Source organism: Uloborus diversus, unplaced genomic scaffold (assembly GCF_026930045.1).
Source record: "Uloborus diversus isolate 005 unplaced genomic scaffold, Udiv.v.3.1 scaffold_312, whole genome shotgun sequence".
NCBI lineage: Eukaryota > Metazoa > Arthropoda > Arachnida > Araneae > Uloboridae > Uloborus > Uloborus diversus.
The window spans coordinates 15,521-159,699 of NW_026558475.1; the positions used below are offsets into that span (position 1 = coordinate 15,521).

The 144,179-nt window shown below is 33.9% G+C and overlaps 2 protein-coding genes across 5 annotated transcripts in view; one reads left to right on the forward strand and one right to left on the reverse strand.

Annotated features, from left to right (window-relative positions):
- The first annotated feature begins 8,751 nt into the window (after positions 1-8,751).
- LOC129233289 (phosphoserine phosphatase-like) lies at positions 8,752-92,634 on the forward strand. Of its 4 annotated transcripts, none has more exons than XM_054867337.1 (6): positions 8,752-8,795; positions 75,616-75,797; positions 76,235-76,369; positions 80,394-80,539; positions 86,608-86,756; positions 91,250-92,634. In XM_054867337.1, exons 2-6 carry the CDS (start codon positions 75,655-75,657, stop codon positions 91,358-91,360), a joined length of 684 nt encoding a protein of 227 aa, XP_054723312.1. In that variant the 5' UTR covers positions 8,752-8,795; positions 75,616-75,654; the 3' UTR covers positions 91,361-92,634. The 4 variants fall into 4 exon arrangements, with proteins under 4 accessions (XP_054723312.1, XP_054723311.1, XP_054723313.1 ...); XM_054867336.1 differs by lacking the exon at positions 8,752-8,795 and adding an exon at positions 58,609-58,759; XM_054867338.1 differs by lacking the exon at positions 8,752-8,795 and adding an exon at positions 58,905-59,048.
- Positions 92,635-107,709: 15,075 nt separating this feature from the next.
- The window catches only part of LOC129233290 (negative elongation factor A-like), a gene marked incomplete at its 5' end in the record, with an annotated part of 58,963 nt that continues 22,493 nt past the window's right edge, over positions 107,710-144,179 (reverse strand). The window contains 5 exons of the mRNA XM_054867340.1: positions 107,710-108,709; positions 117,584-117,763; positions 126,152-126,292; positions 129,912-130,100; positions 142,970-143,215. Of these exons, the coding sequence (XP_054723315.1) occupies positions 107,975-108,709; positions 117,584-117,763; positions 126,152-126,292; positions 129,912-130,100; positions 142,970-143,215 (1,491 nt within the window). The remainder of the gene's footprint in view (positions 108,710-117,583; positions 117,764-126,151; positions 126,293-129,911; positions 130,101-142,969; positions 143,216-144,179) is intronic.

Genomic DNA, 144,179 nt, shown 5'->3' on the forward strand with positions numbered 1-144,179 from the left:
TCGGGAATCGAGTACTTCTGATAATCGAGTGATTGATAATCGAGATCTTTTCAAGTCGATCACTCGAGTGATTGATAATCGAGATCTTTTGAATTCGAGAACTCGAGCGATTGATAATCGAGATCTTCCGAATCGAGTACTCGAGCGATTGACTTCTCGAGATCTTTGGAATCGAGTACTCGAGCGATTGACTTCTCGAGATCTTTGGAATCGAGTACTCGAGCGATTGACTTCTCGAGATCTTTTGAATCGAGTACTCGAGCAGTTGACTTCTCGAGATCTTTTGAATCGAGATCTCGAGATGTTTTAAATCGAGATCTCGAGATGTTTGAATCGAGTGCTCAAGTAGTTCATTTTCTGAGCCTTTCCAGAATTGAGTAGACTGCTACAGGGGCGCCCCACTATAAGGGGGAGGGGGCATGATGCGGCCTGCGCCATTGGCCGGTTTTTTCAGAGTGTTTTTATCTCATTTTCGGGTGGGATGGGGGCATGGCGCAGCCTTTGCCATTAAAACTTTTAGGGCTGGGTTTTTGAGAGGGTTCTTTAAATCTCATTTTCGGGAGGGGCGGGGGGTCCATGGTGCCGGATGCGAAACCGAAATTTCTATAAAAGCGGTTTTTTGAGAGGGTTTTTTTAATCGCATTTTGGGAGGGGGGGGAGCTCTTTCTAGACGGATGCTCCGTAACATTTGAGAGGGTGCACCATCGCCCTGCGAAAGGGGGGGGGGGTGGATACCTTTGACTTTTGGAACAGTTGAATTCCCGAGTAGTATTGGCAGGGGTGCGCTCGAAATAGGAATGTGCCATCAAGCCTATCATTTAGGAGTATAATAAGGGGCGAACCCTCCTGGCTTTTAGAAGTTATTGTACTCATATAAATGAAATTCTTACTGTTATTCGGCATAATATGCAACTCGTAGGATACTCTTTAATCCCTCCTTCTCTCTTGTAAAGTTCGAAATAACCGGCCTGCCCCCCCCCCCCCCATTCCTTGAAATAATCTAGTTTTTACGTTTCAGTGGGTCTAGTTTTTTGTTGTTTTCCGATAAAATGAGCAGATACACCCTTGCCCCCCTACCCTCCGGAAAAGTTCGAAACGTAAGCCTGTTTTAGGGGTTCAATTTGATAGATTTTAGTCTTCATTTAGGGGTCGCAATCCTTGGGGGATGCTGGTTCGACGAGATTCCCTGTTAGCTTGTCAGAAACTAGGAGTTCGGCATTTGGGCGACCCGGCTCGAACTAGTATAAACTTTTATAGCTTTATTGCTAGCGGCTAGAAAACTGGCAATGGGCCCTTGACTGTTGGTAGCCTTCAGGGGACGCCCCGTAGCGATTGAAATGGTATCACCCCCTCCCCCTTTCATTTCAATTTGTGTAACCGATTGATTTCTAGATTTTTTTTTTTTTACATTCATTTTGAGTGATTTATCCGAACGGTTATGTATTTAAACTAATGATTCTCAGATATCACGTGGTTATTTCAAATGGTTTCGCGCACTCAAACACGAAGTTAATAATGTAAACAAGTAGGGGAATCGTTGCTCTCTCTGCGCAAAAGGACTCATTTATTATTCTTGTTTATTGCTTTGCTTTTTTTTTATGTTCTTGTTATTAGTGGAATTATATTTATCTGACTGATACATGAGGAGGGCGGGTAAAATATTTCTGACTGCGTTTTCCAGCAGATTGGGATTCCCGGCGCATTGAAAGTTATAAGTGTGGCTTGAATTGCAATTGAAGTTCATGATTATTTTTTTTCTTTCTTGATTCGCTCTGTTTTATTTTTATTTTTCATTCGCTGACTTGGAAAATATGTAATAACAGTATAAAAGTGTAGGGAGTGAAGTTGAAATATTTCTGAGTGCATTAAAAAGAAGTAAGGAAGTTTGTCGTGTGGGATTAATATTAGCTTCCACTCTTTGGCCCATTTTTTTAAAAATAAAAATAACATTTTATACAGTTTTTTTTTTTTCAAATTCCATACGTAAGATATTTATGACTTTTGTGCGTAGCATTTATTTTCGCGTGCGTTGTTGAATTTAATGTTTTTTCTTGTTTTACTCGCTTCTGTTTATGTCATATTCCTTATATTTTCAATGTGATATTCCTTATATTTTCATAAATGTTGATTAGTATATTATTCACTCAACTTAAAAATTTGGAGTCAATTGATGTGCTGATTTTATGAGATTTATTTATTTATTTATTTTTCGTAAAGTTGAGGCAAAACTGCTGAAAATGCTTTGGCTCGCGACGGTTCATTTCGGAACTTAAAGTTTCATAGCTGCGCTTGATTTTCCGTACGTTGGTCCTCAAAAAGGTTTAAATTGATTACCAACTTTCTCTAAAAAGCAGATTACGTATCCGGTTTTCAAATCATCCGAGACGCTCGATAACCGAACATTCGACAACAAGCAATATATTAAACAAGGATCCCCACGATTGAGAGGGCAGAGGGGGGGGGGGTTCATGGCGCAGACCACGCCATTGAAGTTTTGAAGAGGAGAGGGTAACTTATAAGAGGGCATTTAGTTTCATTTTAATGGGCTCTCGTTCTGGGGGTTCTCCGTAGCATTTGAGAGATGAATGTCATCGCCGGATGGGGGGAGGGGGGATGAGCCCCACTGCATTTTAAACACATTGCGTTTAAACGTTTCACAAACTTTTTAACATGACTGTCACAGCGTTAACAATCGTTTTAAAACCTTTATCTCAACAAAGTGTGCTCTCTGAGTAACCCCATTCGAAAAAAAGCACTTGAGAAGCTATTATTTGATTCTGAAACTTTAGAGAATGACAGGGGTGTCCGTTCGTCCCTGTGAGCAATGGCACGCCTCTTATAACAATTTCTCCCCCCCCCCTCCCTCTAAGAAACAATAATCCGAAAAAATCTAAGACCACCTTAAATTTTCAATTACACGTTTTATACCATAGTGGTTCAATATATTTTTAAGTTTAACAATTCTCAAGTTTAAACCTGCTAGTGTCGCCCAAAGACCCGCCCATATTATCATTATCCCTCACTTTTTAATAAAAATTATACATATTTGATCTTAATAATTGTCAAGTTCAAAACAGTATGGAAACCGTTTCTCTACCCTTTGTTTCAAGATTTCACTACCGGATCACTAAAGGGCCGGATGCAGAAAACCATTTTTTGGGGGGAGAGGGGGCTCATGTTGAAGAAAGCCCCCAACCCCATGAACGAAATTCCCGATTTCGGTACGAAAAATGTCTGAATCTGTTTGAGAGTCAATAAAAAGCACCAAATCGGTCAGGAATAAGGCACCTGATTGGGAATAAACGTTGCAAATTAATTTCATTAGCAATGAAACGAAGTAGTAGTTCAAATATTTACTTTGAAAAATAATTAATGAGATGAAAAGATACTGTCATCGTTGACATTTTATGCATGAAGTGTTTGAACACAATGTGTACGGATACTGTTGTCGACGGTTTAGGGTGGGGGGACATGACCCCCATGATTTTCCCGTTGTATCCGCCACTCACACAACACATACCCCTCCATAAATCCGCTCATATGATAATTAACAATTTTCGTTCGAAAAATATCGTTCGATTATTAAGGAATCTCTCAATTATCGAAAATTCGACGCCAAACATTTAACTATAACCCCATTCGAATAAAGCAAGCGAAAAGCATTCATTCTATTTTAAAATCATTCCAAATCTATCCATCCCAAGAGCGAAGGCGCACCACCCATGAAGCTCTTCCCCAAGAGCAATACCCCCAAAAGAGACACAATCCCCTAAAAATTACAATCCCGCAGTTTGTGTCAAAACTCTCCCCCCCCCCCTCTTATTTGCACCCATAGGAAGGAATTACACGAGAAGTAAACCACTTGTTTTATTAAGGAATAAGTAAATACCTTAGTGCCGAGAAGTAACATGAAATAACAAACGTTTTGTGTCCCAAATATAGAGTACAGCTGAAACGTGTTTTGGAGTTTTTAAGGTACCCTTTTTTGAACAAAATAGTAAGCTTTTGCATGTAAGGGGACATTCATTTGTTACGTAAGGATGATTCTTAGGTAAGATTGATTCCATTCCGTTTTTCAAAATAATAAAATAACGAATTCAACATCACTGGAATCGAAATTAAATCACCATTATTAATTAATCCTTTTTGTGTAATGAAACATTTACTAAAAAGTTGGAATCTAGACTGAATGTTTTTTTGACATTTTTTTTTTTTTTTGTGTATGATGCGATACTTATTAAAAATAAAACATGCTATGCATAGTGCGATTCTTTTATCACGTTTTACACGATTCATTCTTCGTAAAACAAATAAAAAACAGCTCATCCTAATAAGTTTTTTATTTTCCAAACGCAAATAAAATATATAATTCCCGTCAAACCACTTGACCGCACAATTTCAAATGTAAAACATCAGCTTGGAAAATATTGCGTGAGAATGGGTTTGAAGCCCCCTCCCCAAGTATGTAGACATTTTTCCAACCCCCTCCCTCTCGGGACCCTTACGTAATTAATGAATGGTCCCAAAAGACATCCAGTAATGTGCTTACATCAACAATCTCACAATTTTGCGTTGAAAAAAGGGTTCCTTGAAACCCCGAAACACGTGTCTGCAGTAATCTGTATAGTTGGGCTTTAAAACGTTTGTTGTTGCCTGTTACACCTGTATCATTACCTAATGGTATAGTCAAAGGTGATGATAAGTGGAAAGACTTCCCTCAGGTTTTCAACTTAAGTATTCCACCTTTTTACCTGAAATATAATTTTAATTTTAATACCTCTCAAGTTGGAACCTTATTAGCGCACCCACTTCCACCAAACATATCATCATACTACCAAAGCATCCCAAATAATCATTTGATAATCAAGCATTCGACAGCATACATTCAATTATAGCACGATTCGAATGAAACATCATTAACTTTTGAAAGCTAGACTTCTGACCCCCCTAAATGACAGATCCGCCCCTGCAACTGAAACTCTTCAGAAGCAGGGGTGCCCACCCGCCCGTAGGACAAGGGCACCCCCCTCAATATCGCAGAGACCACCCCACCCCCCAAAAAAGCGAAAACTATCCCTCAAAACACCCCCCTCCCTCAAGAAGAACATTCCCTAAAAAAGATTAACGTCCATTGAGAATTTCAATGGCGCAGTCTGCACTATGACCCACCTCCCCTGTGGGCGCCTCAGCTCAACGCGTCACTCCAAATTTTTCTGGGGGAAGGGTTAAAGGGTCTCAATGCATATATTTTCGGAAGGCGAAAAAAAAAAAATGACCATTCATAAGTAAAGTCATTAACTTTTCAAAGCCAGCCCTCTGACCCCCTAAATGACGGATCCACCCCTGCAACTGAATCACTTCAGAAGCAGGAGTGCCCCCTGAGGTCAAGGGCGCACCCCTTCAATATCACAGAGCCCCCCCAAAAATAAGAAAAATATCCCTTAAAACATCCCTTCTCCCTAAAAGTGTCAATGGCGCAGTCTGCGCCACGATCCCCACCTTCCTAGGTGGGCACCCCTGTCAGAAGTCAACTATATTGAGAGGTTCATTCGATTCTCAAATCGATCAAAAATTACACTGCTCGAGTGATTGACATCTCGAGAACTCAGTATTTTGGGAGCTTAACATCTCGAGAAGTTCAAAGCGAGAACTCGAGCAGTTAGTTGATCGCTCGAGTACTCGGAAAAGACAAACGAGAACTCGAACAGTTGATCGCTCGAGTACTCGGAAAGTAATAATCGAGAACTCGAGCAGTCCATCGCTCGAGAACTCGGAAAGTGATAATCGAGAACTCGAGCAGTCCATCGCTCGAGAACTCGGAAAGTGATAATCGAGAACTCGAAAAGTGATAATCGAGAACTCGAGATACGATAATCGAGAACTCATGATAATCGAGTTCTCGAATGATTTTGAATAATCGAGTGATTCGATTATGAGTACTCGATTATGCCCATCACTACTGTGTATGCGCATGCGTGTTTAGGACATGGACGCCACCGCCCAGCAAAAGTGGATTCCGGGGGACAGTGCTCAGGACCAGCCGCGTCGCCGCCGGTGGACGGTGGTGCTGCAGGCCTGGTCCAAGCTGAAAAAGGAACCGGAACATCAAGGACTGTCAAGTGAGAACAATAAGCAATCGTGATTGCTCAAAAAAAAAAAAAAAAAATTACACATGCAAAAACTTGACGACCATCCCAATGTCTGAATTATTGCAAAAGCAAAGCAAAGAGCAAAAATTGAAAGTTATTTTAAAAGCCTTGCTTGAATTAATTACAAATATTTTATTTGTTAACAAACATAAGATGGCAACAGTTAAAAATTTTAAATCATTGAGATAATATTTCCGATCATTTCCATACAATTAAAATCACGAGAAATACGCAGACGACAATCTATTACGATTTATCTTTCTTATTGTTGCATTAATAAAGCTATTTTTATCCGCAAAAAAAAAAAAAAAATAAAATTAATTTGAATTTTGACATTTTGAATTCAAATTATGTTTTTCGCAATCACGAGTGTGTGTATGTAGGCGTGTGTGTTTGTGTGTAGGGGTATGTGTGTTGTGTGTAGGGGTATGTGTATGTGTGTGTAGGCATGTGTGTTTGTGTCTGTGTGCAGGCATAAGTATGTGAGTAGTTGTGTGTATGTGTTTGTGTGTGTGTGCGTGCAGGGGGTATGTGAATGTGTGTGTAGGCATGTGTGTTTGTGTCTGTGTGCTGGCATAAGTGTGTGGGTAGTTGTGTGTATGAATGTGTGTGTGGGGGGGGTATGTGTATGTGTGTGTGGGCATATGTGTTTGTGTCTGTGTGCAGGCATGAATGTGTGAGTAGTTGTGTGTATGTTTTTGAGTGTGTGTGTATGTGTAGGTGTCTGTATGTATGCGTGTGTGTATGTGTGTGTAGGTGTATGTGTGCGTGTGCGTGTGTGTGTGTGCGTGTGTGCGTGTGTGTGTGTGTGCGTGTGTGTGTGTGTGTGTGCGTGTGTGTGTAGTTGTGTATGTGTGCGCGTGTGTGTAGGATGTGGAAGCAACCTGGAGGCGGCTTTCGCTATAGGAGCAGCATCGTGAGGACCCGGTCGACGGTGACAGGGTGCGGAGGGTGGCGGTGGGAAAATAAAAAGATAGGACATCAAAACAGTCAAATGAGAACAATAAGCAATCGTGATTGCTCAAAAAAAAAAAAAAAAAAAACACCTTGGAGCGATTGGTGTCAAAATTGAACCAAAGCCTGTTTACATATGGATTCACATATATTCCAAATTTCAACCAGAACGTAGCATTACTTCTTGAGATAGGGCACTCACAATGGAAAAAAATTGGCGCTACCCCAATTTAGCTGTTAACACCAAAAGTATATCAGCTTTTATACCCACTAAGGGCTACTTGCCGATAAATTTTTCTTTCATTCCGTTCATTATTTCTTGAGATACAGCAGTCACAATTGACGGCAAAAAACGTTCTATAGCTCAACCCTCGTTTGAGTTATTGACACCAAAATTGAATCAGCACCTGTTCCTGTTAATGGCAACATATGGACCAAATTTTGTTTGATTCAGCCAGTTACTTCCTGAGGAAGAGCAATCACGCGCAACTCAAAAAACGTCCCATTGCTCCACCTCCCTTGGAGGAATTCGCGCCAAAAAACCAATGGGCACACGTTCACATAGGGGCACATATGTGTACCAAATTTCGTTCGATTTCATGCGGTAGTTTTTGCTGTAGAGCGGCCACAAAAAACTGGTCACACACAGACGTGACACACACACATACACACACAGAGACAGACAGACATTTTCCAAAAATAGTCGAAATGGACTCAGCACACCTCAAAACGTTCAAATCCGTCAAAATTCGAAAATTTGCACGAATCCAATACTTTTCTTCTATATATTAGATATAGAAGAAAGTAAAAAACAGTAGTATTGATAACAGCAGCAATGCAGAATTTTTTTTGAAAAAGTTAAAGATTCTTGGCTTATTTCTTCAAAAACTGTGCCTAAACTGGAAAATAATAGAATTTGAGCAGTGTCCCTAATCATTTGGCCACCCACTGTACTTATGCATGAAAAAGTTTTTAAAGACTATATAGGGCCAGGTCGACGAACTAGTACGGGATTCATATAGTTTATATTGAAAAAGAAAAAATTGCATTTAAAATAAGAAAGAATTCGTTTAAAAATGCTAAACTAAGGCAAGTGTTATAATAGTAATTATTGTTTTTCTTTTTATGTATAAAAGTTTTAAAATTTCATTGGAAAAATAGCTTTCGTTATTATTTTTATTTACTTTATAAATACATATATACTTTGTCTACTAATAATTAAAACTTCTCAGCGCAGACTATTTTGCTTCAAACAGAGAGCGACCCACCACAGAGAGGTTTTACTTGTATTTTTGTATGCATAACAAGCTACAACTCTTTAAAGTTTAAGAGGTATTTTTATTCGACAAGTACAAACTAAATATTTACGGAAAATTGATTCCCACAGGTTCTTATTGAAGGCCTGCAATTTGTTTCATTTGATATCTGAGAGACCCGGAACCCCTATAAATAATCATTAAATCACTATTGAAACTTGACGTTAGTAAATATGTAAAGCTATGAGATAAGCTTGGATATCGTAATCGCGCGTAGCTGCTATTTCTGAACTCTTTCCCCTCCTGTGTTCATGACATCACATTGGCTTGGGTCCCGCCTTAAAATGGAAAAATCTCATAAAAGCTATCTTCTACGTATCTTCTGCCTTTTTCATCTGCAAAGCGCTCCGTGGGCAGCTGCAAATACCAGATTCCAGTGAGTGTTTTTTTTTTTCATTTTATTTAAAGATCATTTGCATGTGCACGCACACACACACGTCTGCTGTGGGCAGGTAAAGGGCAGTAGCTTCAAATTTTTGATTTTTGATTTTTTTTTCTTTTTTCCAGTTTTGTCATCTATTGTACGTTAGTTTTACTGCACAAGTTAGCTTATTTGGTTTCCGTTGGAAAAAACAGCGCGGAAAAAAACGTGTTCCAAAATTTCTCTATTGTTAGTATTCAGTCCAAAACTCGTTTCTCCAAATATCTCGAAAACTCATATTCGCAGATACTTCTTTTTACCTGCCCACAGTTATATATATATATATATATATATATATATATATATATATATATATATATATATATATATATATATATATATATATATATATATATATATATATATATATATATATATATATATATATATATATATATATATATATATATATGTGTATAGTAATATAGTGTGTGTGTGTGTGTAACATATGTGTCTGTGTAGAATATGGGTGTTACGTGTGTGTGCGTGTTTACGTAATAAGTTACAAGACGGAAAGAAAGCAAACATAAATATAGTTTCCCTTTAAGCTGCTGAAGTGCGATAAAAGTAATATAGTAGAATGATAATGGTTATTTGACAAAAACCTTTCTTTCTAGTCATTTAAGTGGTACAGTCGTTTATAGAAATGCTTCTTTCTCACAGTAAGTCAATGAACTAAAGTCGTTCAACTTCGTCTGCTGATTAAATTATCTGAACCAATATAGTACTTGTTAATGATCAATCATTGTCTTTTTAAACCAGAAAAAAAAGGGACAGAAAGTGCATTCGAGAAAACTTTAGCTTTCATCAAACACGGCACTCCAGGGGTGTGAGCCAAAGCCGTTTCTGTTGTGTCTTCTGAAATTAATTATCAGACGCTGCTCTGTTTCTATAGTTGGGTTATCATCGTCTGTGAAGAAAATATGGATGCATATTGCAGAGGGAAAACGGAGGTGGTATTAGTAACGGTAAAACATAAACTTTATGCCTACACACCAACGCGTACTCTGTTAAAAAAAAAAAGTGTAGGGTTACCAGTATTTTTGGGTTAACGTTTCACGAACTCTGAAGTGTGTAGTATCATTGTTTTAAAAACTCAAATTGTTGGAGGAATTTTGCACAATGGGTTCCGTAGAATTCAAAGCGCACGCATAAAGATCAGAACTGGCGCAGAGCAGGGATGCTCCTTTTAGCGAAACGAAAACCAGCTTTTGTGGTCGAGCGGTAAAAGCTCTTGCTTTGCGACCTCTCTGTGAGATTCGCGTTGTGGATTCGAAGAGCACTCAGGGTATTTCCTCTCTTAGTGCAATAAAATGCCTTGCTTGCAGGGCTGCGGAGTCGGAAGGAAAATTTCCGACTCCGACCCCGACTCCGACTCCTGGATTTTTAAACGCCCGACTCCGACTCCGGATTTTTTTTTAAAAAATTTAATTGTATTTTTTCAACTCCCTCTCCCTTCAGGGGAGGGGGGAAAACCTCTAAGCAAAGATTGAAATATTAATTCCTTTTTATAAAATTTTTTTGTTTTTTATTGTGAGCCCAAGACGCATACTACGTTAGAATTTCAATTTAAAAATCACATTTTCCCATAGTTACGAGTTAAAAAGTGAGATGACTTAAAAACCCCTTTAAAAAATTTGAAAAGAATTATCTGTAATTTGCCCCCCTTTAATGTTTAACAAATAGATATTGATCAAATCGTGTGCTTTCAATTTTTGAAAACTGTAGTTTGAGAGAAAAAAAGCTTTTTTTCTAAATCCAAGTTCTTGAGAGGGGGTGGTTTGTCCCGGGTGACACCCATCTGGTAGATGACACCCAAAGTTAATTTCAGAGTTTATAAAAAATATAAGCATTTTAATTCTGAAAATTTTCGTGAATATATTTTAAATTATATTTTATCAATAAAATTTCAACGAAAATAGGGCACATATACGTCAGGAGCTAATTTTACGCGAAATGCGGCGGTATACAAATTTGTACGAATAGCTTTTACTATACCTATATTTCCACTTCGCTAAATTTTTAATTTAAACTTTATTGGCTGCATTAGAATTAACCTTAATATGAAGATTTTAAGATTAACTGCAATTATTGAGTGTTGTAATCAAGAAATCATTTACACTTATTTTGTTCCATACTTTTTAGTGAGAACCAAGCTTATAGAAAGTCTTAATAAAGAAAAAAAACATTAGAATATTTCATCGAATCTTTTGGATTCGTGCTTTCGCACTAGAACTTCTTTGATTGTCGATCACCCTTAAACGTTTCAATCTTAGCTACGGGCCTCGACTTACTAATTTGTTACGTTTCTTTTACTATTTTATAACTGAGATCGAACAAAACACTATATTTCTATTTTTATTTGAAAGTGATTACTTGAAAATGTTAGGCAACAAAACCGTTTGCTGACAATTGCTATTAGTTCCGTTAAAAAGCAAGCAAAATAGGGGACGGCTACAGAAAGTTCGGTAAGCACTCAAGCTGGCTGATTGCCATAATGGCAGTTATTTTCTCATTAGTATCTTTTTATACATGTAATCTAACCAATTGGTAGTCAGTTTTTAAAAAATGTAAGGAGAGTCAGTGAAAAGGAAAGAAAAAAAGCAGCCCGGAGTCGAAGTCGGCATGTTTTCTAACGACTCCGACTCCAACTCCTTTACCCCAAAATCAGTCCGACCCCGACTCTTCGACTCCGACTCCACAGCCCTGCTTGCTTGTACATAAAAATAAATAAATGATTGGTGTATATAGGTTGTGAAAAAGCATGAACTCGATAAACATTGAATAAACAAATAACTAAAAGCAAGAGCTTTAAAGAAGGGATTTCTAGGATGATTTTTTATACTGTTATAATGAAATTTCAAGTACTGTAAATTACTAATTAATTTTTGTACTTTCAATTAAAAAGGCAAAGAAAAAAATTATTACTTGATCATTTAATGTATCTAGATAATTTAAACCTTCGAACAGTTAACTTGAAGACTTGAAGTATAAGTATGTCTAGTGCCTAGCAGGCACTATACTTATACCCTTATATATACATGTGTGTGTGTGTGTGTGTATTGCTCATGTTCAATACATTTGCACGGGTTTAGCTTTTTTGCGCATTATTTGCTATCTGTTCCCAGAATTTCAAACTTTAGCTTTAAATATTGATATGTTTGAACAAAAGGAACCATTATGCATCATAATATGACGTATTAACTTTCTAAAACAACCTGTTGTATTTTTTAAATAATGATTTGTACGTGTTGTGGGAAGAAGATATTATCAGGAGATAAAATTGAGTGTCCACGAATCGGGAATATAATAAAATACAATAAACTCCCGATTATCCGAGGAATAGGGTGGCACGGAAACCGCGGATAGGTAAAAACCGCGGATAATCCGAATAATAGGTAAAAAATGATACTTGTGTATACAATAGCTAAAAAATATGAATAATACTCACACATGCATTTATATTATAGCTAAAAACATAGCATCTACTAACGTTGAATGAGAAAAAAGATATATCTTCTTCTTTTTAAACATGTGAAGTTTAATTTCATATTTCAGAAAGTCTTCAAATTTGTATACACTTAACTTTCGTGTTTTCGTTTTTAAATGAATAAATACTATTTTGCTCTTTTTACTTACTGCTACTTTAGTTTTATGAGTAAGCAAGAAGCTAGATTTTAAATCACGTCAAAAAGGTGTGTTTTAAGTTCTTTCACTTAAAACAGAAAACAAATGCAAGTAACGATTGTTTCTCATAATTATTGCTAACCCAGGCAACGCCGGGTATTTTTGCTAGTCTATATATATAAAAATGGACTTTGGTAAATTTGTTCCCTAAGATCTTAGAAACTACCCGGCAGATTTGGCTGAAACTTTCACCGTTTGTTCTTTTTGGTACTGGGGAGGTTTGTAGATCAGTTCGAAAAAAATCCGATTGTTAGTTCCTTTTTTATTCTAATATGTCCAAATTTTCTCATAAATGCCCCAATATGACGGTGAAAAAATACGTGCACATATTAAAATTATGTGTCCCTCGAAAGCGCTTATTTTTCTGCTGAAGATGGCATCTGTTAGAAGGTTTTAAGTTGTATGAAAAACGAGATATGAGCTTTTTTTGTTTCATGTTCGAAGGCTCTCCTCAATCCAATTCATTATTTAGTGTATCATCTCAACTTTGAGTTGATAGCTAGAATTGTTGTACTCTTCAATATTTTTGCGTTTCATGTGACTGTTCGAGGCTTTTCTCAAGTCAAGTCTTAAAGTAACGTTTTTTCACAAGATTGGCTGATAATAAATGAATTTGGCTGATTATTTTCCATTTAAATGGAACTTTAATGAAATTATTGTTATATTTTTATTATTTGTGCGATCAGACTCATGATACAATCTACCAGTAGTAATCTCGCCAAACTCTTTGCAAAGATTTCAGTAGCTTATGCAAATACATTTGTGCAATTTTTTCAATTGTCGCTGTTTTTGAAGCCAATGTTTTTTAACTCTCACCATGTAAACAAAATATCGCCATTAAAAGAATCTTTAAAACTTTTTTCAAGATGTAAAACAATCCACGATAAACTTAATTAGGCAAATCCATTAAAAAGCACAAAACCTTACAGAAATTTTTCTTTTTGCACATTTTCAAACAATCGCCAAATTTTACTACTCAATTTGGAAACATTTTGGATGAAAATGTTTAGCTCCATGTTATGGTGACTAGACGTATCTCAGGATTTGGCGACAATATCTTTTTGACGAAAATTAGTAACAGACCGTTTTACAATTTTTGTTAGCCGGCCGAAAACATGGATTTTAGCTGTATTAATGAAGATTTTTACTATTAATTTTAATGTAATGGAGATTTTTAGATGAGCCGTTATCGTTATTTCAGAATGGTTGATGCTGATGTTGATTTTAAGGGACTGATGTCGATATTCTAAGATGACGTTTCGAGAATTCATTAAAAAGGGAATTTTTTGAAACTATTGTGCCAATTCTGTTGGGGTTAAAAAAGGGTGTCTTCCCAGTTTAGCGACATTTCGTCCCCCTCCCCCCGTTTTCTGATTTAATCATACCTTTTGATATATTAAAATATTAAAGTCGGGAGGAAGTTTGAAGTGTCGGCAAAACTGGGAATAAACCAAAACCAAAAACAGAATGTTGATGTTATTTTGAAAATATTTCTTATTCCGAAGGGAGGAGGGGGGGGATGACTACTTTCCTTATTCAGATAGATATTTTTAGAGGGACTGTTGACGATATTTTAAAACTAAAACCCTCATTCTAACTGAAATCTGAACGTTTTTTCCACTTCATAAGTATCCAAGTTTTGAACGTTTTATGTGTTTAAAAAGTATAGTAGCTTATTCAGTAAATTATCGCCCATTAACCAGGGCAAAAGCAGTAATATGTGAAATACACCGCCAGCTCAGTCATTTCCAGCCGAGGAAATGACTGAGCTGGCGGTGTATTTCAAGTATAGTAGCTTAGTCTATATATATATAAATGGATTTTGGTAAATTTGTTTCCTAAGATCCCAGAAACTACCCGGCAGATTTGGCTGAAACTTTCACCGTTTGTTCATTTTGGTGCTGGGAAGGTTTATAGACCAGTTCGAAAAAAATCCGATTGATAGTTCCTTTTTTATTACAATTTTAGTCCCAATTTTCGTACAAATGCCCTAATATGGGGGTAGAAAAAACCGTGCACATATTAACATTATGTGTCTCTCGAAAGCGCTAATTTTTCTGCCGAAGATAGCATCTGTTCGAAGTTTTTAAGCAGTATAAAAAACGAGTTATGAGCTTTTATGTTCCCTATTCGAAGGCTTTCATCAATCCAATACATTATTTAGTGTATCATCTCAACTCCCATTCGATAGCTAGAATTGTTGTATTGTTGAATATTTTTGTGTTTCGTCTGAATTTTTGAGGCTTTTCTCAAGTCAAATCTTAAAGTAACGGTTTTCCACAAGATTGGCTAAAAATAAATGGATTTGGCTGATCATTTTCCATTTAAACGGAACTTAAATGTAATTAACGGGTTTTTTTGCATAAAGATTCAGTAGCTGATGCATTTGGTAGTTTTTTCAACTGTCGCTGTTTTTGAAGCCAAAGGCTATGTAATAATGTTTCTGAGCTTACACCATGTAAACAAAATATCGCCAATCAAAGAATCTTTAAAAAAAAACTTTTTTTACTGTGTAAAATAATCCAGCAATTAAATAAGGCAAATCCATAAAGAGCAAAAAACTTAGATAAATTTTTATTTTTGCGCAATTTCAAACAATCGCTAAATTTTACTAATTATTTTGGAAACATTTCGGATGAAATCATTTAGCGCCATTTTATTTTGACCAAAAGTATCTCAGCATCTGGTGACAATATTTCTATAATAAAAATTAGTAAGAGCGGGGAGTATTATCGAAGGTGTCCCAAAATGATTCTCGCAAATTTGGTAACATTTTAAACCGCACTAAGTGCCCACAATAATTGAAATTTCCTAAAAAAACTGAAACAAGTGTAAGGGGAACACGGGCGGCTACATTTTTTAAAACAGTTCGTACATCAATAGCCATACAGAGAAGGTTTTAGATGTAAAAAAAAAGTACAAGCGGATAAATTTTTTTAAACATGTAAAGTTTAATTTCATACTTCGGAAATTCTTCAAATTTGTATACGCTTAAATGTCGTGCTTTCGTTTCTAAATGAATACTATTTTCTTCTTTATACTTATTGCTATTTTAGTTTTATGAGTAAGGAAGAAGCTCGATTTTTAATCACGTTAAAAAGGTTTGTTTTGAATTCTTTCCCTTAGGACAGAAAACAAGGGCAAGTAACGATTGTTTCTCATAACTATTACTGACCCGGGCAACGCCGGGTATTTTTGCTAGTAATATATAAAAATGGAGTTTGGTAAATTTGTTCCCTAAGATCTCAGAAACTACCCGGCAGATTAGGCTGAAACTTTCACCGTTTGTTCAGTTTGGTACTGGGAAGGTTTATAGACTAGTTCGAAAAAAATCCGATTGATAGTTCCCTTTTTATTCCAATTTTTGTCCCAATTTTCGCATAAATGCCCCAATATGGGGGTGGAAAAAAACGTGTACATATTAACATTACGTGTCCATCGAAAGAGCTAATTTTTCTGCTGAAGATGGCATCTGTTAGAAAGTTCTAAGTTGTATGGAAAACGAATTATGAGCTTTTTAGTTCCATGTTCGAAGGCTGTCATCAAACAAATTCATTATTTAGTGTATCATCTCAACTCCCAGTTGATAGCTAGAATTGTTGCATTGCTGAATATTTTTGCGTTTCGTCTGACTGTTCGAGGCTTCTCTCAAATTAAATCTTAAAGTAATGTTTTTCGCAAGATTGGCTACTAATAAATGGATTTGGTTGATCATTTTCCATTTAAACGGATTTTTAATGTAATTAACGGTTTTTTTTTAAATTATTATTTATACTGATTGGACACTTACTCTTTATCCAATCAAATATCAGAAATATCGCCGAAGTTTTTGCAGAAAGATTTCAGTAGCTGATGCATTTGGCAGTTTTTTTAAGTGTCACTGTTTTTGAAGCCAAAGACTAATAATTTTCTCAGCTTTCACCATGTAAACAAAATATCGCCAATGAAAGAATCTTTAAAAAATTCTTTTTTACTGTGTAAAAAAATAATCCATAAACATCACAAAACACTTCCATTAATTTTTATTTTTGCACAATTGCAAACAATTGTTAAATTTTACTACTTATTTTGGAAACATTTCGGACGAAACTGTTTAGCGGCATTTTATGGTGACCAAAAGTTTCTCAGCATCTGGCGACAATATCTCTGTAATGTAACGAAAATTAGCAGCATATCGTTTTACAAAGTAAGGGAAAGAGGGAGAGCATTATCGAAGGTATCCCAAAACGATTCCCGAAAATTTGGTAAAATCGCACCAAGAGCCCACAATGATTGGAATTTCCCAAAATTACTAAAGCAAGTATAAGGGGAATACGGGCAGCTACATTTTTTAAACACTTCGTACTTCAATAGCCATACAGAGAAGGTTTTAGACTTCATGTTAAAAAAAAAGTATCAAAAGATAAATCGTTTTAAGCATGTGAAGATTAATTTCATGTTTTGGAAATTCTTCAAATTTGTATATGCTTAAATGTCGTGCTTTCGTTTCTAGATCAATTCTATTTCTTTCTTTATACATATTGCTATTTTAGTTTTATGAGTAAGGAAGATGCTCGATTTTTAATCATGTCAAAAAGGTGTGTTTTGAATTCTTTCACTCAAAACAAAAAATAAATGCAAGTAACGATTGTTTCTTATTATTATTACTAACCCCAGGCAACGCCGGGTATTTTTGCTAGTATAAGCTAAAAGCAAACACTAACACAACCATTAGCTTCAAAAACACTTAATGACCGTTAAGACAAAAAAAAAAAAATGTGAAAAGTCTCGGTGATAATTAGGGCTCGACCGATGGCATTTTTTGGCCGATGGGCCGATGCCGATTGTTGGCCGATTGTTCAAAGATGGCCGATGGCCGATGGCCGATTGTTTTCCTCCAAATGGCCGATGGCCGATGGCCGATGCCGTTGGCCGATGGCAAAAAAAAAAAAAATCAAACAGAAATAAATTGATAAAATTGTCAGGGATTTAAAAGATCGTTGATTCATTTCACTTTACTTCCGTTCTACGAATAAGGAATTGTAATCACAAAAAAAAAAAAAAAAAATCAGATTTTGACCTAAATTTCTATTTTACGATCACCCAATTTAAACTTCACAAGTTTTTTCGGCACATCTGATGTACATGCATATGTACCTAAGAACATATAGATGACCGAAATATCCATTTTGAACGCCTCCTCAGTTAATTATCACAAATTCTCTAATGATGTCTTCATGCGCGTAAACTTGCGTCACTCAAAAACTTTATGAAATAGTAAGTTGAAAACTCATATGTACGTATTATTATCTAAAAGTTAGAGGACAAGTTGTATAAAACCTTACCCTGAATAGTTCACATTACCGAAGCACATCGATCTACAAAGTAGTCACCTATATATATGCAAATTGAACATATAACTAAGATTTCAGAAAAAGATTGTAATGATGTATGGATTTAGGAACACTAAACATAGTTAAAAAACATTAAACTATGTTGTTTAATCATTCCCAAAAAAAAATAAATAATAATAATAAAACAATGAAACCTTCAACAAATTACGCAATTAAAGTGGAAAGATTGCACGTAGACATTTTTTAGTCATCAAATTAAACAAAAAAGGTAACAGATAAATTACAATATTTAATCATAATAGGAATATTTTTATACTTATTTAAAATTTATGAATAGAAAATCTTGCATTTTTCAGAAAACTAAAACAGTGACATAAATTTTGCTGAAAAAGAAAAAGCCATAAAAAGAGCGAGGTTCTTAAAACGCAGCTACAATAAACAAACTCAATATTTACACCAAGTTAATAACTGAATACATATACTACTTGATATGTTGTTTGCACACATAATATTAAACAATTTGATTGTTTAATCTTTTATGAAGCTTTACAAACATGTTCAAATTAAATTGTTCAATATAACAATAATTTTCTGAAATTTAAAAAATTCCATAATAGAAAATCCTTGAAACTTTTCCATAAGAAACGAAAATAAGTTATTCATTGATTTTATATAAATACATTAAAATAGTTACTTACGACAGAAAAAAAATCGATCGCAAAAAAGATGGCGCATTACAAAATGGGGGGGGGGGGTCACCCTCTGATTTTGCAGTAACTCACACTTCGACCCCAACCTCGGCCTAATTTAATGCTCTAAATTCTTTTTAAACAATAGATAAAGTTTTTGAAAAAAATCTCTAATTTTATGAATGGTGTTAGTTTTAAACAACTCAAAAGTACAACTAGAGTTTAATTTCAAAAATTGAGGGAGTGGGAGGAGGGACGCGCAAGTGTTCTTGGAAATTTAAAAAATAGTCGTAAAAAATAGAGTTCAAAATAATCATAAACATTGAGCAGAAAAACCCTTTCAAAACTTGCACCCGAGTTTGTTTTGATGTGCAGTGGCGGATTTAAAATATAGCAAATGTTGCAATTGCGCGAGAGGCACCATAACCATAGTGGCACCGTAGGAGTTAGAAAAATGCTTGTGATAAATGTTTTACAACTTCTGTGATAGGGAAATAGGGCCCCAAAATGTATTTCGACGGGCCCCAAACTTGTAACTCCGCCGAAGCGATACAGAAAAGACTGCATTACTATGATTTATATTACAAATTATCAAAAAATACCCGGCGTTGCCTGGGTCAGTCATAATTGCGAGAAACAATCGCTACTTTCTTTCGTTTTCTGTTTTAACTGAAAGAACTCAAAACACATCGCTTTGACGTGATTAAAAATCGAGCTTCTTCCTTACCCATAAAAGTAAAATAGCAATAAGTATAAAGAACGAACGAATATTAATTTAGAAACGAAAGCACGAATTTAAGCATATAAAAATTTGAAGAATTTCCAAAATACGAACTAACAAAAACAAAGATCACTAAAAAAAAACCATGCGCTTTGTTTAATTAAATAGTACACACACAAAAAAAAGCTCTCTACTAGGTTTCCTTAAGGGTGCAAAAAGTAGAGTTCGAGTTAAATGACTTTAAACTCATGTTTGCTCCGGAGAAGCCTTGATTCAAAGTTTTCATTATGATTACTTTTAATATTGCTGTTGTTAGGCAACGAATTTTTGTAACAATGGGTTTTATATTCGCGACTCCAGAGCTCGAATACGCTACCTTGCGGTGAAAAACCAATGCTAAAGAAAAAGGTAAAACATTCCATTCCACGTGTTTTCTTTGGGGTAAACTACAGGCTTCTAGCAGTTTGTGGTGTTATGTAATTTCAGAAGAATAGAAAAGAAGGCTTCTGACAAACACGATGAAAAATTAATGTCATTCACTACGCGTCAAAGCAAGTTTTACGGTATTTTTTTGTTTTACCTTTTTCATCCGCCATTAGACAGTGGCTGCTGCGCCCCCTATAGATTATTGGAGTTGCGAATTTAATCATTTAATGGGGAAATTATATGAAATTTACTGTTTTCCACCATAACTTTTTAAAACTAAGTTTATAAGGAATAAATTGTAGCCTAAGTTGCTCCCGGATAATATAGCTATATATGGTGAAAAGAATTATTAAAATCCGTCCAGTACTTTTGAAGTTTACCCCCGGACATCCCCACAGAAGCAGCCATATATATATATATATATATATATATATATATATATATATATATATATATATATATATATATATATATATATATATATATATATATATATATATATAAATGAATGTTTGTCTGTATGTCATCCATGAACTCAAAAACTACCCGGCAGATTTGGCTGAAACTTTCACCGTTTGTTATTTTTGGTACTGGGAATGTTTATAGACCAGTTTAAAAAAAATCCGATTGATAGTTCCTTTTTTATTCCAATTTAAGTCACAATCCATTGGATAAATACGAATAAAATTATCGGGTGCAGAAATTAATTCGCGTGAAAGATCTCATTGATAAGAAGTTAACTGTTGCCATTTTTCTTGAGTTTGAACAAATAAATTCTTTCTTTATTGTTTTATGGCTTTTCATGCAACGGGGGGATTTAAAACTTTTTCTATTTGATATTTTTAGCGATTGATTGAGCTTGCAAACTGCGTGAGTACAAAATTTGAGTATAGTCACGGCTTCACTTGATACCTGGACCGATTATTATGAAAATTGCTATATATGTGTATTTTTCCACGGAGAAGGTGCATAATATGCTCATTGAAGCCACTCACCACCAGGTGGCACTGCAGAGTAGCAACTTCTGCCCCGTTCAATCGATTGTCATGAAAATCTGTATAATGATATTTTTTTTTGTTTTTATTTATTTATTTATTTATTTATTTATTTATTTATTTTTTTTTGTCGTAGCAACGCGCGTCGGGTACAGCTAGTTTATGTATAAAGATGAGGATACAACTCCTAAGAAAGCAATAAATGTCATGCTTGCTCCGGAGAAGCCTTGATTCAAAATTTTCATTGTGATTACTTTTAATATTGCTGTTGTTAGGCAACGAATTTTCCAAACAATAGGTTTTATATTTAATCATAACATGGGGAAATTACATGAAATTTAATGTTTTCCACCATAACTTTTTAAAACTAAGTTTTTAAGGAATAAATTATAGCCTAAAATGCTCCCTGATGATGTAGCTATCTATGGTGAAAAAATGGTTAAAACCTGTCCAGTAGTTTTGAAGTTTACCCCGGACATCCCCACAGAAGTAGCCATTTATATATATAGATATCGAAAAATTAAGAATTACCGTCGGCTCAACCGGAATCTAACAAAATGACACAAAAACCGGTTTTGCCATCTCATATTTGTTTCCAAGGTGTCCAATTCGGCAATATATTACCAAATGATCGTCAGTCTGAGACGCTATATTAGTTTTGCATTGAAATAAGTAATTAATAGCCACAAAAATTGAGTAAACAGGCTTTTCAGAACACCCGATCGAAAACAAAAAAGGAAGTGCACAACTGGAAGTGCACACCCCACATGCGAAAATTATCCTTCTATAGCTTACGATTTTTGAGTTATGACTTATGAGAGGTACGTACGTACATCCAGCAGCAAGGAACAACGCAATAATAAACTTGTTTGGTACTTGAATGCAGTATTAAAAACTCTTTCAGGGGTGACTAAAATAGAAATTCACACTGAAATTTAGTAAACAATTTTATATGAAAACAACCTTTACTTTGTATTAAAAAGTAAAACATCAAAGGTTTTTTCAAAAACATCGGCCAGTTCCATCGGCTTTTCGATGTTTTTAAGGCCGATGGGCCGATGTTTCCTGCAATTTAGCATCGGCCGCCGATACCGATGCCGATGGAAAAATTGTTGAACAATCGGCGCCGATGCATCGGCCAGGCCGATGCATCGGTCGAGTCCTAGTGATAATCCGACTGCCGATAATCGAGAGTCGTCTTAGACGTTTTATACAGTTCTAGGTCACGTGCCACTAAAAACAGCATTTCATTGGTCGATCAGGATGACAAGTTTTGTTTCAGCGACTTGAATACATATACTATAGACAGCTTTGCTCCAGCAATTAGTTTTCAATACATATTTTCCATTACTTATAGCCAGTTTTCGGGTGAATGAGTGTCATCTTTTAAAAGATCGTGCCAAAAAAGTATAAAGAACTTCGCTTTAGTTAAATTTTGGTGAAATATGAATAACACGAGTTTTACAACGTCATTACTCAAATAATTCCAAACATTTGTTCTGCACATTTTTGCAGTTTTCTGTACGTTTTGGAATCAAGACCGCATCACATTTGATACCCTTTTCGAAGTTGTCTAGTACTTCCACGCGTGTTTGCTCCACGTACGATAAGTTAAAAGAAAAGAAAAAAAAGGTCGAATTTCCATTAATCAAGATCTTATGTTCCCTGCATTTTATACGTCCAGCGACATGTCGAAAACTTTCATTCATCACGTGTTATATAAAAAAAAATCCTACCAGGAATATTTTCTGTTTAATAAAACCTCATCTTTCGTTGGTGTAATATTTTCCCTCACTTTACTATTACACCATACGATGGAAATAAATTCTCGGAAATGGACGTGCTTCACTAAACATGAATCCATGGCAACAGTGGAAATGTTGTCCACATTTATTTAATGGGAAACTGAAGCAAAAGACACCATATATAGGCTAGTTTGGTTACCTTTGCATCGATCACTAACTGAACTGGGATTTGTGTTTGACAAACTACTGGTCTCCATGCTTGCGAAAGATCGAAAGAATTAAAATCAATCGTTCTCATGACAGATGGAAACAGAAAGTGCAAAATAACGAAACTTTTGTGAACTTGTGAAAAATGGCTTTTTTTCTATGGATCGACGTAATCTGTGTGAATAAAGATCCTGTTTTAACGAGAGGAAAAAACGGAGAGGAAAATATCACAGAACACAATATGTTCTTAAACAGTTGTGTACACAGTATAATGTGATAAAAAGACGGGGTCACGAGGGGTGTCAGTGTTCCAGATATGGCATTAAGTTATCCTTTTACGTCTAACGTCTCAAAATTTAAACGTCGCGACGTTTTTAGTGAAAATTTACACACGTAAGGAGGTATATATGCTTTGGTGATAAATTTGCAAGAAATCAACAAAATATGGGCATAAGTTACTGACATTTAAATAGAGTGATTAACAAGTTACGAAGCACTCAAAACGAACACTTTGTTATGAAACCATTACATTTTAGCAATGAAACTGCTTTCAAACTGTTAGATGTTATTACATTTTAGTAAATTTCAGCAAGCCCAGAGCTGGCAAATGATGAGATACTAACCAAAAACAAATTAAGAACAAATTATTTCTAGAACATTCTTCACAAATCAGCAAATGCGGAGTCCAACGTGCGGAAATAAACCATACTACCACGGTAGACTTAATACAATGTCAAACGTGCCCGGTCTGGAAAATGTTGTAATTTCATCTCTGTAGGAAAAAGTGAGTGAAATTTCAGATGAAATAGTTCAAAGGATGCAGTGCCATACCTTTGATTTTTACATTGCAATCTAAGGCCAAAACTTGAATCTGCCGCCTAACCTTTCTACCTTCAAATTTCTATCTCAAGTTCTAAGTAATACAGTATAACCTGGTTTGTACGGACAAACTGGAACTAAAAACAATCCATAAAAACGAAATTCTGAATAATCCGAATAATATGGGGAATAAGATACAGTCGACTCCCGCTACAACGCGATCCGACTTACGCGAAATGGCTATAACGCGATTTTTTCACCAGTAAAGAATTTTAGGCCTAACGCGAATTCCTCACCAATTCCTCACCAGCAACGCGAAATTTTTCGGTGGGAATCGTGGTGTGTATGTATTGGCTTTGTAATTGACTACAATTTTTTTTTTCGTGAATATATACCTTCATCCCTCTTGCATCACTGAAAGCGGAAGTTCCCACACCAAACATCGCTTATACAAATAATTAGTAAGCCTTATTTTCCGTTTATTTTTTTCATTCTACATGAGAAAAATGATGAAATATAAGACATCTAAGAGCGCTGTTTCATATAAAGTTTGTAAAGATAGAAAGAAAAAAGAAAAAGTTTTTGACAATTAAAGGAAAGCTAAAGCCTTTCGATGCTAAAGCTTTCTGAAAAGCTGAATCTCAACTAAAAAATGCGTCGAAGGTAGCACGACAATTAGGTATCGGTGAATCTTCCACATTCCATACATACCATTAAAAGTCAAGAAAAGGGAACCCGCAAAAGTTTACCGAGTAATATTTTAGTAAAATGCAAAAAAAAAAAATTGGAAATGGAAGCTGCTCTTGTATTGTTAATTAAAGAAACCAGGAATAGGTGTGTTGCCATAGATGGAAACGTTATAAAAAATTTAGTAAAGCAACTGTTTAAAAATATATTAGATTAACGGTTTGATTACGCAGCATAAATCATTATCATCTTCACTTTTTTTAAGTTACAAATATCATTACTGGATCTACTGTACAGTACAACTATAGTGCATTAGCTTTTCTTACTCTAGACTGTATGCACCATATACTGGTTACTTTTATGTCTTTCTTTCCCATTGATCATTGATTTTGTGCATTGTAGCAGTATTTAACGTTGAATAAAACGTTTTTTTTTTAAATATAAGTAAACATTCAGTTCTTTATGTAAGAAATAATAATGTATAGTTACGAAAGGTTTTCTAACAGTTGAGGGGTTGTTTACAAGTGTCTAAAATAATTGGATACGTATATAAAAGTTTTTACACATACCCTTCTCCACAACGCGAAATTTCGACTTACGCGAAATGTCTTGGAACGCATCCCTCGCGTAAGTCGGGACTGGACTGTAAACACATTCTAAAAAAGCAGACTTATCTTTTATTACGGCAGAAACGATGCTTGAAAATTATATGAGTGTGTTCACCAGTCCCTTTTCTTCGCCGTAGCGAACTCTCTCGTGATTTTTAGCATATTAAAAGTTATTTAAACAGAACCCCCCCCCCCTCCAAATCGGAGCGATAATAATGGAAGATGGATATGATCTTAGAAACAAACGTTAACTTTGAATATTGACTAACTTTTTTTCTGAAACTAATTTAAAATACATGTAATTAATAGTATTCTTAAGATTAGAAGTTATATGCATGTAAATAAGGCAAATATACAAGACAATTCTATTGGTAGTGAAAATATATTTATTTCATTTTTCTTCATACATAAACAAATTGTTTAAAAACCAAAGGCTAAAGCATTTCATTACAATAATCTCACCATATATTTACCTCAAACAATTATTTCTCTTAAAAAATATCTGACCAACAACAATGAACAAGAACTTGAGCAGTTCTGCAAATTTTGGAATGTTTCTTTAAAAAAAAAAAAGCAGCACTAGAGAAAATTATTGTCTTAGTATTGGCTGTATTGATTGATTTATGCTCAAACACTACACTATGACTGCATAAAATATGTTATGATAGTAAACAATAATTACACCGTGTAATTTTTATTTTTGAGAAAAGCCATTATTGTCACAGGTATATAAATATATTTAAATAAACATTAAATTATGCATAAATAGTAAACTATTAGATAAAACCACCATTTATTCTAAATATTTATTAAACTTATATTGAAATATTATTTTAAATATTAAACAAATGCATATAGTACATTCAAATAATTTGATTTAAAACGAGTTGATGTGTGCATCACATGACTTCCTTTTACTACAATTTAATGTCATTTCCCCATTACTGGCAATTTTAATGTGATTCAATAGTTTACTCTCTAAATATCACCAACAGTGGCCAAAATGAAACATATTAAAAAAAAATCGTCAAATTTGTAACCAAGTTGGCGACCAAAAGACTGGCGATATATCGCCAAGTGTCTGCCAAATTATAACACCACTTGAGTTTACAACGAAATTAACAATGATTTCCCCTCAAAAAAGGGGCAAAAGACCTCTTTAGAAACATCCGAATGCAACCAAAAGAGGAGGAGCACAACTAGACCCCACGAGGAATCTACGTACCAAATTTCAACTTTCTAGGACTTGCCGTTCTTGAGTTATGCAAAAAACAAACGCACATCCGCACATACGCAAATACATACATACATACGTACATACAGACGTCACGAGAAAATTTGTTGTAATTAACTCGGGAATCGTCATTATGGATATTTCGCGTGTCTATACGTTCTTAGGCATTTATCCACGTGTGGTCGAGTAGAAAAAAAACTTAATATTCATTCAGGGGTGAGTAAAATGGAAATTAAGGTCGATTTTTGAGCGAAAATTTTTACGCGAATACAATACTTCCGTTTTTGTAAAAGGAAGTAAAAATTGTTATAATAAACAGTTCAATGTTCTTAACCTACACCCTACACACCTAATATCTCACTCATTTATGATTGATTTGCTCCAACGTTTGCATACTCCTCAGATGAGTCATAAAAACTAAAAAATAGAAATAATAATAAAACCATGAGACATTTAAGTTTCAATTATGTTTTTCAGCAGTTTTAGCATCGGAAAGCGATTTGACCTTATTAGGAACATGGGCCCTCATAAGGAGAACTCTTGGCAAAGATTACTTCTCGCAGAGAGACAAAAATGCCAAAAAGTACTATCAAACTAAAACGATTTGAAATCTTCTTTCATTATATTAACCCACATTTGATAGCTTCAAAAATATTATCAAACGTTCCATAATTACTTCCATGAAAAGGAGAAAGATCACAATCGTTATATTCGGGGCAACTGATAACACTGGGAAACAGCAATTTCGTTGTCATAAATCTGCGACATGTTTTCACCTAATTTTTGGCCACTGAATCCAAAAGTAATCGCAGTTTTTGTGTATCATGTCAACTTTTTAAACTACAGGATACCCTCAAAAGTCATACAAATTAGGTAAAATAAAGTAAAATCTTACCAAATGCACTGTTTACAACGAACAATTTTTTTCATACAACGGCTGTATTAGTAACTTGTATTTATACGTATTAAGGTAAAATTGTATTTATACGTATTAAGGTAAAAAATTTCGTTTATAACTTTTTCTGTCATTTTTTTTAAGCTGGACAAAGTGAATGGGGACCTGATAGTTGGCACCTTCAATTTTCCTGAAACTTTCAGGACATTTTACTAGGATTGTGATAAGAAAAATTGCAGCTTTTTTCCTCTCAAATTTGACTTGTAAGCCCTCGAGTGGAGGTCAAAGTTTAGGGTCATGAGAAAAAAGAGCTAAATATTTGATTGCTTTGCTTCAGAAGCAATGAGTGAACCTAGCCAATTCTTTCAAATAAGGATACTACTTGATAATAGGTACATGCTAGCATAAATATTTTGGGGGCTCAGTCATGGATTTGAGGGCAAAGGTCAATTGAAACTCCTACTTTTTTTGCTTTGTTTTGGCCCGGATTGCTAAAGCCGTGAGTAACCCTCGGAAATAAGTATATGATTAACTACTCACCACAGTATAGTACTAAGAAAAAAAAAATAGCTTTATTTTATTTTGGCTTCCGTAGTTAAACGGTCTCAAAGTCGATGATTTTTTTAAAATGCCCAAGTTTAGAGGTCAAAAACTTTAATCGCGACGGGTCAACAACTTTGGGATACAGCTGTAGTTATAGTCCGAGTGTTGTAGTTTAAGTTCCAGGTTAGAAGCCCATGGCAACTAATCAACTTTTTTAATTTGAAAAATGTTATGTTGCCAAAATTCTGTCCAACAGTTCTCTTTCGGGAGTGTTTAAATTTTTACGTTTAAAATAAATTACTTTTAAATACACAAAAAAAAAAAAAACACCAAGGAACTAAAAAGCAAAAAATAACCGATTACACTTTACACTTACATACTATTTCCTACCCAAAACTGTGAATGAAATTTATGTTACAATTCCGGTACAAAAATCAACTAAACTAAACACCCAATTATAAACTAAACACTGATTTTAATTACTATACGATGAATTATTTTAAATTCCTCACTAATTATATACGATCTCTTAATTTTTAATAACCTTATGAAGTCGGCGCCTCCTATAAACTGCTACCTAACGTAACTGACAACCCACCAAATCCTGAATTAAACACTAATGTAACTAAACACGAAATTAGTCTTTAAAACTAAATCTACTCAGTTATTTATTGCTTTTTAGTTCCTTAGTGTTTTTTGAAGGCAGTTTTTTTTATTTAAAAGTAATTTATTTTTTGCTTTTTAGTGGTGGTAAATATAAAATAAGTTCCCAGAGTATGTGGTACATGACGTTGAGGCCTTTCTTTACGTGCATGTCGAGTAAGAAAACATTGAGCACATGAGTCTGAAATACTAAGATGAGCACGATAGAAAAAAGTGTAGATCACACAGCGTCTCGGAGACTTCCACGACTCTGAAGAAAGGCTTTTTCAAATGAGCAATTATGTACAAAAAAATTTTGTCTTCATTATTAGTTCAACTTTTATCAGTTTGCTTTCCGAAAGCAATTGCAGGAGTCACTAAAAAACAACAGAAATCGCTTTAAGTTTAAAATTGTAAATTTTAAAATTGTAACATTGTAAACTGTAAATTATATTTCACAACAACACGTATCACACAACCCTCGATAAAGCTGCCATAGATTTAGGAAAATAGAACTTTGCGAAAGGACGAGTATACGTAGCTCTCAGCATAGACAAGACTTGAAGTAATAGCTCGATCTGATTTAGAACCCTTTAAACTTTTAACTAAACCTCACAATGAACGAGCATTAGCAGAAATGCAACAAGTGATGCATCTCATTTCTAATGAAAAGTATAGACTGGATTCAGTATTTAGTCAGAACCATTTAAATGTTTACGGTTTCCCAAACTACAAATTAACTGCAAATTGCAAGTCGTAAAATTATAAATTGTAACATTGAAAATTGTAAAATGTAATTTATGTTTTACAAGAATACGTGTCATGTAACGCGTGATAAACGTGATGCATGGTTCTTCAAATGCCCCTCATTGCAGATGAAGATTAAAAATTCCACTAGAATGAATTTTATGTTTGCTTCAGAGAATCCTTGGTTCAAAATTTTCAGTAGGATTACTCTTAATAATAATGTTTTTTAGTACTTTCTTTAACTATGGGTAAAGAAAACACATACCTTTGTTTTATGGCATTTTTTTTAACAATTGGTTTTATATTTAATCGTTCGTCAGGGAAATAATCACATGAAATTTATTGTTTTTTACCCGTAACATTTCTCTAAAGAACAAATAGGGTAAATAAAAGATTTGGAACCTTAGAGTAAAGTTAGACCACCCCCTATCCACAAAAAAAAAAAAAAAAAAAAAATAAATAAATAAATAAATAAATAAATAAATAAAAAATAAAAACCGGTTTACTAAGGGACACGATATGCAATGTTAAAAAAGTACAACTCGCTTTAAATCTTAGTATGCTAATTGAAGAGTTCTCTCAATTTCATCAAAGCCGAACTTGATTACCATTAGACCGCCGGGAAAAAAAAAATCCCAATCGGTACAGGCAGGGGAGTGCACAGAAATGTTGGGGCCCGTCACAAATGACCTTTCCGGGCTCCTCTGCATATTGCTTACCCCTATAGTTCACCCCTAGTTTTAAAAATATTGGGTTCCCTTCATTCTCAGGCCCAGGCCAACAGGTGTTTTTTTTTTCTTTTTCATTCCTCCTTTCTTTATTTCTTTTTTTTCCCGAGAAAAGAAAACACCTCGTATTTCTCAATGATTACACAAGTATTTCGAATTATAATTATGACTCATTATTTTTTTGTGGTGACGTCATGTCGTTAGCAGAAGTAAAATGCATGGGTTCGCGGTTTCAGGATGAGTGCCAGAATATGTCACGCAAAAACGCGGAATAGATGTAATAAATAGGATGAAATATTAAGTGCTGCCTTCCACGAATCTAAATCTTCATTCAGCGAATGGTCTAAATCAGAATGTTGAGCTCTTTCCGGAGTTGCTGATTTTGTAAATTCAAGCAGTGAATATAAATTACTTTTGAGCGGAAAAAAGTATAGTATTTAAATTATTCCATTCTTAAGTTTTTAATCATTACGAACGATGATTAATCTTTTTAGAAATCGTTCTTTGTGGGTCAAAAAAAAAAAAAAAGACTCAACCTGTTTTACTTGCCCAAAATCTACCCGCTCATCTGGGGGACCTTGATGATGGGAAGTCACGGGAGGTCACCGTTACCTCCTAAAAATTTCATCATTCGCCAAATTTTGTCTGCCGGTTTGGCAAAATTATCATCATTCGACGAAGTTTGGAGTTCCGTTCGACAAAAATATCATATTACGGTAAAACTTTTAGTTCCATTCTGCAAGAATATCCTCATTTGACAAAATTTGGAGTTCTTTTCGGCAAATTAAGAATTCTGAGCTCCCAAAGACTTGAGTTCTGGGCACCCCTGGGTTGAGGCTGAAGAAAAGAAAACTATATTGCAGAGTAGAAAAAATAGCCCCTTCACAGTAGACATCAACAGTCTGACCACCGAAATTCAACAAATCAGCTGCACAAGGCACAGACAGATTCGTAAATCGTACTTTCGTGTTCTTTTCCGAAATAGGTTGTTGCATTCCCTTAAAACTCTCAGACATATTTTCTAAGCCGGAGGTCATCAGAGCCAGGGGATGGACTGGGACCCCTAAAAGGGCGGTGGGCAAGCAACCCAGGGGTGCACCGTTTCTAAAAAGCAAAAAAAAAAAAAAAAGTGGTTGAGGGAGGGGTATATGTTTTTAAAAATAAAGCTTTATTTTTTTTAAAAAAAAAAAGCTTTTTCATATACATTTTTGTGATGGATTCCGCCAGGAGCATAAGGTGTTAATGTCCCACATGGAGAACTCTGGGGGCCCTTCAGCCAAAGAAGAACGAGCACCGTAACTTGGTACTCGTAGTGTTTGAAATACTTACACCAAAATCTCATTTTCAAATGTTTTTTGGAGTGGAAAAAAAAGTCATCTATTATAATTTACTAGACAATCGCCCGTCAAGGTATGATGGGGGAAAATTGCTTCTATATTTGAACGAAGTCATTGCCTGTTTGGTGATATTTGGATACTTGAAATTGTAACCTTAAATCCAGTCGATTAACCCTGAACTCCAGTAGGTAGCGTTCATTGTTGGCCATTTTTTCGTTTCTTCATTCCCCTGAAATGAAACAGTCTTGCCAGTAAAACAGTTAAGATACCGGATCGAGTTCAGCCTTGCCACAATAAAGCCTTTCCCTGCAAACATATTATCCAATTATCATGCCGTGGCGCGAGTTTTACTGTTGAAACTCGCGAGTTACTCGATCATTTTCTATTATACATATGAGAATTCTGTTAACTTCTATTTGAATCTTGAATATGAATCTTACTAATCTTACTAATATTATATATGCGAAAGTTTGTCTGTATGGATGTATGGATATATGGATGTTTGTTACTCTTTCACGCAATAACTACTGAATGGATTTTGATGAAACTTCACAATAATATAGCTTATGCATCAGAATAACACATAGGGTAGTTTTCGTCCCATTATGGGGGGCAAAACCCCCTTAGGGGGGCAATAAAACACAATTTTCGTATAAATTCTCTAATATGGGGATGAAAAAATACTTGCACATATTAACATTATATGTCCATCGAAGCTCTGATTTTTCTGCTGAAGATGGCACCTGTTCGAAATTTCTAAGTAGAATAAAAAACGAGTTACGAGCTTTTTAGTTCCATGTTCGAAGGCTTTCCTTAACTCAATACAATATTTAGTGTATCATCTCAACTCCCTGTCGATAACGACTACTGTTGTATTGTTGACTATCTTTGCTTTTCGTGACTGTTCAAGGCTTTTCTCAAGTCAAATCTTGAAGTAAGATTTTTGCACAAGATTGGCAAATAATACATAGATTTGGCTGATTTTTTTTTTCCATTTTAATGCAACTTTGAGGCAATTAATGGTTTTTTTTATTTATTTGTATTGACTGGGTATTTAATCGATCAGCTGGAATCTAGCCAAACTTTTTTTGTGGAATCATTTCAATAGCTAAGGCATTTGCCATTTTTTTCAACTGTCGCTGTTTTTGAAGCTAAAGACTACGCAATACTGTTTCTCGGTTTTACCATGTAACCAAATATCGCCATTTCTTTAATATTTCTTTCTTTAAATTTGTTAACGCGTAAAATAATTCGCCAACTAATTCGCAAATTCATAAACAGCGCAAAAACTTCCATTACTTTGTCTTTGCACACAATTTCAAACAATTGCCAAATTTTTGCTGTTTATTGGAAACATTTCGGGTAGCATCATTGTTGACCCTATTTTGGAACGATTTCTACGGTAAGAAGTTACACATTATACAATAATTCAGATTGCCGGTGTAGCGCTGGATATTATCTATTTGATGGAGATCGGGATTATAAGGGAACTGTTTCACTTTATTTAAGAATAGTTGACCTCACTCGAATTGGATTTTTTGGGAATTACCCAAACTGACTTCTTTACAACTCCTGAACGTTTTCGTGATTTATTTTTTGTGATTTTTGGCTTTCTTCTCACTTTTGCCAACATTTCATTTATTCCCTTTACCCATAATTTTCAGTTTTAATCATACCTTTTGAAACATTTAAGGGGGCAGGCAATTTGAAATGTCGGCGAAACTAGAGACAAACAATGTTTTGGTAACTATTTGACCTCTGCCTGTAATGACCATTAACTTGAATCAATTGGAAAAAAAAACTACATCAACGTAAGCGAAGCCGCGGGCAAAAGCTAGTTTAAAATAAATTTAAAGCATGCAGCCCAATACAAAAAAGCGCGATACATCTGAAAACGCGATGAAAAATCGATGTCATATAGGAAAAAGAAAGAAGCAGAAAAAGGAATAAAGGAATTTGAAGCAATTGTTTTATTTGTTAGTGAAATAGAAATTCAACAACTGCATGAACTGCAGGAAAGTCAGAGCATTTGAAAAACGTTTTGTCTTGTTCATTCATCATCATCAAAAAAAAAAAAAAAAAAAGCAATTCCAATGTCTAACGGAAATTTTTAACGTATGTTAACCCTCTTCCATCTGTTACCCCTGGTTGGAGTTGCTGGACGTGGGGCGAAGGTGATTTTTGAAAGCAGTTGTTTTTGTCGTTGTCTTCACCTATTCGTCAATCCTACGGTCCTACGTACGGCCACAGCTTCCTACACAGCCCGACAGTGGCACAACCATATTGTTACAAATTCTGTAAATAGTAATTATTGTAGTAACGTAACCTGTAAATAGTTTCCCGTAATGAATATACAACACCTATACATTCGGCTAAAGTATACGATCCCCCTATTTCTTTTTTTGTTCATTGATAAAATTTGATAACGGTCTACTATTTTCATGAAGCGTTTGGAATGTTGTGGAATATTTGAGAGATTTCTTTCGATATTTATAAAAGCGTCCCGCGTGATAAAAAGTTTAGTTTCGATTGAGAATTCGTACTGAGAGTGTATTAGCTCTGTTTATTGCGAGGCATTTCGCTGTGTTGTTTTCGTATTTGGAAGTAAATACGTGTGTAACCGTTGAGTTTACGGTGTTGAGTGATACTTGTTTAATTGCTGATGATTAATTTAGCAGTTGTTGACTGCTGTTGTTCCTGTACATAGTGTAAATAAATTTCCTGTGTTTTTAATCAAGAACTGTGTCGTCCTTTCAAGAAAGTTAGAAGTCGCGCCGGATCCATTACAATTGGCGCCCAACGTGGGACTTCTTCTGGACTTACTGTGGACTTTATTTTTATGTGATTACTCGCGCAATGGATGAACAATTAAAACAACTTCTTGACGCAATCAACTCTGTGAAGAGTGATATGGCGGCTAATCAAGAACAATTAAAAAATGATATGGCGGCTAATCAAGAGAAATTAAAAAATGATATGGCGGCTAATCAAGAACAATTAAAAAATGATATGGCGGCTAATCAAGAACAATTGAAAAATGATATGGCGGCTAATCAAAAACAATGGAAAAGTGATTTAATGGTGCTGAAAAATGATTTAGCTTCTAACCAAGAGGAAATTAAAAATGACCTTACTTCGATAAAGACTGTGATGGAAAATAAATTTAATGAGATAGAGCATCGGGTTGATGCTTTTGATGAAAAATTTGAAACAGTTGAAAACCGTATCGCAACAGTTGAAAATCATGTGGATGAAAAAATTAAAAACATGGAAAGGAGATTGGCGACCGCGGAAAGCAGCTCTGTACAGTTTGGCGCTTCCACATCGGTTGCTCGACCGTCCATTAAACTTGCCACATTTGATGGGAAAACTTCGTGGCAGGTTTACAAAACTCAATTCATGATAGTGGCGGAAGCGAACGGATGGGACTGTGCTACCAAGGCCTGCCATCTTGCAGCATCCCTGAGAGGTGACGCAGCGGACATTCTTCAGACCCTTCCGGACGGCCAGCGCCTGGATTTCGCCGCCCTCACATCTGCGTTGGAGCTTCGCTTCGGTGAGAAGTGCCAGAAAGATTTCAGCCGACTCTAGTTGAAGTCTCGTTTCCAGAAAATCGGGGAAACCCTGCAAGAGCTTGCGGCGAACATCGAGAGACTGTCTCATCTTGCTTTTTGCGACTGCCCTGCGGATGTTCGAGACAACCAGGCACTCAACTACTACATCGACGGGGTTCGAGATCCGGAAATCCAGAAAGCTGTACGGATGGCGGATGTCAAAGACCTGAATTCTGCTGTTGTGTAAGCGATGAAGTTGGAGGCCGCCCAGCAAGCAACCCGTGTGGATCCGAGGCCATCGAGATAGGAAGGCCATCCAACTAGCAAATGACGTCATCGTTTGTCGATCCACAATGATATCGGGAAGTGAGCACTTCAATTAGTAATTTCGTTAAACAAAACTATTTGATTTATTTATTATTGTCTTCTATTATTTTAGCAGCATTAAAAGTTCTACTTTTTCATTTGAAAACATAAAAAGGAACCGATAATCATACATAAAAAAATACACTGAGCTTAATTCATAGTATTTTACATAAAAACATTTATAAGTCTTACAAAGTATTCAAATAACTAAACACGATTTTATTTTACAATCATGTTAAAACAAAGTGATAAATAAACAGTTTTATTTTTCATTAAAATTTTTTTTTTAACTAATCGCATTTTAACTAGTATATTGTAATGAAATATTAAGTCTTAAGAAGTATACAAATAAATAAATGAACTTTCATTTTACAATTACATCAAACAAAAAATAATTTTACTATTGTATTTGAATAAGAATTAAATGAAATTTTAAAACATAAATAAAGATTTTTACTTAAGTAAACGGGAAACATGACTGCAATATGTTTCAAAGACATTACATCAAATTAAAGTACATAATACCAGATTATTAATGTTAACTTAGCTGAGCAAATTTATGCTTTTAAAAAGACGTGAATGCTTGGGTGCCATCCCCCAAAGTAGACGGTGCCCTACCCCCTTCAATTATGAAAACTTCAAAAAAAAAAAAAAAAAAAAAACCCAAAAACATCTCCATCTGCCTTAAAATTTCAAGGGCACAGTTATTTATAACTACAGCCGTTGAAATGCTATCATTATTATGAGACCATGATTCCGACCCCTCCCCCCCTTCGGTGGGCACTCTCGAAAAATTACACAGGAATTCAACTTGAAAAATGTTAATTAAAGAATGAATTATACAACATCATGAACACTGTATGTTGTACATCAAAAAAATGTATTCAATATCTAAACAGCCCTTTTTTTTTTTTTTGGAATTCGGCTTTTTTTTCCATTTTCAACTTTTTCTGCTGCTAATGATTCTTGTGTGTGTGTGGGAGGGGGGGGGGCTTTAATAGTTCATCATTTTAGGCTTTTGAAAAATTATTTTAAAAAGCATTAATTGATGACAAAGTAACATTTTTCAAAAAACTTTTCATAGAATGACCATTTTAGCAAATTTTTTTAATACTTAAAACCTCATATATGTTAAATTTAGATAAACATTTTGCTGAGTATGTCTTTTAGGAATTCAATGTGACAGTTTTGTGACAGGGGGAAGGGAGGGGATAACATCACGCGTTGTTTATAGCAATATGCTCATGTTGAACAGCGTTACATGTAACAAGAAGGAGGGGGGGGGGGATTTGTTCAAAATTTTGCAACATACTTTATAGACAGCCATTTAATTCAATTCATGTCACAGTTTCAGAGTTCCTGAAAGCTTATTAACAGAAAACCCAAGGAGTTCAAAAAATATGTAGTTCAAGACATTTTGCCCTTTTTAAGCATAAACAAACAAGCATAGAGCATTTGGCAAAAACACGTTGTGTATCCACTGCTCAAAATTAATCTTTCGCAAGCCCAGAAATTATGAATACCGTTAACTTAACCACGATGTGTGCATAAATATCATAAGACTTAAAGACAACAGTGAAAAAAAACCATATATATATATTTTAATTTACGCACAGAACCAGCTTGTTTGAATAACATTGCAGGGGCGTAGTTGGGGGGAAATGTTTGAGTATCGAACCCACGACCTCCGGTGTTCAAATCTAATCTTCTACCTCCGAACTACGGAAGCCCATCAAGGAATGTTTTTAGATCAAAATAACACATGCTAGCGTATGAAAAAATTTAATCGAAACCGAAAATATAAGATTAATTCAGTTAAAAGCCTGTTTCAATAAACTTGTTTACATATTAACTGAATATCAACACCTAGTTACGTTGCTTCTGATAGCAACAAGTATATTTGCAGAAAATTTTGACATATGTATATTGTCAGCTTGGAAAATCCATTTCGAATAAATGCGTATACAAAGTTGAAAAAATAAAGAAATAAAAAGTTGCAAGTTAACCGTTTCAATTATTAAAGCAGTATACTGAAATTACAAATTACAGACAAAGATATAAGAAAGAAAACTGACAATTGTTTGTGTAATGGAGGAAAACTTAAGTAATCTTAACTGTATAAAATGTAAATTTGTTTATCTGAGAAAAGTACTTACCTCCGAACTTTAAAATTTATTCCATGAGGCGCCCAGCTTTTTTCTTCACATGCAGGTTGTTCGGAAGCGGAAATCGCTGACTCGCTTTCACTCAGCAGACACTTAAGAATTATATTATATATATATATATATTAATTGCTTCTACATTCCGGTACGTGGAAAGGAGGAGATAAAAACAACAGAATTGTATTCAAAAATGTGCATCCGAAGTTACATATTTCCTATTTCATCTATATCAAGCAGAGCAAGCAACACTACTGGTTACTTGTAAACTGCACTGCTTTCAAAGTTTCGCGCCAAGTTCATTGATCGACGACTGGTGGCGTAACGAAGCGGGGGGGAAAGGAGTTGTCTGGCGTGTTATCACGTGGGTCTCGGTGGATCGCCATCCCATCCGGACTCTGGAAGCTGTTTAGCCTGATTCCAGGTCGTCCCATCTCGCTGAACTTGAGAGACAACTCGGTGACTTGGCAAGACATCTGAACAGCATAACAGCCCAAAAGAAACAAGAGCAGAAGTACTGGAAATGCGGTAGTGAAGGGCACTTGCGAAGGAGTTGTCCGGCTCGCCAAGCTACGCGAGGGAAAGAAATCACCTCCACCAGAGCTCTGCGGATTTCCTCTACTAGTAGTGGCAGTGATGGACTTTTCATTTACGCACATGTAAATGGGAATCCATGCAAACTGATTGTCGACACTGGAGCCGCTGTGACAATCGTTAGGACAGATGTGGCTCGTGAATTTGGATTGAAACTGTTGTGGACATCGCCACGTGTAAGTCTCCAGACTGTGACAGGTGACAAAATTGAGATTGAGGGTAAAGTGGACTTGGAAATAGTGTTTGGGAATGCCACCTACCATCATACGGCATTCGTTGCTGATATCACGGACCCCTTCATTCTCGGATTGGACTTTTTAAAGAAATACGACTTCACCCTTGACTTCAAGACTAATGAACTGCACTCGATGAGAGAAGACATAGCCATCTTCAACGTTGAAAATGATGTAAAATCCGCTCATCAAATAATAGCCCAAACAGATTTATCGATTCCCTCAAGGTCAGAATCATTAATACCTGGCTCCATTGAAGAGAGCAATAGTTTTCGATTTGGACTCATTGAATCCCCTAACCTAAGCAATAGCCTAAAAGGAGTGCTGGTAGCATCTACGCTTGTGGACCTTTCTAAGGATGTAATTCCTGTGAGAGTCGCCAACGTGAGTGAAAGGCCAAGGAATATCCGGAAAGGTGAAGTGTTAGCAACTTGTACTCCAGTAAACTGCATCATTAGAAGAATCAATTCCCCCGAGAATCTGTCTTCTGAGTCCTTGTCATCGAAGTTAATTGGGAGTGCGCCATTATCGAAAGATCAAAGAACTGCTGCGGAAGAATTGGTGGACGACTTCAAGCATCTGTTTTCATCTACATCGGAGGATGTTGGCCGTACGAATTTAACGCAGCACAGGATTTACACTGGAGAACACCCCCCTATTAAACAGTATACAAGACGACTACCGTTCGCCAAGAAGGAAGAGGTTGAGACCCTCCTGAAAGAGATGAAGGAGAATGATGTAATCGAACCGTCATCCAGTCCTTGGGCCTCTCCCATCGTCTTAGTCCGAAAGAAAGATGGCTCCACCAGATTTTGTGTCGATTACCGACGGCTGAATGAAATCACCAAGAAAGACAGTTACCCTCTTCCACGGGTAGACGACACCTTGGACACTCTTTCCGGACGCAAGTGGTTTTCAACCCTGGACTTAAAGAGCGGCTACTGGCAGGTTGAGATACACCCTGATGACCGGGAGAAGACAGCGTTTACAACTGGACAAGGCTTATGGCAGTTTAAAGTGATGCCCTTCGGCCTCTGCAATGCACCAGCAACATTCGAGCGTCTTATGGAGACAGTGTTAAGAGGACTTTCCTACGAATCCTGTCTGGTCTACTTAGACGATATCATCATCGTGGGACGCAGTTTCGAAGAACATCTGGCAAATCTTAGGAAGGTGCTGCAAAAGCTTGAGGAAGGCAATCTGAAGTTAAGCCCGTCCAAATGTAATTTGTTCCGCCGGGAAGTGAACTACCTTGGTCACATCATCTCTTCTGAAGGTGTACAAACCGATCCAGAAAAGGTATCTGCGGTCAAGAGTTGGAGTCGTCCCGAAAACATCCATCAGCAGCGAAGTTTCCTGGGGCTCTGCACGTACTACAGGAAGTTTGTAAAGGGTTTTTCCAACATTGCACGACCTTTGCATAAGCTGACGGAGAGCAAGCAAAAGTTTGAATGGTCCAAAGAATGCGAAGATGCATTTCTACGACTGAAGGAGGCTTTAACATCAACGCCTATCCTCGCCTATCCTCAGCCTGAAAAATCCTTCATCCTGGACACTGATGCGAGCAACGAGGGCATCGGAGCTGTTTTATCCCAAGAAATTGACGGCAATGAACATGTCATCGCTTACTGGAGCAAATGCTTATCAAAGTCGGAGCGAAATTACTGCGTCACCAGAAAGGAGTTACTGGCCATAGTGAAAGCTGTAGAACATTTCCATCATTACCTCTACGGTCCAAAATTTCTGCTTCGGACAGATCATGCCTCGTTAACTTGGCTTTTGAACTTCAAGAATCCAGAAGGTCAGATAGCCAGGTGGATACAGCGGCTCCAGGAATATGACATGGAGATCAAGCACCGAAAAGGGTTGTCTCACGGTAATGCAGACGCTTTATCAAGGAGACCCTGTCCTGAGAACTGCAATTATTGTTCCCGAATCGAGAAACAGTATGGAACGACTAGCCCTACTGCCTATCAGGTGACAGTGACTTCAACATCATCAGAACCTGATCCATGAATTGACGACCCAGTTCGAAAAGATCAACTTGAAGACCCCGACATAAAACCAATTCTGGAGTTCATGGAAAGTGACAGTCGGCGCTCTAGCTGGCAGGACGTTTCCATCTTCAGTCCTGCAACAAAAAGATACTGGGCTTTATGGAACTCACTCCATTGAAGGAACGGCGTACTGTACCGAAAATGGGAATCTGATGACGGCAAAACATCTAGGTGCCAGTTACTACTTCCCCGATCAAGGATTCCAGATGTTCTGAAAGAAATTACATAGTAGTGCGACTGGATTACATTTTGGTGTCTTGAAAACCCTCAATAAAGTTCGGGAGCGCTTCTTCTGGAGCAAGGCGAAGGATGACGTGGAGAAGTGGTGCCATTCTGGTGACGCCTGCGCTGCTTGTAAAGGACCGAGGAAGAGAAGCAGAGGGAAGCTACATCTGTACAACGTTGGAGCTCCTTTCGAACGAATTGGGATCGACATCCTAGGTCCTCTACCAAGAACTGCTGATGGGAACAAATACATTCTTGTTTCCATCGACTATTTCACCAAATGGCCCGAAGCGTATCCCATTCCAGATCAAGAAGCTACCACCGTAGCAGAGACTCTAGTTCAACATTGGATCTCGAGATATGGAACACCTTTGCAGATTCATTCCGATCAAGGGAGGAATTTCATCTCTGCTGTGTTTAAGCGCCTATGTCAAATTTTCGGAATTGAGAAAACTAGGACAACACCACTACACCCACAATCGGACGGCATGGTGGAGAGATTTAACCGCACAATCCTGAATAATCTCTTGCTTATGGTCTCCAGAAATCAACAGGATTGGGACAAGAAGCTACCTTTGTTCCTGCTGGCCTACCGCAGTGCTGTCCACGAGACTACCGGATATGCCCCATCTCAGATGCTCTTCGGATGAGAGCTTCGGCTACCTTGTGATCTGGTCTTCGGTCGTCCTCCGGATGCGCCTGCATCGCCTGAGGAGTACATCCAGGATCTACAGGCCCGGTTGGAAGACGTTCATAACTTCGCACGAGAGCGAATCAAAATCGCGGCGGAGAAGATGAAGACCTGATACGACACAAGGTCTGCTGGACATGAATTCAACGAAGGCGACAAGGTTTGGTTATGGAATCCCATCCGACGGAAAGGTCTTTCACCCAAATTGCAGCCGCATTGGGATGGACCCTACAAAGTCCTTAACCGACTGAATGACGTTGTAGTGAGGGTCCAAAAATCACCTAATGCAAAACCTAGGGTTGTACATTATGATCGGTTAGCCCCATACTATGGCCATAGTTCATGAGTATTACGTAAACAACCATGGTTGATAACATAAAAGTTGTAGATAATTTTTTTGCTTTTAATGTTTAGTAATATTTCTTGTTATTACTGTGTTTCCTATGCATTATTGGTTATTATTTACTGTGTGTATTTGTGAACTTGTGATAGAAGTTTGGCACCCTTTCTGGGGATTGTACTGCCCGGGACGTGCAGTCCTTAGGAAGGGGGCAATGTTACAAATTCTGTAAATAGTAATTATTGTAGTAACGTAACCTGTAAATAGTTTCCCGTAATGAATATACAACCCCTATACATTCGGCTAAAGTATACGATCCCCCTATTTCTTTTTTTGTTCATTGATAAAATTTGATAACGGCCTACTATTTTCATGAAGCGTTTGGAATGTTGTGGAATATTTGAGAGATTTCTTTCGATGTTTATAAAAGCGTCCCGCGTGATAAAAAGTTTAGTTTCGATTGAGAATTCGTACTGAGAGTGTTTTAGCTCTGTTTATTGCGAGGCATTTCACTGTGTTGTTTTCGTATTTGGAAGTAAATACGTGTGTAACCGTTGAGTTTACGGTGTTGAGTGATACTTGTTTAATTGCTGATGATTAATTTAGCAGTTGTTGACGCTCTTTCCTGTACATAGTGTAAATAAATTTCCTGTGTTTTTAATCAAGAACTGTGTCGTCCTTTCAAGAAAGTTAAAAGTCGCGCCGGATCCGTTACAATATTTTGTTTTAAAGAGGGAAGGGGGGACAAGCTGAAAATTTCCCTTACCTGCTAGGGGGGCCGGGGAGTCTCCCTCGGAAAAAATTTTGAAATTGTTGTCCTAAGAACGCAGTTTCAGACGTTAGAGTAAAAGGGATGGGACTTAGGTGCTATCTTCAATCGATTTTTTTTTTCCCTTGAAATTAAAGTGAAGTTGATCTCCCTCACCCCAATTCCCCCCTCCTGCTTTTTGACCTTAAAAGCGCCCACAGCTGTTGTTTTGCCGTCGAACATTCTTATTATATAGTAATAGCGAGTCGATTATCTACAGCAAGATTTCGCCATCTAGAGAAGGCGGACATTATTGCAAAATTTTACAGAGAACCTGTAGAGGTTTCAAGGCTTCCCAAGGAGGTGAACATTCTCGGAACATTACCTAGAGCCTTACTAAAATACGCCCCAAATACATTAATACGTCTAAAATCGCTTACAGTAGTTTTTCCTGGGAACATTCTTTTAAATAGTGATATAGAGCCGATTATCTAGTATTTTGCCATGGGGGGGGGGGGGGCGCGAAACATTGAAAGGTTTTATTATTTATAAGTACCCAATTATATGCGACCTTATTGCAAAATTTTAGCGGCGCCATTGTAGAGGCTCTATGGCTCCCCGAGGAGGCGGGTTTTTTTTCCTTCTTCCCCTTTTTCTTTTTCTTTTCTTTTCTTTCTTTCTTTTCTTTTTTTCTTTCTTTCTTTTTTTTTTTTTTGTAGATTTCTAAAAAAAACTCCCCTCCCCTTTCTAGTGGTGGCGCTTTGGTGAAGGGCGCACCGGAATACGTCCTGGTATCCCGGCGGAACAGACCACCACTGATCAGAGCCAAGAGCCATAGAGAGACTGTCAGCCTAGTCGGAAACTAGGGCCCTGCTCGGATTGGAGTAGAATTTTTTTAAAAAGTTTAAGGGGGTGGAGAAGTTTCTAAAGGTTTTATGGAGTAGGCCCCGTCGACCAAACGGTCAAGGGGCCAGCTTTGACTATCGGCGGTCGGCGGACCTGGAGGTCGTGGATTCGGTTCTTACCGGTGCCCTGTGTGTGATTTCCTCTCTTTGTGCCATAAATCTTTCTTGTGTTGCTTTGTACGTCGATATAAACTTTGAAAAACTTAATGTGCAATTACCACCGAGATATAAGCAATCCTGCGAGGTTAGGCATAAATCTCCAAAATCTTTACAAACGAACCCAGACAAATTAGCGGCATGGTCATAAAATTAACCCTTAAATTTTGAAAAAAAGAAAAGTTCGCGTAGAACGCGTAAGTCCGTAAGCTGCATCTTTCTAAATCTATAAATAGGCTTAAAAAGTTCCACTTTTTTTTTTTTTTTTTTTTTGACTTCTCGTATTTTAGGTAATTTAGTTCAACATTTCTGATAGATATGTGAAATATCTGGAGTTAAATTCATTCACGGTCCATAATAAACGCAAAGAACTTGTGCCACTGGTTGAACAACTTCTTTTCGGGTGATTTTTGACAAGTATATATATAGTCAAGCTCTGACTTCCCGATTCTGAGGTTCAAACGATTCCATTGGGGGCTGTCAATAAATGATGTCACACTTTTTTTCTCCTCACTTTTATCCCTTCACCCTCTGTCACATGCCATGCTATTTTCCACAAACATAATCTTATAAAATTGCGTTATGTCACGCTTCTTGTTCTCTCCCTCGTCACAATTTCAAAAAGCCTCATCCCCCTTCAAAGCGTGACATCATTTGTGAACATCTCCTTAGTTTAAGTAGAGTTGACGAAAGCAGGTTGGCTGCATTTTTGGCGTTGTGCCAACTAAAGAATGTCTCCTCTTTCAACTAAAGCATAAATGAGCTCGGCTAAGGTCTAGCTTCTATTTACCAGAATCAGACTTCCCCAAGCAGGGGAGTCCGAGGAGATACACAAAGAGAGAAAATAAATGGCGCTATCCCTTAAATTCAGCAATGCACCAGAGCCTGACTGTGAGAAGGATTTCAAATTTCCATAGTCTGAAACTTCAAATTCTTAAGATGAATCAAACTGAAGCACAATTTCAAGAAGATCTAAGAAAGTCTCATTTTTAATAGATCCAAATCTTCATTCTGCTTCTCGAAAGGTCACAATAACCGTACAAATAACGCTATGACAAATCTCAAGACCTCAATGAAGACTTAAGACCAATATAAAAGTAATTGTTTTATTAACTACTTTTTCTCAATTTGATGATTATGAAATTGACTTCTAAGCAACGAGACTAAGAAAACAAAAATAAGCTAAACATGTAGCACTTTATTTTTCAGTATTTCAGTAGAACTTTTCATAAAAGCAAAGCTTATTTATTTCTCTTCAAATTTCGAAGATAGATATGATGCGTTTTATGATTTCCGTTATTTAAATACGCAATGAAAAGTTTCAGATTCCTCTACTATATAACCAGATACCCTGAACTGAACCGATTTGTCTATGCATGTAGAACTTCAAAATAGGCAAAATAAATAAATGAATAAAATGAAATAATAATGACGAAAATATTTTACATAAGAACGAACCTAGTGACATGAATTACAGTTGAATTGATGCTAAGTTAAATGCAATTATGTTTTTACATGGATTTATTACATATATATATATATATATATATATATATATATATATATATATATATATATATATATATATATATAATTTTATTTTTATGCATTAAACAATTTTATATGCATAAAAACACTTTATAACTGTCTGCACATGACTAATCTGTTCGCTAGTTATATCTAAAGGGATAACTTTTAAGTGATTTATGTAACAAAAGCAAATATTGATGAAATCTCTAATCCCTATCAGTTCCAGAGTAGATAAGAGGAAATGTTTATCGATTTATGACGAAAGCATTTTATCTTCTGTGAAATCCAGATGTAATTTTTACGACTGAGCATCTTTTAGTTGTTATCCGATGCAATGGTTCTTGCGTCACATTTGAAATTCCAAAGGCGAAATAATGAGAATTTTATGCTTTTCGCAGTGGTTTCAGACAAGCAAGCATGTGTGGGTAAAGCATTACAGTGAATCCTGTCTATAACGATACTGTCTATAACGATAAGCTGTCTATAACAATATTTTTTGGCCCCAGCAAAATGTCAGCATGAATAATCAAACGATAACCTGTCTATTACGATATTTTTTTAGGTCCCAACAGTATCGTTGTAGACAGGTTTTACTGCGAAACCACCACGTAGTTTCCTTTATGTATTTTTCTTTTGAGAAACAACTTAAATTTTTTAACTAATCCATTTCTCTCCTCCTTAAAAGGATAAATAGTTGTTTTAAGAATCTCTTATGATTTTTTTATTATCTATTTTTAATTTCTGTGATGGAATTTGAAATTTTATGCGTACCAGTGGTGTTCCTATAGGGTTATACTCCATATACGCCGTATACTTTCAAATTTTTTTAGACATTTAGCGTATACCTTTAAGCTTCAAAAATTTTCATGTTATGAAATATTTTGTATATGATCGCATACACATATTGTGCATAACTTATTACTGGGAGTATACCCACAGAAAATTTGATAGGAACATCACTGATGCGTACTAAGAAATCAATAATTCACTTTTTCACATAATTTTATGTGTGAAGCTAAAAATTAAACTGGAACTTAGAGGCATTTTCTTGCTGAGAATGTTAAAAACTGCAAGGAAATTACGCACTACTGTTAGAAAATGCTGTTTTTCTTTTGGCTAATGCAAGATGCAACCTAAATAACTAAAATGCGAATAGGATACATTCTACTTTCTGAGCATAAGTATTATTATCTGATACTTAAAGTAGGATTCTTCATACGTTAAAGTTAACGTCCCTGTATGAAAATGTAAGGGATTTACTTGAAATTCGCTGTTCCCACTAACTTTCTGCTACCTCTTGTGATAGAGTAACAAGTTGCAATTGCCTTAATAACGTAACATTTCATTTCTTTTATATTTTTTTTCATAATTGTCAAATTTGTGACTTGAAAGATACGCTTCATCAGATAATATTGTAAACAGATCTGCACATCACATCTTTTAAGTTCTTATCCACATTTGGAAAAACATCATTTTCACTCAGAACTTATCGCAAACTCCAGTACCAAATATTTGACACAAAAAATGAATTCCAGCTCTTGCATCTTATCAGCAATACCTTTTGCTTCTTTTTTAGCACTTCTTTTTTGTGACATGATTGGTTTTTGGCTATATTCTCAAATGATTTTAAAATCACAGAAGGAAAGATTTCAAAATTGCCGTTGCTACAGTATCTGCCTACAACCTTGTTTCAGAGAATAATTTTAAGACACGGTTAATTTTAATAATATTTTTAAGAATTTTCCACACATTCATGGTAACTGCACTGTGAAAAAGAAATCAGCTACTTCTTCACTACTCAAATCTCTCGTTGAGATACCGTTTCGGTTTCGTTTTCGAACGAATTTCGCTAAGCGTCGAAATTCGGATTTGATCCGGAAAATCCCCACTTATGGCCAGATACAAGTAGGGATTGCAACACTGGACCAAAAATTCAATTCCGGCTGTCGGTAGTTTTAAAACGTGAAATTTCTCAAAAAATGCTTGGAAACATATTGCGAACATGAAATCAAGGAACAAATGTCAAAATAAAAAATAAATGATAGTAAAAAACATAATGCATCTCTTTAATTGTCTCTAAGCCTGGAACTCATTTTAGTGCTCAATTTTCCTGCAATTGAAATACTCTTTCTGAATTCACTCAGATCAGTGGTACTGTTAAAATGCGGGATGCACCTCCTCTAATTGTCTAGTCTAGAAGTCCTTCATCTTCAAATAATTTACTCTTTTGCGTGTTAAAGCGGTCCTTTTGTGTGTGTGTGTGTTTCGTTTGCGCTGTGTGTATCTTACTACTATATTATATATGCGAAAGTTTGTCTGTATGGATGTATGGATGTTTGTTACTCTTTCCCGCAAAAACTACTGAACGGATTTTGATGAAACTTTACAATAATATAGCTTATGCATCAGAATAACACATAGGGTAGTTTTCGTCCCGTTATGGGGGGCTAAACCCCCTTAGAGGAGCAATAAAATACAATTTTAGTATAAATTATCTAATATAGGGATGAAAAAATACTTGCACATATTTACATTATATGTCCATCGAAAGCTCTGATTTTTCTGTTGGAGATGGCACCTATTCGAAATTTCTAAGTAGAATAAAAAACGAGTTATGACCTTTTTAGTTACATGTTCGAAGGCTTTCCTAAACTCAATACAGTATTTAGTGTATCATCTCAACTCCCTGTCGATAGCGACAATTGTTGTATTGTTGACTATCTTTGCTTTTCGTGACTGCTCAAGGCTTTTCTCAAGTCAAATCTTGGAGTAAGATTTTGCACAAGATTGGCAAATAATATATGATTTGGCTGATCATTTTCCATTTAAACGGAACTTTAATGTAATTAATGGTTTTTATTATTATTTATGCTGATTGAACACTTACTCATTATCCAATCAACCAGCAGAGTGCCAAAATTTTTGCAGAAAGATTTCCGTAGCTGATGCATTTGGCAGTTTTTTTTCGACGTCGCTGTTTTTGAAGCCGAAGACTACGTCATAATGTTTCTCAGCTTTCACCATGTAAACAAAATATCGCCAATCAAAGAATCTTTAAAAAACTTTTTTTACTGCGTTAAATAATCCAGCAACTAAATTAGGCAAATCCATAAACAGCACAAAAACTTCCATTAATTTTCCTTCTTGCACAATTTCAAACAATCGCCAAATTTTACTACTTATTTTGGAAGCATTTCGGATGAAACTCTTTAGCGCCATTTTATGGTGACCAAAAGTATCTCAGCTTCTGACGATTATATCTTTGTAACGAAAATTAATATCATATCGTTTTACAAAGTAAGGAAAGACGGAGGGAGCATCATCGAAGGTATCGCAAAACGATTCCCGCAAATTCGGTAAAATCGCACCAAGAGCCCACAATGATTGAAATTTCCCAAAATAACTAAAGCAAGTACAAGGGGATTACGAGCAACTTCAATAGCAATACAGAGAAGGTTTTAGACTCCATGTTAAAAAAAAAAAAAAGTATCAACAGATTAATCTTTTTAAACATGAGAAAAATAATTTCATGTTTTGGAAATTTGTATATGCTTAAATACAGTGCTTTCGTTTCTAAATCAATACTTTTTTGTTCTTTATACTTATTGCTATTTTACTTTTATGGGTAAGGAAGATACTCGATTTTTAATCACATCAAAAAGATGTGTTTTAAATTCTTTCACTTAAACCAGAATACAAAAGCAAGTAACGATTTTTTCTCATAATTATTACTGACCCAGGCAACGCCGGGTATTTTTGCTAGTTATTACTATTTTTGAAGTGATAACTTCTTACGGGAGGGTAAACCGATTTGTTACATAACGCGTAACGGCGCAACTCTCGTCTGGCATTCCTTTCGTTGGCTCATATGACAGAAGCGCTCATACTCGAGGAAATTCTGTTTCTTTACTCTTTGAGTCAGCTTTAAACGTTAAGTGATAGTAGAAAAGTAATGAAACTAATAGAAGATGGATGATCGTCGCAATCTCCTATCGAAAGGTGAGTTTAACAATGCAATATAATACCAATAACATTGTAAACAATATATATTCAAAACAGCACTTAATCTTTAAATTTATTTTCAAAATAAAAAATTTTTGCAATTAGTTATACTAAAAACATCTCGCTTCATTTAGGGTTTTGAGCTGTGATAAGGTGTACATATTTTAAACGAACTTCATCCCCGCAGACTCCGCAACGCGGGGGTTAGGGACGGCCGAGAAATTTAAAAATAATAAATAAACATTTAATTTGTGCATCACAGAATAAAATCTAAACTGACTTTAACTTTAAAACAATCGCTCGTTAAAAAGTCAGTTATTGGGTGAGGCGGTGGGGGGGGGGGGGATCCAATAAAGTGTGCGGTTAGGGTCCCTGGTGATTTTGCCAGAGGGGGGGGGGGAATATAGATCCTAGCCTGGTCGTAATAATACGCCAATTTTATCGTTTCAGATTTAAACTTAACATTGTGGTTTGTTTATGGCGATAACATTTTTTTACAATTAACATTTTAAAACAGTATTAAATCTCTAAATTTATTTTCAAAACAAAAACATTTTTGCGATTAGTTATACTAAAAATATCTCGCTTTATTTAGGGTTTTGAACTGTGAAAAGGTGTACATAATTTGAACAAACTACCGTATTAACCCATTTGCCGGCGTGCCGCAAAATATTAAGGTCACCAGATTTTCAACAACCCTTTCCTGGTCCTTTCCGGCATACCGGAAAAAAACAAGGTTTAAAAATTCATATATGTATTCAACTTTAAAAATATATATATATAAGTTCTATACTGGTGTGCTAAGCACATGAGTATAATTCGCGTCTACACTTTTTATCCAAATTATTGTCACTAGGTGATTCTTTGTAACATATACTACTGTTTGACCATCGATTACATGGAAAGGCTAATATCCGGTTTAAGGGCGGAAATGGATGTATCTATTAGTTTATAGGGGTGTAAGTTGATTTGTTACAGATGTGCACTTTTGCCTCTCTGTTAATTAGCTTTAGTTTTGTAAAAATGAAAATTTGCTCTCTCTCAGCAACATTTTTTAAATTTGAAGTATATTCAATCTATATTCTCGCGGTAAAAATTAAGTGATTTATTTATTCACAACAAAGTTTTGAGTTTACCATTTTGCTTTTACGTTCTTGAACGAAATGAAAATATTTTCTTTTCTTTTTGTTGTTTCCATGGTAACTATTTTTGTTTTCCGTTATTTTATTTTAGAGAATGCAATAAATGAATAAGGCACTAGTGATCTTATAAAACGCGGGCATCAAAATCCCATCGTTATTTCGAGGCCTTCGAGATAGGAAGGCCATCCAACTAGCAAATGACGTCATCGTTTGTCGATCCACAATGATATCGCGAAGTGAGCACTTCAATTAGTAATTTGGTTAAATAAAACTATTTAACCAAATATTTATTTATTATTGTCTTCTATTATTTTAGCAGCATTAAAAGTTCTACTTTTTCATTTGAAAACATAAAAAGGAACCGATAATCATACATAAAAATATACCCTGAGCTTAATTCATAGTATTTTACATAAAAACATTTATGAGTCTTACAAAGTATTCAAATAACTAAACACGATTTTATTTTACAATCATGTTAAAACAAAGTGATAAATAAACAGTTTTATTTTTCATTACAAATTTTTTTTAACTAATCGCATTTTAACTACTCGTATATTGTAATGAAATATTAAGTCTTAAGAAGTATACAAATAAATAAATGAACTTTCATTTTACAATTACATCAAAACAAAAAATAATTTTACTATTGTATTTGAATAAGAATTAAATGAAATTTTAAAACATAAATAAAGATTTTTACTTAAGTAAACGGGAAACATGACTGCAATATGTTTCAAAGACATAACATCAAATTAAAGTACATAATACCAGATTATTAATGTTAACTTAGCTGAGCAAATTTATGCTTTTAAAAAGACGTGAATGCTTGGGTGCCATCCCCCAAAGTAGACGGTGCCCTACCCCCTTCAATTATGAAAACTTCAAAAAAAAAAACCCCCCAAAAACATCTCCATCTCCCTTAAAATTTCAAGGGCACAGTTATTTATAACTATAGCCGTTGAAATGCTATCATTATTATGAGACCATGATTCCGACCCCCCCCCCCCCTTCGGTGGGCACTCTCGAAAAATTACACAGGAATTCAACTTGAAAAACGTTAATTAAAGAATGAATTATACAACATCATGAATACTGTATGTTGTACATCAAAAAAATGTATTCAATATCTAAACAGCCTTTTTTTTTTTTTGGAATTCGACTTTTTTTCCATTTTCAACTTTTTCTGCTGCTAATGAATTCTTGTGTGTGTGTGGGAGGGGGGGGGGGGGGGGCTTTAATAGTTCATCATTTTAGGCTTTTGAAAAATTATTTTAAAAAGCATTAATTGATGACAAAGTAACATTTTTCAAAAAACTTTTCATAGAATGACCATTTTAGCAACTTTTTTTAATACTTAAAACCTCATATATGTTAAATTTAGATCAACATTTTGCTGAGTATGTCTCTTAGGAATTCAATGTGACAGTTTTGTGACAGGGGGAAGGGAGGGGATAACAAGAAGTGACATCACGCGTTGTTTATAGCAATATGCTCATGTTGAACAGCGTTACATGTAACAAGAAGGAGGGGGGGGGGATTTCGTTCAAAATTTTGCAACATACTTTATAGACAGTCATTTAATTCAATTCATGTCACAGTTTCAGAGTTCCTGAAAGCTTATTAACAAAAAACCCAAGGAGTTCAAAAAATATGTTGTTCAAGACATTTTGCCCTTTTTAAGCATAAACAAACAAGCATAGAGCATTTGGCAAAAACACGTTGTGTATCCACTGCTCAAAATTAATCTTTCGCAAGCCCAGAAATTATGAATACCGTTAACTTAACCACGATGTGTGCATAAATATCATAAGACTTAAAGACAACAGTGAAAAAAAACCATATATATATATTTTAATTTACGCACAGAACCAGCTTGTTTGAATAACATTGCAGGGGCGTAGTTGGGGGGAAATGTTTGAGTATCGAACCCACGACCTCCGGTGTTCAAATCTAATCTTCTACCTCAGAACTACGGAAGTCCATCAAGGAATGTTTTTAGATCAAAATAACACATGCTAGCGTATGAAAAAATTTAATCGAAACCGAAAATATAAGATTAGTTCAGTTAAAAGCCTGTTTCAATAAACTTGTTTACATATTAACTGAATATCAACACCAAGTTACGTTGCTTCTGATAGCAACAAGTATATTTGCAGAAAATTTTGACATATGTATATTGTCAGCTTGGAAAATCCATTTCGAATAAATGCGTATACAAAGTTGAAAAAATAAAGAAATAAAAAGTTGCAAGTTAACCGTTTCAATTATTAAAGCAGTGTACTGAAATTACAAATTACAGACAAAGATATAAGAAAGAAAACTGACAATTGTTTGTGTAATGGAGGAAAACTTAAGTAATCTTAACTGTATAAAATGTAAATTTGTTTATCTGAGAAAAGTACTTACCTCCGAACTTTAAAATTTATTCCATGAGGCGCCCAGCTTTTTTCTTCACATGCAGGTTGTTCGGAAGCGGAAATCACTGACTCGCTTTCACTCAGCAGACACTTAAGAATTATATTATATATATATTTTTTAATTGCTTCTACATTCCGGTACGTGGAAAGGAGGAGATAAAAACAACAGAATTGTATTCAAAAATGTGCATCCGAAGTTACATATTTCCTATTTCATCTATATCAACCAGAGCAAGCAACACTACTGGTTACTTGTAAACTGCACTGCTTTCAAAGTTTCGCGCCAAGTTCATAGATCGACGACTGGTGGCGTAATGAAGCCGGGGGGGGGGGGGAGGAGTTGTCTGGCCTGTTATCACGTGGGTCTCGGTTATTTTCCCTTTCCCCCCTGCTAGATTAATTCAGATGGAATAGTCTTTACTTGGCAGATTGCCAAATTACATACATTCCACGGTCAAACAGTACCTAAATACATTGCTTTATGAATATTTGTGAATGGGAAATATTAAAATAAAATTCCCGAAAAAGTAGCATCTAAATAAAATACAGGGAGGCATAAAAATTTAAAAAGTGATTTCAGATTTCTCATTTTGAGCTCAGTTGCAGATTCCGTTTTTGTGCTTAGCCCGGCAGTACAGATCAGTTTATTAATATTAATAAACAGTTTAATTTAGTACAAATATTTATTAACTATACGTATAACGCATCATCAAACCACCCCGATTTTTTTCATCTCGACGACCTGAAATTTATTGGTTAGTTTTGAATTGAGATTACTTTGGGAATTTATTATTATTTTTCCTTGTAGAGAGCTTTTAAATTAGACATAAGAAGGTTCTGCTTTAGTTAATGAAGATTATTATACAATTCCTTTTCATTTAACCGGAGATTTTAATGATAATTTTGCTTCTGATCGAGCTAAAAATTTATAGTCCAGTCATTAGATATTAAAATCGCAAAACACGATGTAGTTCTGATTTTTTAATATGTTGTTTGGGTCAGTTAGGGTAATGTAAATCTAAGTTTGCAGTTTTCAAAAACCTGTGCTCGTTTTCGTAGGGTTTCTTCTGAATCTTAATTTACGTCTGTATTGTTGTTATGTTTGGAAAATTCTGCTTGCTGTAAACATTCGCAATCACATTGAAAGAGACGCAGAACAGAATTTAACATGGTAGATAATACATGCTGTTTCAAAATGAGTTTCTTTGACTGTTGATTTTTTTTTATATTCTTGAGAATAGTAACTGAAATACAATCTGAGTGTGCTTCTCTTATGTTGTTGATGTTTTAATTTATTGCTTTTTTCTCTGAACAATATGTTGAAGATTTTGGATATTTTATAAAGTTTTTTAACAATAAAAATTTCGTGAGAAAATCTGTAAAAAATACTACCATTTAATGATCTAAGAAATACATTTTATCTCAGGAAAGAATATAATCCTTTTCATTTAATTTAATTTCAGCTTCATCTGTCTCAGTTTTTAGTTTTATAAAAAAAAATAAAAAGGGGGAAAAGATGGGTGTGAAGATGTTGAGTCACTGCTCCTATACTCTGTGGGGGTCGTGAGAATTTGAGCGACCAGTATTGGCCCTTTGCACACTCCCCCCCCCCCATTTCCTAGAAAAAATTAAAATGACACGTTTGGCCACCACCAACTACTCGCAATCAGTAGTCATTGGCCCCAAGAACTGTAAGCTGTTCCATTTCGATTGTTTTATGCTCCGAGCTTGTGTCTCTCCTTAACTGTACTAAATCATTATAGTCTAATAGGTGTGAGTTCATTTGTATGCTAATGATAATAATATATTCAGAGCTCTAAAAAATGTTTTCTTTTTTTTTGACCTTGTTAATTTTGCCTGAATGAACTGATAATTGATAACTATTTGCAGATTGCACCAAAATCTTAATTATATTAAAATGTTCCCTATCAAAGGAGTTTGCAGCAAATATTGTATAATTGACTTTGAACTCATAGCACCTGTGATAGTTAAGTTAGAGGGGGGAGGGGAGCCAAAGTGAGTGCACTTGGCTAATGCATTCTTGCACCCTTTGAACTTGTTCGTTTCCGTTTTTTTTCCCTTACATTCATGGCATGCGAAAAATCCGGAAAACATGCAGAAGGGGTTGCTATTCATATTGTAGTGTAATTAACTCTGAATTTGGAGCACTTCGAAAGTGATTGGTAGTTGGGGGGAAGGGTTCCAAACATAACAACAATACAGACGTAAAGATTCAGAAGAAACCCTACGAAACCGGAAATATTTTACAACACAAAAAACAGTAAATCGTGAAATTAAAACGAACTAAAACTTTAAACAGCAATATTTCGCATTGCAATTTCTACCTCACAATTTAAAGGGGCGGCTCTGTTTACATTTTACTTGGGGTTGCTTTAATGTATCCAGGTCACCATGCTGTTTAATAGGACGCGCTCGTTTTTATTTCTCATTTCGCCAATGTACTGTAATTGGTTTTGTTCGGCGATCCTAACCGGTCGACAACTGAGTAACCGGTTGCTAACCGCTGCGTGATCATTAGATGTCACGTGATCGATTAACCGGTAGCTACCAGTTGAGCTCGGCGAACGCAAGCATTCCTTGCGTTCGACGAACCTCACCGGTCGACCGGTTACTATCCGCAGCGTTCTATGATCAACCGGTTACCGTTCTAAGCAGTTGATTGGAGCACGTGATCATTAGCTGTCACGTGGTTAACTAACCGGTAGCTACCGTAACGTAAGCATTGAGAGCGTTTCAAAATTCGCCGCCGGGAACATTGGGGCGCCGAGCATTTTGGACGCCGGAAACATTGGGCGCCGAGCATTTTAGGCCCCGGGAATACTGGGCACAATATGCTCGGCGCCTAAAGTTCTCGGCGCCCAAAGTGCTTGGCGCCCAAAGTGCTCGGCGCCCAAAGTTCCCGGCGCCCACCCAAACAGCACAAATCGTCCCAAAATCGTAGAAGTAATGTAACATCAACGTGATCACATGTACCGAAATCCTCTTAAATTCGTAGAGAACTGGTTGATAAAATAGCAAAATGTCCGCCCAGCACAGCGATTTTACGTGAAATCGCTGTAGATATGATATGACTTTCAACATTTTTGGGAGCAATTATCAACGTTTTTTGGATGCTTACAAAATATCAACGATATTTCTATTTTGGTTATATTGCACTCTGGAGGAGTTTTTCAACGGATTTTAGAGGTTAAATGGATTTATCTACTAATATTAGATGAACTAACAACCTGTTTCAGAGGATTTATCAACGATTTTCTCATGTGTTTGTGTCACGAAATGTCTACATAAATTGCATCTTGGTAAATTAATTACCAATAATTTATAGACTGTTTGCACACTTTTTGAAAGTCTTAAAAACTTTTTTACCCTCAAACTTTTTAAAACAGTAATATACTTAAGATTTTTTAAAAAATCGTTTGAATAAAATTCATATTTGGAATATCTCAATAAAATAATTAAGAAAGACAAGATAAATGAAATAATTTTTAAATTAATTTCAAATATAAATAAATATGTATATTTTATTTAAATAATTTAAGAAAAATGGCTGATGTTTACTATTTTCAGCGTTTTAAAAAGTAATTTTAAAGATTTATACTTCCAAGAAACATGCCAGTAATCTATGAATCATTGATAACCTATTTTGTGTTGATATTTAAGTAGACAATAAACTATTTCTTTTGTATACACAATTCACAAATTTTATTCCATCAATAATCTGAACAAACAAAGTAATAATAATAATAATAATATGAGAATTTTTAATTCAAAGCTATCTTTACGTCGTTCTTGACGATCAGAACATTGTTTCTTGAATTTAGAAAACATAATTTAGAAAAACTTATAAAAGGCAGGCAATTACTTACTTCACGTTAATACAAGAAATCGTTAATTCATTTACACACTCACGCTCGCAACAATACACAAGCCGACAACTGACAACGTGGGAACATACTACAGTCAGGAAATAGCCATTTTTCTAAACTGAAATTGTTGCGCATGAGCAGATTAAACAGTTTTCAGACATGTAAAAACTCGTCGAAATGATTACAAAAATTAGAGATACGCTATCTATATATATAAAAATGGAGTTTGGTAAATTTGTTCCCTAAGATCTCAGAAACTACCCGGCAGATTTGGCTGAAACTTTCACCGTTTGTTTAGTTTGGTACTGGGAAGGTTTATAGACCAGTTCGAAAAAAATCCGATTGATAGTTCCCTTTTTATTCCAATTTTAGTCCCAATTTTCGCATAAATGCCCCAATATGGGGGTGGAAAAAAACGTGCACATATTAACATTATATGTCCATCGAAAGCGCCAATTTTTCTGCTGAAGGATAGCACCTGTTCGAAGTTTCTAAGTTGTATAAAAAACGAGTTATGAGCTTTTTTGTTCCAGGTTCGAAGGCTTTCATCAACCAAAGTCATTATTTAGTGTGTCATCTCAACTCCCAAGAATTGTTGTATTGTTGAATAGTTTTGCGTTTCGTCTGACTTTTTGAGGCTTTTCTCAAGTCAAATCTTAAAGTAACGTTTTTCCACAAGATTGGCTAAAAATAAATGGATTTGGCTGATCATTTTACTTTTAAACGGAATTTATGTAATTAATGGTTTATTATTATTATTTATGCTGATTGGACACTTGCTCACTATATCCAACCAACCAGCAGAAATATCGCCAGAATTTTTTCAGAAAGATTTCAGTAGCTGATGCATTTGGCAGTTTTTTCCACTGTCGCTGTTTTTGAGCCCAAAGACTACGTAATAATGTTTCTCAGCTTTCACCATATAAACAAAATATCGCCAATCAAAAATACTTAAAAAAAAAAATACTGTGTAAAATAATTCAACAACTAAATTAGGCAAATCCATAAACCGCACAAAAACTTCCATTATTTTTTCATTTTGCACGATTTCAAACAATCGCCAAATTTTACTACTTATTTTAGAAACATTTCGGATGAAACCGTTTAACGCCATTTTATTTTGACCAAAAATATCTCAGCATCTGGAAACAATATTTCTATAATAAAAATTAGTAAGGAGGGGGAGTATTATCAAAAGTGTCCCAAAATGATTCTCGCAAATTTGGTAAGATTTTAAACCGCACCAAGTGCCCAAAAAAATTGAAATTTCACAAAATAACTAAAGCAAGTGTAAGGGGAACACGTTCGGCTACATTTTTTAAAACAGTTCGTACATCAATAGACATACAGAGAAAGTTTTAGATTTAAAAAAAAGTACTAACAGATAAATTTTTTTAAACATGTAAAGTTTAATTTCATATTTCAGAAATTCTTCAAATTTGTATATGCTTAAATGTCCTGCTTTCGTTTCTAATTGAATACTATTTTGTTCTTTATACTTATTGCTATTTTAGTTTAATGAGTAAGGAAGAAGTTCGATTTTTAAACACGTCAAAAAGGTTTGTTTTTAATTCTTTCGCTTAAAACAGAAAACAAGGGCAAGTAATGATTGTTTCTCATAATTATTACTGATCCAGGCAACGCCGGGTATTTTTGCTAGTATACTATAAATGTAAACTTTCAAACATATTTTGGATTTATTTTGAAACCTGTGCCAATTTCGTACTTTTGTCAACCACATTTGGAAAAGCCCAACTACGTGAGGAAATCTACATCGCGTCGATATCCGTTTGTGATATGTCATGAGTTTTGCACCAGTTCAACGATATAACAACGAATATTGGAAGATCTGTGCTGTCTGGGCAAAATGCTCGGCGCCCAAAGTTCCCGGCGCCCAAAATGCTCGGCGTCCAAAGTTCCCGGCGCCCAAAGCTCCCGGCGCCCAAAATGCTCGGCGCCCAAAGTTCCCGGCTCCCAAAGTGCTCGGCGCCCAAAGTTCCCGGCGCCCAATCTTCCCATTTCGGAATACGGTTGGGAGCAACGTTATAGCTTATGTTCGACGAGCTCGACCGGTAGCGCCCGGTTAGTTAATCACGTGACAGCTAATGATCACGTGCTCCAATCCACCAATCAACAGCTTAAAATGGTAACTGATGAGGTAACCGATAGATGATAGAACGCTGCAATTTGTAACCGGTTACTTACCTGTCGAACGCAACCATTGATTGGTGATAACTTGGTAATATCTGGATATTTTTTTTAAACTTTGGAAGTGCTTTTTTGTTATATTCATTTGAGGATGTGTTTGCCATATTTGCTTAATTTTTTTTAGAAATGTGATTTGAGTTTGATGTACACGAAATCAAGCTTTCTTTTTATTTTGTAAATGCAGAGTGATTCGCAACTCCAATAAACTATTCGCATCTCCAGAGCACGAATACGCTACCTTGCAGTGATTAACAACACTGAAGAAAAAGGTAAAACCTTCCATTCCACGTGTTTCCTTTGAGGTAAATTACAGGCTTCAGACAGTTTATGATGTAATGTAATATCAGAAGAATGGAAAAGAAAGCTTCCCACAAACACGATGAAAAATTACTGTCATTCACTAAGCGTCAAAGCAAGTTATAAGATACGGCGTGTGTTTGTTTTAAATTTTTCATCCGCCATTAGACAGTAGCTGCAGCGCTCCCTATAGTTTATTGGAGTTGCGAATAGGGGGTGGAATGAAATGTTTTACCTTAACTAACTATTTTTTTAAATTATGATCTTGGCAACAACACTAATGTCGTCTTCTCTCAAGTCTCAACCTTCTACAGCTGTCAATGAAAATCTTAACTCATTCCTTTCCGTATCTTAAAAATTTTGTAAGTGGTTTCTTTTATCTTGACGTTAGATTACACATTTTTAAGAAGAGTCTTGCATCATTTGTTTTTCTCTCTTGAAAAATTTCTCCGTTTTGCAGCATGGTGTGACAAAATTCGATCGTATGATGAACCTCAACTAGTTATTGATTATATTACAGTGTAGTGGTACTATGAGGGGAAATGCCGGGTATAAAATTCTGTTGCTATGGGATTTCTCATTAGTTCACAATTTTCACTGCTGGAACGTGTTTCACCTTATGACTCGAATGAGTCAGACTTCGATATTTAAGTATGTCAACTTATTTATGCAATTTCTAAATCTGTTCCTTTTAAACAAAAGTTTTTAATTCATTATTTTTGAAATTATTTATAGTTTGTATTGTTTTGGATGAAATTTTCAAAACTTTTCACTGATCTTGAATATTTTGCTGCATTTTAATGCAAGTAAAACGATGCCATTGTCCTCAAATTAAATGAGAATGTGTGTTATGTGCATTTTCGTATAGCGATTTCAATGCATGCTTGATTTTTCCTATTCTGTGAAACTATGGTGAACCTTAATTATGATTAATTTATTAAAGTTTTTAATTCGGGAGCAAGTTTTCAATCTCTCAAATGTTCAAGTATTTAAGATTTGTACGAATTTCTGCCATGCATGTAATATTATTTTGTGTTGTAATCCAACAAAAGTTACTAGTGTTATTTCTTTTTTAATTTGCAATGCCATTTGTGACACATTTAACAATAACATTGACAACAACCACTATTCTTTTACTGTTTTTATCTGAATATTAATTTTTTGTTTAAATTATTCTGGAGAAATATTAATATCTATATATAATTGAAGATTTATTTATTATTACTTTGTTTCAATAAGTTCAAGTATTATCATTTTTTTTAAATGTCAACAAGAGCATATTACTTTGCTAGGTAATTTTAATCTTTTGGATAAAAATATATATATATATATATATATATATATATATATATATATATATATATATATATATATATATATATACACAGTCGTACCTCCATATATCGGAGTAGCAAATTGACGGGAAAATATTCGATATATAGAAATTTCGATGTATGAAAACGATCTTATTTTATCATAAAAATCTCTTAAAAGATTAAAATTGAATCTAATTTTCGTGTAAGAAACCCTATTTGTAATTTATACGAGCATCAGATTAAATGAAAATTAATAACTAAAAAATTAACAGAAATTACATTTTCACTCCTTCATACATCTTCATTCTTCGGCAATTCAACTTGATCCGCAACATTAGGAGATTTTCGTTTTGACAATGTAATTGAGAGAAAAGTTAAAAAATTATCTACTTAACATGATTGATTTTGACTGAAGTTAAAAATACGAAGAATGATAATCAACAGATAAAAGGGATAGCTTGAAACTACAGTCACGCCGGATTTAGGGGAGGGCAAGCGGGGCTACTGCCCAGGGGCCTCCACAACAAAGGGGCCCCCCACAATAAAAATTTTACAAAATATACTAATTTTTACAGGTCAGGGGATGTATTTACTATTAAAGTGCTGATCGAAAATATCGGAAACATACATATATATCAAAATTTTCGGATATATATCAAAGTATCGGATATTTTCAAAAATATGATGATCTTTTTGAACCTTGATTAGGGGCCTCCAAACCTTCGTTGCCCCGGGGGCCTCCACACTTCTAAATCCGGCCCTGACTACAGTGGTACTGGTTACAACTAAGACTCGAAATAAACTTGAGGAAATAGAAGAACTACAGAACGGAACAACGCCTTATCTACATGCCCCTAAACCCCAGATTCCTATGAGTTTCGTAGCAACCTTTAGTGAACATCCTTTTCTACCGTAACCTTCATTTTTCATGAGACAAACCGTCTAAAATGGCAAAAAAAATCTACGAAGGTCTCGAATTTTTTTTCGATATATAGAAACAATTTTCCTATATAATGAACATAGAAGTTTGCTGAGATTTCGATGTATAGAAAATTTCGATGTGTGGAAGTTCGATATATATATATATATATATATATATATATATATATATATATATATATATATATATATATATATATATATATATATATATATATATATACATACATACATACATACATATATATATATATATATATACATACATACATACATATATATATATATATATATATGTAGTCCCCACAGTTGCTTAATGTTATTCCTGGGAGTAGATGCCTTACTGTTTCTCTGAGTAAATGATATATATATATTTTTTCTTTTGTAAAAATGAGAGGAAGGCAAATGAGGTAACCAATATTAGACTGTAGTCTGGCTCAATGTTTTTCAATCATTTGCAATACATTTTTTATTGATTGCAAATCTAATATTAAAACTAATGTGTGGATATAATTTTTAAGTAATACCACATTTGCATCTGATAACTTTCCACTAAATTTGATGACACATTACAACATCTAATCGTTTTCTTTCTTTGTTTTTTATTACTGACTTATTTGAAAGGTGTTTCAACTTAAAAAGTAAATTGCTAAAATGACCACCAACAGTATGATCAGGGGGGACACGTCTCCTTCAATATTTTGAACTCGTCAAAAGTCCCCCTCAATATTTGAGAATAATTAATGCACATACAAAAAATTCTGGTCTTACTCATTTGTGCCAAAAAAAAGAAGAAAAGATTTTGAACCAAAATAGAGCTGCTGATCTACCAAGAAAATAAACAGAAAATGACATCTCTTGTCCATCAAAAACTGCCTTATCTATAACATTTGAGGAGCCGTCTGAAAGTCAGTTGATTCCCACACTGTTCGCTGTCCGTTTTCTTTCTTGCCTTTTCTGCCCTGTACTTCTTTTCTTTCTTATTTCTTTTGTCTTGCTCCCCATCTCCTACTAACATTAAAACAACGATCCACTATTCAAATCTCCCCACCATCTTTCTGACCACTCGGATGGGGGTGATAAATCTTGATTGAGGTTTGCTTCGTGTTTCCTTCCCTTGATGACATAATCTTATTAGAAAATGTTCTCTTAGAATTGAGATCAAGGTCGAATCTGTCCCCAGCAAAAAGTATGTTATTTTCTCGCCAAACACAGCTGTTTTAACAGCAATCTTTGGTCAAAAAATATTCTGTTATTCGAATTGACCATTATTTTCAATTTCTCTAAAACTTCAAAGCAGATTTTAATTCTTTTATGGTAAGTACTGCTCTCTTTTTTTTCATAGAAAAAGACATTACGATGTACGATATTAGTAAGGGGACTCTCAGATTTAGATTATGATACCAGACTTAATAGGCTTAACATGTATAGCCTGGAGCAAAGGAGAGTCAGAGGGGACATGATTCAGTTATTTAAATTTATCAAAATGAAAGATGTAAATGGATTAAATTTTTGTGGGGAAAGCAGGACAAGGGGTCATTGTTTTAAGCTATTTAAATCTCAGGCTAACTTGGAAATCAGGAAAAACTACTACTTTAGCAGGGTCGTGGGCACTTGGAATAGCTTACCGGAAGAGACGGTAATGAGCAAGGGGGTGGATAGCTTTAAGAGGGCCATTGATCTTCATTGGGGTCTAATTAATTGACTAGGACCAGCCTAGCTGGGCCCAGAGCCTGTTGCTGGTCGTCACATTTGTATTTGTATTTGTACAGCTATTGGAAGTTCTCTCAAAAAATATTTTACCTCCTCCCTCCCTGGTAAATAAAACACGCTCGCTAGAAAAATACCTCTCAAATTTCTGTTCCTTTTAGGGGGCCCCTGGATTCTCTTAGCACCATCGACCCTAGAGTTTAAATTAGTCTTGTTTTTTTTCTTATGTTTTCTCTTAGCCTAAGCATGAGCCTTAAAACGGTTTTGAAATGTATTCAGTTTTAGCTTTTTGAGTTTTTCATTCAAATAAATAATTTTAAAATGTTTTTTTTTCTTGTGTTTTTCTACTGATAAAATAAGCCTTCGTCGAAAAAGCGAATATTATAATCAAATTTGCGGTGTTTTATTTTTCATGGTTTTCATAAACTTGCAATGAGCTAAGTTAATAGAAGAACATTTCAGATGAAAATAATGATATCGCGCTATTAATAGTAAAATGTTTGACTAAATGAAAATAAAAGTATTTTACTGTTTATTGACAGTTCACAACATAAAATATTTTATCCATATTTTTCTAATACATCACATTAGTTCTAAGATATATGATAACTGAAGGGAGGATTCTGGTTTCTCTCTCCCTGTCCACCATAGAAGAAATATCTTAATTTTGTTCTTTGATTAGATCTTTCGGCTTGCAAGAATAGTGACCAAAAATGCAATAAAAATTGTTAATTTAAGTTCTTAAAATTCAAAACTTTTCTTGTTTCTTGTAGCAAAAATGCCATATCTGCCAACATGTATGATTTAGCCGTAAATTGTAAGATTTTTGGAAGATTTGTACCAGAGGCGTAGCTAGACCCGACTTTCGGGGGGGGGGGGGGGGGGGGGGTTACTTATTTTATATATATGTATATATACAGTGGCGGATACAAAGGGAGGGTCATAGGGGTCATGACCCCCCCCCCCCCTCCAACCGTCAACAATATTATCCATCCACATTGTGATCAAACAGTTTTTGAATAAAATGCAAACGATTTCAGTAGTCTTTTCAATTCATTAAGTATTTTTTAAAAGTAAATATTTGAAATATTGATTCCTTTCATTGCTTATGAAATTAATTAGTAGCTTTATGCTTTACTAACTGCTTTATTGGCTGATTTGGTGCTTTTTTTTTGCCTCCCAAGCAATTTCGGAAATTTTCGTATCCAAAACCACAGGTTCACTCATGGGGGGGGGAGTAGTCATTCTTCCACATGTGACCCCCCCTAAAATGATACTCTTTATCCGCCCCTGTGTATATATATATATATATATATATATATCCCCTTGATAAAGTGTTGGTCCTGGGTTCAACTTTTTCATTTTCTATTTTGATGTTCTTGCTTTTTTCATTTGTATTTTGTCTGTTTGTGTGAATATATATATATATATATATATATATGTGTGTGTGTGTGTATATAAACTTTTTTAGTATTAACAAAATAAGAGGGAGGTGAATCTTACATACTTTGGAATGGAGTGCCTCAAGTCCGAAACTTGTGTCAAACAAAACAAAAGCAAAGAAATTTTTAAAGAGATTTTTTAGAAGAAGAGTAAAGGGTGAAATTCATAGGTTTGACATTTAAGATGAACATTTCAAGTTCATGGTTAATGATCATTCAAGTTAAAAGCCATTTCACTCTGTTATCTGGATTAGTACTGTTCTTTGATTGCTCTCTTCCTTAAAATTGCGATTCCTTAGAAAACCGAAATGATACGAGTAAAAAGAAAGTATAAGATTTTTTCAACTAACTAAACTAATACAGAGGAGTATTAATCAACAACCCACATTGTCTTTAGTATCGATTTCAAATTTTCACCATCATATTCCAAATTTCTATAACGTTTCTTAAAGCCCCCGTATCTCAAAACCTCTTTATCTCGATTTTTTTCTTTCCTGTGAAATTCAAAATATACAGATTCGACTGTATGCAATATTCCCACTGCGCCACTCATAAAATTAAACATATTTAACAATTTGCGGAATGAATGACGAAGAAAGGCTACATATACGTGGATTTAACAAATCAATCTCATTTCTAAAGCGAAGTGTCAAATTTCAGTCAATTATCAAAAATTGTCGCAGCAGAGGGAGGCATCTTTATGCTTGAGGGTTACTCATGTAGCAGATTATCAATGTCATTGGGAGGGGGGGGGACGAAGTGAATTTTTGACCTTTGTTACTCAGAAAAATGTTGTTTTGATTTTTTTTTCTTTTTCTTTTTTTTTCTTTCTTTTCTCTTTCTCTTTTTTTTGAGACAAACATTTCAGGGGGGGGGGGTTTGTCCCCAAAACCCCCCCCTTAACTACGCCTCTGATTTGTACGATTGTACGGTCTTATAGCAGATTTGTATGATTTTCAGGTTTTTGGTTTTAATTTTACAATAAATTGAGAACGGTTGAAGTTTTTTATTACTTCCAACACTTTTGAGAGCAGAAAAACTATTGTTTTGAACAAGTTTTTGACAGATAATTTTTGAAAGCTTTGGAAGTTAGCAACTTTGTTCAAAGAAATAAAATTTTATTTATTTATTTATGTTTAAATTTATGTTTTTTTTTTTGCTTATAAAAGCACAGATTAAGTAAAGGTAAGGATTTGAAAATATTATAATACTTTAAATTTTAATACTGCTTTATAATGGTCAAAAAAGGGTAGAAATATAGGCACCTCGCACATTGTAAGATTTTTTAAGCTGGCATGTTGACAGCTATGGAATGCGTACATTACTGAAGAACGACGTTACTGGTATAAATACTGAAAACTCAAAGTTTGGTTGGAATTTCTAATTAATGTTACATTTAAAATGGTTCACAAATCTTTTTTTTTCCTCTGTAGTAAAAACCATACTACAAAGTAGGGATTAAATGAAGCAGCAGCCCGGTTGAATCATGAGGTGTGACTCAGCCGCTTCGGGCTTTAATAATTTATGTCGAAAGCATTCATTTTTACAGTGAAAATTTTATAAATTATTGTCCTTTAAGTTAGACACAACTGTACCATACAGCAAAATATGCGAAAAACTATATTTAATTAAAAAGTTTGTGTGCTGAACCCTTGGAACCAGAAACTGCAATAATCGATAGCATATATACTATTTATCTTGAAAGTTCCCAAGAAATAAATAAGTTACATTAAATTATATTTAGTCAATAATTATATGAACAACTTTAGTTGCTTCAAAATGAAGCAGTTAAAATATTGCATTCTTGAAACATTTCTAGCTTTGAAACTTCCAAAAATAAAAATATTGTACCAGTTTTTAAAATCTACTGGGACAGATGTCGCAGCAATGAGAAGAACCCTTAAGGAATTTGTTTTAAAATTATATTTTATTGTTTTGTTATTAGTATAAAATTTTAGTTTTATTTATTTAAATACATTGATTTATCAATAAAAATTTACTGAATTCCCAGTCATTGATCAAGATTATCAATAATAATCTAGGATTATAAAATATCCAGAGAATTATAAAAACATAAATAAAAGCTGAATTTTTAACTTTTAGTTTTTTATAAACCTAAATATATGGAAAATTCCCCTTCCTTGCGCATCTAATTTTAATATAAAATCTAAATATTTTCTCCCTAGGTAATTCAATTCATTTACAAAATGAATATTGATATACGACTATAGGAGAAAAGTGAAAGATATAAAGTTTTTATTTAATTTGTTATTTTGAAGGAAGAGGTTTTTGGGTGTATTATAGGTCAAGGGTGTGAATTCACGTGCAATTTTAATTATACTTTTATTTCTCCTGTACCTATTCCTTAGCAGGTACAACTACGTGCTACAGGAAAAAAATTCCCCTTCCTTTTCTTTTCAAATTAGATTTTTTTAAAAACATTTTATTCAAAAGACAAGATATTTAGCTACCATTGCTAAAGTCCTCAAATTTCTGAATCAAAGATGTACACTGAATTTTCATCGAAAACATCGAAAAGTGGTCCATAGTTGGACCATTTTACAGTAGGGCAAAATATATCAAAAATAATAACTACGCTGCTATAAATTAGCATTGAAGATAACGACATTTTTGTATCACTATTATCTTGATATATTAACGATCAGTGATCAAATGGATATTCAGTTCGACTCTCGAAATATCTTTGTATTTTTAGGGCAATGCCTGGTATTTTGCTCTACAAAATACCAGGGGAAGGGAGGTCCATTACCTAGTTAGTAAGTGTATTTGGAAAATTAAAACTGCTGCTTGTGGAAATAAGTTGAGCTATTCTCCCTTGAAAATAAAAAGTGAAAATAATATTGTTTTATTGCTCTTTATTAGTATTTTTTCTTGATACACTCAATTATTTTATCCACAGGGGAAATGATTTCACCTATGTTTGTTTGCTTCGCTTTTAACGGGATTAGATTCTCATTTAGAGAATAACTTTTTATTTTCAGTTATCTTATTGAAACGTTAAGAATACGCTTATTTGAGGACGGTTTTTTGACTGTATTTTTAGCCTTTTGAACGTCAACGTTCTCGAATGGGAACATCAAATTAAAAAAAAAAAGAAAATCCTTTATAATAAGTTTCGTTTGTGAGTATTTTCTAAAAATTATTTTTATCAACAAGAGTAGATTTAATTTCTTAAACTCTCTTTCATTAATACTATTCCTACAAAACTTGCAAAAAAATCGATTTTCATTGTTGAAACTTTTTTGCCTTAATGCTGGTAAAATTTTACAGATAATATGTTATATAGAAATGTTGATGAACAAACACAACCGATAAAAGTGAGCTATCCATAAACTCCCTTCCTTTAAGATAGAAATAGGGTACTTTGTAACTCCGAAACACGTGCTTGCTGTTTCCTGCAAATTTGTGCCTATGAACATTGTTTTATCTTTTACTTTTCAGCACACACATGCATATTTGAGGCATTAAGAGAATTTCAAAGCTTTTAGATAGTCAGTGTTGAATTTCAATTTTTCCGAGCCGTGGCAAAAACTTAAAACTACCACCCTTATATGCCAGGCTCGGATCTATACATTTTGGGCTCCTCTGCAACAAAATCTGTAGGGAATCCGACCCCAGAGGCCAATGTGTATATTTGCTATGTTAATAAGTCTCAGTGCTAGTTTTGTTCACTTTTTTTCCCAATTTCTTGGGACATTGAGCCCCTTAAGGATTTGCTCCCCCCCCCCCTCCCCCCTGCACTACAGGGTCTACAAGTAAGCAGATTCAGGCTTGCTTACACATCTTTTTTTTCAAGTTTTTTTGATTGACTTTCAACCAAAAAAAACCCCATAAAAATAATGTAAATTGCTGTCTGGGGTGAGGTCTCTGGCTTGCTCTCCCCCAGAGGCGGACACAGAAAATTCTTTTGGATGGGGACACGGGAAATTGAATACCCCCCCCCCCCCCCTCCTTCACTGTTTCATAACAAAGTTTTCATGACTTAATTTTTGAATGTTTTTTTTTTTATTTTTATTTTTATCAGGTTAATGAACCGATTTTAAATACATAAATATTATGCGCTAATTTTAGCTTGAATGTGGACACAAAATATCGTTTAACATTTCAACCCAATTAAATACTAAACCCAACATAATGTCACAGAGATGCTAGGCAATAAGTGGCTTTAATTAGGAACATTGTCATAATAATTATAACACAAGGGTAAGGTTCTTTAAAAAAAAAAAAACCATGCCTCATTCATGGGCGCCCATAAGAGGGGGGCTTGAGCCCCTCCTCTCTTTTTTTGCTTTTTAGTGCCATTTTTTCTCTCTCAAATGTATAAAAACATTTCTTTTTCAGCCATTGATGAATAAGTTATTAAAACCTAGTTTTAATCACTCCAATCTGCACTGAAATTGCTTTCAGAATTGTAACAACGTATCTTAGTATTCATTCTTCTATAGAAAATGAAACATTTAAGACCAGATTCGTTCGTCGACTGGCACCATCATTTGCCGTAATTGATCAAAATGTGTTTAGTAATTTCAATGACAGTAAAGTCAGTATAAATTATAAAAACTAAAACCTTATTAAATCTAGCACTTTTTTCGACTAAATAAATAGCAGAAAAAAAAAAAGAACAAAAAAATATCTGTCTTTAACCGTAAAAAGTAAGGACAAAATTTCAGTGCCCCCCTCTACGCCCCCCCTTAAAATTTCACGTATGGGCGACCATAACCTCATTTGAGTTTTTTAAAATTTATTTATATTTTATCTAGAAAATATCATAAGATTAAGAAATTCAAAACTTCGAATCATATATTAGTTTTATTGAAGAATTCAGAAACTATTTCCTGTGTGAATTTCAAAGCAGTTTGCTGATATTGTTATCAAAGCCAGGATACAGTTGAGATAACATATTGGTACTACATGCCGTTTCCATTAATATCATGGTTTTACCAAGAAACTACCACATGATTTCTTTCATATTGCATTTTTTATAAGCTGAGAAAGAAATCTATTTGTTTACAAAAAGTTTCCTGGATCGAAATGACTCTTTTAAGCACTCTTATACAAAATCTGCCTAAAATACAACAATGTACAAACGCCTACAAAAATGTTAATTATTGCTTCTATCAGAGAAGAATTAATGAACAAACAGCGATATTACGTTCCCTTGGATTTGAAACCAGTGAGTTAAATGTATCCTGCCACTCTGGCCTGTGACTCCAGAATTACTTCTCTAGCAAACAAAAATTTTTTCATTCAAAGTATGCTGTGTGTTTTATGTAGTTCTTAACTAACTATAACAAAACAATATGGCCTTGGAAAGTTAATTAAAAATAATAAATAAAATAGTTCAATTAATTAATCCTTTGGGAGGGGCACAGGCCCCCAGGATCCCCCCTAAAATCCGCTATTGCTCCCCCCCCCACCCCGTAGATCCGGCACTTTCCTACTAGTAACATCTTGTTAATTTAACCTTCCAATTAGTAATAAATATGATTTATAAATCCTGAATATGTGGGATTGCTACTTTTTAAAACAACATTTCTTTTGATGTTTTCATTTGAACAAAAAAATGCAGCACATAAATTGATTGAAATATGTTAAAAGGTATTCCATCAACTCATAAGGAAAATATATATATGAGTAATATTTAAAAAAAAAAACTTTACCAAAATGTCACGATCGACAGCGCCCTCCACCAAAAGTGGGGGAAGCAGTGAGGGGGAGGAGAGAACGACCGCGCGAAGAAGGGAGCAGTTGACCCCTGGAAGCTCAAGAGAGAGGAGGTACGTCTCTCGGTCCCGTTCACAACAGGAGGTTGTGATTTTCTTCTCGCGGTTTGCGAGAAGGGCTTTAACTGACCTTTGTCGGTCAGGTTACTACCCATCATTCATTCCATATTCATCATCATCATCTTGTACATAGAATTGTGTAAATAAAGCTATGCTTAGCGAACTCTGCTCAATTGCCCTCCTCACACCAATTCTCACAAGTAATTACAACGGCCCCCGCTCGGCCAACTCCGACATACTGGTGTCAGGAGTGGGGTGTGTGTGTTGAGAGGCAGGGAAAATGATTGCGGGCAGCGCAAATGACGATTTCATATCAGCGACAGTCAAATAGCTTTCTAGACAAACTTGATCACCAATTTCACCGCTGAATGTGGGACTCTGAATAAAATCTAAGGCCCCTGTTTCCCGTGGAAGGTGGTTCCTGAAAGCGTGTTTCCGATTTGGACTGGAGTGCAGTTTGCTGAGACATTCGAGAGCTCCTGGATAGCCTCTGGCAGAATATAGCAGCACAGACTTGCAGCCTCTATATCGATGGAACTGTGTATCTCCGTCGTCTTCCCAACAGTACAATAGATTGCAATAGATGTTTTCAACGGTCTCCAGATTAGTGGGCACTTTTTGGCTGCGAACCCATTATTTATGTTTAAAACACTGAGTTTTTAGTACAGGTTGATAATTTTTATGTGTATTTTGAATTTTGGAATTGCTTATTTTTAACCTTGTCATTTGTAAAATTATTGGTAAAAGAACAAAATGGCCTTTTTGTCTAAAAGGAAAAAACAAGACCTTGCTTTATTAGCGGAGGAGTTAAATAATTGAGGTGCCTTTAAATGCGAAGATAATTGAGTTTAAAGAGCTAATTACAAAAAGTGACCACGTATGACGAGGAGTTTGTTAAGGGGTGCTTAACTACAATAATAAATGACAGGTTAGAGAAGGAAAAAAAATGATCAGCTAGAAGCGGAGAGGAGGCATATCTTAGAGGTCGAAAGGATTAAAACAAATGAATTCAGGACCGGGTCAGATTCAAATCTAAGCAAGGAGAATTTTGTGACCCACTTGAATATCATAAAAGGGGCCCTACCAGAAGTGAGGGGAAGGCCAGAAGACTGGCCCTTGTTCTTTCAGGAGGTCAAAGAAATATTTCGACTGTACGACACTCCTGAGGAATATAAAGGTAAAATAATCCTACATACCTTAAAGGGGGAGAGTCACATGCTTGAGCTCTAGACTAGGGGAGGAAGGTCTGGAAAGTTATAAAAACTTAAAAACAGCCTCGTGCTGAGCGAATTTCAGATCACCCCCATAGAATATAAAAACAACCTAGATAGAATAAGGAAAATGGACAGTGAAACATACACCCAATACACTCTACGGGTAGAAGCTGCAGTCAATATGTACATCAATTCTCGAAAAGTAAACAATCTTGAGAAATTAAAACAACTACTTATTGCTGATAAGGTAAAAGATGGCTTAAGCCCAGAAATAAAAAAATACATACAGTTAAAAGAGACAGAGAAATGGTTCCTCCCGCGCAAATTGTCTACACAAATCGATAATTACGTGAGCGCAACAGCCCCCAAATCCAAAGTCGGAATGAATTTAATGAGGGGGAAGGAAAGGTCAAAAGCTACCCAACGGCCAGACCAAACTTTCGGAGCACAAAAAACAGACAAAATTCCAACCAAGGATGCTTTATTTGTGCTTCGAAGTTCCACCGTAAGAAAGACTGTCCCCAGAATAAAAATAAAATAAAGAACTATAACTTAAGAACAGGGGAGTAATGGACAGGGAGTAAATCATATTGAGGTGGCAGAAAATTCTGAAACTCGAACCAGAAAAAGAGGGGACAATTGTGGCTAAAAATCAACATCGGGCACAATACAGATATAACAAGTTCAAATACCCCCATTAATCGGATAAAAATTAGTGTAGAAGGAAGGATTATATCTGTGCTAAAAGATTCGGGGTCCCAAATCACTGTTATAAAGGAAAGTATGTTACCGAAAGGGAGGACAGAAGTCCGAAGGAAGGATTCTATTAAAGCCAGCGTTCGGTAAACCAATTATGACGGAGCTGGGGCATGTAAATTTAGCAGTACCCATAGGGGGTAATTCTAGTGTGGTGCACAAGCCAGTATTATGTGCAATCACACCGTTTATTTCCGAGGAGGCTATCCTGAACCCAAAAATTTTAAATCTGTTGCTAGGGGGAAATGAAAGCGAGTGTTTGCAACGGGGGAACCGACTCTTTGCAGAAAGAGCAAGCAGATGTGTTGGAGGTAGAAACAGAGAAGTTAACAGCAACGTCTGAGGAAGAAGCGCAGAAAGAGCAAGCGCTGGAGGCACCGGAAAAGGGGGAAAACATTTCGGGGAGAATTGGACGGAGCTGACTAATCAGGGTGGTCTCAGCCTCCAAGAAAAATTTCTCCCACTTGCAGGGGAAGAGCGACTCTCTGCGCCAGGAATGGCTGCTCGCGTCCCAGGGAAAGGGGAGGATATTTTGTCCTGGATAATCTGCTTTTTCACAAAGAAAAGGTTGGAGGAATAGAGGTTTACTCAGTTGGTTTTGCCTATGGAGAAACGTTTAGAGGTAATGAAAAGAGCACATGAGACGCCCTTCGGCGGACACATAGCCGCTAAAAAAACATGTGATTGTGTACGTTATTCCTTTTATTGGGAGAAAATAAATAAAGATATAAAGGGTTATTGCAGCGCATGCCAGGGCTGCCAGCTGAGAAGGAATGGAAAAATTAAAGATAGGGCACCAATTACCCCCATCTCCAGGCCAGAACTTCCATTTCAGATCGTCAATGTAGATTTGATAGGACCTATAGATCCGCCGAGCTCCGCGGGGCACAAATATATTTTATGCATGGTAGACCAGCATACCAGGTGGGCGGAGGCTGTTCCTCTAAAATCGTTGATTGCTCGTTCGACTTGTGATGCTTTGTTGAGCATTTTTTCGCGTACGGGAATTCCTTCCGTGATAAGCTCCGACAACGGCAGGAATTTTATTTCAGGACTCACGAAGGAGTTTGAAAGGAGATTAGGGGCTAGTCCCTGTTTTTCTATGCCGTATTATCCTCAGGCCAATGGATTAGTCAAACGCTGGAACCAGACTTTAAAAAATATGCTCCATCATGTATCCGAGAAGATGGGCGGGGATGGCACAAACAGCTACCCTACCTTCTGTGGGCGTATCGGGAGGTTCCGAACAGTACTACAGGGGTGTCACCGTTCTTGCTATTATATGGGAGACCTCCCGAAGGGCCATTATCTATATTAAAGTCGACCTGGACAGGGAAGGTGCATAACGCGCAATTAGACGTGACTCCAATTAATAAATACTTAGACAATATGCAAATGAGGCTCGAAGAAGCCGCAAGATTAGCTAACGCAACTGCAGAGATCCAACAAGAGCGGATGGCGCGCCACTATAATTTAAGATCTTCGGTAAGAACATTTAAAGAGGGAGAGCAAGTTATAGTGTTAGTTCCAGATTCCACAAATAAACTTTATGCGCGATGGCAGGGTTCCGGCGTAATAATAGAGCACAATCAGCCATATACGTATGTTATAAAATTTGAGAACGGGAGCACATGCAGGGTGCATCAGAACAAAATTCGGAAATTCGTAGCCTCCGTCAACGCCTTGAACGTGATATTTGAGGGAGACGAAGAATTTGGTGAGGTAATAAATGTGCCAAGAGAAAAAGATCTGAAGTATAATGCAAAAGAGGAAATTAAGGGCATAAGTCCCGATAATCTAACTAATAATCAATGCAAATTTTTTAAGAAGTTGTTACTTGATCATAAAAAACTATTTGAAGGACCAATACGAGTGGCTAAAGTACGACCTCATAAAATTGAATTGCTACCGGGGGCAATTAGATCTAAGCCGCACCAATATAAAATTCCTGAGGTGTTTAAGGGGGAAGTTGATAAACAGTTTGACGAATTACTAGCTTTAGGATTAATAGGAGAAACAGACGCGGAAGTTGTGTACCCTATAGTGTGTGTAACAAAGAAAGATAGTACAATTAGGTTATGTACTGATTTTCGAGCTTTAAATGAGGTTAGTCAATCGTCCAGTTTTCCTATGAAAAATGCGCAAGACCTAATGTTGGTGGTTGGAAAGGCTTGTGGGATAACTGTGTTAGATCTTTATAAGGGCTATCATCAGATACCTATGGAGGAAAATAGTAAACATTTAAATGCGTTTGCAACCCATTCTGGGGTATGGCAGTGGAGAACCATGCCGTATGGTCTGGAAACATCAGAAGCCACGTTTCAGAAAGCGTTAAATGAGGCTTTGCATAAACATAGGAATTATGCACAGGCATATATCGATGATATCACCATTTTTTCGACTACGTGGGAACAGCATTTGGTCCACTTAGAAGCGATCCTGAAGGATTTAATAAATTTAAATTTCACTGCCAGATTAGGAAAATGTAGTTTTGCTAAACATAAAGTAAAGTACCTTGGACACATTATCGGGTTCGGAACGCATGCCCCTGATCCGGAAAAACTAACGGCAATAGAGAAACTGAAAAGGCCAAAAACGAAAAAAGACGTCCGCTCTGTTTTGGGCTAATGGGTTTCTATAGGTCGTATGTAGAGGAATATGCACGTATCGCTAAGCCACTGACGGAGTTAACCAAAAAGAATGTTCTGAACCATGTACCGTGGGGTGTGGAAGCTGAGAGGGCATTCGAACAGTTGAAACTAAGGTTATGCAATGCCTCCTCTCTGGCTACTCCTGATTTCCTTAGACCATTCCAAATTTATACCAATGCTTCGGATTTCGCAGTTTCGGCTTGTTTGACCCAAAAAGACGAAAATGGCCAATTTGTTCCGATTGGGTTTGCAAGCCAAAAGTTGTCCCAAACTCAGAAAAATTGGTCGACCATCGAAAAAGAAGCTTACGGTGTGCTCTTTGGACTCAAGAAGTTCAAACACTGGATCTTCAGTTCCGAAATCCAGATTTTGACTGATCATAATCCGTTAAAGTTTCTGTCTATAACAACTCCACGAAGCCCAAAGTTAACAAGATGGGCGTTAGCTCTTCAACAGTTCAACGTTAAGCTGAGTCACACACCGGGAAAGGCAAATCAAGGAGCCGATGCACTAACACGGCTAGAAATTGACTGAAAAGACCTGCGAACTTTTCGAATCGTTATGTTTTCATGCTTATTTAATTGCATCTATGTGTGTTATGTATTCCAGTTAAGCATTTCAATCAAAATGATGTTACATGCGTGAGGTTCTCTCCTCGGCTCTCTTGTGAAAAAAGCCTTATGGGCATATTTCACGCTTAAGAAGGGGGCTATGTCACGATCGACAGCACGCTCCACAAAAAGTGGGGAAGCAGTGAGGGGGAGGAGAGAACGCCGCGCGAAGAAGGGAGCAGTTGACCCCTGGAAGCTCAAGAGAGAGGAGGTACGTCTCTCGGTCCCGTTCACACGGGAGGTTGTGATTTTCTTCTCGCGGTTTGCGAGAAGGGCTTAGCTGGCCTTTGTCGGTCAGGTTACTACCTATCATTCATTCCATATTCATCATCATCATCTTGTACATAGAATTGTGTGAATAAATCTATGCTTAGCGAACTCTGCTCAATTGCCTCCTCACACCAATCTGACAAGTAATTACAACGGCCCCCGCTCGGCCAACTCCGACACCAAATATTTTGTTTTTATTTTAAAATAAAAATAAATAAGAAATTCAATTACAGATAATTAAAAAAATAAATGTTAATCAAAAGTATAAATTTTGAGCACTAAAAGATATTGGTTAGTGGAGTGTCAGGGTAAAATTGAAGACAATGTTGATTTAAATTTTTATATTTTTATCAAAATAGAAAATAAGTATGTCTATTTAGTGAAAAAGGTCAGGAAACAAATTGTGGCTGCAATCTTTGTTTTCCATATTAATTTTAGAATTTTTATTGAAGAAAAAGAAGTACATTCCTTGTAAATAATTGCTCTTTTCCTTTTTGATTTTCAGACTAATTTGTTAAAAGGTTCAATCAAATCATTTCATAGCATGGGACGGTTGGATGAGCATGTAAAATCAATATGGAGGTCAGCTGATGCAGTATGTTTTGACGTAGATTCAACTGTATGCACTGATGAAGCCATAGATGAATTGGCAAAATTTGTTGGCAGAGACAAAGAAGTGGCGGATTTGTAAGCATTTCCTTCTGTGTGTTAAATTTACAAATGTTGTCCAAAAGTTTATCTCCAGTCTTGCCGAAGTTTCAAATTTCCTCCTCCTTTAATTTATCAAAAGGTATGATTCAAACTGAAAAGCAGGGGAAAAAAAACTTTTTGTCGGCGAAACTGGCGAGACACCGTCCAAAAAGTAAAATTGTTGTTGAGACTGAATGCATTAAAAATATAAATTCAAATTTTATTATTTTTTTAATTCAAGGATAAAAAAAAATAGAATTGTAAATAGAAAGTATTATTAGGAAAAATATTTTTAACTAAATGTAACCTTTCAATGTTTTTTTACTATTTTTAGTGTTTTACTTCTACTATTGGTTTACTAACCCTTGTTGATGTGTCTACCTAATGGACTTCTGTGTTAATTTTGAATTATTTTCTGTTCCATTTTTAAACAGGACTCAAAAAGCAATGAAGGGTGGACTGTCATTTCAAGAAGCACTTTCAAGAAGATTAGATATCATTGAACCTTCCGTGTACATTGTGAGAAGATATCTTGAGACTCGTCCACCATCTCTAACACCTGGAATAAGGTGATTAAGCTACATCTTTTTGCTTACTTGTCTCGAAAATCTTCGCATCAGAGTATGATCTAAGCTAAGGAATTAAAATTTTGTTTAAGCAATCATAATGCCAAAAGCAAACATAAACTGCATCCAAACTGAAGCTCAAAACTTTTTTTCATTGGAAAAAGTGTTTCTTGCAGCTACAAAACAAGTATAGGGGGAGATGGGGCATGTTGGTCCTAAACATTTTTCATCATCTCAGATTTTGTTTTCAAAATGTCGAATTGATTAACTTTTTTTATGTTAATTTTTTTAACAGAACCTTGCAAAGTAGACCAGCTTGCCCAATGAGGGGGATACCTTAGACTGCATTCTGCAAACAACTTGTTATAATTTTAGTGGTAAATATTATTCAATACTGTAACTAACTGATTTTCTTTTGTGTGTAGAATGAAAAACAAAGTTTAAAGACCAATATAACATATTAAATTGATTTTAATTGATAAACCATCTTTAAATAAAAACAGCAATAAGCATTTACCATTAGTACACAATTATTTATTAAAGATCAAAACAAAAATTAATTATTCATTGCTCATGAGAAAATTAATGCATATTAAAGTTTACAAAAATTGTGTTAAATGATATCTGAAAATATAAAACTGCTACTTTCTAAACATACATTGGGTTCTGGAAGAATGACTCATATGTCACTTTTGTATAATACACAAACACTTAGAATATTGTTGTAGTTACTGAGATTTAAGAGAGAAAAAAGTTGGTCCGGTTCAACCTTCCTTGCAAAATAGTGGACCAACTTGCACCACATTCTTGGTCTGAAAAAATGATGTAAGAATTTCCCCCTTTGTGACAAACAATAAAAAAATTGCAAATAATTGTGAACTAACCAAACTTACTTTAAAAAAGGAGTTTAATATTTTTTATTATCTTGATGAAACACATTTAAAAAATTATACTTAATTTGAACCCTGAAATTTTGAATTCAAATTATGTTTTTTGCAATCGGGTCAGTCCATGTCAAATCATCCAGGCCATGCCACCCACCATCTCCGATTTTGCTCAAATTTGTTGTACTTGTACATTTTTTGATGCTGATTATGAACATGTAAATTATTTTGAGATTTATAAAGGGGTTTAAAAGTTATAAGCCTTTAAATATATGCCAATATGATTTTTTTGCCGCCATTTTGATTGACACAAAGACGTGTATAAATGGCTATAACTCATTAACAAATTATCACGGAGCTTTGAATTTTTTTTTATATTTTGTTCAGTATTATGTATACTTGAAATTAAACTGGGTTTAAATTGTATAACTCATTTAAATTTTTTTCTGTAAGGGTTTGCTTTTAATTTTTTGATTCGAATATGAAGTAACTTTGACAGGAATTTACTCAAAGTATGCCCTCTACAATTTTAACCAAATTTTGTGCACAGGTACCTCTTAGTGTGATAAAACATCTGGTAAAAAAATCTTGGTGGGCCATTCACAGGCAGTGGATAAAAACACAATTTTTTATTTTCAGTCAAAAAAATGAAACTCCTTTCAAAGATAAAGTTTATTAAACTACGTTTTCCTAAAATGAAAACCAACGCCTGTAAAAGGAGCCACAACATGAATATGTACATGTTGTGTACAAAATAAATACAAACATCAGAATAAATTAAGATTATCTATCAGTAATGTATTTTCTACTTTGACTTACAATATACACCGAAAACATTAAATTTGAGTCCGAAACTATTATAAGTATGTTATAAAATATCAATGAATAATCATATTAATAAATAAACTTCAAATGATAATTAACATGAAATATTACTCCATGTATTTGGACTTACTTCAGCTGATGTATTTGCAATTCGGTAAGGGCAAACATCAATGAGTGTTGCATAAATTCCGTTATTTTCTTGCAATATATTTTGCACTTCTGCTAGCTTCATGGTTTGCACTGCATTTTCAAGAGTCGACTAGTATTTTCTGTTTACTGTGAATGCTAATTTTCATTTAAAAGCTTTGAATTAAGATGGAACGATGAAAAACTTACAAAATGTAATTTGCCTAACAATTTTTATGTTTGCAAAAGCAAAACAGAGGGATTTTTTGGAACTTCAAAATCTATTGTTTACTTCTGAAAAGTTGTGCTGTTTATAGAGAATTATGTTATATAGGTCGGCGTTATAAAGGTATTCTACTATATTATATTTTTCAAAACAGTTTAAACTTTTAATAGAACTTGCTTCAAACCAAGAGGAGAATGTATAACAAACATAATTTACACATTTACTAAATGAAGAAAAGAAAAATTTTACTTTTTTTTTTCAAATTAAAATCAAATTGCCCTTGGTGAGAGCCACTCCTGCTAACCCCCCTTTTACGCTACTGACCATGGGTGTTATTTGTTAGTCAGAAATTAAAATAAAAATATTTAAATATTAAAAAAATCGAGACTGGTCCAACATGCTCCGTCTCCCCCTCAGCTAAGTCATTCTCAATTTTGTGTATGTATCATAACATGTATTCAAAAATAAATTATTTGTTTTCTTCTCTTTTTTTCTGTGAATTCTGTATCGGTGGATTGTTCTGGAGGTCTATAATTAAATGTGAATTCGTGGCGATGAATTGAAATGGATTTTTCTTTTAAAATGTCAAACTTGTTGTTTTGGACTATTTTCTTTTCTTGTGGTAGTTTCTCTTTAGTTGTACAATGCAAATCTTCCCTCTTGTTTTTTACATCATTATCAGGGAGAAAAAGACCCGATACCCTGAGTGATACAGTGGCCCCTCGTTATATCGCGCCTCGATATATTGCTCATTCGGATATATCACTCCTTTCTTCTGTCTCCCAAAATATTTAAACCTTTAAAAAAAACCTTGCTTTAAACTTGAAGCCATTCATGAAAGCATACAGTATTACTCAGAAAAGGTCTTTATCATCTTTATTTTGTCAATGAACAAAACGAAGATACTCCTATTCTTCTGAATTTGCTGGAAAAGCAGCGGCAACTCCTGCCATCCAAATGTACATACATGCAGTATATTTTAGTTTAAGATAAAGTTTAGAAACTAATTTACGTTTTGTTTTGTATGGATACTAAGACCTTTACAATGAGTGAGAGACAGCAGGCAGGTGTCATACTGGTCCAAGTAGAAGAGAACATACACCCTCTCTGACTACCTGTGAGCACAGAAAAGTTGTGCTTGGTTGCACATATCAGGATTTGCATCAAAGAAAGGTAGAATGCACTGGACGGAAGAAAGAGTTTTCTCTAAACAATCTGGTTACTTGTACTTTTTACATCCTTTCTACTGCAAATTGAAGGGATTATAAAGTCTACTGGGAATAAAAGGTATTGGAATCCTTACTCTTATCACGCTGTAGCTAATGAAAATCATCTTGATTCGCCATTTCATATTGAGGCTGAAAATTTACTTAAATTTAAATCTGGTATAAGTTTTAATACATGTGATAGTAAATTCGTGAACTAGATCGAAACCATTTGAAAATCATTTCAAAAAGGGTGAATGCTAATTCATTTGGATGTGTTGGATGGATAACTATTTTTAATGACCTTGGTTACATCGTTCTTTCGGATAGATTGCGCTTTTTCTTTGTCCCGCGAAAAGCGTGATATAACTGTACTTTGATCTCAAATAAAAAAAGTTTCATTTTTTCCTTCCTATTTTTGCTTTATTTCTTTGTAACTTCTAAGAATTAAAGAAATAAATTTGACTGCATATACTTCAATATCATTTACAAGTATAGAAAAATAGTAATTAATTTTTTTTAAAAAATAAAATAAAACATATAAAGGTTATATCACTGCATTCAAGTCTTTTCGTACATTCTTCAAGTGTTGTTTTTTTTCGTAAGGATTTTAAAACAGTTTAGTAGTGAGCTTTTATGCTTTTCTTGAGGTATTCAAATCCCCCTCTTTTTTTTGTTCTCTTATTTATTTATTTATTTTTTTGCATTATATGCGGAAATGTTATTTCTGTGCATCATTAAGTAATTACTTATTTTCACAGAGAATTAGTTGCAACACTTCATGATCAAGAAGTTCCTGTATATCTTGTTTCTGGAGGATTTGATACCATTATCCAGCCAGTTGCACAAGAATTAGATATTCCATTTAACCACATATTTGCTAACAGACTAAAATATTTTTTCAATGGTAAGCCTGAAAACTCTTTTACTTAAAAACTAATAGATTATTTACACAAAAAGTTTGGAATTTATCCCAATGTATAAGTTATTCTTTGGAATTTGAAAAGTATATACAGTGTAACCTTGATAACTCGACACCCTAAGGTAACATGAAAATTCACATGTCTACTTAAGCAGATGTCAACTTACTGAGGTTCTATTATTTTAATTCCTTTAGAGTTTCTGTATCACTTAATTACTAATGCTTAACATTCACATTAGGGTCATTCCATACAGATTCAACGGACGAGTGCGCTCGACCATTTTTAATTTTTTTGAAACTCATATCCCAAAAAGATGCATATGAATGATGTTTAAAACCACTTATTATTTTTTCTCTAACCTTAACCCTTGATTTTTTAGAGGTCATCAAAAGTGATTTTCGCAGTCAAAAAGAGACTTTTTGCCCTTTGCATTTTGGCCAAAATCTATTTCAATTACATTTATGGCAGTTAATTTTACGCTTTGATGTTAAAGTGCATAAGATGATAGTCTCACATGCTGAGTTACGTGGCTGTAACTTAATAATTAAAATAATGGCAACAGGTTGAAGTTCAAGGTCAAATGTAAAATTTTTATTCATTTCAAAGGGGGATAACTCGCGTAGGGTACGGAAACACAAAATGAGGTACGGCAAAAACTAATCACTGGAACCATGCTAATAAGAATATGTAACTGTTGCTGTGTGTTTGCTTACCCCTTATTGGTTACAGCCCCTCAAAGATCAGAAAAATGACAAAAAATGACATTTTTAGACCGATGTAAACCAAAAGGGGATGGAATTAAAAATAAAATTTCTTGGCCAATTGAATATTCCATTCAAGTACTATACATGTTATATATATTGTTTTGTATATTTGGTTTGCAAAAAAGATACAGGTCTTTGAAATTGAGCAATTTTGCTAGTTAATTTAATCACTAAAACAGAAATAAAAAGTGTGAAAACTTCATTGCACTTTCTTAAATGGCCTATATAATATATTATACTGAAAAAACATATTTTAAGTATTAAAAAAAACTATTTTAACTTGATAACTTAGAAATATTTGGAAAAGAATGAGTAGTTCATACTTGATTGACAGCTTAAGTAGTTAATTTATAGACTATCTACACACACAAATTTTGAATACACACAAACATATGCTCTGTACATTAACATATCTAAATTGCCTTAAACATATGCAAAAACATTATATACACAAAATTTAAATTTTTAAAAGTGCGTTTTTTATTTCTTGTTTAAGTGTAGTTTTGAAAAAAATGAACTGACTTAGTAGTCACCTAGTAAGTTGTAATGGTGACTCAAGTATATGGCGTTTTAGAATGCTTTAACAAGGCACATTCATAATTTGATACTTTGAAAATGTACTAGAAGCAAGACAATGACAGGGGTTCTAAATTTAGTGATCAACACAAGCTATGTAATAACTTTTTTGACAATAATGGGCATTTTCTTTTGATAGTCTTTTTAGTAACACACTATTCTTCATATCTATTGCCAGGGAACAATAATTTTAGTGATAGTATTTAAATATGGTGGCATAAAGCAGTGATTAAATGTTGTATTAGGAATTTTATTTGCAGAGTCAAACATTTCTTGCAGCATTTTTTTCAGCTAGTTTAATATACTGAATGCTCACAAGGATGCATGCAATGTTTAGTAGCAAAAATGCAGAAGGTATACATTTCTGTAGGAATTAAAATGTGACTTCTAGTAGTTCTTTGCAAGCTAGTCTTATCAATTCTTTTTACGGTTCTTCTGATTCTGTTACAATGTCCATTACCGTGTGATATTGCATAGAAATGCCATTCAACTCTCAAGTTGACATCCGTTTCGTGATTACATAAATTAAGAAAGTTCTTTCTATTTTTGTTGTGTATTTGAGTAAAGTATTTCAGTACGCCACATGCTGTGTCACCACCAGAACTATAGTACTACTGTGCGAGTTCATTTTCTTAGAACTACACTGAAGCAAGAAATGAAAAACTCACCTTTTTTTTCCTTTCAACTATGTAGATAATGCTTTTACACATGTTTAGGCAAGTTACATAAGTTAATGTACAGAGAGTATGTTTATATGTATTGAAAATTTGTGTGTGTAGGTAGTCTATAAATTAACTACTTAAGTTGTCAATCATGTATGAACTACTCATTTATGTCCAAACATTTCTAAGTTATCAAATTAAAATAATTGTTTTTATACTTAAAATATCTTGAGCTATATCTAAAGCACACTATACGTAATTTAAGAAGTTTTCACACTTTTTATTTCTGTTTTAGAGTGTGAATCAACTAGCAAAATTGCTCAATTTCAAAGACCTGTATCTTTTCTAAAAACCAAATACACAAAACAATATATATAACATGTATAGTACTTAAATGGAATATTCAATTGGCCAAGAAATTTTATTTTTAATCCCCTTTTGGTTTACAGGGTCTAAAAATGTCATTTTTCTCAATTTTCTGATCTTTGAGGGCTGTAATTTATAAAGGGTAAACAAACACACAATTACAGCTATATTTTCTCATTAGTGTGCCTCCAGTGATTAGTTTTTACCATATTTTCCATTGTGTTTTTATCCCCTTTGAAATGAGTAAAAATTTTACATTTGACCTTGAACTTTGGCTTGCTGCCATTATTTTAATTATTAAGTTACAGCTACATAATTCAGTGTGTGAGACTATTATCTAATGTATTTCAACATCAAAATGTAAAATGTTCTGCCATGATTGTTATTCAATTAGATTTGGGCCGAAATGCAAAGGTCTAAAAGTCCAATTTTTGACTACGAAAATGACTTTTGATGACCTAAAAAATCAAGGGTTAAGGTTAGAGAAAAAATAAAATTGGTTTTAAATATCATTCATATGCATCTTTTTGGTATATGAGTTTCAAAAAAATTAAAAATGATCGAGCGCACTCATCCGTGGAATCTGTATGGAATGACCCATTATGAAAAATTATTTCAGTAAATAAATTTTCTTCTCATATTCTGTTTTTTGAAAAGTACATAATAAAATCACCAATATTATTTAAATACTGCTTGAGAAATAAATCCATAATTTTTGAAAGGAAATGAAAAAGCTTCTTTCTGTCAGGTCTGTTAAAGATAAAAAGTCCTGCTTACACTTGTTTGAAAAAAATATGGTGCCTTCTTTCTCTGGAGGACTCCTGTATCATAACCTTTTAGAATTGCACTAACAGCACAGAGTGTGTTGGCTGACTACCTTGGTTAAAAGATGGAGCTCGCTAAAAGAGCTTTCCAGAATAAAATTGACTGACCAAGAAACCGCAGCGTAAAATTCTGAGAAAAAGTCAATATATAAAAGAATGTTGGTAGCAAAAATTAGATCAGAACTGCAACTGGATTTTGACTTATAGGGGTCCCTGCAAGTGTGTAAAGTTAAAGAGGTTTTCATCCATTGAAATTAGCATTGGGCTAACCCTAAGAAAAATAAATGTCGAGTTATCCACATGTCAAGTGACCAAAGTTCCACGGTAAAGGTATATTATATATGACTAAGCATTGTTCAATTCCCTGTGTTATTTCTGAATAGCTTTGTATCTGAGATTATCAAATTCTAGGATCTCTTCCATCAGACAAAAATAAAAAGGATTCTAAATATGACACTGCTTTGTATATCTTCTGGAGCTTAAGCAGATAAATACAGTTAACTGTTGATAACACAAAGGTTCAAAAGAGTGGCTAAAACAAAGCTATTGGTAGTTAGCGTTAGTGGGAAATTTCTACAGCCTTCTCTAGGGTTTTGGACTTAATCAGAACTTTGAGATAAAGGAATATTCGAATTATCGCGAAATGTCTCTTCATCTGCTTCTGTGGACTGCAAAATGAAGATCTAAGCATAAGATATGCATAATAAAGTGGCCACAGACTATTTCTTGTCTGGACAAACAATTTTAGAGTAGTTTTTATTGCATGATTTCATGAATACTATGGGACAAGTGATACATAAAGAAAAAGCACAAAATGTTAACTGTTAAAATGAAAATTCAAGCAAATTAAACTGAGATTTTTCCCAAAGAAGCAATATCTTATCGACATTCTCGCACTAATTCGCCCTGTCTTGACGATTAATTAAAGCCTTTATTATAGTAGAAGCACAATATAAGGAAATTGCAGTATGCCTAATTTCGGATATACAAATGTTCCGTACAGTTGACTGCTTTTGAATTGGCTCTCACTCTAAAAAAAGAATGATGTAAAGGCTACTAGAAATGAGAAAGCCACAGTTTAATATACTAGTTCAGAAATACTATATCAAAAAAGAAAAGTTAATAAGAATTGCAATTTCAAATGAATTGTTTTCAAATTTTCCAGTTGCAAAAACAAAAACTTTTCTTAGCATAAAAATTATACATCCACTAACCTTGAACATTACTTTAATTTTCATTTTTCAAAATGTTTTTATTCAAACAAAACATTCCCAATTTTTCTCTTGAAAGAGAATTTTGTATTGTATTTGAATTTTTTGTTTCTTCTCAATCTCTTCTCATGAGGTATGAGGGAGGGAGGGTGTTTGGCTAAAAATATGTATGGTTGGTTTACTTAGTTTAAAACTAATTTATAGACTAAAAGATATCTGAATTTTCTTGACTATAATTTCTGTTACTAAAATGTAAAATGTATTCATGAAAATACCCTGAAAATGCTGATTGTGAAATCAGGGTTCGTATGGGTCATGGAAATCCTGGAAAGTCATGGGGGAAAAATAACAAAATTTCAGACCTGGAAAAGTCATGGAAAATTGAAATTTTCATTGAAAGTCATGGAAATTTATTTCAAGTCATGGAAAAATTTCCTGGACAAAGAGAAAAGAACAGTAGCTAAAGGAACATTAGAAATTTTGAGTGATTTAACAGTATAGCACAAAAAAGCTATTAAAAGTGGAAAATTGAACGATCCAAAAATCAAATCTGAATTTTGAAATCTCATTGCATCTACTTCTGTCGCAGCCCCTTGCCATTTTTTGCGATGTGATTTTCCTGCCTGGACATCACTTATTTTGAATTTTCTGTTATTTTCAACACTTCTTATGTTTCATATTCTGTAGTAGCAAAATTTTATGTTCTTAGTTTTGCCACGCCCACTCAAAAAAAAGCAGTTCAATTGTATGCAAGTTCGATTCCATCACTCGTAAGGACTTCATTATTATATTTATTAGAGTTTAACTTAATTTGTTAAATGTTTTAGAAAATAAAGATCTTACGTCAGGCGATAGAATACAGAAAAAGAGGAATTCTAATGTTCTAAACCAGTAGTGCTCAATGTACGGCACGCAAAACTAATCCATGTGACCCACTGCTATGTTCAATGTCGGGAATTAAACGTGTTCCTGAATTTCTGAACCTATTAATTTATATAGATTTGAAAGTATGCAAATTTGAAAACAAAACAAATATACTTTTGAATCAGAAGATTGATTCATTACTGAATGGTGTTTTCAAAAAATATCTGGTTTAGAAACATAAAGAACTAAACTATGTGGCTTTACTTCAAAGAACCAAAATACTGTCAAGTTACGTGGATGATTAAAGGTACTGTTGATACCAAAAGGTAACTTTTGAAGGAAATTTATTGAAACTTAGTGATGACTCAATCAACCTTGTCCCATTCAATATCATTCTGTCTGTTTAAAAAAAATATCAGACATTTTAGCATCATCATATTCGCTTCACTGCATTTTTGATTTACTTAAATTTATATGATGAAGACAAATAAGAATAGTTTAGTTTTTTAAGTGTGCACTTATATTTTTTAAATTACGAGTAAGTGCTTCAATGAGGCTGTGGCATTCATATAGATGTTTTGCTAATGCTCATTTCCAAATATTGCCAAGTTTGAGATTAAATAGTGCTATTCTCTTCGTGTAACAAGGTCATGAAAATTTTCATTGAAGTCATGAAAACGTCTTGGAAAAGTCATGGAATTTTTTCATCCAAATAGAGTATGAACCCTGTATGATAATCATTCTGTGCTGAATTGAAAATTGGTTTCAAATATAATTTTCCCCAGGAGACTATGCAGGTTTTGATGAAACGCAACCAACTTGTGAACAAGATGGTAAAGCACAGGTCGCAGCTTATTTAAAGCATCGGTATGGGTATCAAAAGTTAGTAATGGTTGGAGATGGCGTGACTGACTTAGTAGCTTCACCACCTGCAGTAAGTAACGCTACAAATCTAATCATAAAAATATTTCCTATTTCTTTTTTGCTTGTAGTTTTATTGATGTAGCATTCAAAGTGAACAATTGCACTCCTTAATTTGGTTGAGACATTTGCATATTTATTAGGCATCCAGAAAAAGTACACAGAGTAAATTATGGTTTTTAATCAAGTTGAAATTTATTTACAGTTAACCCTCGTTTATCGCGGTTAATTCGTTCCAAACTTTACTGTGATAACTGAATTTCTGCGAAGTAGGATTCTGTGTTTATAAACCAAATATTTTCTTAATTAGAGTGCATAAAACTTACTTAACCCGTAACAGGGGACCTGAGGGCTCAGAGACCGCTCTGTTTGCAAATTTTAAAAAAATTGTGTAATTTCGTGTATATTCCTCTAATTTACCACAGATGTTCTTTGAATTTTTATTAGCAAGAGGAAAAAAATATTTTTTAATTTTTAATCGAAATATACCTTTTCTGAGGAAATTTTGCTAGAGTCTTAAGTTTTTTGGAGAAAATCGTATGCTGTAGTAAATAACTATCTGCTCGTAATAAAAACAAATCTATTATTTATTAATGATTTCATTTTAGTTCTTTGATAAATACAGAACATTTTAGTACCAGAAAGTTGACTATCTCACGTTACGGAAATTTTTGACAGCCCTTTAACTGTTAGTATTTTGCGTCATATTTCGAGGAATATTTCAGCCTTCATTGTCCCTAGAACATCATTGCGTGTTTGTGAACATTTCAAACAACTCGCAACCTTATCTAGAATATTCTGCATCTCTTCCACATAATGCGGATAAGATTAAATGAAGCTATATCCGCGGTTTCTAACGTTTAAGAGCCATGTCTACTACTGCCGAAAACACTGCCGAAACAAACTTACTTAATATATTGCACAAAATGAGAAAATGAAACATATTAGAGATCACATTGTTAATTATTGGGAAATAAACTACACACACACACACACATGTAGTTCTTACACACTACTACTAATCTAAGAAAATAGATCAACTTGTTCGATGATGAATTAATTGCCATTTAGTGACTGTGTGTGCTCCCGTTCTTCCTCTACATTTACCTTCGTTAAAGGTATACATATACTACTTAAAAACCTAGTACATTGTTGAACTCCATTTGCTGGTGTATTTTTATCCCCAAGTAATAATATTTATACTTTTCAGTTAGTGTTTAATGGTTAAAATTGATAACTTACAATGTTTAAATGAAAAGCCGAAATGTTAAGTTCCATAAGTCAGTCAACAATATTACTTGCTTATACAAGCAGAGATAATACCACACAGTAGAAGATGCAGAATCAATGTCAATGTGAAGAAATGAACATTGGAAACTTGTTTAAAATCTTACCAAAAATTTATTGGTCCATAGAAACTAAAATAAATAAACTAACAAAATAAGTTAATAAAAATAAACCCTGGCTATAAGCGGAGGTGGAGTTCACAACTCCCCAACACCTACCGGACCTAACACATAAGAGGCTGACGAACGCAAAAGAGAGAAAGAACGATTGGAATCGTTCATTATTTATACTTGCCTCGTTTACATATGATTGGGCATCAGAGGATGCTAACCTAAAACTGAAACTTTACACATACCAAAAGAGTTAAGAAGTTAATCTAATTTGAATAAAGTCCATTTTACATTACATTACATTAGGAATGAGAAGGCGGTTAAATATCGTTTACCGATGTCTATCACAAATGAGATCGCAATTCCCTACACATTCTTCGGGGATTTTATACCTCCACTCCCTCAAATAGTACTTCAGCCCCTCGGAAAAGCTTACCTTACATAAAAGACTATACTTTGATATTCTTTTGTAGGAAAAAGTTTTCACGAGTGCATAAAAAAGGCTAATTACCATCTTTGGGGAAAAAAAAAAAACAGAAAAAACCGCAAAGTAGTGAAGTTGCGAAAGTCGAAGTGTGAAGTAGCGAGAGACGACTGTAAACTATTGCATCTGTTTCCTGCATTTCCAGTTGACTCCATTCTATTGTTATACTAAATAAAATTTACATAATGGAGCTCCTAAACCCAAAATGTGGGCTTTCTTTTTGTTTTCGGAATTGCTCTCAAATGTAAATGTTTTTTTCCCCCCATATGTTCTCTAAATAACTTTTCTCTTTGTTAAATATGCAAATGCATTTGAATGAATATTTCCTTAGCTCTTGTTGTTTTTGAGTTTTGGATATATAAAATCAAAAACTTTGTTTCTAAATTTTAAATCACAATATTTTTTACAAGTTTCATTAGGGCTTTGCTATTAGTTTCAAAAACGGGACTCTCATTTCCAACTTTTTCCCTGACAAAGTGGCTGAAAGAAGCTATTTTGTGTATGACAGGGGTGTATCCCCCCTTAGAGATTGAAAGGACACTCCCAAAAAAGAGAAAATACCCCTCAAAATGCCCCCCCCCTTAAAATTTCAATTGCGCAATCTGCACCATGACTCCCCGTAGGTGAGCCCTCCTGCCTATGAGTTAACAAAAAAATTTTAATTATTGTTTTTAGCACATTTTTTTAGGTAAATCTAGGATTGAAAAATGTTCTTTTTTATTTTCCTTCCTTTTTTCATGATATTATTATTATTTTGATTTTGTAGCAGACTGACTACCAACAAAAGTACTATTTCATTGGAATTTTAATGGAGATTTTTTCTGCTATCCTTATTCTAATGAGGATATTTAGAGGGAATGTTTCATTATTTAGGAATCAATATCCTTATCCTGGAGTGGGTTTTAAGAGACAAATGTACTTATTTGATGGGATATTTTTTTTTGCAGGGGGGGGGGGATTGTTGTCTCGTCTGGATGTGGTTTTAAAAGGACAGTTGATAGTATTTTAGAAGTTATTCTTATTTCTAAAAGTTTTTTTGAGGGACTATTTTTCTTATGATAGGGATTGTTGGCGATAATATATATGTAATATGAATATATATTGTAATTTTTTCAACTGTGTGTTTCATTTAATGTTACGATTTGTGAACATTCTTACTGAATAGATGTATTGTTTTTTCAAGATTAATTTTTATATTATGATGCAACTTTTAAAATTTCAGTTTATCAGTGTTCTTTTTGTATATTTAACATTTAAAAGTGAATAAAAAACAGAAATTCTGAATTTATGCAAAACTACAACTTATAGAAACTTGGGTTCATGAACTCAAAAACGTAGACAGTTGAAAGAAAAAAGAACAAAAAAATTTCATAATTGCAAAATTTAATTTGCCAGCTATTATTGTTTTTCTATATCTGTCAATGACCCTTTCGTGAAAACTGGTGCAAATTGAGTCAATTGAACTATGAACTTTTTTTCATATCTTTTTCTTGTATACCATTATTATGGGGCTGTCGCTCATTGATTGTCATGAATTGCAAGTAATTCCATTTCGGGTCAGCACTCGTTCACCTCTCAGTATACCATTACAGTAAGTTCCTGATTATTGCCGGAATTGGGTGGTCCAAGGGCTGCAAATCAAAAATGCTAAAGTAAGGGATATTAGCACTTTAGAATGAGTTTTATCTGCAATGAATATTAAAGCACCAATACTACAATTAGTTATTCCCAAATAAATATGTTTCACAATCAAAAGAAAGTGCATTATCCTGCACTTCTTCTAGCTACATGGTTTGCATAGCAGCTGCATTTTCAAGAGCTATCTGGTATTTTCTGTTTATTATGATTACTAATTCTAAATTTAGAAGCTTTGAATTAAGATGGAAAGATGAAAAACTTTCAAAATTTAATTTGCCTAAAAATTTTTACTTTTGCAAAGCAAAACAAAGGGATTTTTTAAGCTTCAAAACCTATTGTTTACTTCTGAAAAGTTGTGCGGTTTATAGAGAATTGCGTTATATAGGTCAGCGTTATAATGGTCTTCTACTGTAGAATCTTTTGAATGATTGCGTGGAACGCTGCACTAGATTCAAAGGTTATTGCATCAGAACTACAAAAAATGTCTTGATATTTCTGGGAAAACAGTTTAACAGGATTTCAGAATGTTAAAAGTACTCTTTGAACTGAAGACAGCAGAATATCAGTTAACAAACAAAATAAACAAACAAGGGAGAATTTACTTAAGAAATTCAAGATTTTGCTGGGGGGAGGGGGGAACACAGAAAATCTGAGACTACCGGGACAGTTGTACATTGCAGATTTCTCCTTCTTTGAATAATTTTATGTATGTAAAACAATTTATGATTGAATCTGAGAATTTACGTAATGACAGCCAGAAATTCTTATCCACAAATATATGAAAGCCAGACGAGTTTGACAACGTACTTGAGGTAGGAATAAAACATAGTTAAAAAACAAGTAAACCTATTAGCAGTTTTGTAGCTATAAAATTCCTTTTTGCTTGAATATAAAAAAGTGTTGTAAAAATGTTTTCTTTCATTTATGTATTGTACTCTACATTTTTATTTGAAAATTAAGAAATATTTAAATTTTTTTCAATTTTAGGATCTCTTCATTGGATTTGGTGGAAATCAAATACGAGAAAAAGTACAAAAAGAAGCAAAGTGGTTTGTAACTAATTTTGATGAACTCAGAAAAGAGCTCTTAAGGAAGTGAAATATGTTTTGTAAAATATACATTCATTATTAGCCATAAATAGCTGTGATTTTTACACACACAAGCAATAGTCTTCGTATAAAATCAAACTGCTAAAAGTTTTCGTACTTATTAAATCTAAAGTTTTTATTTTAAAACTGCATTTTATTCCATATGTTCTTTGTTCGATAGTGTACTATTTCTTGATAAATATTAAGTTGAACATTTATAGGAAAATTTTGCTTAAGTATCAAGACTACAAATTAGCACCATTAGAAAATGTATTATGGCAATGTAAGTTAATATCTTTTTCAGTTTTAATGTGATCACCAAAATTTTGAATGAAAAAAGTAGCATGTTATTTGTTTAAGATTTAGTTATTTAATTGGAATAAATGTAACTGCTTCTCAACTATCTATATTGGTTAATGCATACTAATTCAATATTTGGTGGCATTTTTCAGACACTTAATTTGAAATGACGTCTCTTATAATGAAGAATTATGATTTGATCAAAAAGTTTTGCTCAATTGGAGTTTTATGGTTAATTTGTAATCATGCTTTTACGTAAGCGTTACTTTCATTCAGAAATTAAACATATAATTTTATATACCAATAATGTGCAAGTATAAAAGAAAGCTATGCTAATCATTAAAATATTAATTACATTGCCAACATTTGTACATCAATATTTCTTTGCTTAATGTCAACCCTTTGATGCTTATGTACATTGCATTGCATTTTCCGATACTACTGTAATGCCTAAAATAATATGTGTGCAATTTGAGCAGAGCTCTTTAAAATAAATCTTGTAGAACATGCTAGCATGTGCATGATTATCAAAGGGAGAAGTTCAGTTATGAAAAACAAAGAAATATCCATAATATTTTTAATACATGTGGTTTTTGCGCATGGAAATTTTTACTATTTGTTAAGCATAAAATAACATTTCTGACAATTAATGTTAAGTTATCATGTGCTTGTGTTTTGGACAAGCAAAGTTCTATGATCTGAACTTCTAATGTGATACGCCACTTCGTAAGAAGTTTCCTATAGCAGTTATAATGCTGCACATTTTTAAACAGCATTTGTATGTTAGAATATTCTTTGTTTAATGTAAAAAAAAAAACTATCAGACTTAGTAAAATATCTACAGTGGTTCTGAAAATTTTGTACCATTTGAATGTTTGAGATATAAAACTACCCAGAAACGATTATGTGACATTTTCGTACAAATAAGATATTTTACTAGAGAAGGGAGGAATGTGGAAAAAATGACAAAATCAAATCAATTTAGCCTTAATTTTAGTCGATCTTAAACAATGAAAAATCAAGTAATTTAGTGAGCATTGCATTTTTATTTTACTTTTTTCATATGCTTCTAATGTGTAAAACTATATTAAAGCTAAATGTAAGAAAGTAATACAGAAAAAAAGCGTAAAATAAAATTTTGAACACATCGTTTTATCGAAATTGTAGTTTTCAAGTCAAACACAGCAACCAAAATCTTTTCATTTAATGACATTTATGAAAGTTAGTATTTGCATTTTTAAGAAAGCTGCTAACACTATTTCATGTATTAAAGTTGATTTTTATTGATCATTCAAAATGTCAATGTGCTGTTGTTAGAGTTTAAAAAGAACATTTTTCAATATACTATAACATGGAAAGGTGTCTCACATTGTTGAAGCTATTTCATATTTTTTTACTGCAGCCAAAGAAATATATGCGAAAAAAAAAAGTGTGAAATTGCATTGTTCCTGTTCATGTTTCAGAGCTTAGATGATATCAATTTCGTATTTATAAATTGTTAAGCAATTTATTTTGATTATCTGAATATTTTTATGATTAATGCTATTTATATTTGAAACAAACATATACTTTATTTAAAAATTTTGAAACTTTTTCATTCATTTAAATTAAATTATGTGCTGTTAGTTTAATTATTCAAGTAATATGTTATGCCAGTTGATTTTTTTTTCTTTTTATCTGGCAAAAGACAGTATTATACTATTAAAAAACGCCTTACTTCTTATTCTGCAACTAACTGTAAGTATTTTTCTTGTACATATTGTATTAAATTGCTTTTAACATAAAAAAAGAAATATTTTGAGTACTTGGAAGATCCTGTGATGCATTTTAAAGCCTGATTTGAAAATCAGGTCTGCTGTTTTGTTCGTTTGCTAAAGTTCTAAATAAATTCCTTTGGTCAAATGTCATGTTATAATACTACCATTATTTAGCATTTCACATTCAATGACACCACGTTTAACTCAGAAATGTCTTGACTCATAGCTGCTTTTGAGACCTACTATATTGTTTCCCTCTTCCTTCAGAAGCTTGCGTTCTATATATATGTACAGTAAATTCGCGATAACTCCAATGTAAAGGGACCAACGAAAAACTTTGACTTATCGGAAGTAAGTTCGACTAACCGCTAGTTTCGGTTTTCAACGTTTTAATATCAAAAACCATCGAATATTTTAATTAATGTGAACATATAAACAGATATAATTAAGGAACTTAAAAGTTTTTAATCCTAATATGCACAGTTTAATCAGAAATACTGAGAGAAAAAACTCAAAAGCATGGTTTTAATTTCGATACTGCTGGAACCACTTGAATAGAGCTGATTTTACTTCAGGAAAGGTGCAGACCTTCATTCATTTTAAGTTCGGATTCATGGATTCTAACACTTTAGATGTTTCTATTTTTCTTTTAATATCATTGACAGAGTACTTGCTTAGACATCTTTAATAGTAAAGAAAACTCACTCTGTCTCTCAGGAACTTATCAGCAAATGATCGAGCTAAAGAATGAAGGGGGAAGAATCTTAGCTTAGGTCAGCCTTTAAATAAAGGTACAACTTGACAGATTAAAAGCAAATTTGTAGTCCAGCAACATGTCAAAGTGTAAACAGTACAGTACGACAAAGGAAAACAAGCTAACTCATTTCTGCACGTGTAACTCCTTTATCACACATCGGCTCAATAAGTGATCTTCTTCCTTTAGAGGTCTATTGTGCAGGAATTTCAAGTGAAGGTAAATTAATTTTTCTCTCATTGTCACTTGTTTCCCCCCCCCCTTTTTTTTTCCTTCTTTCAAAATAAATTTGGAGTCATCATTGAAAAAACTTCCAGTTAAAGGAAGTTAACTTTGAGATATTTAGAATAATTAGCATCGAATTAAAAACAAAGGGGTCGGGACCTGATAAAACTTCGAGTTATAGTAATTTTGAGCTATTGAACTTCGAGTTATCGCGAATTGACTATATATATATATATATATATATATATATATATATATATATATATATATATATATATATATATATATATATATATATATATATATATATAATATGAAAAAGTATTAAAAAAAATGATGAGGCTTTCATAAAGTGCTTTTTTAAAAATAAGTCTAACTTCAAGGACTAAAGATACTCTTTACCATTTTCCAGTTTTCAAGCACTTGAAAACAAAACTTTTATTTCAAGCAGTTTTCAAGGTTTTTTTTAAAGCTTCTGTTCATACATAAAAGTCAATTGTTTTTCAAGGAGTATTCCAGGACTTTTTCAAGAACTAGTTAGAACTATTTGGAAGTATGAACTTTTTTACAATAATAAAATAAAAAGTGCCATTTCATATAACAGTTTCAGCTTAAGACAACACTTTTTACATTACACTATAAAAGCTTCAAAATCAATCTTTAATAGCGAGCAGTAAGGATCAGATTGATTGCCACTGACCAAAAATCAGATATTAATAGTGCAATATTTAAAAATTTTAAAGTAATGTACACAAAAAGTAATTTTAACATTTTCTCTCAGTTTAAAGTTTTGCTATGATGACACTTAAATATTCAGATGAAAAATTTCCCAATGCTTGTTAACTTTTACAAACCATGATTTCTATGTCTTGAATATCCACTGAAGTTTGACATTTTAAGCGTCGTTTTTAGCCCCATACAATTCAAAAGAGTCACTATTTTAAGTTGCAGAGTCAGCAAATAATGGCGCTGACTCTGATGTGGTCAATAATTTAAATAACAACAAAATCTTTGAGATACAATTAAGTTTATCTGAGAATCCAGGATGTAAGCACCTATATTATTATTATTATTTAAGAGCATAACATTTTGCATTCCATTGTTGAAAGATGCTAGATGAAAATTCTTAACAATAAAAAGCATTTTAGGGGGTAGGTTGAGGGAATCACTTTCTGATTTTGTTCTCAGTTTTTTAGTCTCCTTATCTTAAGCCTCATCACCAATGACTTTTATGGGCTCTCCTCCATATTGTTTACCCCTACCTCCCTACCTACATAGAAAAATTTACCCCCCCCCCTTCTTTTTAAAAATATTGGGCTCCCTTCAGGCTTGAGTTCAATCCAACAGGTGTCCCTCCCTCCCCCCTGATCTCAAGAAAGACATGTCTCATGAAGAATGAGATAAAAAGAGGGCTCAAGGATGGGGTAAAAGGGCTTTTAGGTTTAGATTTTGATATAAGACTTAAAAGGCTTACGCTCGTATTAACCAGCGCAAGTTGAGGAAGAGTAACTGCCGAGTAGGTGAACCGAGGGCTAACTCAAACCGCGAGGTTACTCACAGTTGTTATTATCCAACAGCGAGTCACCCAGACCGCTGATTTTTTTCTCCCTAGATGTAAAAGCCCCTCTCATTGGTGGATTTTGGTCATGTGATATTGTTTACAGGAAAGGCAAAGCCGACGGTCGGGGACACGGCTAGCACGGCCTCGTTGTTGATTTTGAAGCACATTGTTAAGCTGATTTTCGAACGAAAGTGTCTTTTTTCCTTCTATTTATCACTAAAAGGTGAATTTCGCTTCCACAAAAACAAATTATACTCCTTTCGAAGCTAAAAACTGGCTTCGCTGGATGACAGTTGCAAAGAATTCAGTGCAAGAACTATTTTTCATTAAATATCTTGGGAAATTCCATGAAAATTATAACTTAAACGATTTTTTTAAACTAATTTTATTGATATGATTTTACAAATTTTTCCCCATTATACATATTCACTAAATTTATATGAGCCAAGTGTGAATTTTTTTTTGATTGTTTTTTTAATTTAAAATATTGTTACTTTTATCGTTATTAATAGAATTTAAACATTCTTGTCATGTCGTCACAGCACCTAAACCTCAACTATTTTAATCCGAAGCATATTATTCAGATCATTATTCAGATTAACAGTTTCTTATTGTTACTTCGGTATCTTAAAAGTACTCTTCACTTAAAAGAATTAATTTATACCGAATTCACATAAATTTCGTTTGGTAATAAGAAGTTCGAAAACTTTGTTGACAAAAATGTCACTATATATACTCATGAAACAAACAATAGCATAAAAATTGAAAAATAAAACCTATAAAAAAACTATATCTTTCTGTTTTTGTTTTAGTACTTTAGTTATGAAAAAAGAAATGGAAAAAGAAAAAATATCAGTTTTAATGAAAATTATTTTACTATATAATACCTCAGGCTATTGTTTTTAATCAAAAATGTCATTCAGTCACACATGAGTTTGCACAGCTATTAACGAATAGACTTTGTTATAGATTGTGTTGCATATTCATGGCTGTTTATTATCAATTTTAACCAGTTATGCGCCAATTGCAGGAGAGTCGGGGAGGAATGGGACAGCTGTATATACACCGAAAGAAACTGTTTCAGGCTCTTTCCTGATTCTGACTTGTTACGTTTACTTGACAAGAAATAGTTTTTCTTTTATTTCGGTATGATTACAGTTCTCTCATTCCTCCATTTCTTCTCATTTTTTAAATGACAATTAACCTCACGGTTTATGTTTGAGTTATAAGATTTAAATAGTTTTTAATTAGGAGAGAGAAATAATGGTGAGTTTTTACCAATCATAGTGTAACAATTCACTTAAGCTAACGCAGAAAAATATTTTAAGCAATAAAAAATTGAGACGTCCCTTATACTTAAAAAAAATCTCCAGTTATTTCCTCATCAAACTTTGATTTTTCTGTATGTTTATATCAGAACAAAATCATTTAAGCACTTTTGACCAACACTGCTTTTTAAATAGATCTGACCCTCTTAAAATTTTTTAATACATCAAAAATTTCCTTTACCACTCTTTCATCTTCTACACGATCCATTCTCCTGATCAAGTCGAAACACTGGAACTCGCTAAATTATTTGAGTAAATTTCAACGATTGTTCTCAGTTCGGAGAATTCTGATTTGATAACTGCCATAGAATAAGTCTTCAAACAGGACGTTAAAAATCATACAGCATAATAATACAAGCAATGTTTTTAAAAAAATGATACGTATATTGTAATATTTTGTTGTCAAAAAATATTTTTGGTAATATTAAAGGATAAAGTTCTTGTTATTAACGTTTGAAATATTAAATGACACCTACTAATATTCAGTGCAGCATTATTTGCTTAATATTAAGCATATTTGTATAGTAAATGCTTTGTACAATGAAGCATTTCCTGTCCAACCGGAGCAAAGTGGATGGGGCTATGTGAAATAGTTCATATCATTTACTAATTCAGTCTTTTATCAAATCACGTACGTGTTCATTTATTAATTAGTTCAGAGGTTCCCAAATTTCAGACTCCCGTGGACGCCCTCCGGAAAAATTACGAACCTCGCGGAGCCCTCCCCCCCTTGCCCCCTCGCGTAAAAAAAATGCTACAGTTAAATCTATTCTTTTTTCTAACATATTTTCACGCTTTTTTACAATAAAATTTATTTATTCATTGTTCTGTATATTTTTCAGAGCACTTATCTGGTTTTCATTTCTTTTTCTAAAATTATTTTTCTGAGTTATGGAAGTAAATTCTATTTGAAATTCAATTAGGAATAAAAATGTTATCAACAAATTTCTACAACAAGTTTACAATTAAAAATGAACTTTTGAAGTTGTGAGCAAAACAGTGATGAATTTTGGCGCGTACTCCACTGGCTCGCTGAATGCTTATGCTTGCTGTCTACCGCGCTTTCAGGTTATGATATTTAAGAAGCGAATTAAATACTGCGGTCTGTGCTAATGGCGTCAGTGAATGCTAGTCAGTTGTGAAGCCTTGTGCAGAAGCGTAAAAAATGAAATCGAATCTGCGCACTGATTAAAATAATTGTTCAAAAATATTAAACTTTGTCAAATTATTTCAAAAATTCTCAAATCCTATGTTTTTAAGCATGCTCTTTGAGAGAAAAAAAAATATTTTAAAATTTCGGAAACAATCTCATTATTAAAATCGACTTCAAATTATAGCATTTGATCTATTTCAGCCATTGCTAGAAATTTTGAATGTTGACTATTAAATTCAGTTTTAAAATTTTTGGAGCAAAAGTTTTATTTAAAGTGTAATATCACAGTTGTAAAAATGTTTGCACTTTCCTCAATAGTTTTGTAACAATATGAACTTCGTCACGTACACAAAATTAATGTGTAGTGTGTTTACTTCTAACAGTTCCGGGGGGGGGGGGGGGATTGCTGCGTCCTGCATGTACCTAAGCAAGAACTTTTTATTCCTCATAAATGGGCTTTCTTTTCGAATTAAAATATCGTTACTCCTCCTTCAATCTCAATTATATTTAACGTTTTAGCTGGTAGCACCGCGGAACCCCTGGCATGGATTCGCGGACCCCGGGGGTCTGCAGACCGATGTTTGGGAATCTCTGAATTAGTTCATTTACATTCCTTTATTTAATAATTCCCTTATTTAACTCCTTCCTTCATTTATTTTCCTATTAATTTGCTATTTTATTCACTCATTTAAATTATTTTCGTTTATTCTTTCATTTTCTTCTCATTTATTAATTCACTTTTTTATTTACCCATTTATTTGATAAAAAATTCCTTCAATCATGAAATTAAAAACAGTTCATTAGAAAAATATTTCATTTTTCACTTTGCCCCATGAAAAAAAAAAAAAAGATGAAAAATTTCCACCTTTTTTGTGAGGCACAAATTTATTGCTAAAAATAAAAAATAATATTCCATTGCGAGTTTTATCGTAAAACCTTCATGTACCGTAATTTTCAGAAAAAAATTCCAATTTGTTCATTTTGAAAAAAAGTAAGTTACCTTAAATGTTTCACTTTGCCTCCATATACAAAAAAAGACGTGCAAAATATTTAATTTATTCACATATCACCATTATCAAGATAATTTAGTTTGTAATTACTAAAAATCAAGTATATTCGATTGTCATCGCTGATTAGTGTTTAATGTTAAATAATTGCAAATTTCATCACCAGAGTCAGTGGCAGATTAATCATGTCGCAGTTGCGAGGAGTCCCCATGACATTAGGGCCCCTTTCTTTTATTTAAGCCGAATTTTTTGAGGCTTACGTTCAATTAATTCCAGCAGTTCCAAATCCTCCAGCATAAACAAGTCGTAGTTGCGTTGTTGTCCGATGTCCGCCATCTTTAGTAGCTCGCTGTCGGAAGTTAACTCGCCGAAACCGAGGGGTTAGATTTGGAGCTGAAAAAACCTGTTCACAACACGGCGTTAACTCCAATCCGCGTTGGTTAATAACGTCAACCCTTCGATTGGCAGGTAACCCTTGGACCCCAGAGTTACTCGCGTTGGTTGATAAGAGCGTTAATATGATTGGATAATCTCTAGAAAAGGAGAGTCAGAGGAGACATAATTCATTTGTTTACATTTTTCCAAATGAAAGATGTTAATGGTTAAATTTTTACATAAAAGAACAAGAGGTCATTATCAGTAGTTGGAAAAGTTACATTTCTTTTGTAGTGAACTACAACTACTTTAGTACAAATGTAGTTAACTACAATTACTTTTTTCAAAATGTAGCAACTAAAAATACTTTTGAAATGTAGTCGCTACTTCACTACTTTTTTTTTTTTAAAGAAATAAATAAAAGCATACACATACTTACCGTTTGAGGATTGAATCAAAAAATTCTAAAAATGGTTTATATTGATAAATTGGCTCATTTCAACATGGAATAAATAAAATTTTTAATAATTTCCTGACATTGAATATTTAATTCAAGAAGTGCAACTCGGTTATTTGAAAATGTAGATAGATGCAGTCATAATTTGATTTAAATTTTACATGGACATACATATACATAAAACTGATTTAGATGAGGAAAAACATCTTTTAAACGAAAGAGAAAAACTTTAATTTTTATTATATTAGTTAATTTTATAGGAACTTATATTTTATAGGAAATAAATTGATCTTAAGCTTCAAACTAGGGGTCCGGACCTGGAAACCATCTCTTTTCTTACGCCACTGCTAAAATGAATTACAAGCATTTTTCAATTTTACCAAATAACTTCAAAAACTTCCAATATTTAATAATTGACTTTTATTATGTTAGTAATCAACACTCAATCAGTAAAAAAGAAAAAATATCCCAAACGGTACTAGAGTATTTAAAATCAAGTATTAATAATTATCAGAAATGTGAAACATAACTAAAAATGCTTACTTTTCTTCAATGTGCAATTTTTAAACAACAGTGGACTCTGGCTAGAACGATTTGATTTACGCGAAATGGCTATATAGCGAGTTTTTCTCTTGCAACGAATTTTGGAACTGACGCGAATTCATCACCCGTAACACGAAAATTTTCGAAACAGAATCGCAGGGCTTATATGCTTTACCCACCTTCTTTATTGGATACTAAATATTAGATTCGTGAATGAACTTTTTCTTTAGCATCACTGAAAGCGGAAGTTCCCCCAACCATACTAGTCGAAACATTGCATCATTGATGTACAAATCGCCACTCCGCATCTTTTTCATTCTAAATATAAAGTTGATGAAACATAATTTCACATAAGCGAGCTGTTTATCTGAAGTTTGAAAATGGAAGGAAAAATCGAAAGGACAACTAAAGAAATATAAAGATTTTCGATATGCTTGAAATAAAAGGTGCATTGAATATAATTACTGTATCTACTGTACACTGTACAGTACTATTGTTGTGCTGCATTTTATTATTGCTGCTAAATATACCTACCATAGTGTTTCAATTTATGCCATTCTCTCTCATTGATTTTGTGAATCCTAACAGTATTCTTATTCAAAAACACAGCTTTTTTTTAAAGTACAGTAAAAATTTCAGTTCTCTATGCTTAAATTCATTAATATGAAGTTAAGAAATTGGCTAAAACAATTGAGGGGTGTTTTCAACTGTCTAAAATAATTGTTATCTTCATAAAAAATCATACAGTTACCCTTTTCCACAACCCGAAATTTCAACTAATCGACGTCTTGTAACGCATCCCTTGTGTAAGTTGAGATTCGACTGTATATGCGGATGACATTGATACCGAAAGCTTTTTGCTGAACGGAAAAAGTTTGAGTGAAACGGAAAAACTTTCGTTATCATACATTTCTATAACACTTTAATATTTATTGTTAACTGACCAGGGCAGTTCAATTTCATCTTCTTCTACAACACTTAGAGTAGCTCCCATATTAGGTGGATATTGGCACAATAGTTTTATTGATATATAAAATGTTCATCCACTGGACATTCTCTGCTGCCAGAAAACAAAAACGCGATACTAAATTTGCAGTTAACGCTTATTCTTTTCTTCCTAAGCCATGCTCCATGTAAGACAAATATTGGGGAAATGTGAAAGCTTCGATATCAAACATGGGCTAATGGCGTCAGACAGAAGGTATGAGGTAAGCTCGTATTTTTCAGAATCTTACGAATCTGATTGTTGTAAGTTTTACTCGCATAAATCCTGCACAAGTCATATTCGTTTGAAAACTCCTTTTTTTTGAAACTTTATTAAAAAGTAGTTTTTAGAAATCGCTACAAACTACTTTTTTTTTTGTATCGAACTACTCTCTACTCTGTTTTTACTACAAACTACTAAAAAATGTAGCTACTACAGTAGTGTCTCTACTTTTAGCACTCTACTTCCCACCACTGGTCATTATTCTAAGACTAGAAAGTCACCCGTCAAGATATGACGGGTGAAAACTGCTTCTCTTCTACATTTGAACGAAGCAATTGCCTGTTTGGTGATATTTTGATAGTTGAAATTTTAACCCTAATTCCACTAGATTAACCCTAAACTCCAGTGGATATCGTTAATTTTCAACTGCTTTTTCGTTATTTCATTCCTCTGAAATGACAGTCTTACCAGTAAAACAGTTAAGTTACTGGATTGAGTTCAACCTTGTAACAATTTCGCCTTTCCCTGCATGTTAAACATTACCAAAATACATTATCAAATTATCATACTGTGGCATGAGTTTCATTACTGAAACACATAGTTACTCCATCATCGGCTATTATTTATATGAGAATATTCAAATCTAAATGAAAAAAAAAGGAACAGTTGCTGTTGCTACAAACCTAATCTGGCAGCATCGTGAAGACCATGCATATTGTAATCCCAACATTAGGATGCTGCAAGGTTGGGCTTGCCCAAATGATACTTTAGTAAGGTTGTAGGCACTTGGAACTGGTTACTGAAAGAGGCTGTAAAGAGCAAAGGGGTGAATAGTTTTACGAGGGCATTGATCTTCAGTAGGAACCAATAAATTAACTAGAACCAGTCGTAAAAACAAATTACCACCCTACGGCCAGGGTTAAGGCAAAAATACATGCAATAAACCAACGGCCCGATTACATAATTCAGAGACCGCAGTTTCGTCTTTGTTATGGACTTGTCAGTCTTGAATTGACAATACTCGAGCTGGAGGCAATGTTTTCTCATTGAAGCCGAGATTACCAACAAACTGGTAGCTAAAATTAATTTAACATAAATACAAAGAGAGAAACTGCAGTTTCTGGATATTTTACCAAGCTGTCAGTATATTGTGTGTAGTTCTGCCTTAGCTCTGACTTAAGGGCCGTAACCTACTACTTTTTACCCAAGCTTTTACCTTCCATTTCAAGTTGAACCAGATCATTACTTGCGGACTCTTGCTGGCTTGTGTGCTAAGAAAACCTCGCTTTCTTGCTAGAATTGTGCACATAGTTGTAAAAATAACATTGCCTCATTTTGACTTGTAGTAACAGATAAATAGTTGCTTTCCTGGTTACTAATGTACTTTTCCTGGTTTTAAAATATAAAAAATTGCATTTTTTCCTCAGATTTGAGGAAGATTAAATCTCTGGTCTTCCCCAAGATGTAAAAATCCAGGTTTTAGAGTTTAAAAGATATCTAACGCTAAGTTTTTCCAATTAAATTTCATTCAATAGAAGTTTGAACCGTATTTTCAAAGGACACTTCTATTAGAAGAAAATACATAAAACCAAAAGAATAATGAAAATTTAATCTTTCATATGGAAAAGGTACTAATTAAGTACTTAAACCAGGGTTGCCACAGAAGTTCAAGAATGAAATTCCCCGACATTTCCAGGTGGTTTTGAGAAAAATTCCAGGTTATCGATGTCCACCTTCATTTTGCAACATTAATATATTCATCTCAAATTTTGATAAAACGTACCTCATATTCATACTTTACAAACAATAGTTACCAAATTTAATTTACTCAAGTTGAAATAATCAAAAATAGGGTGATTCAAAAAAACTTTTTTCAGCTAGAGTACAAGAAACCCCTTATTTTTTTTTAGACTTACTAATAGAAATGTGCTGTAAAAGTTTTAGCTTCTTACCTAATTTTAAGAGGGTGCTCATTGATCCCTTAATTTAACGTTAACCGTAGCATAGAAAAAGTTACAAATTTAAACATTTAATTTCCCCAACTTTTTTTTTGTAAATAATTATTTTATTGCAATGTATAAGCATATTACAAGTGTATATTATAATATGTAGCAGTTTTTTCAGTTCAATGTACTTTTTTAACCCCCCTCCCCATACGTTTGAAGTTAGTGGCGAGGGGGTTGAGCACCTTCTTTCAGTTGAAATAGGAAGCTATAATTCTTCCAGTTTATTACTATCCACAAGTCTAAAAACATTGAGTGGTGTCCTGTTATCTAGGAGAAACTTTTTTTTTACGTGTATTTTTGAACCACCTTAATGTACTCACATAAGTGAAACAAGTCACTGTAATAAAAAATGAAGAAATAATGTAAATGTAGCATATCTTCTTTTCAATCGCGAGGAGCCACTGCCTTACATCAAGTGAAATAATGACAAAATAAACAATTGTGACATCTGTATCACAAAAAAAAAAAAAGTTCATTGCTAATAGTCTGAACTAAAAACTTATGAAACATAAACTGTTCAATTATTGCCTTCCAACCTCTCTTTTAGACTTTGGCCTGTAGAAAAATGGTGCATCTTTTAGCTCTACATATATCCCCTATTTGTTGCTCATAAAGCAAGGGTGCTCCCCCCCTCTCAATATTTCAGAACGCCTTTGTGCTTTATTTTTTACCCTCTTTTTTTTCTTCATTTGTTTTTTTAAAATATTTTATTTACCTATTTATTTCATTATTTAAAAAGAAAAGTTCTGCGCTCACTTGCTCCGCCAATGAAATACACACACACAGAATAAAAAAATAAAGTAAAATAAAATAAATAATTTAAATATAAATAAATCAATAAATGAATTTAAATCAATAAATGAATTCAAATAAAAATAAAATCAAAAAATCCAACCAAAAATTTTGGTGGCTCAACATGTGCCATAATCCCTTCTGTGGACACCCTTGAAAGTAAAATTTTGAGCAATGATCACAAAACTCTCTGATGTGCAGATTTTTTTTTCAAAATCGGATTACTTTTATTTTCAAAGAAAGAAGCGCATTGAAACAGTCATTAAAGATCACTACCAAAATACTAAAAGATTAGCGATACTCCTGTAAAAAAAGAAATTTTCTAAATTTAAAATTGTCTAATGAACTAAATTCACAGAACAAAACTGTTTAGAAGAAAACGATTTCATTGATTGAATTTAAAGAAATAATATAAAACATGAAAAGATTATAGCAGCTCATTAAGAACTTCTGATGAAACTCGCAGACAAAACAATGTGCCCCAGTACTCAAAATAGTAATAACAAAATCAAAAAACAGAGACATAAAATACCTTCTGCGCATGTCCGCCAACTGCTATGGCGCGGCAATGCTATAGAGTTGATAAAAAGAACAGGGGGAAGGAGAAAGTCGGAACTAAACAAGGCTGACAGAAATTATTTTTGACGCCACCGCACTAAGAATGATCAGAAAATAAAAGAAATTCCCCTGACATTTCCAGAAATTTGTTATTCATTTTCCCTGACAATTCCTGGTTTTCCGGGTGAATGGCAACCCTGTTAAACTTTTAGTTGCTTTTATTTTTGATGTGCTCTGTAAATCGAACGAAAACTAAAAAATACAAAAAAATCCCGTGATATGAGGATTTTTTGCAACGTTTTATATATTTTTTTTATCGCGCTCAGCCTTTGAGGGTTTGTAGCAGTTTTTAAAAATTAAAATAATTTTAGCTTAATTATTTTCAAAAGCAGAAAAAAATCATATGAGGGGTCATTTTTAAGTTTGCAGAATGGAGGACAAAGATAGTAAATAAAAATGCAATATTATTTTTCTTTTTTAATATATTCACCTGCTACTCTAATGCAATTCTCAGATCTATTAATAAATTTGCTTATACAGTAGACCCTCGTTTTACGCGGGGTTACGTTCCACGGAAATACCAATCGAAGCCGCATAAACTGAGATCTAATAATCGTGTTAAAATAGGGGTTTGGTTCCATTGGTTTCATTCTAGTGATGACTAATTGTATAATAAGTTTAATGTGTATTTACATCGACTTTTATGCACAACATGCATAAAGAAAACATTAATTGATTTCGTGTTCTGTTTATCAAGAGGAGCTGGCTGTAATAGTCTTTTGGCAGTCATTAAGAATTTTTCTCTAATTCTTTGCAGAGCATTAACGCATCCATGATCACTTGCGTCACACATTTCCATGATAGAATCTTCCTTCACTAACAGATCATTTCTATTGTGTACGAATGGCTCAAAATTTTCAATGTGAACGTTTTTGGTTGTGCATCAGTATCCTCGTTAGTTTTGGCCTCCTTGGTCATTCCTAAAAGCTCTTCTTCCAGTGAGTTCTGAATTGTGGGAGTTTAATAATTTTACTTCTGGAACCAATAGCATAAAATGTCTCCAAAGGCCCAAGCTTGATTATTAGTACGCCAAATGCAGTTGATTATGCATAATCTGCAATCTTTAGGAGTATGGATTTAGAAAAAGGGGAAAATGTTATTTGTTTGCATTTCTGCATCCGCGTAAAACCAAATCTTATCCGCGTATAACAATGCATTGGGCACAAGACAATGTTCATGTTTGTTTTTAGAATACTGATGAGAAAAATAAAGCATTTAAAAATTACAATTTAGTGTTATATGGGTGTGGCGTACGGATCACCATGACATGGATGATGATTGTTTGGGTCGGGATTTGAACCACGAACCTTTGTGATGCTAACCCAGTGCTTTAACCACTGAACCAAAAGGACCTCAAGGTTTGGGGGCAAAGTTAGGTTATGTACTCTCTGACGTACGCCACATGGGGAAGCCAGACTTGTGAGTCGAAGACAGCCAATTTTCCGTAAAAGTTTCATAAAAATAAAGTAAAAACTTATTAGAGTTATTATCATGCATTTTTAACAGTGTGTTCAACAAAAAAATTCCTATCTTTTAAAATTCAAGTTATATCAAAACTGAGTAGTATTAAATATTCAAGTTTTGTACCGCGCAATATCGAAATCGTGTTATATTAATCACAAATTAGGTACCATGTTATATCAAAACCGTGATGTAGAAGTACAGTGTTATAAAAGGGACACCTGTAATAGTAAAACATTAACTATTTTTTGCATTTATTTCAACATTTCTAATCATTAAATGAAGGGATTTCTCTTACTCCAAAACAAGTACACATAATTTACACTGAAATATATTCTGTAATCAAATGCACTTTTAATTGCACACGGAAATGGCATTAACATACGCACTTTTATTTAAGAAATGACATGAAACATGGTTGAGTCTAAAACTTATCTTGTTAAAAAACTAACCTCTTTTCGAGAGGCAAGAAGAAAAAAAACTTATTTAAAAAAAGATAACAGGTAATACAACAGGTGATAAAAGATAACAGGACAAGTATTTATCAAAGAAGAATGCATTTTATTCCACTTGCATCATAGCTGTACATGAGATGAGAATATTTCTAATGAATGACATCAGTAACAAACAATTATGTTGAAATATACAGTGAAATGAAAAATGATACAGAAATTGACAAAATACAAACGTTAGAATTTATTTAAATATTACTTCCACTGTGGAAGTAAAAGGAATGAAGTTTGAAGTTTATCAAGTATAATGCTGAAAATTTTTCTCCAGTTCGAATGATTTTTTTTTTACACATCAATGAATTATTTATAACAGAAAATGGGGGAAATAAATAGCCTGCATGACTTATTCCATGAACTTCAAAAATATGAATACTAACCACAATGTAAAATATGGTCATTGTAACTGCCAAAATGTGTCAGCATATGAAACTACAATTTCAACAAGATAAGTAGTGTAAACTAACAAAACAAAAATTCCATTTGTGGAATTTACAGTTCATTTTTATAAAGAAGCTCAATATTTCATTTTATCATGAAATGCATAAAATTTGTTTTGAAATGCATAAAATTATTTTGGAGGATTTCGCAACCTCATTGTGTAAGGAGATGCCTTCTGTTGCTGCGCAGCCTGCTGTGCTGCTTGTTGCTGCTGTTGCCTTGCTGCTTGTATAGCAGCTTGAACTACTTGAGCTGTAGTTGACGCTGTTTGAGACGTTGCGAGTGAAGCTGGTATGGAAAGAGCAGTACCAGAATTAGATGTAGACACACTGTGCATGACAACATGAGTAGATTCAGCAGACATTTGTGGTACAATAGTTCCAGCAGAGGATAGAATGCTGGAAGCCTGAGCTGTACTCTGAACAGCAACAGGCTGAGCAATGTTGATGGTAGAAGCACTCTGCGAAAGCTGTTGCACTCTTGTCTGGCCCGGTTGAATGGTGGTAGACACAACTTGTGATTGGGGTGTTACGAGCGATGAATGGGGTGATTGTTGAACCTGAATCTGAACTTGTTGCTGGCCTTGAGCTTGAGAAGCAGCAGCTCGTACAGCAAGAGTGACAGCTTGTTGGGCAGTAAGACCTGATGTTGATGCTGCAACTTGTTGAAGAATTGCCGCAGTTTGCTGCTGACCCACAACTACTGCAGGTGTGCCTTTCAAAACACCGCTTGTAGTTAGAGTAGTAGATGGTAATGTTGTAGTTTGAGCTTTTACAGAACCTGTAGCAACTCCAGGCTCACCCCGTAGAGTAGTAGAAGTGTGTTGCTGTTGTACCCCTGGAAGACTAGGAGTAGCTGTAACAACCTGTAATTAAGGAAACAATTAAAAATATAGTAATGGCATCTACAACTTTCAAAGCTTTTTTAACAATACGTCTCACAGCGGAAAAGGCGAGCAGTAACATTTTGTGAAGAATATTTTCTAGCAAAAGTTACATGAATATCATAAGCAAGATTTATAATCTCTTCTGCAAAGCTGAAAAATGTATACAGGTAAGAAATAGCAAACCAAATTTTTGAGAATGAAATGGTAATGAATAAATGGATCACTTATGAGAAGTGATCAAAATACAAAATCATAATGAAAAAAGAAAAAATATAGTTCAAATACATTGCTTTCTTATCTATTCATCCATTAACTGAGGTAATTATGACCCAAGTTCAACAATCCTGAAAGTTACCAAAGTAAAGTATCAAAAAATGTAACATATAATAACTTATATTCTATTCTTTTTTAACCGAAAAAAAAAAGTGCCATTCCATTAAATTATCTTAATTGCTTATCATTGGCAAACAGCAAGCACAATCACACAACTATCCCAATTACTAAATAAGTGTAAATAGCAAGGCTAGGTTTGTTAAAGATTGGTTACTCAGACCAAATGGAGAAGGTGTTAAATTACCTTAAAACAAATTTTGAAATATAATGGCAGAAAATTTAATTTTTATGCTAAGTCCTTCATGTCATTCAAACTAAATGTACTTGAACTTTCATGGCTGTAAGTATGACAGGTTTAAATAGGCAAAGTAAATGAAGAAACACACACTTTTTATGTGAACAATGTACAATATAATCAGTTTATTGAAGACGTGAAAGAAGCTAAGCAATCTGCCAAAAGAACAATGATGCATTATCGTCGTTTGAAGTGCTTCGACATATGTAATGTTGGTGGCATTCACAAACTAATAGCTCCTGTTTCTACAACAGACCCTGTAATTAAATATTACGTATGAAATGAAGATATGTTTGACATTCTTCATGAAATACATGTCTCCATTGGACATGGTGGAAGAAATAGAATGGTGAACAGGGTGGCGACAGGAACTGTGAAAAAAAGTTCCCTGACTTTTCCCTGATTAAGTTCACTAAATTTCCCTGATTTACGTTACCAATGATAATGGTTTTCTTTCTTTGCTTTACTTGAAATCCATTGTATGTTTGTATAAAATGCAATATTTTAAACGTTTTAAGTTATGTAAAGTTGTTGAATTAAAGATATATTTTAAAAAGATGCTACTTTTTTTAATAAAATGGTTTTAAAAAAAAGACAATTTGGGGGGGGGGGGGGTTGGGGGGGAATGACCTACAATACACATATATATTAAATTTTTATACAATTTAAAGATTATAGAAAATATAAAAAAAAAATTTACTTCCAGAAACCACTTAGCATAAGAATTTAAGAAACTATTAAAATTACTTTTAAAAGCACGTGTATTTATGATAGTTCAAAATAATTTCAATTACTTTTTAGTTCTAAGTTTTCAAACAGTATAATAATTGTTGCAAGAATAATAAGTAATAGAGAAAGAATAGAAGTAATGTAGTTATTCTTATATAACTAATTCACATATTTATGCAAAACAGATGAAACCATTTGACAACCATTCATAGGGAGCTTTTCTCTAATCAAGAACATAGGTTTTAATGAATGAATACAGCATTTTAACAATAAAAAAATAAATCTATTTTCTTAAGTACACAAGTTAACTCTATTTCAAATGATTTCAGTATGTAACGAGAAAAAATCTTAGATTGCTTTTGTAACAAACAACTTTGAAATGCAAGGGGGAAAAAAAGCAATTAGTTAATTTCAAAATATATAAAAGAAGAATACAACTTGGTTATAAAATTAAAGAATCACCAAAGTCTGAAAAAAGAAAACCTTTATAATCTGCGGTGACAACAAATAGTATAACGGCAAAAAACAAAGTTTTTTTAATTGAAAGTTCAATTTTAGCAATTAAATTAAAAACGCAAAGAAATAATAACTTTTAAACTTTTATAGTATTGATTCAAAAAGGAAAGATTTCTTCTTGAAATCGTGATTACAGTACGCTAATTACTTCGAGACAATGGAATAAAGGCAAAGGAGCTAAGGCATAATTGAAGGCTTCCTCTTTGCCTGTATGGTTGTTAATTTTACGTAGCATTGAAAGCGTAAAAGGAAATTTCAAGCTAGGTAAAATAAACAACTTAACAGACACAAAAGCAATCTTAGGAAGTTTATCCTGTGGTTAGTAAGTAAGATTCAATACTTTGACGTTGAGGAAAAAAGATGCACAAATATGCAGCAGTGTATAATCGCACCTCATTACTTTTACTTTTCTTTTTTGGAACAGATAATTAGCGGAAAATGCGCAGGGAATTAAAAGTACTTAAATTTTGTAAAGCAAAAAAAAAAAAAAAAAATTTTTTTCTTCAAAAAATCAATTTTCCCTGATTTTTTGTTATTTTTTTCAAAATTCCCTGATATTTCCCTGATTAATAAAGTTCCCTGACCTTTCCCTGATCTCCCTGATCTGTCGCCACCCTGGTGAACGAAGCTCAAAAAAAAAAAAAAAAAAAAAAAAAAAAAAAAAAAAAAAAAAAAAAAAAAAAAAAAAAAAAATGTCACTCAGGAAGCTATAATGTTATATCTTCAGCTGTGCAAGTTGTGCCAAATGAAGTTAAAATCTGGTAAAAAAGGTATTGTGATCAAACCGATTTTATCAAATGAAAAGAATAGTCGTTGCCAAGTAGATTTGATTGATATGTAGACTAATCCTGATGGCAATTATAAATTTATTCTCGTATACCAAGATCATCTGACGAAGTTTGTGCAGCTTAGACCCTTGAACAGTAAAACTGCTGAAGAGGTCGCTAAAGTGCTGTTGGACATTTTTTGCATATTCCGATCCTCGTCAATTTTGCAGTCCGATAATGGGAGGGTGTTTTCCAACAAAGTGGCTGAAAATTTAAAATCTCTATGGACAGGATTAAAAATAATACACAGGAAACCACGATGTTCAAAATATGCTCATGACCTGGATGAAGGACAAAAATTGTGAAAAATGGTCTGAAGGACTTTGATTTGTTCAGCTAATGAAAAACAGAGCCTACTATGATGGCATAAAACGTTCACCATATAAAGCAATGTTCCGCTGTGATATGAAAGTTGGTTTGAAGTCATCTGGTCTCCGGAATGAAATAATTGGTACTGTCCTTAGCGAAGAGCACTTAGAGGAACTAATTATGAACATGAAAGAATAAGAACAAAGCCTCAAAGAAACTGAAAGTGAAGAAGAAATGGTATTCAGCGCTGAGTGTGAACTATGCAAAAACATAAATGGATTATGTGATTTATGCTCTAAAAAAGATAACATAAGCACTAATAGAAATGAAGCGAAAGCAAACTTAGCAGAACAGGCTAAAAAATTGATATCTTTGTCCAATACTAAGTATCCACCTTGCAAAGTTGGTGATAACGTAAGAGTTAAAATTCCTGACGTAGATAGAGGCAGGGGTGACTTTAGAAATATTATTTTAACAGTTCTTGAATGTAATGAGAATGGGTTGTATAAATTGGGTAATGAGAAAGGAACAATTTCTGAAATGTTTTCAAGAAATCAATTTACTGTATGTGAATTCCAATTTGTAAAGATTGGGGATGTTTCAGATGAGAACAAATCTTTACGTCTTATCAACTTGCAAACCTACAATCAACTTCTGGTGGTCAAGAATTCAAAAAATGCCACTGTAAAACAAAATGTGGCACCAAAAAATGTCTTTGCAATGCGGCAAATATTTTATGTAACTCTAAATGCCATTCAAGTTTATCTTGTAATAACAAATAGAAGTTAAAAATATCTCTGATTATTTTAATTTGTATTCGTATTAATAACTTAATGTCCTTATTCATCGATTACTTTTAACTTTTATTTTTATTGATAACTTGATTTACTTTTATTTGTATACTACCTATACCTACACGTATAAAAAAACTTAATATATAACTTAACGTCCTTATTTATTGATTACTTTTATTTTATGTTTTATTGATAACTTAATATCTTTACGATTTACTTTCATTTGTGTACTACCTATAACTATAAAAAGTTGCTTCATAAAAATTTAAAACGTAACTTTGGACTTTAACCGACTGGTGTTGGTTAGACCCAGTTAAAGCGGGAAACATTAGGAGCTCTTTGGGCTTTAGCCACAAGGCGTTGCTAATCCCCGCTTTAACCGGTTAAAGCTAGGGTTGCACGCTATTCTTACTTTATCCGAAACATACACACTTTTGAATACTTGCTACGCTGGTGGGGGAGGGGAAGCATTCCAGTGCCCGGGTTGAATATTTCAGAAATATAGAAACGCCTACCCATAGGTAATGAAAAACTTGATATTTTCAACGGAAAACTGCGTGTTTGAAGTAATTATGGGTAACAGAATCAGAATATCATATTAAAATTTGTAACAGTGTTTCTTAACTGAAAATATAATTTATAAAATAAAAAATGCCTATAATTATGGGATACCCTATTTTCTGTGTTTCTAAATAATTTCAACATGATGTTATTTTCTTATAAATTAACACTAACTTGTGCTTCACGTACTATTTATTATTATACACATATACGAAACATATATGATACACGTTTGAGGTAGTGAGAAGCAAAGGGATGCAAGTGGCAGAATTAAAAATTTGAAGATCACCAGTACAAATAGTAGGTGAACCTCTTCCTCTGTCTTGGGGCAAGAGATTGTACTAGTAGCCCTAGTAGCTGCTGCTGTACAGCATGATTTAGAAAAAAATGTCAATGAAAGCCTACCTAGGATCTGATCTTTCAACATGTTTTACTCGAAACTTAACCCATTAAACGCCGCTATATAAACTACATAAAAAAATCTAGAAAAATTTACTATTTTCATAAAAGATACATATTAATAGTACATTGCAGTTGAAATTTTCAAAAAAACTGCAACCGTTTAGAAATTATAGGTTGTTCCCGTAGTGGGAGCTTTGGCGCTTTGAAGGGGGAAAACATCCGCTGCCTCAACTGCGTTCGGTTTCGTTTCTATTTCTTTTTCCGATCGCGTTTTAAAAGAGCCGCGTCTCAAATATTATATTCTTGCTCTTTTATGAAGAAATATAGAAATCCATCACACAAAAATGACGTACGTAGGTGTATCTGTGCTCTATTCCAAAATGGGAGCTATATTTCATTTGCATTTCAAGCAAAATGAGAAGCACTGAAAGTAAATAAACTATAAAAAAAAAAAAAAAATACTCAATTTATTGATCATCAACTTTTTTTCTTGAAAAAATCTGGTACAGTATTGATGCAGCATTACATTGAATTTTTTATGCTTGGTTAGAGTGTTCTTTTTACACTATTTACATTGAGATTATTTTTCCGCGTTTATAATAAAATATTTTACTTCATCAAAACTTACAGTAGAGTTTACTGGTCCGCAAGGCCCTGACTGGGGATTTACGTAATCTTCCTTTGAACTTTTCATTAAAGTTGTAGTTATATCCCTTAAAAATGTTAGTTGCGTCATTTCCCCCTGGAACTCTTTGTGCATTCTCCAGTCTGTTACTACAGCCATATTTCGTGTGTTCGTAAAAAAAAAGGCCACCACCATCTTTTTCTTTTGATACGAGGCCTGTACGTTCTTAGATATTGATCTAAGAGATCATACCACCCATATTTTTATTATGTGAGGAAATTAAATGCGGTTGAGGCAAATCCATTCTCTTTTTTCTTCAGAACACCATCTTTTGACAATTACTAAGGGAGCTTCCGTCTCAAAATTTGAAGCTAAACATACTATTTTGTTATCTTTCCATTTTACACACTGATGTTCTCACAGTTTGAATGGATTTGAAACACTCTCTTTCATTTGTTACTAATAACGTATTTGTACTGAATGGACTGTCTTTTAGTATATTTTCTCTTATCAGTCAAACTATCTTGAGAATAGTGGAAACATTAACAAAACATAGTTCCAAGAATCCTTTTGCGAAAGACCCGAAAGAAGTACACGTGCTTCGTGACGTAGGTTGCCCCTTTCTGCCTAGCAGCATTCCTTTCTTCATTGTAAGCCCTTGCACATAAAAGAGGAAGAATGCTACCGGTCCCCGCCAAAGCTCCTGCTCCGGGAGCAAAAACTTTAAGCGCTTCTAGCATTGCTTTAAACCAGGGGTCTGGCCAGAGGATATTTGGGTCCGTTAACGGACCCTTCACAAAAATCCGATCAAACAAAACGGACCCTTCACAAAATTTTGATAAACAAGATCTTATCTTTCACAAATTGTTTATTGAAAGAGCAAATGTGAAAGCAAAATAACGTATATTTCTATGTATAAACCGACAATTTTTGGAACTTTTTTTAAGTCAAATTAGAGGGATCAGCTTATACAAAATCGGCTAATTTTGGGAAAAAAAAAAAAAATCGGTACTCTTGCGATGCTCCTGCAAGGGATAAATAATTGCTACTGCCTAATAAATATAATGGTTGTTTGTTTTATCACATATAATTAGCAGCGGTGTTGTCAACTTTTCTGAAAAGGCATTGGTAAGCACTTTTTTCCCCCGCTCATGATTTAATAAACAATAATGATATATATCTGCGAAATGAACTTAGAACTGCAAAGGGATAGGGGAAAGGGAGGATATGGGTGGGGGAAAAATATGATCGCTTCATATAGGGTTACCAACTTCAAAATTATCACCATTTAGCGTCTGGCGTTGAACCTTTATAATGACTTGATTAGAAAATATTCTCATCATTTTACCAGCTTGCCAATATTTGCGTTTTTATGGTGCTGTGCGATATTTAACTTTTGATTTGGGAGCAAATTATATGGGTTTTGATTTTTCGATGCTAACAAGGATGATTAACTTTAAATAAACTCTTTTAATTACCGATTTTTTTCCTTTAGATGTCCCCTTTTTGAAAAATGCAATCTTTTAACATCCGATTATTTTTGCGTCAACTGTGTCCACAAATATTAATGAAATGATTATCATAGTACTCTAAAATGCAATTTTAAAATTGATTTTATCAAAAATATTTCTTTTACAAGCCGTATTTATACTTTTGGTGCCTTCACTTTGAGAATTGCGATCTCTTTGCATCCGCTATGGGAATTCGATTTTTCGAATTTTTGATGATTATTACGCTTTGTTAAGAGGTATATAATTAAAATATCTTTTTGTTTTTGTTAAAATCATGGAATTTATAAGTTTTAAACGAAATTCTGTGCTTTTTAAGAGTGTCTTGGGTCAAAAAGTTAAATGCTGAACCCTATTCTGATTTTTTTTTTTTTTGCGAATTTATTTGATTTTTCTCAAAATTAATTCATTTTTCACAAAATTATTTGATTTTTCACAAAAAACGGACCCTGTGAAAAATCCTGGACAGACCCCTGTAAACTAATCGTTTCATTCCGGGGTTTTTGTATGTTATTTGTTAGAATATTTGCTTTAAATATGCAGAGCACTTGAAACAAATTAAAACTCCAATAATTTAGTTTTTTTTAGTTTTTTACATTTTTGTAAAAAATTTTAAGTTCCATTTTTTGAAAAAATGTAGAAAAATGTATAAAATTCAAATTTTTTACTGAATTTTTTTTATAATATACTCCATTTTGTTAAAATTCACATGGAATGTATTTTTTATAAATAACTCCAATTTCTTTATGAAAAAAAATTTAAAGTAGATGCTCCCGCAATGGGAGCTTTGGCGCTTAATGGGTTAAAATAGTTCACTTGCATCCCTTTGCTTCTCACTGCCTCATTTGTAAGTTCAATTATGCTGCAAGGATGCCACAGCTACCCCCCCCCCCCCAAGAACTATGGCGTACTCCCCTGAAAAATCTCTAAGCCCCCTTCCATAAAAGGGAAAAATACCCCTCAAAACAGCCCCCATTCCCCCTCCAAGAAAAAGAAATTCAATGGTGGAGTCTGCCCCATGACCTTCCTAGATGGTCATCCATATATACTGCAAGAACTTATAATGAAACTTAAAGGCAACATATAAAGATAACAATTTAAACGTAACAAATTTTTACTCATCTTGACATAGTGTCAGCTGTCATATAAAAAAAAAACAACCCATATATGCTCTTATATTATCCTCATCTTACCGCAAATACTTGGGACAAAAATAGGAAAATGTCTCTAAGAACTTAACCAATTTCAAAGGGGGAAAAAAGCTAGGTTTGTCATAAAACTAGATTATCCCAATCCAATAAAAGATAATAAATGATTTTGATCAAGTGAAGCAGACTATCAGGTTGGCAAAATTGCTTTGCTATATCAGCATTTTAAAGCTTTTTTTTGGCAAGTTTACAAGAAAATGAAAAACATTTGACAGTAAATGTTATGTAAATACTGACTTAAAATGACCAATTTTTAAAATACTGAATTTTACTGACCAGTTTTATGTCCTGGAATAAGGATGGAGATGATTAATCAATCATTTTACAGAGCTTTTTAAAAAAAATTCTCTGTAACTACAGAAACTTGCTTTTACGAATATATTTCATTTTTTGTTTTCCAAGTTTGTTGCAGGCATATTTGTATGCACATTAAATTAAGATTTTCACTTTTTGATAGTATTGATGAAATTCTGTTCTGTGTCTGCCATGACCATGCAGATGATCTGCGAGAACGTTGCACATAATCTGCGAGAACGTTGCACATAATTCAGCTGTCTTAAGACATGGATGGTGCTTTGCCCATGTTTATGATTCTTAAGACTTTAAGGTAATTGTGTATAACTAACATTCAACTGTAACTAACATAATGTTGAAAATTAAGCGGGATATACACCAATTCCAGACCACTCTGTATATTAACTTATGAGCAAACATAGCAGACTGATAATGTTCTTATTTTGACTTACTACAGGAAGATTTTGTGGTATAGCTTTCATAGCTTGTTGTATCTGTTGTACTGTCATTGCAGCAGGCAATCCTTTTACTTGCTGAGTAGTTCCAACTTGAGCATTATGTTGAACAATTTGTACAGCATTCATTGGTGCAGAAAGTGATGATGCAGTTATTCCAGTACTTTTGCTAGGTACCTAAAATAAATAAAAATCAGGCATGAGTTGCAAACACAAAAACAGTTTAAAATTTTCAGCAGATAGTACACAATCATATTTTATTCACAGAGACACAAAAAACTGAACTATTTATGAGAATGTACATAATTAAGTACTTTGAAAAAAAAAAAAAAAAAAAAAAAAACTTTGCAGAAGGTTTCTCAAGATACATAATTTGCAAAGATATAATATTGAATATGTAGCAATTATCCATGAACATCCATATCATGGATACTGATGTACAGGAGCGCACATATCAGGTAATGAGAAGCAAAGGGATGCAAGTGGCAAAATTAAAAATTTGGAGACAACCAGTACAAATGGTAGGTGAACCCCTCCTCTGTCTTGGGGCAAGAGATAATAGCCCTGGTAGGTGCTGTTGTATAGCATGATTCAGAAAAAAAATTCAGTGAAAGTCTACCTAGGACATAATCTTTATATGCATTTTACTCAAAACTTGAAAATGTTCACTTGCATCCCTTTGCTTCTCACTGCCTCATATGAAAGTTTGTCAAGGGTGGCCAAAGTAATTATAAGCAAGGCTGGATCTTTTCGTTTTCTTTCTTTTTGTTGGGGAAGAGGGGGGGGGGGGGCGGGACCAATTTTGACATCCTTCATACATAGTCTCAATTTTAAAGTCATAAAATTCCAATAAATCTTGCGTCAATAAAAGGAATTTAAAAAGAGTATTAACATATCTTTCGTATCAAAAGCAAGAAGTCTAAGTACACTTTCATATCATTAATATGACCTTCTTTTTGGTCTTGCCAAAAGGGTTATGACAAACTTCTGAATTGGTACTTAGGCGGTCACTTGAGCTTGCTATATCTCCAGCATGGGTTCTGGTTTGCTTCCCCTCCCTCTAGATCTGTTTCAGGATATGACAGCCATTTTAACTCGTAATTGAAGTAGTTTTTACCATGCACAAACCATGAATTAGTTTTTAAAATATTGCTAATATTAAAAAAAATAATAATAATTTCAATTTTGACATCTTGAATTCAAATTATGTTTTTCGCAATCACGAGTGTGTGTATGTAGGCATATGTGTTTGTGTGTGGGGGGTATGCGTGTTGTGTGCAGGGGTATGTGTATGTGTGTGTAGGCATGTGTGTTTGTGTCTGTGTGCAGGCATAAGTGTGTGAGTAGTTGTGTGTATGAATGTGTGTGTACCCAGGTAGCACAAACCATCGGATTTACGTCGGAGAAAGGTTGAAAATGCATCGCAATGGTTGAAAATATGTTTTGGTTAGATATTGGTTTTTTCATACGCTCATCCGATCATTCGAAGCATCGGAGGATGGTTTAAAACTAACCTATATCCGACTAAACGCATTCCCAACTTATTTCTAATCTTCAAACCTGTTTCACATTTACGCCAATTTATTGCAAGCTCGTTGCTGATTTGCGCGTTTTGCGAAGCGTGCGGAATGCGTCCCATAAGCCCCCCCCCCCCGCCTCTGCAGTCTTGTTGAGACCCAGGATTTGAAAGGGGTGAGGGAGGAGTGCGCCGGGGGCATAGCCATTTTCTTTTTCATTCCAGGGTCACATATACACATTCACATGTGTCGTACTTGCTCACGGCGAGTGTTCAATCCTCGCAAGTACTCAAGTCTTCCAAAGTAAATCAATTCATTTTTCCAACTATTTTTCTTTCTTTCAATAAATTTAAAACTAAGATAAAAGATTTGTGTGTGTGTGTGATTATTAAATGCATTCTACTTTTATTCGTTTTCCAAGCTTGACAAATCATTGTAGCTGTGCAGGCCCAGATTTTTTCGTTTTAAACTGCTTGAATTTTTTCTACAAATGTGTTTTGGCAGGGGTTTTTAGGGGGAGGCTGTTTCTAGGGGTTCTCTTTTTGGGGGGATCTCCGATGAATTGAAATTCTTAAAATTTTTGCGTATTTGAACTGATTTTTTTTTTGATAGATGCTTTAACTAGTTTTCTAGAGAATTTTCGTGAATGCTTAGAATTCGTTTCAGAATTTCGTGTTGTTCCTTAGTTTAACTTTGGTAATTTTAAAAGCCCAATAAAAAAAAAAAAAAAAAAATACTTTGCTAAAATTACACATGCAATTTACCATAGAAATAAAATTGTGTCTTTGATTGAACTTTTCTCTTTGACGGATAAAATACATTAAAATTCCTTCCCTAAAAATAAAATGAAAAAACAAATCAATGAAAATGAACTTTTGAATGAAATGGGAGAGTATAATAGTTCGGCAAAACAATAAAATAAGTACTTTTCATGATATTCAAGTTTAACCCACGTCATTTTAATTCTTATGAAGATTTACTAACTGAATGTGTATGTTTTATTTATTTATTTATTTTTTAATTCTTATTTCAGGTCAAAGCAAATTTGAACCTTCAAACAAGCTGGGTTATTTATCACGGCAGAATTTTAAAGTCAAAAATTCTATTCTGTCTTAAGAATAACCTTGCTGGTAATTAATATTTCCTGAAAAAGAAAAAAAGAAACTAATGTATGCTTATGTAGATAATTTTTTAGTAATTATTCCGAAAAATAAAAGGTAAGAATTATCAATATCTTAAATTTTTGTTCATATTTTATTGAAACGTTTGTAAATGATAGGGAAATGATAAATTGTATGTCAAATTCAGCCACTTTATCATTTTATGTTAATATGACTGAAAAATTATTCTTTACACTCGCTCTTCTAAGAGCACCTCGTGATACTTATTTTATTAATGAAATGCTACAGTTAAAGTAGATAACATTGGAAGACAGTTGGTTTAGCGTTGAAATTCATAGTGGAATAACGTTAGAAAATGTAGGTTAAGCATTGTTTTTCTACATCGAAATTATGTTTGGAAATTGTTAGTTTACTGTTGTGTTTTACATTGGAACAACATTAGAAAATGTTGGTTAAGCGTTGCTTTTTACATCGAAATTACGTTTCTAAATGGTTAGTTTACTGTTGTATTTTACATTGGAATAACATTGGTTGAACGTTGTATTTTACATCGAAATTACGTTTGTAAATGGTTAGTTTACAGTTGTATTTTACATTAGAATAACGTTTGAAACTAACCAATAACCAACGGTTGGATAATTGTTTTCTGATGTACCGTTTTAAGGTATGTTCCGACGTAAGATGCCGACGTTGATCCGATGTAATATGATAACGTTGGGCCAATGTTCGTGTGCTAGCTGGGTATGTGGGGGGGGGGGGGGGGGTATGTGTATGTGTGTATAGGCATATGTGTTTGTATCTGTGTGCAGGCATGAATGTGTGGGTAGTTGTTTGTATGTGTTTGTGTGTGCATGTGTAGGTGTATGTAAGTGTATGTGTGTGTATGTGTTTGTGTGTATATGTGTGTAGTTGTGTATGAATGCGTATGTGTGTAGGACATGGATGCAACCTGGAGACGGCTTTCGCTACAGGAGCAGCTTCGTGAGAAGCCGGTCGACGGTGCGAAGGGTGGCGATGGGAAAATAAAATCAAAGGACATCAAAACAGTCAAATGAGAACAATAAGCAATCGTAATTGCTCAAAAAAAAAGAAAAAAAAAAATTATTTGAATTTTGACATCTTGAATTCAAATTATGTTTTTCGCAATCACGAGTGTGTGTATGTAGGCGTGTGTGTGTGTGGGGGGGGGGGGGGTATGTGTATTTGTGTGTAGGGGTATGTGTTTTGTGTGTGGGGGTATGTGTTTGTGTGTGTAGGCATGTGTGTTTGTGTCTGTGTGCTGGCATAAGAGTGTGGGTAGTTGTGTGTATGAATGTGTGTGTGGGGGGATTATGTGTATATGTGTATGTGTAGGCATATGTGTTTGTGTCTGTGTGTAGGTGTATGTGTGTGCGTGTAGTTGTGTATGTATGCGTGTAGGACATGGATGCAACCTGGAGACGGCTTTCCCTATAGGAGCAGCATCGTGAGGAGCCGGTGGGACGGTGATGGTGCAAGAGTGGCGGTGGGAAAATAAAATCAAAGGACGGCAAAAACAGTCAAATGAAAGCAATAAGCAATCGTGATTGCTCAAAAAAAAAATGCTTTAAATATTCTAGTAATTATCTCCTGAAGAAATTATTTTGTATCCCCATTCAATACAAAGCATATTGAGAGCAAAAATGTAACTGTATTGATCGGCATGGTTGTACAAAATGCATTAATGGGACAAAAAGTATCTCTGAGCAGATTATGTGCTTGAAAACATCATTTGGTGTAAATAATAGTGATATTTGATAATAGAAAAATGTGATTGAACAAAATATTCATAATGCAAAAACATTTTTTTAAAGATGTGACTGGTTGTTCAGTCAACAAAAAAAAACATACTTGAAATATTCTAGTAATTATCTCCTACAGAAATTATTTTGTAGTTGTTGTTCAGTTACGAGTTACGTGTTCAGTTGTTCAGTCAGTAGTTGTAGTTCAGTTGTTTTTAATCAGCACTTTTTTCTGTGAACTCACAGTTTGGCAAGACTGACATTTTAACCACGGCAGAAAAAATGGTCCAAAGAAATGTAAATATATGTTGAAAGAATTGAGTAAAAATTTTAACTTTTGACCCCGAAAGCAGAATACTACTAAATTTGCGACGTATCTCTGCAGAACAATTCTGTTCAAATGTGAGAGGAAACTCAGGCAAATTTTCTGTATATCGTCGCCTCAGAGCAACAGTAAGATATCTTAGTTTTATTTCTGGGATTAGATATCTTACTGTTGCTGTGGGGCGATTCTACAGATTTTTTTTTTGATTAGAAGAAAATCTTTGATTTCTCAGAAATAACGACTATTAGGCAGAAACTTGCAAAAAATGTTGAATTTGAGAAAGTCATCTGCAGAAACTTTAGATTTACTTTGAAATTAAAAAAATCTGCAGTTTCTGCAGAAATTTCATATTTTAAGTCAGAAAAGATTCTAATTTTTCCAGCATTTTTGGTTCTCCTTTTCCTTATTTTTCCAATTGACCTTCACCACTGCAATTTCCTCCATAAATGTTTGTCTTGAAAACATACAAACATTGAAACACGTCTATCACTGAAAATTGCGTGTCTTGTTTGAGACTTCAATAGTTTTTGCATCCTGAAAATATGTTAATTATTTAGAAACTTTGAAGTGTTTTAGTATATGCTACCCTAACTCAACTCATTTTATTATTGCTCTCTTTAGTAATTTATTTATTTATTAACATTATTTTAATTGTTCCTTTATGCCATGTAAAATTAACCAAAAAAAAAAAAAATAGTTTTGACACCTAGGTGCGGATTTTTTAAATAAAATTTTGTGTTTTTGCCCTTTTTATGCATTTGAGAAAGCATATAAAATATTTTTGGAGAATCGCAATTGGTTTAGGTTGCACCTGTATGAAACGATTTTGGTCCCGATTTGTGGAAAAGGTCCCATTGGTTGCTTGTGTATACTGTATACAATGCTTGAAGTACTTGCAGAATAATTTTGGTCAAATGATTTTACGCTGCAGAACATCATCAAGTATTCTGCTTTGGGGCTTTTGACTACCGTATTTTCCTGCGTATTATCCGCGGGCGGCCTATAATGCGAAGGTCCTAAAATCAGCCTGAAGAAAAGAAAAAGCTTTGTATATTCCGCGGCAGCATATTATACGAAGTAAAAAGATAAAGTTTGAATTTAACATACCATTTGAGCAACTAAACTAAAAACATGAAAAAGTAATTACTTTGGAGGCATAATCAAAATTAAACTGAAATATAATCTAAAATATAATGATTTCTTTTTTAACTCTTGATTATAGTACGCTAATTACTTGAAAAAAAAAAAGAGTCAAGACAAAGGAGCAAACTGTCTAATCTTGTGCAAATGGCTACCTATTTCATTATAATCTTGCTTATTTTACATGACCTGAATCCCCAAGAGGAACATTTAAGCAATGTAAAATAACCAACATACAGGCAGGCAGCGAGGAAGAACTTGCATCCTTCGTAAAATAAACAACATTCAGTCGGCGTACAGTCTTGATCGGTGAATCCTACTGTAAAAATATTGAGGTTCAATACGTTGGTGTTAAAAGGAAGAAAAAAAAAATCACAGATAATCCGCACCTCATCCTTTTTTAGCAGATAATCCGCGGATTATACGCAAAAAATACGGTAGTTTTTAGGTTCAGTAAAAAAATATGTCTTTTTAAGAACCTGAATTTTTTTCAAAGAAAATATGGACTTTTAAAGGATAATGGGAGTCTTATTTGAGATTTTTGAACACTAGTTGTCCATTTAAAACAAGTTTCACAAGAAAAGTCATGTTTGCTACGTTTACCAGTTGAATATGTAGCATGAAAATGTGCTTGAGTCAAAAAGATGAATGTGGCAAATAACAGTTCGCTTTATGAGACTTCAAAATAAATTTAATCATCTTTTAAGCATCTCTTTCGAGCGGAATTGACTTAGGGTTGCCATCAAAATTTTACTTGGAAATAGTTGCTTCAGTAGCCTGAAACTTAAAAATAGTCGCCTAAATAGTCTCCTCAGAGGAACAGTTAGTTGCATTTTGAATCTGTGAAGTTGCTTTTACCAGTAAACTTTTTTAAAATTTGCTAACTCAAAAACTACATTGCATGACACAAACACACAATACAACATCTTGAAACATCACTACATTTAGTAAATACAAGAAAATCAGAACTTAACTACTCAGATTTAACTTTTGTTTCAACATTTACTGTTCATTTTTAGCATTTTTTGAAAGAATTACAGTATTAAAAAAGTAAGTTTCTTTTCACATAACTCACGAAGATGTTACGTGTAACGTCATGTTTGAAGTGTCACAAAGTGAAAAAAAAACCCCTTCAGATATTTTTTTTTGATTTTAAGGCAACTTAAACATACTTACTCGGGTTTCAAAAACATAAAAGAGTTATAAATTGAGTTTTGTGTGTGATTGAAACAAACATATAATTACTGCATAAACTTTTTGAACATTTAAACTTTGATGACAAAATGGAAAACTTAAGACATTTCTTAAGGTTTTAGTTACACAATCAATAAAACTTTGTTTTTCTGTTGTTAACAATAAGATTTAACTTTTGTTTCTTTTTGTTCTTTCCCCTTCTTGTACCTTTCTGCACCTTCTATTCCTTTTGCTGTGCTAATTTCGGGTAAATCACTTTTCCCAATAGCTGATTTCAGTCATTGGTTAGTTAATTCTAATAGAGAATCTGGAGACTCTTGATTGAGTTTCTTATCTGTGTGATTACAAATGCCTTGTCTTTTGAGTTGTTCAGTTGATATTGTTTTATATTTGATTTATTCTTCTCTCCGCTGTTTTTTTTAATCATCTTTTTAATTTTTTTGTTTTCCTCCAAAGTCTACCAACTTCCCGAGTTCCTCCAGATAATTTTTATATGATTTGTGTGCCCATATACCATTTTTTTTTACAGTTCCTTTGTTATTTTTACACGTTGGTATTTTGCCACAGAGTGTTCCATAATTAGTCCCTCATTTAGCATCCGCTCAGACATTTTAGACTAAAAACGAATAGCCAATTTTCTTGTTTTAATGGCCCATGTCTCACTACCATATAAAATGATTGGTCTAATAAGGGTTTTGTATTGTTTTATTTTTGTTTCAACAGTGATGAGTTAAGATTTTAATTCTCTTTAAACCAAAGAAGCATTTGTTCGTCATCTACAAAATTTATTCTACAAAATTTATTTGTTATTAAAACAAAACCAAAATTAAGTTAATCTAAGGCACCATACAATGTAACTTACGCCTGATTGTCAAAAATATAAAAATATTCACAAGATGCAAAAGGATTCAAATCTCAAATACGGGAAAAATAATCCGTGACATATAACTTAAATGTTGGCATGCTTCAAAAGATTTATTTATTTATTATTTATCAAAATAGAACATAAAATAAGTTTATAAAAGATAGCAAATGCCAAAATAATTTCTGAATGTCAGAAACATTAAAATGTTTACAAGATGTATAAGGATTGAAATCTAAAACAGAGGAAGCATTTTTCTCGACACACGTGTTGAGCACATAGCACCCATTGCTTTTTTTTCCCCAATAAATATCACAAAACATGAAATAAATCGCCTAAAATTGTAAAAAGTTGCCAATTTTTAAAAAATAGTCGTTTTAAGGCCGTTTTTTAACAAAAAAGTCGCCATAGTCCCCTACGGTCAAAAATAGTCGCAAAAGTCGCTTTTTTAGTCTCCAGTGGCACCCTTATTGACTATGAAAGATCTGAAAATGTTTTTGTCTATTTTATTTAATATTTTAAATTGACTAATTTTTATTTTTTTTCAACTCTTTAAATTCAATCAATAAAAACACATTTTTCAAAAAATAGCATTCCAGAATCACTTTAAATTTAATGAAAGATATATCAAAATGATTCAACATACCTTAGCCAACTGAGTTAGATTTGCTGAAACTTTGCTTCCTTTTCTAGCTTGAGTCAAAAGTTGCTGTTGAATTTGAAACTGTCGAAGTTGTTGATTAGTTATAGTAGTAGCCCCTTTAGTTTGAGCAGCACCAGTTTTGCCCTATATATATATATATTAATATATTAAATAAAATATAATATGTTCGATATTATATAAATCTATACATCATCATATATATAAAAATCTTCTGTACAGACGTTTGTCACCATAAGGCTTTTAAACAGCTGCACCGATTTTGATCAAATTTTTGTGTGTAATTAAGTTGTGGCAAGCACGGTTTTGAAGCGCGATGGCTCGAATAAGAAACGGTTTTGTTAATTAATTAAAACATTGGATGGTTATATCTCCCAAATGATTAGTATTTTTTTAACCAATTGGTGAACGAGAATTGAAATAAATATTTAACCCACTGCCAAAGGACAATAAGAATGCCAGCTCTGCTTTTTGTAATGAAATTTCCTACTGTGATATGTAATTGAGAATAGATAAATCGTAGAGAGAGAGAGAGAAAGAGAAAGGAGCCTTCATTTTCTGAAAGCAACGATTTTAGGTCCCGATATATATTATAAAGTAAAGTACTGGAAGGTTCACGCAAAACGTGTGTTCTGTCGTCGTAGTTGAACCATGTGACCAGATCGGCGCTTTAGGGTTTCCCAACCAAATAATCAGAAAGTACTGTACCTAGCAACATTCGTTTCTCGGCTCAAATCTATCTGAGTTTCTGCACCAATGTCAAGAATACTTCAAGGATTATCAAACTAATCAGTACGTTATTAAAGGAAAAGATGATGGAATTTAAAGATGAAACAAATTTTATTTTCGTCCAGATAAATTACAACACGGTAGTTCTGTACACAAAAGATCAGTAAAGTGGAAGATCTTTGATGGAAAGGAAAGGCAATAGATGAAGTTTTAAAATTAGGCAATATATGAAGTTTTAAAAGTTTTCGTTCAAAAGATCGGACCGCAAAGCGGTCGAAATTGGCTTCGCACACTGATCGGCTGGATTACAGTAACGTTGTGGCTTGGCGACTTTGGCTACAAACAATAGAATTGTGTGATCATTTGTTTACATTTTAAAGCTATTGTTAATGTAATTTATTGTATTTTTTGTTTACTTGGTGAAATATTTCAAATTGCAAAGAATTGTTTTTCGTTTTTAAAGCGTTTTTAGTCATTTTAGTTGAAGAATGCGTTTATTTTACATCGGGAAGGGGAGGGGAGAGGTTACCGATTCTCGCTTATTCAGAGAACTGTTTTTACCTTTATCATTTTTTAAACGATATCCTTTCGATTGTTTTACTCTTTTTTATATGGGGGATGTCGCAGCAAGATTTGCAGTTTGTTTCAGATGGGTAGTTGGTTTCTTACACTTAATATCTAAGGATGCTTTTTATCGTTTCAGTATGGCTGAAGGAACAAACCATCAAGAACGGGAGGAAAAAATAGTTAATAAAATAACAGCTCAGTGGGCGTTAGATAAATCAAGTTGTAATAAATATACTTATTCTGACACCAAGCAGCTTAAAACATTTTCTTTCTACTTACTTTTTTCAACAAAACGGTTCAAACACTTGATAGTTTATTTAACTTTTCAATTTGCAAAGTTTGAACAGAACAACGTCTGTCGGGCCCTCTAGTACATTATATAAATCTATACAGTCTATCTCGCTTTTAACGAGAACCCAAATTTAGAGAGGAAGTCAGAAATATTTGGTTGGTACAATGTTAAATCTGTGGGAACATAACTCGCTTTTCAGGAGCAAACCCCGCTTTAAGCGAGCAATATTTTTGCGATCCATGAACTTTTTATTGACTTCCTGCTCAGGTAATCCTTTTTTGGAAAAATTCCTTTCACATTTCAAAATCAATCTAAAGTTATAGATGAGGCATAAATACTGAGAACAAGTGATGACACTCCATTTTTCAAAATTAATTGTAGAGAAGCATTTGAAAATTATATTTTTATTGATACTAATGTTATTACTCCTGAGGATACTGTAATACTGTAACTCAAATTCAGGCCAATGTAGTTAAACAAAAAACCCTCTAACGAAACTGACGAATGTGAAGCTGAACTACCCTTTACAAACTCAATGACTTTTGATATGCAGAGGAGAAACTTCTAGCATTTTTCGAAGTCGTGAGTAATAATGAAAATGTTACTAAGGCCGTGAGCGTTCTTCAAAAAACAATAACGCAAGAAAGAGACAAAAGGACAGCTCAAATTTTATTAATCAACTTCTTTAGTACTAAGCAGAAATAAAAAAGCAAACAAAGGAAATGTGTCTGGCTTTTACCCCTTTTTTTAAGAGCACTCGGTTATACAGAGCCAATTTTGCGGTTCCTCCACACACGTTATAAACAAATTCGACTGTAACTAAAATAATAAGTAAGAATCCCTGATCATTCCTCTTTTATGGGATTCTCTTCAGGAAAGAATACCTGATACCTTCAAACCAATTTCAGTTTGGGTAGTCATAAGGGATAACAATGTACGAATAAAAGTATAATTAATATATTCAGAAACATAAACAAATCTTTTGCAGAAACAAAACACTCTCAAATATGAGTAGGAAAATTGCTCACTTCTGATCTTAAATTTGTTTGTTTGATTTTATTTTCATTTCAAATTCTTACTAACAGCTTTTGAACTGTTTTAAAAACAAAGCACTTTCAAAATGACACTTGCCATTTAAGTTGTTGACAATTCAAGAATATTTGATCTTACAAATTTGGATCAAATCTTATCTGAAATGAATAGATTCATGAAAAGAGAGAGAGAGAGAACATAATTTTTTTTCTACAATGAAATTTAAGAAGAAGAGAATGAAGGGTGAGTTGGAAAGCCATCATCTTCAGCACTTGCCTTAGAAAACCCCTTTTAGCTAATGTTGTTTATTGGGGTTCTCTCTCCCCTCCTTCACCCAGCCTTTCCAGAATAAAAGGATATGATTATATTAGATTGATTCAAAATTTTCTGACCTATTTTTTCCCTCTATATTTGTTTGAGGGAGCATGAAATATAAACTATTTGAAGAAAGTTCGGTTAAATGAATGAGACAGGTTCACTTTTACTGTATTAATGCTTTTAACTAATTATTAAGGCGCCATTTAATCAGTAACTTTTTCACTCACTGTTTAGGTGGATCCTCGGGATTTTGGCAAGATTTGAGGATGGGGGGGGGGGGGGATGTCTACTCAATATTCTGTATCAGGGATCAGCAACTTGTCTACCAGTTTAATTTTATATATGCTGCAATGAACCTTTGGCATTATCTATTTGATGGTGATGGGAATAAAATATTTACTTTGCATTTTATAGCTGTATATTTGTTGAAATATATAAAAAAAATTAACACAAAAGTCACCATAAATATGAATGAAAGCAGTTCACTCAATCGGAAGCTCAAGCCTTTTTTGTAAGAAGGCCACACTTTTGTAAGGCATAAGCAAACAAAATTTTCAATCTTCAATGTACAAATTTATCTAGCAATAAGAACAATACTATTTTACTTTTAGACAAGAAAAGTTGTACAGAAGACACTATGCAGTAGATGTAAAAGAACTTATGCAGATCAATTATTTGTTCTCTGATCCACGTGTTGGCCACCTCATGTGCATTTATAAAAAAGTAATATCCAATAAAAAAATTGGTGTAAAAAGAGGCAGAAAATAAAAGTGACCAATATATGAAGGAAAATGAAATCAAATATACCTGGGGTAAGCTCACATTTATGTTGACACCACCCATTGTGACAGCTGATACAGGAATAGCCATTGAAGAAGCTCCACTCAAAGGAGCAGAAACAGTCTTAACTAAGGTAGCTGTACCACCGGTAATAGAAACTTGTTGCGGTTGAACTTGTTGAAGATGAGCCTGTGCCAGTATCTGAGCAGTTGTTAACTAGAAAGAAACAAAAGGAAATTCATGGTAAAATATGAAAAATAGCTATAGAAAATTGAATACAGTAGAACAGCTCTTAGAAGTGACAATGGAGAACGAACCAACGAGGATACTGACATCGATGACACACAGTCAAAAGCTTTCTCGCTGAAAATTTTAAGTCATTCGTTGACAATGACCAATGATCTTTCCGATTTGTTAGCGAAGGAAGATCCCGTTATGGAAATGACGTGAGTGGTCATAGATGCGTTAATGCATCACAAAGAACTACAGGGAAAAATAATTAATGACTACCAAAAGAAAATCATAACCAGCTCTTTTTTTTATTAACATTAAGTTAATTCATGTTTCCTTTATGCACAATGTGCCCATTTAACGGAATCACATTAAACTTATTATATATATTTATCTATCACTGGAATGAAGTATTATTTTTTTCATCATCTGAGTCTAACCCCTATTTTAACACTTAACATTAAGTATTAATTAACGCGGTTTTGATTTAAGCTGCATTTCCGTGGAACATAACCCCTGCGTAAACAGGGTTCGTAATCAATTTCAGAAATAAAATGAAGGAGTTTTGGAGGAGTTTAGAAGGAGTAAATTGAGATTTTGAAGGAGTACTAATGGGCTGTCCTTAAATGATTGATGTCACACTTTTTTCAACATATTTGATGCCCTTCCACTTTGTCGCCTCTCATCCTCTTGTCACGTGCCTTATTTTTTATAAACATATTGTTATACTAACTGTGATATGTCATTTTTTGTCACCCATTCTCTTTGCCTTGTCACAATTTCATGAACCTGTTCCCCCCTCAAGGCATGACATCACTTGTGGACGACCCTTTTTACAATATTATAACTGCGATTTACAAAAACAATTGTTTTTTTTTTAAACACAATCACTTAATATAGTTCATCTACTTATGTATTTTTAAATATTTAAATAACTAGGGGGCTTTGCCCCCTGTTCGCTGAGGCTCACCAATCCCCGAAGATTGCTTCGCAATCTTATTTGATTAGCAAAGATTTAAATTGCCAATTAAAAAGAAACAGATTATAAACGCATTATGATCCCATCCCATAATTTCCATTGGATCAAAAAACACCCCTTCCCCAGATTTCAAAATAACTTGTACCAACTTGCTGAGCCGTAAGGGCTAAGGTTCTCATGAACATTGAAAAACTGCAGTTTTGTATGTTTAAAAAGTTGCTTTCATATTCATGGTCTCTAGTATTTTGCTCTTTAGCTCGGTGCTTGAATTATGTTGAACTTAAGATTTTCCGTTAAAATCAGAACCCTTAAAGTTTGTGAATAAGAAAGAAGAAACATGCGAATTGAAAACAAGTAACTGGCAACGCCAAATAAAACATCAATAATTTTAATGAAGATGAGATTATTCAAATTTGATTTTTAACAGCTTGTAACTTTTTTTCATTTACAGATACAAGCTCAGTTTTTCAACCTAAGGTCGGGTTAGATCTGGAGTAAAAAAAGTCGCTGTTTCCAGTCGTGTCAAAAAGAAAACTGTGGGCCAATTCCTTCACTTTTTACTGATAGATTTAATGAAGAAAGTGGTGCCTAACTTTTAGCTAAGCCTAAAAAAGTTTGATCTAAAAACGCAATTTACTCCCACCCTATTCAAGTTACAGCATTGAAACAAAATTCTACCCTTTCTAATGATATATAATATTTATATGCGCAAGTAATTTTTCATCCCTTTAATAGGCAATAATAGGCAATTTACGCAAAATAGGAGCTTAAAAAATTAATTACAAAAAAAAACTACTTCAAATTAAAAAAAAGGAGTACCCCAGGTGTACACCCCTGGGGCTCGAAGTAATTTTGTACAAAATTTCAAGGGTGTAGGCGCTATGGGGTCTCCTGGACACACGTTCGTTACAGACTTCCTTCCAGAATTTCTTTGAAACCTTACTTTTATTTAATAAGCCAAACTGACTTTTGCTGCTGTGGTGGAGGGAAAAGCAATAATCATAAAACTTGAAAAAATAACCAAGCACCACTTAAGCATGTTTTACTTCACTTATGAAATGTCTTAGCTATCTAATAATATTCTCACCTTTGACTTTTATGACTCCTTTGAAAAATTTGTAAATCACACCTTGATTGAAAACATAAATATACGAAATTACTTCATTAAAATCGCTCTTATACCTTCGCCCTTGTGACGAAGTTAAGTTGTCCATTGAAGTATTTTAACTTACTGTCATAGAGGAAGATTATGTAGTGTTGAACTAAAAAAGAAGGAATTAAGACAAAAATGAAGGAGTATTGGAGGAGTTTTGAAGGAGCGTACGAACCCTGGTAAAACGAGGGTCTACTGTACTATGATTTTAGACTGTTAGCTTTCAATGCGGCTACATGTACATTTAAAACACGAACATAAAATGCTGAAAAACAATAGTATAGGAATACGAAAAAAAAAAAAAACCCAGCCTAACTGGGTAGTGTTTGTGTGACGATATTAAGATCCAAGGAGCTTTCACAATGCTGCCAGGTTAGGTTTGCCGCAACTGTACTGCAACCAGAGATGGGCAGATTCGTATTCGTAAATCCGAATCCGAATTTGATTCACAGTACCTTAACGTGTCAATCCGAATACGAATACATTCGTATTCACAAGTGTGAATCCGAATCTATTCAGATTCAGGCCTATGAATAAAAATCATATCTAATTTACATCTGTGAATACGAATCCATTTGGATTCACACTTGGATTCACTGAAAAATTCAATTCAAAAGCCCAATATAAATAAATAAATGTTTGTCTGTACCTCGCTACAGGTCGAGTTTTTGGTGTTAGTGAATTTCTGAAGAAAAGTGACGATATTGTTATGGGTTCAAAAATTTTAAAAGTGGAATTCTACCAAAGTCATGTAAATTGAAACTTGATTTGTTTATATAATTTTACCACAGATAATTTATCTCAATTACACAACTTTAAAATATGATGAATATGCAGTGATTGATGTTACAAAGGACCAAATTTGATTGTAAAAATTTGTTGATTTTACAGATACTTGTACCGTTGAAAATGCAGATTCTCTCTGAAACGTTTCGTATAAAAAAAGAATATATTATGATGGAAGAAAACGGTTTTTTAATCCATAATACAAACATACATTTCAACACTCCATCTCCAGAAGGAAGCATCGATTACAAAGATAATTATTTGCTAATAGTTCTACTAACCAAATTTCTCACGAAAAAACAGAAAATGCGTAAAAGAAAGCTGGGTTGCATTTTGTATTTCGCAATTATTTTCAACTATTGCAACCGTTGACTACTGCGAAAACGTTCTTGTTCGTACCAAAGAGTTCTATAATAGGGTAGAGGAACGACTCGTATAGTGCTTCCATTGGCCGCCATGACCAAGCACGGAGACCGGTTTGAGAGAGATTAGAGTGGCAAGAACGGTAGTTTCGTTATGAAACGTAATGAAATTCAAGCAGCGATAAATGTTTTTTAGCGTCAAATTGCTGATATTTTTCCTCAAATGCAATTTTAAATGGAAGGAATCTGCTGGAAATTTTTGTCAAATAATTTGAGGTTAAACTGTATAAAAAGTTTTAATGAATGATGTATAAAAACATAATGCACTGACAGAATACAGTGATTTTCAACAGATAAATTGGGAAATTTTTAATCAGTACTCAAGAACAAAAAAAAAAAAAACCTCTACATATTTTATTAAACAGATTATAAAGTAGTGTTTAAATTGTTGGATCTTACTTCATAACAGGGTTGATAAAAATCAGGATTTTAAAATATATATATATTAAAACTCGGATTTTTTTAATTTAAACCGGATTTTTCTGATTTAAATAGAATTTTTGAAATGTAAATTTATTTAAATATAGTATTTGATACTAACAAGTTAAAATGCTCAAGTTAGATGTTAAATTAGATGATTCTTTTCCTATATATGGTTAAAAATTCATAAAATCTAAGTTTGAGTAATTCAGAAATCAGTAAAAAATAATTACACATCTGAGCTTGATAAAATCTTGCTACAATATAAAGTCCCATATCCATATGGGTGTATTTCCCAGAAATTTTTTAACAATCAAAATAAATAACACCTTTCTTTTTTTCTAAGGGAAAAAAAGGAAATAATATGGAAGTACATAAACTGAGAAAGAATAAAAATAGCGTAGAGCATTGAATTATTTTCCTTTTTTTTTTTGAAATAATAACACCTGAAATAAAATGCACGAAGAAAAAAAGGAAACCATATGCTTCTTGTATTTTAAATATTTTAATAAAACTCATCAAGTACTGAAAAGAAGACTGTTTTTTAGAATTCTTATCTTATAAAACGCAGGCATATTTTTTTTTCTTACTATTTTGACTTGCTGTAAGTTGAGGAGGATTGTATGTTTATTTTTTAGTAAATAAGTAAATAGCTTAACTAGGGTGGTTCAAAAATACATGTAAAAAAAAGTTTCTAATAGATAACAGGACACCCCTCAATATTTTTAGACTGGATAGTAATATACCGGACGAATTTTGACTTCTTATTTCAACTGAAAGAGGGTGCTCAACTCCCTCCCCCAAACATCATAAGTATGGGGAGGGGCGTTAAAAATTACACTGAACTGAAATAACAATGCTACATATTATAAATATACAAATGTAATATGCATATACATTACAAAAAAAAATTATTTACAAAACCACAGCTGGGGAAATTAAATGTTTCCAAATTTGTGACATTTTCCATGCTACGACTAATGTTAAATTGAGCACCCTTTTAAAATTTGAGTAAGAAACTAAAACTTTTACAGCATAATACTATTAGTAAGTCTGAAAAAGAAAATAGGGTGTGTCCTGGACTCTAGCTAAAAAAAGTTTTTCTGAACCACTCTAAGCTTAACTCTTAATAGGTACGTATCTAATTTATTATTTTTAATTTCATTGAAAGGAATCTCGTTTCATATATATATATATACTTTGCAAGTTTTTTCTTTTTTAATGTTAATGGCTACTATGATTTTTTTATTTTTTTCTTCGGTTTCAATTACATTTATTTAATAACAATATGAATTTTTTTTTTGTTTCTTTTAGTAAGATTACTTATTATTCCGAGGACAATTCTTTGAATTCGGAATGAGAACCTTTTCAGAAATTGCGATTTTCGCTTAGATCAGCACTAAGTGGTGATTTCTTCAAGTCAGTGAGTGATAATGTCAATGCTATTTCCCTAGAGAGAGCCTCTCATAAATCTATTGGAGCTTTAAGTTTAGAATGTGATGCGAATGTTCCCTCAAAAACTAAAGAAGTTCAGGTGAACATTTTGAATACTTCGAATTTAATACGCCATTTACAGCGACACCACTACACTGATACTGTGAAAGAATTCAAAGCTTGTCGTATATCTGCTAGGGAAGAATTCGTCATCACGAACCCCCTAGGGAAGCCCCTAACTTGGGAGAATGAACTTTTTTTTTTGTTTTATTTTTAAAGGGACAAATCTATACACTTATACCTTGTCTTGAAGAAACGTAGTAAGGCACATCCTGAAAATAGAATACTTCGTTCGAATGGAAAACGTATGATTAATATGCTACTAGAGGTAAAAGTTCAAAACTGTCCCAAGTATGGGCACTTGACTGTATGAAAAATTAGCGAAAATTTTCAGTGTTCATGACCATAAAACCATGATTTTTAACTTTTTATGGACTTCTAAAACCTGGGTCCAGTAGTATTAGACTTGCGGCTCCAAATAGTAGGAAGTTCATTTTCGGGTCAATTACTTAGTTTGATGCCAATAAATATACATCCAAAAACTCGCTAACACCCAAAACTCGAACTGTAGCGAGGTACAAAGAAACATTTATTTATTTATATTGGCCTTTTAAATTGAATTTTTCAGTGAATCCAAGTGTGAATCCAAATGGATTCGTATTCATAGATGTGAATCAGAAATGATTTGGATTCATAGATCTGAATCCGAATAGATTTGGATTCATAGATCTGAATCCAAATAGATTCGGATTCATAGGTATGAATCCGAATTTCGTATTCGGATTCACACTAGCAAACATGAATCTATTCGAATTCACACTTGTGAATACGAATGTATTCGTATTGACACGTTAAGGTGCTGTGAATCAAATTCGGATTCGGATTTATGAATACGAATCTGCCCATCTCTGACTGCAACTATATTGAATTTTTGCAAAATCAACTAGACTGCAGACTGACAATAGGGATAACACACAGGAATCAGCCCATGTTTCAAAATCTAACTTGCTATAAAAGTACACAAAATGGAGATATAACTGAACATTTTGGGTATAACAGTATGTAAAAAAAGCGTAGTTCTACAAAAGTTGAACTGATGGAAAAAAACTAATTTCATATTTTGATTCAATGTTCCAAATATAGTTAAAGTCTATAATTTCTAAAACTTAAGGCATTTAGCAACTGCAACCCATATAAAATATTTCAATAAGAACTAATAGATTATTTAGGGGTTCACATAAATTGTATTTTCCGTAATAAAAGTCATCTGCACCATAGTTTTGTGTTACCTAGTTCGAAAAATATTGAATATCTTTATTGATTTGCATTGCTCAGTCAGAAATTTTTTAAATGTATTCTGAATTACTTATTAATTAGAGTAACTTAACTTGAAATTTTTATAATTCAATCTGATTCGCCGATAGAGGGCGCTAGTGTTGCTGGGGTGATATTTTGCTGCTCCTGAGATAAGTGATTTTTTACTGTAATTGTTTATTTTACTCATTGAGAAGGAATACTAATGGAGGGAGCCATAGCAAATGTCTCAGTGAAATAAGCTTGGGATCCGATGTTTCCCAGGTCAGGCGACTTTTTTGGCTGGGAAGTTGTCTCGTTTTGGCACGCAATCGCTCTTTTGGCATTAAATATTTTTTAGACGACGCGACGGCGCTTATTATGAAGTCGTGGCTACAGAACAGAGCAACTCTGGCTCCAACTCCTTCACCGCATAATAATAAATAAATTTCATACGCAGGCATACTAGTATTTAAATTGAAGCATAAAAATAGCAAATCTTTATTCTTGCTCATCTGCTGTTCACAGGAGCTTGGCGAGAAAATATTCACCAACAAAGCAAATGTACACAAAATGCTTAAGAGCCGTTAAAATAATTACTAGTTAAGTAAAAAGTGATTTTATGGAACTAAAATGTTATTTGCACTCAAGATATACAATGTTTTACAACTTTTATAGGTAAAATAAGTACAAAAATTTAAAAATTACAAGCTACTGTGGAATATGTACTCGTTGAATGCATTTAAATGTTATTTTTTCTTTATTTAGAAGTAAAAAACATTCGTACATGCTAGGGAAAAGTTAGTGGACCTCCTGGTGTGGCTTTTTCCTCACAGTTTACAATGCTAGAATACTGCACTATTACTATAAATCTAATTTTTCCCTTCTACAGTTAAAGGTTGTTATCATACATGGCTTCAGCTAATGAAAATTTCTTTAGCGGTTACGGTCATCTCAAAATTGCTCCCCAGGTCGCATGGTACTGTTGATGTATCGGGGTAGTAGGGTTGCACTCTCTCCATCTGTTCCTTCTCAATGATTTTACTGCTTCAATTTCAGTATTTTTACTGTATTTTATCATATAATTAAGTATTTTTGTGCTTTTAAGTCTTATTTTTGATTTACTTGCTTTCTTAAAGTGTTTTTCTATTCTTTGTAGCTAAGCCTAAAATGTGCTGATTTCTTGTTGTTAAGCCTGAGTGCTCTGTTAAGTGTGTAACTTGTTTATTTTAATTTACTGCTTGTCTTAGGATTTTGTAATTTTTGTACCTTTTACTTCCAATGCTTTCTAATTCTAATAATTAGTTTTATTTCTTCAATTTTGCATTTTTCTATTGACTTTTAAGTGTATCATTTTGAGCTAGAATGGGGGTTATATGCATAATGAAGGAGGTTACAAGTGGTAAAGGGGACAAGTGGATTTCTTGTGACCTATGTCAGATGTTCTGCTTGTTTAAGGGGAAGGATGAGTCTGAGAAGGATTTCATTTGCACTAACTGTGTTGAAATCTCAGAAATCAGAGTTAGGATGCTTACTTTGGAGGGTGAGTTAGCATTATGCTATAGGAGTGTAGATGGGGTAAGAGGTAAAGGGGAAAGTTATTGCTGAGGCAACAGACTGGGAAACAAAGGGTATAATTTTGGGAGATTCAATGGCGCGTGAGGTGGGAAACTCAATAGGTAGAGTTAGACGTAAGGTGGTTAGATGTTGTTTGTCAGGGGCTCGGGTGAGAGATGTAAATAGGGTTGCTGAAAAGAAGGGGGTATTTAATAAAGAGGATGTAGTTACTTTGTGGGTGGGAACTAACGATGTAGGCCATAGTAACAACAATGAGTTTACTAAGGAATGGGATTCCCTGTTGGACAAAGCAACCAACTGTTCGGCAAATGTCCAAGTGGTTGGTTTGCTTTCCAGATATGGAGTGCATAGGAGTTGGTTAAACCAATGGGCTAGGTGTATGAACCTGGTACTCAAGGAAATTTGCGTTAAGCGTAGTATCAGGTTTATTGATGTGTGGAATAAATGTAAACGCGATTGGATAGCTAGGGATGGCCTGCATCTGAGCTCTATGGGGGTCAAAATGGTTAATGCTTTGGTTTTAGAGAATTCAGAATCAAAAAACTAAGTTGGAATGGGGGGCACGCTTTAAGGAGCAGAACTTGAATGGGTACTAACTATTGGGATTTTAGTAGAAACGGAAATAGGGAGGCTAGTAAGAGAAAAGATTTTAACAGTTGGGATTCAAATAATCGCGCAGCATTAAATAAAGGTAAGATGGGCTTACTTAAGGTTTTTTATACAAATGCTCGTAGTATTAGGAACAAGATGGAAGAATTGAAAAGCATAACAATAGACGAGAGGTTGGATATTATTGTAGTTACCGAGACATGGGCTACCGAAAGTGATGATGATTTATTATCTATTGCTGGGTATAATTTGTTTAGAGAAGATAGAGTAGGTAAAAGAGGTGGTGGGGTTTTATTTTATGTCAGAGACACTTTAACTTGCAATGAATTGGTAATTAATGAAAAACCTAATGAGATTGACATGATTTGGATGGAGTTGATTAGTAATTAGGGCAAAAAACTACGTTTGGGGAATATTTATAGGCCACCCAACTTAAGCCAGGGTCAAAACGAACAGATGTTTAGTATTATTAGTGACATTTCTAGCAAGGGGTCAGTCATCATAATGGGAGATTTTAATTTTCCAGGAATTGACTGGAATAATTTTTACCACAGTAATAGCAGAGAAGAGGAATTTTGAAAGTAATTGGTGACTTTTTTAGATCAAATTGTAACTCAGGGTACTCGACAGGACGTGATTTTGGATCTAGTTTTCTGTGATATGGAAGGTTCTATTCAGGGGTTATGTGTAGGGGAACACATTGGAGACAGTGACCACAACAGTATTAGGTTTGGGATTAAATTTGATACTCACAAAGTAGAGAATTTTAGGTTTGTGCCCAATTTCAGAAATACTGATTTTGTGGCACTTAGGCAGAGTTTGAAAGCAGTTTTTTTCTTCTGGATTGGACAATAGCGATGTGAATCTTCAGTGGACAGAGTTTAAGGAAAAGCTAGCGAAAACGGTTGGGGATCATGTTTCTTTTAGGAGAAAGGGTGTCAACACTAAAATTCGGCCAATGTGGTTCTCCAGGGAAACTAAAGACGCTCTAAATTACAAGCAAGCTGCTTTTCATAGGTTTAGAGAAACTGGTCACAGTGCAGATAGGCTCCAATATTGTAAGGCAAGGCGTAAATTTAAGTATTTGGTACGGATTCAGAAAAGAGAGTTGGAGCAAAGACTGGCAGATAACATAAACAGGAATCCCAAGAGGTTTTTTGCATACGCTAATTCGGGGAAAGTTCGAAATAGTCATATTGGGCCACTGGTTGATGAGCATGGAATTTTAATTCAGGACGATAGTGATATTGCTAATGTTCTTAATAACTTTTTCGAGTGTTTTTAACGATAACTGTATCTCAACAGTTGACACCAGCAAGACACAAGCTATAGTTCAGCTTGAGGACTTTGTATTTTCCAGGGATGACGTTTTACTTCATTTGAAAAAAATTAAAGAGACTAAGGCTCCGGGACCTGATAATATTTATCCAAAAATTTTAGTTGAATGTGCGGAGGAATTAGCAGATGTAATCGTAAATATTTTCAATGCTTCTTATAACTCGGGGACAGTGTCAGAGGACTGGAAGCTGGCTAACATTACACTGCTCTTCAAGAAAGGGTCTAAAGGGAGTGCGGGAAATTATAGACCTGTGAGTCTAACTTCGGTGGTTTGCAAAATTTTTGAAACATTGATCAAAATTAAGATAGTAAATTTTCTAGAGATTAATAATCTATTGACTAGTTTTCAGTATGGTTTCAGGAAAGGTAAATCTTGTGCAACTAATTTATTACATTTCTATGACAAAGTTACCATGGCTTTGGACAATAAGAAGCCTGTAGAAGTTGTTTACATTGATTTTCAAAAAGCTTTCGATAAGGTACCGCATGTTGCTCTACTTAGTAAATTAGCTGATATAGGAATAGGATGGAAAACTTTCATTTGGGTAAAAAACTGGCTGACTGGAAGGAAACAAAGAGTAGTTTTAAGGAGAAATCATTCCAATTGGAGTGAGGTCTTAAGCGGAGTTCCTAAAGGATCAGTGTTACGGCCTGTTTTGTTCATTGTCTTTATGAACGATATTCACAAAAATATTTCTGGGAACATGAATTGTTTTGCTGATGATGTCAAAGTGATGGGGATTGTCGAAAATGAAGAACAAGTAAAACAGCATCAAGAGGATTTAGATCATATTACTAAGTGGGTGGATAAATGGGGTATGGCAGTTAATGTAGGAAAATGTCAAGTGCTACACTTAGATCATGGAAATAAGTGTACGAGTTATAGTTTACAGAGTTCAGTCATTAGTCAGGCAGAAAATGTTATGGATCTGGGTATCTTAATAAATCAGGACTTCAAATTTAGTGAACAGTGCAGCATTGCAAGTAACAAAGCCAACAAAATGCTTGGGTTTATCAATAGATCTATTTCAAACAAATCTAAAGAAGTTCTTCTGCCCTTATATAGAAGTTTGGTAAGACCCCATTTAGAGTATGCTGTTCAGTTTTGGTCTCCTTATCTTAAGAAAGACATTAATGTATTGGAAAGGGTTCAAAGGCGGGCTACAAGGCTAATAAGTGGACTTTCCCACTTAGATTATGATTCCAGGCTTAGAAGGCTAAAAATGTACGGTCTTCAGCAAAGAAGAGACCGAGGGGACATGATTCAGCTGTTTAAATTTATTAAAACGAAAGATGTTACGGGGCTAAAGTTTAGCACTGAAAACAGGACAAGGGGTCATTGTTTTAAGCTATTTAAATCTCAGGCTAACATGGATATTAGGAAAAATTATTATTTTAGCAGGGTAGTGGAACCTTGGAACAGCTTACCGGAAGAGGTGGTAATGAGCAAAGGAGTAGACAGTTTTAAGAGGGCCATTGATCTTCACTGGGGATTGTAAATTGACTAGGACCAGTCTAGCTGGGCCCAGAGCCTGTTGCTGGTCGTCACTTTTGTATTATCATAATTATCTAAATCATTTAACTCTGCTTTGACAGTTCAAAAAACTTAAGACATGTATTCAATTTGACTAGAATGAAAGCATTTACAGTAGAAAATCAGAAAACTGAACTAGCATTTCAAAGCTCTCTCAACTAAAAATTAGTGATTTTTTAATTCATATTAAGTCAGTTTTTTCTTACAGAAATTAATTCAACTTTATTTGTGTGAAGTTGATGTATTTTCCAGAAGTTCATTCCATTTTTATTGTTTAATTACAGTACCAGCTTTAGAAATCATTAAAAAAAGTATTTGTATAGTTGTATTTGTTAAAATAAAAAGTAAATGTAAAAATTTAAAAAATCCAAATGGTATGAAATTTTTGAAGCAAAAGTAATCAACTACTAGTCCCACGGACTACTGAACTGTATTTTATAGTAGTACGATGCAATTTTACTGGTCTTGGACCAGCAGATCATCAATGATTTCAAGCGCTGTGTACTGTGTACATTTTATAATGTTTTGTACTGTATTGTATGTTATGTGCGTACATTTATATAATCACTTTCTGTTATTCTCCCTAACAATATTTTCTTGGTTATTTTTAAAAATTTGAACTTTCTATGGTCTTATTTAGTTTGAGCTTTTGACAATCCAACTGTATTAGTATTTATTATGAAGGAAAAAATATTAAACAGATGTTTTTGAACATTAATATCTTTTGGTCAAGGTAGCCATTCTATCGGTGCTTTAATTTTGAATGTTGATGTTTAAAACATCAATGTTTTTTCATCAATGTTACACCTCCAATGGAAAGCATCTATACAACCAACAATAGTAATGCAAAATGGTTGCATGATTTTGGAACAATATTTTTGATAGAACAATTAATCTATTAATGACATTTTTGCAGAGTTAAATTAGAATTTTTCGGAAAATACCAACAAAAAATCACAAGACTTTAATTAAATAGATTAGCCACAAGCTTATTCAACTGAAATTTGTTTCCTGCTTCTAGTGGAGGAAAAAATGCTGAATTTTAATTTGAGTGCAGAGATAAATAAAATAAATTCTGCTACACTTATCAGTCTTCTCATATCATGGGCACTCCCATTTTCCCCAGAGTTTTCTTGTTCTTGAGGAGATTGATAACATTTAAAATTGATGGATTTAAGTGTTGATAACATTTAATATTAATCAACTCAGGTGTTACTAAAAAAATTAGAATAATATATATATAATTACTTGTGCTTGTTTCTGCTGCTGCAACTGTTGTCTCTTCATTAGTTGAGCCATTTCAGCCTCTGTCATTTGCCTTCCAACAGACTGTTTCAAAGAAACCTGTTGTTGTGCAACTCTTTGTTGAGCAGCAGTTACAGTTAAAGTACCTCCAGCACCAACGGCAACTTTTGCAGCCTGCTGCGAAGCTTGCTGTTGCTGAACCGTTTGCAATCTTTTCAAATGCTGCTGCTGCTTTAAATTTTGCTGTTCCTAAGTAATGTTAAAACTAATTATCAAAAATAAAATGCTTTCATCATAATTCATTTCATATGTAAGGATGATAAATTGAGAAATTTAATTCCTCTCCCCTCCCACAATAATTACATTACTGCACAAATTCACAATCAGTAATTCATTAAAACTACTGGTACAGGCATCCCTCGTATAACACGGTACTTATACAACACAGTTTCGATATTACACGGTACCAAATTTACGATTATTCTAACACAGTTTGGATATTACACGGTACGAAACTTGAATTTAATACTTCATGGTTTTGATATAACTCGAGTGTTATATTTATAAAAGATGGAATTTCATTTTTGTTTAATACATTCTGTTAATGGTTGATAATTCAATAAGTTTTTACTTTGTTTTTACGAAACTTGGTTTCGATATAACACGGAACACATCCTTTAATTTACATTATTTCTGTCTCGTATGGCATGGTTTCGATATAACACGGATCATGGTTTCGATATAACACGATACATCTTAACCTGATTTTCCTCATGCACATATATAATTAGTGCTAAAAATAAGTAAAAATGTTATTTTAAAAAAGTCTCGTATAACACGGTTTCGATACTACATGGAACGAATTAACCGTGTTATACAGGGACAACGTTAAAGGCTTTTGCTATTTTGCTCATTCTAAAACATTTGCCCAAGCAAAAAAATTGCTGCCTAACAAACATCAATATCTTTCAATACACCCAGGGATAGGTAACTTCATACTCTGTTCATCTCATCTGTATCACAATTAGAATCAAAAAGCTTTAAATAACACTATTTTCTGATCCAAATGGTGTATAAACAAAATACAGAACACTGAGGGGCTGCCTAATACAAAACTGAAATTAGGTCATGTTTTTTTTAGAATAAAAAATAAGTAAGGTTACAATGAAACCATGATAGTAATATTCACCACATTTCTTAAAACTACAAGAAA

What these genes read in the sequence shown, in the direction of transcription:
- LOC129233289 (XM_054867336.1), top strand. Translation starts at nt 58,718, where the DNA reads ATGAAAATCTTAACTCATTCCTTTCCGTATCTTAAAAATTTT. An exon ending in TTCCGTATCTTAAAAATTTT is followed by an intron (nt 58,760 to 75,615) that starts GTAAGTGGTTTC and finishes TTTGATTTTCAG; the next exon opens with ACTAATTTGTTAAAAGGTTC. An exon ending in TCTCTAACACCTGGAATAAG is followed by an intron (nt 76,370 to 80,393) that starts GTGATTAAGCTA and finishes TTATTTTCACAG; the next exon opens with AGAATTAGTTGCAACACTTC.